The following is a 144179-nucleotide window of genomic DNA, read 5'->3' on the forward strand; positions in this document are numbered from 1 at the left end:
TCAGCATTTGTGTTGATGGTAAGTGATTTTCCTGCTTGTACAATAACACTAAACATTTAATCTAACCAAACAAGTTACCTATTGAATGATAAAGAGAGAAAAGTCGGAGGTAATCAAACACAAGACAATTTTAGAGAATGAAATTCAATCTGCCGCCTAGAAGAATGTAGAAGCCCTAACCACCTTGAGGTCCAAGTCTCTTTCTCCCTCTATCAAGACCTTCAATAAGAAAAAGAATCTGATAACAGTCACCTACATCTTAGTTTGGAGATTTCACCCCAGGGTCTTCTCCTCGGGCCAAATGAATTGCAAGTTTTCCTTCAACATGTGCTAAAAAACTTCCTTCTCTAAGGAATTTGAGGTAATACTAATCAGGTCAGCTAGACATGGGAGAGGAGAGATCCCCAAGTGCCTTGGCATCACACCACTCATTCCATCTAAGACCTGAATATTTCAACATGGTAAGTGGACCATGTGCTCTGAAAACATGTAGCCCCTTCCCCAAACAGCATTAATAATTGTACACATAAACACACACACACACACACACAGACAGAATGGTCCAGTTTCTAATATACTGATGAACAACATGATGCTCTGAGAGGGTATAGAGAACAATATTTCCAAAATATTTCTAAACACGGGACATTTTCTTCAAGTAGCATCTGCCATGCCAAATAAATCAACCTGGAACCTCAGAATATGGCTTTATCTGAAATAAAGATAATTAAGGTAAGGATCTTGAGGTGAGATCATCCTGAGTTGATACATCCAAAGTGACAGTGCCCTTATAAGAGACAGAGGAAGAAAAGCTACCTGGTGACCAAAACACAAGGCCTGCAGAGGCAGAGGGAGCCATGCAGCCAGGCAGGGATCACCGTGAGGCCCTGGAAGTTGGAAGGAAGGACCCTCCCTTCCTAGAACTGGGAGACCCTTCAATACCTCTATTTCAGACCTGAGCCTCCAGACTTGTGAGAAGATAAACCGCTGATGCTTTAAGCCAACAAATGTGTGGTAATTGGTAGTACTGCTTGTAGGAACTGCTACAAGGCCAGTGTTCCCCAGAACAGAAAAGGGATTAGGCCATAAACTTCCTTCTGCTCAGTCTCCAGCCTCATCAAAGAATCACTCTGAAGGCAATCAATGGCTTTGCTGCTAGATATCTTTTGATCTCTACATCAATTAAAAGACATAGAAAGAAGAAAGTGGTTTCTGAAGACTGGTGTGGATGTAAAAGTTTGCAGCAAGAGGCAGCCCAGAGACAGTAAGTAGGAAGCATGTACAGAAGGGCTGTGCCCTGCACAAATGTGAAACCCAGGAGACAAGAGATCTGATTAGTATTCAAAACCATTAAACTTGGATGGAAGTCATCAAGCATTGATCCCCGACTTGTGGTCTTCCATATAATAGAAAGCCTGTAGTTAAAGTGGTTAACTCCATACAGACCCAGCCTCACTTTTAAACCCAAGCATGAAGGGCCTCCCTGGTGGCGCAAGGGGTTAAGTCTTAGTACCATGAAGCAATCTTCAGCCACTGCAGCATGAGTTGGATCTCTGGCCAGGGAAGTGACCCACATGGCACAGCAGACCTCTTCTGTCTCACCCACTGCTCCCCTCAGCAGTGTATTTCAGTCAACCTGCCTGTTCTGTTCCCCACTCTGTCTCTGGTGAATCCTCTCAGTCCCTGCACCTCTGTATGGATTAATAATAAATCTTTAAAAAAAAAAAAGCATGAAAAACAAAAATGGTGTATGAAAAAAAGTCCCAAGTTACTCTGTACCATAAACCACCATTTTTTCTAATAGCTCTTTAACAAGTAAATCAATTATGTTGCTTAAGGATTAAGATAATATGAGATAAAATGTTTAAACAAGTAGATGATAAATTCAGGACAATGATTATCTTTAAGACTGAAGGTTTGTCAGGGATTGTGTTCAAGGAGGAGATTATGGTAAAAGTTCTAGTTCTCAAATTAAGTGGTAAATCAGGGCACTCATGTTATGCTTTATAACGTAGACATGTTACATATATAACCTGTTAGTGTTATATACTATCCTATTGTGCAGTATCTGATATCTACAAAGGACTATATTGGCATTGTGTTATATATCTATATACATAGGTATACAGAGATACATAATCTTTTGCAATTAAAAAAAAATAATCGAACAGAAAGTCCCTCAGGGCTTCAGCAGAGCCATGTTCCAAGGTGCATATTTTGGAAGGGAGCCTGGTAACTGTCCTGTCCCTGTGTCTCACGTCCTATTAAGTGTTTTCTCATTTGACTCTTGCAGCCCCCACCAAGCCCAGCCCCAAAATTATCACTATTGCGTCTGGCCCTTCTGAAAACTAGGACTCCTTTTACACATATCTTTCATGGCTCCCTGGCCACCCCTTCAAATGCCCGGTGCACCTTGGGGTACTCCTGGACCAACTAAAGACCAAAGTCCAAACCCCTTGTATCCCTCATCTCATTTCTGGTTTCCAATTGGAGGGATGAATCTTTAAGGCTGACAGGAAAGGCAAGATGATGAGAGGACTGGTCCTTCAGGGTTGGGTCGATAACCTGTACCTCTGGAGCCTCTAGTTACTGACTCTGCATGAGCCCTTACTCTTGGAAGAGAAACTACTTTCTCACAGTCTAGCACCACAGTATGTTAACCACTGTGTGTCAGGCTATGGTTCCACCATGGTTGGAACTCAGCCACAGGAGCTGGTGAAGAAGAGAAGGAAGCTTGAGAAAGTGGGGTGAAGTGGGACATCTGACCTTTCCCAGATGCTGGTCCCAAAGTACAATGTCAATAAGATATGTAGGCTGGAACTTGGCTCAGGATTTAGTCTGTATTTGAGAGGCCCAAAGGGGAAATGGCCAAGCACTAGAAAGCAAAGATGACAACTTGAGTGATTCTAGTTGCATCTCAGTCTGGCAAGACTGGGTCAGGAGGGGGAGTCCCACGTCTGTGGAGAGCAGCTGGAAGCGAGGAAAGTAGTAAAGCCTTTGGCAAAGGCACAAATTTGAGTAGAGGACAGATAAGCATGCATGAGAGCCATGAGGCATGTAAAGACGGATGGGCAGAAGAGGCGGTGTGAGGACATGATGGAGAGATTCACACAGCAGAGCAGAAAATGTGAGGGCCAATGTGCTGCAGAAGCCTGGGAGCCTCAACAGGGCTGGAGAGGAGACTGAGGGGCAGGGAAGCCTTGGCTAGGCTGAAGACCCAACCATCTGAAGGCCCAGCTGGGGCAGGATGACCAGTGTCAGGCTGAGTGCTCAGTCTGGGGAATGGAGAGTAGAGAGTAAATAGGCATAAGCAATGGAGCGAAGTCAAGTATGTTCAATTACAGGTACATGCCTATAACAAGTGTTAGAGCAGGGACTTCCTGCTCTCAGAGGAGGCTTAGAGGTGGCATGAGTAGCTACTTTCTCTGGGTATGAGAAAAGCATGTGGAAACTTCCAAAGACAGATAAGTGGAGAAAATTGTTTAATAAGCCCCATGCCCCAACTCTAGCAATTACCAATTACAGTCCAGATTGTATCCCCCACACCTCCACCCATTACTCTTTGCCCTAGGTTTTTTAAAAACAAATCTCAGTCATTTTGTAAAAGTTTCAGTGTGTCAGTCTGAAAGATGAGGACTCTCCTTTTTAAACTTAACCCCAATGACATTATCAGGTTTCCAAGTTCCTTAAGGTAAATCATTCAAAATCTCTATTCAGATCTCAAGCAGCCAATCAGTACTCACATTCCCTACATTGCTGCTGAATGACTTCCTTTTTGTTTTCCCAGTTGTTTGCATCTAAATAAACAATGTCCATTAAAAAAAAACTCTCAAGATATCATCTCATCCCTGTAAGAATGGCATATATCAAAAAAAAAAAAAAAAAAAAACAACTGGAAACAATAAATGTTGGTGAGGTTACGTAAAAAAGGAACACTCATTTGCTGTTGGTGGAAACAATAAACTGGTACAGCTTCTATGGAAAACAGTATGGAGATTCCTTAAATAACTGAAAATGAATCAGTAATAACACTTCTATACATTTTTCCAAAGAACATGAAAATACTAATACAAAAAGACCCAAGCATCCCTACGTTCATAGACGTATTTTTCATAAGAGTTAGAACATGCGACCAAACCTGTACAGAAAACTGAATGATGAAATTGTGGTATATATGCTCAATGGAATACTATGCATCTATTAAAAAGGCTGAAATAGTGTCTTTGGGAACAAATTGGATGGATTTTGAAGTAATTTTGCTGAGTGAAATAAGTCAGAAAGTGAAAGACAGTTACTAGGTGATTTCACTCATTTTTAGAATATAAATATCCAAAGGAAACAAGCTAGAATAACAAAACAAAATCATTGTCAGAATCTGTGAAACATAAAGTGGTTATCAGAGGGCAGGAGGAAGGAACGAAGAATAGTTGAGGGAGAAAACAGGACAGTGTATATCACTAGAATTTTGGTGGAGGGTGAGTGAAGCCCATGCACATATGGAGGTAGGAAGTTGTATTCCCCCAATGATATAATTATGTAAACAAACGGAAAAGCAATAAAATTTGATTTAAAAAAAAAACAAAGGGGGAGGAGGAAGGAGAAGAGTAGAGGTTGGGGAGAGAGCACAATGGACTCTGGTGGAGGACTATGAGTGTTTAGGTGGTAGGAGGGCTATGGTGATCACTCCTGAGAAATCCTGTACTGTCAAAATATTAACAAGGATGTAAAACAATGGTACTACATTTATATCTCTCTATATATATCACAAGTCGCTTTCAATTTATAGACTTCCTTCTCTTGCCTTTTTGGTTTTACATTCTTTTTGTTATAGTTGTTGATGACGGTGATGATGATGATATTAAAACACCAGGTCATGGGTCAGAATACTTACCCATTATTGGTTTTGCTGATGGCATTTCTGTGTGTCATTTAATTTATCCCTTTGTCACATTCCTTATAAATTGGTGGACTTTTCTGGCATGATGACATTACAGGTGGCAGTTACTTTTACTGGGAGGAGGCTCATATCTGACTGTTCCTCGTTTGTGATGTTTGGCAAGCCAGGATCCCCTAAATTCTATCATTCTTTATGCACTTATAATCCCAAGTACTTCTATATGGAGAAACCTTCATAAGTGATTTGATTAACCTGAAGTTTGGCTCATATAGAGGAGGCAGGGTACATGTTTCTTTCCTTTTATTTACCAGTTTTTGAAATAAGAGTTTGTTGCCTAGATCTTCTAAAGACAATCGGTGGGGCTTTTTTTTTAAGCATTACTCTGAATTTCTGAATATAAATATATTTGATGTGCTTCCAGGATGGGATATGTACAGGTCTTTTAGGATGTTATAAGATGGGTTTTTCAGTGCAGGGAGATGACTGGACTGGGCAAACTCTCATATAAGAGCGTAGGACCATTTGAATGGTACAGTCATGTGATAACTCAGATGACTGCTCTAGACTTCGAGGAGAAGCTATCATCATGAGGGAAACTGTCAGGTAGTCAATCCTAAACAAACAATAAAGGTACTTGAAACATATCACACACCTACATATATGATTTGCTATTTGTCCCTCTGATGCAGTTTATTTATTTATTTCAACCTTGAAATTATCTCCATTATCTCTTCAGATATTTCCTCCACTCCTTGTTTATATCAGTCCCTTTTTGTTCCAGTTCTAACCTGGATATTAGTTAGAAAATTTTCAACCTTGGGCCTCCCCAGTGGCTCAGCGGTTGAGCACTGGGTTGCGAAGCTGCCCGCAGCCTCTGCAGCGCTGGTTCGATCCCCGGCTGCTCCCCGGCCACCGGAGGAGGGTCCCACATGGCGCGCAGACCTCTCCTGCCGCCTGCTGCTCCCCTCAGCAGTGTACTTTGGTCCTTCTGCCTGCTCTGCTCCCCGCTCTGGCTCTGGTGAATTCTCTCACCCTCCCGCGCTTCTGACTGTACCCAGTGCATGTATAAATAAATAAAAATAAATCTTTAAAAAAAAAAAAAGAAAGAAAATTTTCAACCTTTTCCTAATGCCTCTGGAGAGTTACTGAAACTACCCTTCCAATCACTGATTCATCTTCAGTTGCTCTATTTTATTGTTATCGCAGGTGATGAATAAATAGCACCAATGAATATTCACTCTATTATACTTTTCACTCCTAATATTTCTATCATTTTAATTTCATATTTTTCCTTATTCATATTGCTATTATCATCCTCACCTTCTTAAATATGTTTATCATGATTATTAGTTTGGGTCTATCTGCTCTAATAATTCATTTTCAGTTGGCTTGTGCCCACCCACTGTGGCTTTCTTAGTAATTGTGCTCCTGATATGTCTAGTTATTTGGCCCATAGATTCATGTTCCCCTGGAGTTTCAGCCCAGTAAATTTGGGGCGGGTGGGTGAGTGATGGTGAGCCAGAACTGAAGTTTCAGGTACAAGGAGCCACTGTCTGTCACTCCCATTTTCAGACACTAGACAAGATCATTCCTAGGTTTCCACCCTTCGGTAGAAGCAATATTGAAAGGAAATCAACCTAACAGCCTGAGGGCCTAATGAGGTAGAGGGGTAAATAAGGGTGGAGGAGTTAGTGTGCAGCTGCTTTAATTCCTCACCCCAAAAGCACTCTGGGGCTATTCTGCTATTACCTGAGGACTCCCACACCAGCAGCTTCTGCGGTGACCACCATTTCTATTGTGAGAGGCGGGTAAAGATTATCTCAAGGCAATAGGGGGAGAGAAGAGAGCACAACCTAAATTTCATCCTACTTAAACCTCCTAAACACTCAGATTAAGGTCGTCTTCAGGCCCCCTGTTGTGTTTACTCTTCTGTTTTACTCCCTGAACCCCAACTCCTCCAGCTGCTTTAGTTCCTCCAGGCTAGACTTCATGGGAGAAAGCCAGCAGCGTCCGGGTCCAGCCTGGCAGCGGGATAAATGGGAGACTCAAGAGTTTGCAGAGAACCACGTTGGAGCGCGCGGCTTTCGGCTCCTGGCCCTACAGGTTACCGCTGGCTGTGTCACCTCCACCAAAGGACGTCCCTGCTGTCCGGCGCTAGCTCCCCCCAGCTGCAGATGAGGGACGACATAGCTTCGGCCTTGTGCAGAATTGAACAAAGCTCCTAAAGTAGTTAGAACCCAGCCGGCTCGAGCGAGCGCTGCTCACCTGTGGCTGTCGAGTCCCGCGCACCGGCCCCGGCTCCGCACCGCGCTGCTGGGACTTGACTTCCCGCTCGCGCCGGCGGCCGACCCGGTCCTGGGCCTCCCGCAGGTCTTGGCGCCCCAAGGTCTTGGCGGGAAGCTGCGCGGGCCTCCGGGGGGCCCCCACCGCGCAGGTGGTGGAGGCCGCGGCAGGGCGGCGCCTGGTGTCCGAGGCGGGCCTCGGGCCGCGGCACCTGGGCGCGCCTGGGGCGAGGCGGCCGGGGCCTCCAGAGCGCGCGGAGAGCGGAGCGCGCGGCCCGGGAGGCAGCCGTGGGGCGGTGCCGCGTCCTTGGCCGCAGCTTGGCGGTCCCTCCCCGGGTCGCCCGTCGCGGACGCGGCGTCGGCTCCGGGCTCCCAGCGCCGGGTCCCGGGCGCAGAGCGCAGGATGCAGTGTCTGAGCGCCGAGAACCCGGTAACGCCGCCCCTCGCCTCGGGGGACCGAACCTTAGAGGGTGGGACCCTGCGGGGAGTGTCCCAAGGGGAAGGCCCCGGCTCTCTCCACGCACCTGCCCGGTCCGGGCGCTCCCGGCTACCCCAAACCTCGGGCATAAAACCCAGGCCTGGCGCCGCTGTGCTCTGGAGACACCTGACTGAAGGGGAGGGACCTCGGCCCCCCTCTGGGGCTGAGGAGGAGGCCAGAGAGGCAGGTGGCCCAGCATGAACTTGGGGCCATCTCCCGTGCACTTCCAGGTAAGGGCTGCAAAGCCTTGGGGACTGCAGAGGCTCACAGAGCAAGTGTTTCGAAGGCCCCACGAAAGCTTCCAGCGGTCACCTTAAAAAAAAAAAAAAAAAAAAAAAAGGTTACTTTGAGCTGTCTTTAAGTCTAAGTTCAATGGCCAGGAGGGGACCCATATGGTTATTTATTCCCTTTCTCTCATTTTCCCCCTTCTTCTTCTTCTGGAAGGTTTCTGCAGAGAGAACATGCAAGCAAAGAGAGTGGAGGCCTCAGATTTATAGGAAATGCACGGACACAACATGGTTATTCCTGTTCTTTCTCTTTTGTACTGGTTTGGTAAGTGGAGTGATTGACAGGGACTTGACAAGGTGTGTTTGTGTCCAAAATAACTGTGTCCTAAGTGTAAACAGCATTCCGAGTGCCTGGCCTGAGGAAGACAAGGTCTCCAGATGGTACCAGGTAAAAGTTTGTGAGGCAGTGAGAGAGGAGAGACATCTGCCATTATGGGAATTCTGTCACTGGTCTCCTGACATCCTGCCAGGCTAAACCTCTAGGTGGTCTAAACTGGAGAGGTTCTCTTATTGCCTCAGACCACATTCTAACAGAAGACTCCATTAGGAAATGAGATTCACATTTGCAATGGATGTTAATCATAGGCCAGTGTGTCTTGTATTATTTCATCTCACTGCCTGGAAGTTCATTTTATCATTTTAGTCCCCAAAATATTCCTCAAAAGTTTACTTTTCCCCTAATAGGGGAAAATCCAGGGTGATCCAAAAATAAATTACTCCTAGCTGAGCAGAATGTACACACTCTTAGTATGTGGCACTTTAGCTGCTAACATGTAAACAAACCCTCTAGGGAGAGAAGGCTTTGTTCCCAGTCTAGTTTCCAGATATGGACAAGGGTGAGTGGGCCTCATCAAACTATGTCATTTTGTCCTTGGAGAGTCTCTCGGAAGCTGAATCTTTTATACTTATTTTAGTATTATAGATAACAGCAGAAAAAGCCTCCCTCAATTTCTTCAAAGACCAGGCCATGAAGTTATCCATTCCAGACTAAGGCATACTACTTACAGCATGGTGACTGATTAATTTATAAAATCCAATAATAGCTACCAGGTCGTAATTACCTTTGTTGGAAAAAATTAAATTTGAATAGGCTCTAAGATATCAGGTTTGTTCCTCTTTTCAAGTAAGAAGGTCTTTTGTATTCAACTTTATCACCTAGACTGATGTGGCTGCAAGGGAAGTTAGAAAGGTGTAATCCAAGGTTCTGTGTTGGCTATCCACAGCCCTAGGAGCTATCCTGTGGCAGCTGAGAGAAACTGTACCTGCAGCTCTACCTCTTTAATGTCTTCACAGATGGCTGCTGCTTTATCTGGGTCTGCTTTTGTATAAATTAAGGGAGCAGCTGTCCTGCCTATGCCTACAGCTTTGACCTTGGGTTGTTAATGTTATTTAATGATTTTTCCCAGCCCCTCCACAATTCAAACCTAGCACACCACTACATTCAGCCCAACAGCAATCTGACCCATCATGGCCTGAAGAATTATAAACCATTTGAGAGGAGGCAGAGCTGGAAACTGCTTTAAAATTCCATTTCATTTACAAAATAAATCTGAAGGCTCTAATATATCTGAATTCTCTCTATTATGTTAAATTTGAATAATGAGAGTCCTTCCTTAGATGACGAGCTTTTGCTATTTTCTGCAACATTTTAAGACCACAGATACTTAAAACAGAGCAAGGAGGCTTTTTCTGCCCCTGCTCTTCAGCTTCCTTGTCTTGTGTTGTCCTTCCCAGTGATAAGGGACATGCTGGACAGATTATAGATGGTCCTGTTCCTGTGTTAGAGCTGAACAAAAGAAGTTTAGGATTAGGGGTCAGAATTACAAGTAGGGATGGTCTGTTGCAAAGAGAAAGAGTGCCAGACTTTGTTTATATTTGCATGAGAGGCAGACACAAAGTCTGGACCATCTCTGCCTCTGCTTACTTGCCTAGTGACCTGTCCTACCTTGCCCATTCCCACTTATCTTCTAACACTGTTATCCAGATCTCCCACAGTGATCTTCTCCTTAATAGCTCCACCATACCTGGTATACACACCTACTATATCACCTACCATATGAAATTACAATAGTATGTTTCAAACTAGAGCAAGGTTTTGGTGATTTAAAATTGTAATGGAATGGCAGGGAAAAAGTAAACTTGCCCTGATGACTTGGATAAACCAGGAACCTCAAGAGGAAAAAAATAAGTTGTCTTTGTAAAGTTAGGCCAAGAAGGAAAAGTGACAGGAGAAAAAAAGTATGAGAAGCACAGAGGTGAGAAAATAGAGAACAATCAATTTCTGTGGTTTAGAATATTCTCCCTACCTAACCTGTTAAATCGAACATGGGAGGAGGAGCATCCTTAGTCAAGCTATCCACATGGTTGCTGAGAACAGAGATGCAGGGATGCCAAGAAGATTCATGGTTTACCTGGTTGCTTTTTCTATCAACATCCTTGGGAATTGGGGAACTGTGTTTTCAGCCCTTTGACCATGCTCTCACCTGCCTCCTGGGTTCTCCAGATGTTCCTCATGGGCTACTCGGTGGTGACTGGAGCCACCGGAAGACTCCTCTTTGGCTACGACAGCTTTGGCAACGTGTGTGGCAAGAAGAACAACCCAGTAGACGGGGCTCCTCTTTCAGGCCAGGACATGACCCTAAAAAAGTAAGTGTCCAAATAAGCCCCCAACTTCTAGAGGGGCTGTACTTCAAAACTTTGTCAGATTAGTCATTTAGAGCCTGGAAACTTCTCCCATTCAAAACTGTGCCACCCCATTTCATTATAAAGAAGGAGGGTGTGTGTGTGTGTGTGTGTGTGTGTGTAAGGACACAGTTTTTTTAATATTTTATTATTTTTTTTATATTTTTACATCATTGTTCATTTTTAAACAATATTTGCTTTCCCCACCCCCTCAGGTGTAGTCCCCATAGAGTTTCCTTTCCCAAAGCACCCATGCGCCAACACCTCAGCCCCCTGTGCTCCTCCCTCCCTCCCTCTGATCCTTCTTCTGCCTCCTCTCCTGTAGTATGTCTCTGATTTATAATTGTCTGTTTTTGCTTTGTTGCGTTTTGTACTGTTATTATTTTTTATACTAATGTCTTATTTGGTTCCCCTATATTCCTCTATAAGTGAAACCATGCACTATTTTTCTTTTTCCTTCTGGCTTATTTCACTGAGCATAATTCCTTCTAGCTCCATCCATGTTGCTGCGAATGGCATGAGTTTATCTTTTTTGATTGCTGAATAATATTCCATTGTGTATATATACCACATCTTCTTGATCCAGTCATCTATTTTGGGCATTTGGGTTGTTTCCAGGTTTTACCTATTGTAAATAGTGCTGCAATAAACATAGGGGCACAGGTGATCTTTTGAATCAATGTTTTTGTGTCCTTTGGGTAGATCCCTGTGGTAGTGGAATTGCTGGGTCATAGGGTAGCTCCATTTTTAGTAGGCTGAGGAAACTCCAGACAGCTTTCCATAGTGGTTGGACCAGTTTGCACTCCCACCAGCATGTAGGAGAGTTCCTTTGTAACTGCATCCTCACCAATATTTGTTGTTGCTTGTTTTTTTGATATGTGCCATTCTTACTGGTGTAAGGTGGTATCTTAATGTGGTTTTGATTTGCATTTCCCCGATTATAAGGGATGTTGAACATTTTTTCATATGCCTGTTGGCCATTTGCATTTCCTCTTTGGAGAAATGTCTTTTAAGTTCTTCCGCCCATTTCTGGACTGGATTGTTTATTTTGTTTTTGTTGAGTCATGTGATTTCTTTGTATATCTTTGTGATCAGTTCCTTCAGTTGAATGGAGTACAGAGATTTTTTTTCACAATCAGTGGGGTGTCTCTCTGTTTTGGTTTATGTCTCATTAGCTGTACAGAAAATTTTCAGTTGGATGTAATCCCAGGTGTTAATCTTTTCCTTGACTGTCTTTGCTTTGCATGATGAGTCTAGTCTGCCTGTTCTGCTCTCTGCGCTGTCTCTGGTGAATTCTCTTATCCTCCCGTTCTTTCGACTGTACCCAGTGCTTGTATAAATAAATAAATAAATAAATAAATAAATAAATCTTTAAAAAAGAAATAATGATGTTATTGCGATGTATCTTGTAGTGTTTACCTATATTTTCTCCTATATATTTTATGGTTTTAGGTCTTATGTCCAGTTCTCTTATCCACTTTGAGTTGTTTTTTGTGCACAGTGAGAGATAGTGATCTAGTTTCATTTTTTTACATGTGGTGATTAAGTTTTCCCAGCACCATTTATTGAACAAACTGTCTGTGTTCCATTGCATGCATGTTCTTTGCTCCTTTGTCAAAGATCAGATGTCCATATAAGTGTGGCTTTATTTCTGGGCTGGGGTCTCTATTCAGTTCCATTGGTCTGTTTCTGTTTTTGTTCCAATACCAAACTGTTTTAATTATTATGGCTTTGTAGTATAGCTTGAAGTTTGAAAGTGTGATACCTCCTTTCTCCTTTGTTTTCATCAGTAGGCCTTTGGCTATTCATAGTTTTTTTTGTGGTTCCTTATGAGTTTGATCAGTATTTGTTCTCTTTCTTTGAAGAATGTCATTGACATTTTTATTGGAATAGCATTGAATCTGTATATTGCTTTTGGTAGGATGTGCATTTTAATGTTAATTCCTCCAGTCCATGAGCAGGGGATGTCTTTCCATTTCTTTGTGTCTTCTTCTATTTCTTTTAACAGTGTTTTATAAGTTTCTTTGTATAGGTCTTTCACCTCTTTTGTTAGGTTTATTCCCAAGTATTTGATTTTTTTTTTGGTTTCAATTATAAAAGGGATGGTTTTCTTGATTTATTCTTCTTTAGATTTATTGTTTGTGTATAGGAAGGCTACTGATTTTTGAGTGTTGATTTTGTATCCTGCTACTTTACTGACCTGGTTGATTATTTTGAGTAGTTTTTCTGTGGAGTTTTTAGGGTTCTCTATGTATATTATCATATCATCTGCAAATAGTGATAGTTTTATTTCTTCTTTCCCTATTTGCATTCCTTTTATGTCTTTCTCTTGTGTTACTGCCCTGGCTAGGACCACCAGTATTACATTGAAGAGCAGTGGTGATAGAGGACATCCTTGTCTTGTTCCTGATCGTAAAGGAAAGGCTTTCAGCTTTTCGCCATTGAAAATAATATTGGCAGTGTGTTTGTCATATATGGCTTTTATCACGTTTAGACATGTTCCTTCTATCCCGAGAATTTCAAGGGCCTTCATCATAAATGGATGTTGGTCTTTGTCAAATACTTTCTCAGCATCTATTGATATGATCATGATCATATAGTTTTTATTTTTCTTTTTGTTGATGTGTTGGATTACACTGATCGATTTTTGTATGTTGAACCATTCTTGTGCCCCTGGGATGAATCCCACTTGATCGTGGTGTAATATCCCTTTGATGCATCGTTGACTTCTGTTGGCAAGGATTTTGTTGAGGATTTTCTTTTTTTGGTTCTTTTTTTTTTTTTTTTTTCAGTTTTTGAAAGAGTTTGTATAGGATAGGCACTAATACACTGCTGAATGTTTGGTAGAATTCATTTGTGAAGCCATCTGGACCTGGACTTTTGTTTTTGGGGAGTGCTTTGATTACTGCCTCAATTTTGCTCCTTATAATTGGTCTGTTTAGGTGTTCTATTTCTTCTTTGTCCAGCTTTGGATGATTATATTGTTCTAGGAATATGCCCATCTCTTCTAGGTTGTTGAATTTGTTTGCATAAAGTGTTCATAGTAATCTCTGATTATTTTAATTTCTACTGAATCTGTTGTGATTTTCCTCTTTCATTTATAATCCTATTTATATGTGTTTTCTCCCATTTTTTTCTTTGTGAGCCTGGCTAGAGGTTTGTCTATTTTGTTTATTTTCTCAAAGAACCAACTTTTGGTTTCATTGATCTTTTGGACTTTTTTTGTTAATTCTATTTTGTTTGCTTCTGCTTTGATTTTTATTATTTCCTTTCTTCTACTGGCTTTAGGGTTATTTGTTGTCCTTTTTCTAGTTCTTTGAGATGTGAGATTAGGTTGTTTCTTTGAGTTCTTTCTTTTTTATTGATGTGAGCCTGTATTGCTATATATTTTCCTCTTATTACTGCTTTTGCTGCATCCCATACATTCTGGAAAGTGGTGCCCTCCTTGTCATTCAACTCAAAGTATTTTTTAATTTCTTCTTTGATCTCTCATTAGTCCCATGGTCTTCTAGTAGTGTGGATTTCAATCTCCATGTGTGGGAGAGTTCCTTGTTTTCTTTTCATGATTTATTTCTATTTTGATGCCTTTATGATCGGAGAAGATAGTTGGAATAATTTTGATCTTCATGTATCTGTTGATGTTTGTCTTGTGACCCAGTATGTGATCAATTCTGGAGAATGATCAATTCTGGAGAATGATCAATTCTGGAGAATGTGTGCTTGAGAAAATGTGTACTCAGATTTTTTGGGGTGCAGTGAAGGACACAGATTTTAGAATCAATCCACTTTAAGTTCAAATTCAGCCTCTGCTACCTTCAAGCTGTGTGACCTTAGGCAGAGTAAGGAACCTCTCACAGCCTAGTTTTCATCTTTTAAAACTTATTTTTATGCCCACCGCACAAGGTTGTTTTAAGGATTCATTGAGATTCTGTATGAGCTAAGTGAAGGCTTTATAAATGTTAGTTGTTGCCATTATTGTTTATAATGCATTAGAATCAGGATTTCAACTTTTTGTTACTATTTACATACCAACTACAGTATTGTCTCTATGTGTAAATACCTGGATCTCAGCTGGGAATGCTTGGTCTCATTTCCTCCCCTACCCCTGTCCATACTCTCAGTTATGGCATTGTGGCGGCACATCAACCACTTCTAGCTCTTACACAGCAAAGGAGAGAAGAGACAGGAACCCCCTGAAGGTGAGAAATCCTGAATCATGATTCTCTAAGGAGGCTACCATATAATAATTTGAAACTTGATCAAAAGCGGCCACTAAGAGCAAAATCTTAATTGTCAAATTGGTCCTGAGTATAAGTTTGGAGTCACCAAATATGAATCTGTAGGCATGGAGTGAGTACCTGGATGGGGGTAACATTTCTGCCTGTATTTGTGGGTGTCGTTCACAAAGAAGTCTTGTGGGCATGGAGTGAGTACCTAGGTGGGGGTAGCATTTCTGCCTGTACTTGTGGGTGTCACTCACAAAGAAGATGCCTCCAGCATTCCTCTGACCCCAGCAACCCAGATGATATTGGCCATGTGTCTGGGAGCTACCACTGCTAGCCAAACCCATAACCCGTAATGGCAACTACCAGTTCTATTTTTGTGTCCCACCTACCCACTGGGTAGCTGCAGCGGGAAGTACCCTATCAGTTTCCTGGCTCTCAATCAGAATCAGGGAGAGGGACAAACCTTTAGTCACACACTGGACCCCTCCCTTCCACTTCTCACTTCCCTGGGATCAGCAATGCTCTTAAGTGTGTTTGAGTGCCCTCGGTTGCAAATATGCTTTCTGTGGATTTCATTGAGTAGTTTATGTGCTGGTCAGTTCTAACAATCCAGAAACAATTTAATCAATACCTTTTCAGTGTTATCCCCCAGAGATTACTGAATCTAGAAAAACAAAGTTCTGTTAACATTCAAGCATAGTTCACAAGCTGCACAATTCCATAGACTACCCCCAGCAGACATAATTCATGTTAACTTATAATGAAGCATTTGACTATAAAAGCCTGCCTTAGTTATTCCCACATTTGATGGCATGTGGATATTTTTAATGCCCACAATGACACCCAAAGAGAGAAAATGCTTTACACATCCTTGTCTTTCCTGTCTCTTAGACATGTATTCTTTATGAATTCCTGCAACCTGGACATCAAAGACATGAGGCTCAGTTCCACTGTCCTTTGTGTATCCAGGTGTCCTGAGGAGCAGCTCAACACACTGGAAGAGGTCCAGCTCTTTGCCAACAGCAGTGGTAGGCACAGAGGGGCAGGGCTCTATCTCTCTTCTGAGAATTGTTACCACAGTGGGGGAACTGGGGAGACCAGGCTGAACTAACTTACCAACACAGCTTTTTCTGGGAAAGTGGAAATTGTCTTTTGTGGGGAAGGCAAAAAAAAGTTTTCTTTTGAGCTTATTCAGTTTCATTCAGGTAAATCTGGATTTATCTGCAACCTTAGCTGTTTTCTGCTCCCTGCTGGGGAGTGAGCTTCCATAGACACATAGAGTAATGCTGACATTTGACCTGATGGTTAGAGAGTCTGGGCACATGGGCACATCTAGTCCTAAGGGTACCCCAGGCAAGGGATACCCTCATTTCATTAAAATGTTGGGCCCATGCATATTTTCACTGAGTGGTGGAAGAATCATTAATTTATACCAAAACCAGTTGTGTAATTGGAGTATCTTGTTCTGAGCCTATATTTAAGGTTTATGTTATGAGTATTAAACCACCAAAGGAATTCAAGGCACCTACTGTAAATGTTATCTGCCTATGAGATGGTATACCAGATTTTTAAAAAATTATTGACAGGGTTGGGTTAAAAATATCAAGCCTATACTATACATCATCTTCAAATGACCTCCAAGCCATTGTAGTATCACTCATAACTTAATTTTGAATTTAAGGTTTGGGAGAGAGTAAGAAAGAAAGGACCTAACATGACCTCGGATTATATGCTTGTTTTTTTTTGTGTTCAGATCACTTCTAAATTGAAGTGATTTATTCTGTCCTTGGTAAAGTGACTAGTGTTTCCTTACTGGTTCCCCTAGAAAAATGAGTACCAGATAGGAAGATAGATGTCTGTGTCTTCTTCCAGGGTCTCACCTGTGTGTTTATAGTTTGAATTCCTTCAACTACACCCAGAATCCAAAAGCACACTCATTGTGCCCGAAACTACCAGTTCCTCCAAGGTAAAAATTTCCATTCTTTTCCCTTATCCATCAGCAAGTTATTGGTGCTTGGTACATGCCTGTTACTCTTCTGGGTATTATAGGAAGCACAAAGGAAGTATCAGGAAAAGCCTTTATTTGTAGGGAGTTTACAGGAATCCAGGAATAAACAAGGAGGGACAATTTGCATATACATAAAGAAAATGGATTAGTAACCAGGCTAAATAAAGAAAAACTCAGCAAGTAATGAAAAGGTCTTCAAATGACAACATTGGGGTTAGCAAAAAGTAGCTTGTGGTTTTATAAAATAGCTTGTATGTATTTTTTTCTCAACTTTTTATTATAGATGAGAAATTACTTAATTTAGCTTTTTTCTTGAAGCCAGACATTGTCAGTTACTAGAGCTCTAGACTGCTGCTCCATGAGAATCAGACCTAAGAGGGGAAGGCCAAGTAACCACCACACCTTCCTTCTTTTTTTTAAGATTTATGTATTTATGCACACAAGAACTGGGGTACAGGGCAGAGAGGTGGGGGCAGGGTGAGAGTATTCACCAGAGACAGAATGGGGAACAGAACAGTACACTGACTGAAATACACTGTTGAGGGGAGCAACAGGCAAGACAGGAGAGGTCTGCTGCACCATGTGGGTCAGCTCCCTGGCCAGGGATTGAATCAGTGCTGCAGTGGCTGCAGGTAGCGTCTTAACCGCTTGCGCTACCAAGGAGGCCTCCATACCTTCCTTCTTAATGAGAACAGAAAACATGTCCTCCCAAAGCAAGTGAACTTCTTTCAGGGTCTTGCTCATCCCTGTCAACTAGGTTAGTACCTGGTACCTAGAGGCATCTTATAAGTATTTGCAGAATAAAGCTGAAATGAGGACACTGTGGTTGCATTACCATGGTGAATGGCTCACATTTGAGTCACTGAGAAGGCTAAGGGGAGAGACATATTTAACAATCATGCCACCATCAAGATGCTAAGATGTACTAATTGGATTATTTATTTTGCATTAACATTCTTTTGAAAATCATACCTCTGTTTACCGTCAGTGAGACCCCTTGCAAAATCTCAGAGAATTAATGATAATTTAAGGAGAATAAGCCATGCTGCCAACTGTCTATGACTGTGTTTATCAAACTCTTGGTTGGGACTCACAGTAAGAAATGTATTCCATCACAGCCCGAGTGTGCACAGACCTTCGTTCAGAAGGTACAGGAAACAGAAATAAAAGTCTCACAAAACAGGATTTCCCCTTAATGAGTATGATTCACACTAATAGTTCCTATTCTGTTTTCACTTTTTTAAAAAACTAATTGATCTTAATGATCTAGTAGGTTGCAAGTACCGCTTCAAAAAATGCTGAAATAGCAGGTGCATAAAAAAGAGTAGATTTTAACTGAATAGGAGGATATAGTTGGCCAGCCTTGTGGCATTCCTTTCTCAAATAAACATTTCATGTTATAAGTAATTAAAAAGGGAAGAGGATTATTTACAGAAAGGAGTGTCCATTTCATTTTTCTGTTATATCTTATTTTTTTAATTCTGGCTTTTTTCAGCCATCATAAACATGTCTCAGTGAGACATAACTGAAGCTGTGGAGGTAGAAGGGATCTACAGTATTTTAGTAGGTTGAAAGAAAATTATTTAACACTTGCAGAGAAGGACTTTTTTTAAACTATATACCCTTGACCAACATCTCCCCACACACCACCGCCACCATCAGTTATCTCCTATGAGACTATTTTAGATTTCACATACAAATGAGACCATGCAATATTTGCCTTTTGAGAAGTATTTTTTAAGGGTATTTGTAACTGTAACTTCAAAAGGAATTAAGGAGACTGGAAATTTTAATGTTTTAAGCTAACCAGGGTTTGATAAATCTTCCCCTTCCTTTAACTGCGATGGCAACTGTAATTTCATGGGAAATTTGCATGTTGCTGTTGCTTATGATAATAATGAACATTTATAGAGCCTTTGACACTTGCCAGGTACATTCCTAAGCTCCTGAAATATATTAACTTACTGCAACTTCACATAATCTCCACGCTGTTGGCATCATTCTCATCCACTTTTTACAGGTGGAAAAATGGATGTGATTGTATAACAGCTTACGATTGTATAACCAGAAAGAGGAGGAGCTGCCATTCAAACCTAAACAGCATCCTTGGGTGTTTCTATAATCCAGAACAACAGTCTGGCTCCATTGGTTTTATGTTGCCTAGTGAAAGGACCCTTTAGGCTCACACCTAACTGGGGCGGGGGGCAAGTCCTGTACCAACTGTCACCATCTTTTCTATCTCCCAAGCCAGTCCTCATCCTTTGCCTCTTTACATTCAGACCTTTCCAACACTAACTTTTCAAGTAAAGACAAAACCACTGATTGACTGGTCTTTCTTGGACAGAGTTAGGAAGACAGAAGCAGGCTTGAGGGCTTCATTTCCTTTTCCTACACAAGCAAGTGCTTGTTTTAAGATGGAAATGATCATATTTATCGTGGAAGAGCAGTGCCAAGAGTAAAAAGCTTGAAAACATGAGAAGTGTGGCTATAAGGCCAAAGAATATTTCTAAATGCCTCTTTCTGACTAAATCAATTGTTTCTTCTTCCTCTGTTGGTCATATGAGGTATTACCTACCCTCTTAGAGCAATGACCAAATAGCAATTAGGTTTGTGTACCTAGGAATAAGCTTTCAAGAGAAGTGAAAAAATACTGAAGATAAGAAGCAAGCATATCTTTCCCCCTTTATTCTTACAATAATACTGTTTTTAGTCTCCTCTGTACTTAAAATGTAAAAGACCTGTGTTTTCCCCTCCCATAAATTCTAGTTTTCCACATAGGTGTATTGCATGCTCTGAGTTGTTTGCATCTATGTATTCTAACAAATTCTATTCTGACAGCATCATCTAAATATATAGTACACTCTCCAAAGTGCTTTCTGCAAATTTGAGGGGCTCTGCTGGTAGGTAGAGCAAAAGCAAAAGTGGGGGAAAAAACACAGTCTGTGGCCAAAAATGATGCATCCCAGCTAATGAAGTACTCAGGGGGCAGCTGGTCAGCCATCATTGGGGGCAACCCTCACTATATATGCCTCTCTCTGTCACCCTCAGGGCTAAGGTGGGTCTTTAGTCCTTACCAGCAGAGGATTTTCAATGTGTAAAAGCACCATAGTTAATAAAATTGACAACATTTTGACATATTAACAAAATTAAGGTCTTCAGACATTTTGCACAAAAGCAAACAAAATGTCATTGAATCTATATCTTATCTTATTTTTCAGAAATGTTAAATGGAAGTTTAAACATTTGCTTTCAAAACAACTCTGATTCATTGATGTTCTGAATCTGCTTAGTAACAGAAAAACAAAAACAGAGTTTTAAAAATTGGAAGGGCCTCCCTGGTGGCACAAGGGGTTGGGCACCACACTATGTGGGCTGTCCGTGGCCTCTGCAGCACAAGTTCAATCCCCAGCCGACCAGGGAGCTGCCCATATGGTGCAGCAGACCTCTCCTGCCTCTCCCGCTGCTCCCCTGAGCAGTGTGTTTCAGTCAGTCTGCCTGTTCTGTTCCCCGCTCTGGCCCTGGTGAATTCTCTCCCCCAGCGCCCCCGAACCTCTGGCCTGTGCCCCGGTTCTTGTATAAATAGATAAATAATTCTTAAAAAAAATAAAATAAAAATTGGAAAGCAAAAAAATGAACAGAAAAAATACAAATGATAAGAGAACTTATTTAAGTGGCAGAGGACAAGATTAATATACCAAAATCTGTAGCATTAATATATTTTTAAAAGATTCTTTTACCACAACAAAAAAAAACGCATATAAAACTATGCAAGTACCTAGCAATAAATTTAACAAGGTGCACATTCCAGAGAAGAAAAGTTTCAAAAAATGGTCAGCTTTCTCCTCTACGCAAGTTATCAGCCACAGCTTCATTCAGACATTTATCACTCCTTTATTAAGCTCTCACTGTATTCAAAACAAGACTTTCAAGCACCATCAGAAGTGCTGCTCTCCTGTTTTATATTCCTGGCTTAGGTCTCTGTGGGTCCCCACAACCAGTTTCCTACCCAGCGCATCAGCCCATGCTGCAGCAACACAGTTGGCCATGTGTACTTTGCAAACAACACACTAAACCGCCTTTTATTATTGCAGATCTTATGCTTACTTGGTTGCAGAGAATTTTAAACATTTTTTAAAGATAAGTAAATAAATGTCTTCACCATTTATTCTTTTATTTTTAGCAAGTCTTTCCCCTTGTTTAACCGCTGCATCCCTCAAACACCAGAGTGCTATTCTGTGTTTGCATCTGTCTTGATAAATGATGTGGACACCCTCCATCAGATTCTAAGTGGAATCATGTCAGCAAGAGACACAATCCTCGGCCTCTGTATCTTCGCATTAGGTAATTTTCAGTATATTTTCTTTCAGTGACATACTTCTTTCAGTGAGTATGTGAAAATTTCTAGTGCCTGTGTCTGTTGTACAATGAAAATTAACATTTTGACTAAAATATAAAACTTCACTTTGTATATTTATTTTCTCTTTAGATAATTTCAATGTTTCAAGTTCAAGTAGGGGAGGGGGCAACAAGACTGTGGAAACCCCAGCCTGGTTGGCTCTCCCCAATAGGCCTCACCAGCTTGGGGGTTCCCTTATTATAGTGACCAAGTCGCAGGGTCTGAGCTCAAAATATAAAGGATGGATGTGTAAGGCAGGCTTCCAGTTTGTGAACTGGCCTCAAGAGCACAGTTGTCAGGGCACAAGAAACTCATGCCTGCTGGCCAGTGGGCCTGTCATCAGGCCAGATCAGAAGGCTGCTTGGTGAACTAAGGATGGAGGTGTGTGTGTCCATGATAAATAACATCAGACAGCAATGGCCTCATGTGTCTGAATGCTCCAAGGAAACAGGAAATGCCTGCTCTGGGCTGTCACAGGTTAAGGCCTTGAGCCAAGACGTGCCTCTTTCCAGGCATTTCTGCAAGCAGCATTCAACTCCTGGCCTTTGACTTCCCCTTTGCCGTGTTTCAGCTTGAGTTTTATTAAGAGTTGACTTTTTCTGTGCGCAAGTTTGCTGCTTTAGGCAGTAGTGGTGACCTTTATCTACTCTTCCCCTGGGGCTGCCTCCCAACTTATTGGTGGAGAGAGGACTCTGGTTAGCTAGTAACATAATTTTGCCAGTTTACAAATTGTGCTTTCCATAATTTCATTAATTATACTAACTCCTGAACACACAGGGAGGCTTAAATGATCATCTTTATATAATATGAAGACATTTTATGACCGAAAGGTGCTAGGCATTGTGCTTATTCTTAACTCATTAAGAGCCTCACCAGAATCCTATAACCATATGCTGCAGTCAGGAGACTGAGACTTAGAGAGACTTGACCAAGGTGACACATTTAGGAGAATAGGTGGCAGAACTGAGACTCACACCAGACCTGTCAGATTCCCAGACCCATGTCCTTAACCTCTGTGCCAGAATATCTGTACATAACCATGGTTTCTTGTTGAGGAAAAAACAAACTAGTATGTATAGAGTCACGGAAATACTCAGAAAAAATCTATAACATTAAAAAACTAAATGGTGGAAAATCACGTAGGATTTTTACATGTATAACATATTATATCATTGGAATCTTAAAATTTTCATTTTTAAAAGGCATTAGTTTGTCATATTTAATAAGACTATCTGAAAACATTCAAAGTTGGAACTTTACACAAGCCTAGTGTGAAATCAAAAAAATTAAGTGTGATAAAAAATATTTTAATAGTTTATTTGGACTTAAAAGAAAAAAAAATAAAGATTTATATATTTGAGAATAAGACATGCTTTAAATTTGTTTTTTTTTTAATTTCAGAAGAGTGCTCCACTTTCAGACACTGGTTTACTGTAGCGAACTTGTGGAGGCTTCAGGGGTGTCCTGAAGTGTCATATTTTTGTTTGGTATTTGGTAGCTGTCCCAGGATATTTAGAAATTGAAGAAAATCCCCAGCCCCCATTCCTGAGAGGGTTTGGTCACTGTAGCCCTACCCTTGTCACCCTCCAATGACTGCTGCTGGGTTTACATGTTCTGCTTAATTTTTCAGCCCTGTCTTTGGCCATGATGTTCACCTTTCGATTCATCACCACTCTTCTGGTTCACATTTTCATTGCACTGGTTATTTTGGGATTGTTGTGTAAGTATTTCTCCTTGATTGACTTGCTTTTGATTACATGGAAAGACTTTCCATTAAGTAGAGAACTCCAAAGTTGGCATTGTTGAGTTAAATGGAGTCTTAGAGAGTCTCAAATCCAGCCTCTTCATCTTTCCTTGGCAAAGACCTAGACCCAGAGATGACAGAGAGACTTGCTGAGGTCTCAGAGATGGCAGCACAGCCATCTGCACTATGACACCTCTGGCGTGCACCTGCCCAAGTGCTCCTGGTAAACATACCATTAAAAACAAATTCCAGTGCCTGTTGGAAGCATCTTAAAGGATTCCTTCTGACATTTCATGCCATCCACTGGCATTTGGATGCCCACAATTGTCCTGCAAAGAGACAGGACATCAGTCAGAAGAAACTCAGGCCCTGAGCAGGGATTGGGTCCTGGAGACCCTCTCATGTGCCCACAGCTTCCCTTCGCTAGCTGAATTGTGCATCCATCCAGGAGTTGTCAGGAAAGGGGGTTCAGGAGCATGGGCATGCAAGAGCCCCAAGGCACTGGCTCTTTACCAACTGATACACAGGCTATTTTAATTTTTAGTAATTAGTATGATCTTAGTATTTCATTCCCCTAGCTTTCAATTTCCCCTTAGCTTTTTAAGCCCCAGCTTCAGCAATTTAAAGGTTGCAGCTCCCAGTTGCCCAGTATGTCTGTGCTGTAGGATATGCCCAGCTGCCATCATGGCTTGTCATGATGACTGTGACCTTCCTGTAGTCACTGTGGATGTGGCCTTGGTAGCCTTTACCACTAAATGCAGAGCTTTACAAGTAAGGTTAACCACCCAGGTTTGCAGATGCCAGGCCAGTATCCAGGTTCCCATGGCTTATTGGATATCTTAGACTTTGGACTCTAATGTTCTTCTCACCACCTATTGGTCCAGACACCTCTCTATTCATACTGACCCAACCTGTGGGCCAGGCTGAAGGGACACACCTGTGTTCTGGGGTCATCTCCCTACTTCTCCCGAAAGCAAGGAGCCACCTCAGTCTGGCAGGTCCTCAAGGGCTCTGCCCAGGTCCTTGGGAGGGCTGGTCACTGCCTGGAAAACCTCAGGGATTTGGGATCCTTTGCTGAGCAGGGCCACCTTCTACACGGTTCTGAACACCAGGGTGGTGTCCTCTGGTATGCCTGCTGAGCTTGTGGCGCGTGTCTTCCAGTTGTCTGCGGTGTGCTCTGGTGGCTGTATTACGACTACACCAATGACCTCAGCATAGAGCTGGACACAGAAAGGGAAAATATGAAGTGTCTGCTGGGCTTTGCACTTGTGTCTACAGTTATCATGGTAAGAACTGCCCTTCCAGCAGTAAGTCGGGTAGCCAGCCAGAACTCTGAAATCTAAATGGTTACATTGAACCCCTAGAAACTAGAGTTTATTTTTCTTTCTCCCTGGAATGGGCATCCATCTCAGTGTAGTGAATGTATGTGCATACTTAGTGCTTTTTTTTTTTACTTGCAATACCTATCTAGGAGTGCTCAAAGATAAGAAAAAGATCTTACTTCTTTCAAAGTCATTATTGCCATGCTCTGAGGTTGATTAGTTTTCAGCCTCTGCTCTGTGGGTGTGAGGTGGAGACTGTAAGGTGAGTCTGGGGACCTGTGACAGCTCCTGTTTCCTGCTGGGCCGAGGGGCCCTCCTAGCCAATGGATGCTAGGCTCTCAAGGGTGTGACAGCTCCTGCTGCCTTCAGCACAGAGAGTCCTTTGTTTCCAAACCTGCCGGCTATTTTGGTCTTCAGAGAACCTGCCGCCCCTCGGTGAACTCCTGGTGGAAAACAGGCAAACAGACCTTTGAAACACAAGATACTTTTGTTGGAGGCGAGTGATTGGCAACTGAAAATCATGCCAGTCTCCCCCAGGTGCTGTTAGAAGTGCTGGAACCACCATGCCCCCGGGGTCTGGATTTGATTTTGGGTGACCCTCAGTCATTCTTGCTGGTGTGTTGCTTGCTAACCATTTTATGGAGGAGCAACAGATGGGGGTTTCCAAAAGCCCATTAAATTCTTTCAGCAAACACAGACTCTTAACAACTTAGCTCCCTCTCCTAAGGAAATTCTTCAATTCCCAGATTTGGTACATTTTCTACATTTCTCCGTTATGTTGAAGTTACAGGCTGGTATTCTTCACATAAAATGCATCTCAGGGAGCAAGTGGACAGTGAAGGGGAGTTCTTGGTTAGTCCTGCCTCAGCAAGGACCAGACCTCTAGCTGAGGCCAGCTCTGTGAAGGAGCCAGGGAAGAAAGGGCCCCTCCTGCACCCCAGGTGGAGGTCTAGGGCTGTCAGGATTGGGAGGGGGAGCAGGACTGGCAGCCAGGAGAGAGCCTGTTTCCCTCAGAGCCCTCCACAGGGCTTCCTTTGTCTCCAGGAGAGGTACCATTAATGGCCACCCATAGGCCAGGCCAGGGGTGAATTTTCCTCTTTACCAAGTGTAAGGTCAGCAAGCAACAGGGGAGGTGAAAGCAGACAGAGTCTGTTTTCAGCTGTGGCTGTGAGGACCGCCCCAAGGCTAGTACAGAGGGTTGAATTGAACCACTGCTCACACGCTGTTCATTTGACACATCACTGCTACTTCCTGAGTTCCAGTCAAGTGCTGGCTATTGCATGTGCTTATCCCCATAAAAGTCCTAGATTATTCATCACCATCACCATTTAAGGGGCCCCCATTCTGGACGAGACCCTGCCTTAAGTAACAGAACTAGCAAGACACAGTGGAGACATAGCGCATGCCCCGTGCAAGAGGTGTTAAAAGCAAGTGACACCAACGTGGTGCAGAGGGAACACTCCCAGCCTTTGCAGTCTGGGACCTGCATCCACATCCATGCCCCAGTGCCTGCCATGAGACCTGGGAGAAATGACGTCCTTTTTTGTCTCCTGTCATGTGAGACAGCTCATCCACAGGGATGTTGTCTTCCCTCCTTCCTGAGGGCATCCACTATGGAATCTCTGTATTCCTGCCAGAAGGGTCACCACCCATAATGCACCCCAGCTGGAGACTGCAGCTGGGAAGCAAGATGTGCTGTTGAGAAAGAGGATGACCATGCCCAGGGAAATCACTGCTGCACTGCTTCTCACCCCATTAGCTCAGTGTCGGCCCCACAGTGCCCTACCAGGTGAGGGAAGGAGTAGAGCAAGAGAGAGCCAAGCTACGTCCCTCTAGCGAGCACCACACCTCATCCCCAACACTGATCTCCAAGGGGAGCCAGATTATCAGGTGCCCCATTTCTCCTTCACCCCTCTTTCTTATCCGCACTTTCCTAGAGAGGGAAAGAAAGGGGAACATTAGTAGAAGAGGGATCTAAGCATTGGGAAGGACACCTCCCCATCTCTTCTTGCTCTCCTGGGAATTCCTATCTCATCTTCCCCACTTTCTCCCCTCCTTTGTTGAAGTCCAGTAGTGACAATACAGGCTCGCCCAGTGCCCTGAATCCCCAAGATGCTGCCAGCTATCTTGGCCACTGGTGTGAGGATGTGTTCCAGCCTCTCCAGTTCCCAGTGGTAACCTTAAAATACAACTTGAAAACATTGTTCTGGGACAATGGGGGTGCCTGTGAATATACTTTACTGACAGCTGCAGTATAACTGCTGGTGGCTGTGGAGTGTCAATGTGCACACTGGCAATTGAGAAAATGGAAGGAATGGCATTGAATGGTGGCCTCGGGGCACCAGCATAGGACAGGTTGAAATGCAGCTCTCCACAGCTTAGGGCCCAGGAACATGAAGTCAAGCTTGGGCCCCATGGAGAGTCAGCTCTGCTGTCTACCCCACCCAGGCCACACTCCGAGCACTGACCCCATTAGGTCACGATGGCTTCCACCAAGGCTGATGGAATAGCAGGTTAGAGTTAGCTCACCACTTCCAATGAACTTCCTTGCAGTGTGCTCTAAGGGTGAGGAGAACATCTTATACACATATATAATGTAACTTGTAAAACACACATGTATTTAAATCTACACATATGTCAGCATTCCACTCAGAAGCCAGAAGCCAAGTTTATTTGCCCAAAAATTATATCATATTATTGTGTTAAAATTTTGAGTAAAAAATAGTAAAGAAATGGAAATAATAATCAAAAGTCTCCACAAACACAAAAGTCTCCTGGTGAATGCTGCCAAACTTCCATAGATCTGACACCCATTCTTCTCAAACTCTTGCAAAGATTTTTCAGTTAAAAAAAATGTTAAGTTCCTCTTCCTTGTTGATTGGGTTCAACATGAGGACACAGAGATGGACATCCCTGCTTAGCCCTACAGCTCTCCAGTCTCCGCTGGGCACCTTCCCTGCTTCCCCTGACTTTCCCCGCAGCCAGGTCAGGAGGCTCTGCTCCCAGCCCTGCAAGCAGTTTTGTAGAGTTTTTCCCACTGTCCTCTGACTGTGAGACAACCTTCTCAAATAAAAATTTCCATCTTCCAGAGTGTCAAAGTGAAGGTTTTCCTCCACTTGATATGAGATCCTTGGGGTACAGGGAAGGCCAAGTCCTGCTGGAAGAGCAAGGGCATTTTTGGCCAAGGGAATGGCACATGTGGGGCCAGATGGACAGAGAGGGGCCTGCTGAGCCTTCCCTTGGTAGGACCTGAGGGCAGGTGCAGTGAGGCACCATCCATCAGGGAATGTACTGATCTTCAGTGATAATGGCTTTGGTCTTTACCTAGAGGCATTGGGGAACTATTGATGGATTTTGAGCAGAGAAATGACATGCTTGGCTCTACTCTTTACAAAGCTTGCTTTATCAGTGGGTTGGCGGTCAAGGGGATTAAAGTAAAAGGCTTATCAAGAGGTTATTGGGGTCCACCCTGATGGCACAAGGAGTTAAGCACAGCACTGTGAAGCTGTCCGCAGCCTCTGTAGTGCAAATTCAATTCCTGGCCAGCGCAGCAGATCTCTCCTGTCTTGCCCACTGCTCCCCTCAGCAACTTATTTCAGTCAGACTGCCTGTTCTGTTCCCTACTCTGTCTTGGTGAATCCTCTCGCCCCCTGCACCTCTGGCCTACACCCCAGTTCTTGTATGCATGAATAATGTTTTTTTTTTTTTTTAAAAAAAAAGGTTATTGGGATCTAGTTGAGAGAGGATGAGACTTGAGCTGTGAATCAATAGTGAGAATAGAGAGAGGAGATAGATTGAGAAATCTATCAGGAGACTGAATCCCTAGGTGACTGGGATCAAATCCGGTGATTGTGCTGGGCACTGTGCCCCCTCCATGGACAGTAGGGATGGTCCTGCCCTTAAAGGGCTTCACCTAATGGGAAATTCCTATAAATAAACATTTATAGTAGAAGAGGTTGAGTATTCTTATCCCATACTTACCCTAACTTAGGTAAGTAAAATAGGATAAGTATAGGATATAGGTGGAAGCAAGAGGAGAGGACTATGACTCATTCTCAGACAGTCCAGAAAAACTGGGGCCACATGAGATAGGGGATATCAGGGAAAGTGGAGGTGTTAGGATGAAGGTAATGAGTTCAGAACAGGTGACACTGAGACTCTAGTCAGTGATGGATATGCTGACTCGCTAGCTCCTCGAGAAAGGCGAGGCTAGAGGATTTCATCTGAAAGTTATAAGCATCTAGGAAGGATGCTAAAACCACAAAGGAGTACGAAATACCCCCAAAGATCGAAGAAACAACTGAAGAAGTCAGAGGAGAGTCAGAAAGAAGTCCAACCAGAGAAGTGAAGAATGGAAAGAGTTTGAATAAAGAGTGGGCAAGAGCCAGGTGTGTGCTGAGGCTGGTAGGACTGGGTGTTTCCATGAGTTTTCTCAGGACAGTAGATGAGGACACTTAGGAAGAGGGAGTGTCCAGGAGTAGGAGGTCTGGAGGTTGAAGAATGAGTTGGGGGTGGAAGTGTAGATGGTGAGTGTGGAGACGCCTTTGAAGAAGGCCTTTGTGAAGGGAGTGAGGGAGATAGCAGTGACTAGGTAGGAATGTGGGGTGAAAGGTGGTTTGTTTCTTTAATATTTATATGCAGGGAGGCCACAGCTGGTAGAGAAGTCACAGAAGTTTATTGGAAGGAACAATCACTGTTGTTTCCTGCTATACTTGTGTTCCCATGCCCTTTGGAGTCCTTCAGCACTCAATGAGTGTGTTGGCTGCTCTGTGTGTAGGAGGAGGTGGGGGTTAGGACAAGACAGTTCCCTGACCCTACAGGAACTTCTTCTCATTTTCTCATAATCTATGACCAGACTGCAAGCTCCTGTAGGGCAGAACTGTGTCTTATTCACTGTTAATAGCTTCAGGACCTAGCACAGGGACCAGCACATAGTAGATGCTCAGTTAGTGTATGAGAAATTATCTATTCAATTGTAGTAAAAGTAGCCAGTGACTAAGATTATTTTTTAATAATTTCCATCATTTTGAATAACTTCTCAATCCCTTTCTCACCAGGCAGTTCTGCTCGTCTTGATTTTCGTCCTCAGAAAGAGAATAAAATTGACAGTGGAACTTTTCCAAGTCACAAGTAAAGCCATCAGCAGCTCTCCTTTCCTGCTATTCCAGCCGATGTGGACTTTTGCCATCCTTACTCTTTTCTGGGCCCTCTGGGTGGCTGTGCTGCTGAGCCTGGGGACTGCAGGTAAGGGAAGTGCCTGTGGGCTCCCTCACAGGGCACTCATGTATGGAAGACCTCGCCACTTTAGAACCATTGGCCTATTCCTGTGGGGACCAAGTGGCTAGCAGTGCCTAACGACTTCAGTGGTGCATGAAAGGAAACAAGTGTTTGTTGAAAATGTCCTAAATTCTAAGCTCCATGCTAGGTACTTACATTCTCTCCTTTAAGCATTGAAATCCCCTTTTGGCATATATGTCATGGCAATCAAGTTGCAGGCAAGAAATTGGAGATTCTGAGTAAGTAATTGGCCAAAGGTCATATAACTGGGAAGGGCAGTGGCTCCTTCTGACTTTGGAGCTTGAGAATAGGGCCTGCACACTGTCCACCACCTCCCATTGTTCTGGTGTCTGGGGTGCACATGAAGAAATAGAAACTAGGCCTCCTTGGGTTTGTCTGTTCAAGATGCAGCAGGATGTGATGGCAGCTGGCTGGCGCATGGTGCTGTGCCCAAGAGTGGATGACATGGCAGGGACGGAGGTCGACCACCAGGGAGGCAGGGAGGAGGCATCATGGAGGTGGCAGGACACACAGCTCTGGAGAATAGACCTTACCCTGAAGAAGCTCCAGAAAAAAGATGAGGTCTTGGCAAATGAGGCTCAGGGCCAATGATGGGTCTTCCTCCTCTGCCTTTTAAACACACCTCCCCACGGCCTGTCCCTTCTGCACTGTGAGTCTGGATGAAGGACGGCATCTGTGATTAAATCCCCACTGCTTTGGGGCTGGAAATACATGGTCTTTTCTACTCTTGCCTTCACAAGTGTTAGGCACGCCTGTGGGGATGGGCCCTGAGCGGGATGGTAGGGGAGGGCGCTATCCTCCGGCCATACTCATTCCATCGGCATGGACTGATGGCAAGCTGCTCACAGTGAATGTCGATGGATGTCATGGTAGGAGAAATTTGGGGAGTAGGGAGAGTCCCAAAATGGATTCTGACCCACTTTGTGAGTCAGGAAAGTCTTCTCAGGGTATAGGCTGGACATTGCCTGATCAGAAAATGCAGAAAGAATCAAATCAGTTCAATGGGGATCTCAGCTAGACATGAGGAAAGGAGCAGTCACAGAGGGTAAGGAGAGAGTGAGTCATGAAAGTGGGGTACCATCAGATAGGGGCAAGCCTCAAGGCCAGCTGCTGGCCATTTTGGTTCCCTTTGTAGGCCCAGGTTGGGCCCAGGGCCCTGGGGACATGGATTGGCCTCAGCCCAGAACTAGGCTGGAAGGGCTGGAAGGGCCATGGGACAGCCACAGAGGGTTTACTCTGCAGGGTGGAAGGTAGCCCATTGTTCAGTCAGGCCCGTGAGTAAAATGCGGCAGCTCTCTGTCAGCGGAAGCGAGAGGAGCAACAGTGAGGGGAATGGTGGGGAAGGAAAGCAAATCTACATGTCCGTGAGTAAGTTGACTTTCCATTTTATCAAAGGGGGCCTGTCACACAGAGCAGCAACCAGCTTCCCAATTCCCTGGGGCCAGTCACCACAAAAACCAGGCTCTTGGTCTTGCAGGCCACGTAACCCCCTCCTCCCTTCCCACTCACCTGTGGGCTGACCCAGGTGCACAGAAGGCCCTTTGTTTTCAAAGGCCTTTCAGCCAGTGTCAGAGCCACAGGTTGGGGCTGGCAGGTCAGCCACATCCCTTTGCTTCACATAGTTTTGATCTTCAGAAGATGCCCCAGTGACACTAGCAAGAGACTGTGAGCTGCTCTCTTGTCTTGTGAAGAGATTTGAGCAATCTGGGTGGCGAGATCCCCGAGCAGTGCCCATTGGTCTCACTCACACCCTCAGGCAGATACAGCAGCTCTCTTCTCACCCCTGCCAAGTGTTGCGTGGGGTGTTCTCAGAGGGTGAATAATTGTGTGTTTTGCATCATGTCAGATAATCAAGTGAGTTAGTATCTTAATATGTAAAAAAAGAAGTAGAGAAAAGTTAAAGTTAGGTTGATCACATCTGCCCAGATCAGCCATTTCTCTATACTGTCCATCATCTCTCAACTAGCTGAGGAGTTCTGTCTTGTTGGGGCTTGTTTAGCCTATCAAGGTCCTCAGCAGTGATGTCCATTTGTCCATTGCAATTTGTTTGGTACCTGCAATGTGACAGTGACTCCTAAAACCCATTAGAAAATGGTAGACTGCAATAACTTAGGGAACCCAGCAGGTGAGCTGGCAGGTTGGAAAGAGACCAGGGGACCTGGTTACCCGCCTCTGATGGTCATCAGGAAAGGGGCCTGCAATCCTCAGAGTCTGAACTAGGGGAGAGGCCCACTTGGGAGGTCTTGGGTTACAGCAAGGACACCCATTCAACTAGAGTGGTGTGGGTGAAGGAAAGCATGGTTCAGGAGGGGTCAGAGAGAGCACAGGGCTAGATCCTGTGGACTTTTTTTATGGAACTTTGGTTCTCATGTGGCACCGGAGTCATTGCAGAGTTATAAGCAGAATAACGACATGATCTGACTTACATTTTTAGAGCAGTGGTCCAGGGAGGAGATGACAGTGGCTCAGAACAGAGTCATAAGGTGGAAGTGGGGTGACATATTGGATTCCACATTTATTTTAGAGGATTTGTGAATATGTTCATTGAGGGTGTAAAAGAAAGAAGAGCTGGACAGGACATGAGGTTTTCTGGTCTGAGCAACTGGAAGATGGGATTGCCTTCAACTGAGGTAGAATGCAACTTTGAGTGAAGCAGAAATACAGTTTGGGTTGTGCTGATGAGATGTCTTTTAAGCAGTCAGATGGAGTGTCAAGTAGACACTTAATCATCTGAGTTTGAAGTCTCAGGAGAGATCCCAGCTAGACATCTACATTGGGAGCTTGGGACCACATAAATAGTATTTAAAACCATGATTAGCATGAGTATAGAGAAGAGAATAAACCCATACACAGACTGTGCTGCAGTGTGCTTTAATATTAAGAGGTCCTGAAGTTGAGGAAGAGTAAGGAAAGGAGATGAAAGGGAACAACATTGGCAGGAGGAGAAAAAGGTGCCATCTTGGAATTTGGAAAGATTTCATGGAGGTATAAATGGTCCAATGTGGCAAATGCTGCTGAAAAATATAAAAACTGAAGATTGACCATTAAAGTTAGCAGCATGGAAGTGAAACAAAAGTTTCAAAGAAGTATTGAAGGGTGGGTCATGATAGGGCGCAATTGAGGAAAAGTGGCAGAAATGAATTGAAAGTATAAATAGAGAATCTTGAGGAATTTGGTCATAAAAAGGGATAAAGAACAGGGTAGGATCCTGAAGGAAGAAAGCAAAGAAGAGGTTTTTTGCTCTTTCTCCAAGATATCAGGAAGAGAGGAATATTTTGATGAAGCAAGAACAAAGGAGAGAATTCTTGAGACAACTTCACTGCAGGTGAGAACAGGCGTCTAGTGGAGGGGCTAGCCTTAGGATCACAGACAGCTTGTCATATTAAGGGGAGTCAGATCATGGGCCCATGCTGAGAGCAGGGGCATATGGGGGAAGACACAGGTGGAAAGGGCATATGGGGGCAGACACCAGTGAAAATTTCCTCAATGTTTCAATTTTCTGAGAGCATCAAGAAGTAAAATCATTGACTGAGAGTAAGGATGGGGAAAAACTACTGGAGGTTGGAGGAGAAACAGTTCAGAAGTAAAATGAATACATGAACATGGCAACATGTGAGTCCCTGATACTCACTCAGATGATACCTTCTTTCTGATTTCATTCATCTATCTCCTTCATTTCCCCCTAATAGCTGATATCAAGTGTAATTCCAGTGTGCATCAGATGCTTAATAAATATTTAAGTTCAGTTTTAGAACTGGAATCATTACCACTTAGATCCCAATTATAGATAACCCTCTATTTAACTTACTGTTCTAAGTACCTTACCCATACAACCCTCATCACAGCTTCTGAATGTGACTGCCAAGGGAAGGATAAGTGGTTATTAGTACTTTCTGATTACAGATCACGAAAACAGAGATTTTTAAAGCTCCCATAACCTGCCTGAGGTTGGCCAGCCATTAGGGGATAATGCAGAGAATCTCAACCTGTGTCACTTGCAAGCCTGAGGTTGTAACCACTGCTCCAGTGTTTAACTTCTCCACCTTCTTCATCTTTATGAGATGAGCACTGAGCTCAAGATTGCTTATCACTTATGTCAGAAACCTAGTCTGGAACCAAATCCTCTCACAGTTACTGATTTTTCTGCTAATATACCCAAGAGCCATGATTTCTTGGGATCTAGCTGTAGTTCAGTTCTCATTAATACCTGTTAGCTACACAGAGTAGTAGCTATATTGTAATAACTTATAAGTAACAAAAGTAATTGGTCCTTAAATGAGGGACTTTTCCTGCACTGACATGACTGTCCAGGAGAGGGCAGGCATGTACCTACAAGCACGCCTGCCCCACCCACAGACTGTCCAACTTGTCTCTAAGCTTTTACTCTTGAAGCAGAACACCTGATTGTTCAGAGAATGATGGCTTAAAGGGGTGGTTCTCAAGCAGCAGTTTTGTCCCCCAGTTAGCTTTTGGCAATGTCTGGAGTCATTTGGGCATGTCATAAGTGGAGGGGAGGAGGGAAGAAGGAAGTTACTGGTGTCTAGCAGATAGAAGCCAGGAATGCTGCTAAACACCCTACAATATACAGGACCCCCCCCCCAATGAATTATCTGATCCAAAATGTCAATTGGGGTGTTGAGAGGTTGAGAAAACAATGCCCTAAAGGCCTGTGAAGCCAAATCATAGGGAAAATGAGAAGGTGGCTTCAATAAAGATGTTTAAAAATCAGGGGCCAGACAAGAATAACTTATGGTTCTGCTTCTTTGGGGAATGCCAAGAGTTTGAAAGCCCATGTGGACCTTGACTTATCTCTTTGGCGATTCTCCACTTGCTCACAGTTGCCATTAGTTGCAGAGCTGGGACGTGTGAGAATGTGCCCTTGATGGCACAAGGCAAGCAAGAAGTGAGATCTTCCCTCATGCCAGCATCCAGGGCCTTCCTTCTTACCTTTTGTCTGTCAAGGAATTTGTCCCTCTTGTTCAGTGGGAAAACTCTCCTCCCTAAAACCATTTGTGATCTTGTAGACCTATTCTCACAACACTGCAGTCCTTCCCTGGGAACCCTGGGCCTAGCGGGTAGAGCAAGGTGCTTATTCTGCTACTCTATCACTTTTCTACTCCAAGGAGGGTTCTTCAAGACTCCCTAAGCACTTAATGCCAGTTGTGAGAGGTCACATTCTTTGGAAACACACCCATATTGGAAAAGCATAAGCATTTATCAATGTGTTACCTGAAATATAGATTGCCTCCAAGCCAGAATGAGCCCAGTGTTCAATAAAGTAGCAACTTCTCTCTGCAAATCAAGCTGCTCCTGTTTCTCACGAGATTTATTCCGCGGAACACAGAGCATAAGCAATGAAGCAGCCTTCCCCTGGGGAATTGGTTTGCTCTACAGCATTGTTATCTTCTCCCTCTTCCTTTGCACAGACCCTGTTGTGAATGTCTAAGGACATATGAACCATCAACCTAAAATCAATTTGTAACTGTGAAAGGAAATATGAAACTATCTTTAAATATTATTCAAGGGCCTCCCTGGTGGTGCAAGGGGTTAAGTCTCAGCACTATGAAGCTATTGGCAGCTACTGCAGCACGAGTTGGATGCCCAGCCATGGAGCTACCCACATGGTACAGCAGACCTCTCCTGTCTCGCCTGCTGCTCCCCTTAGCACTGTATCTCAGTCAGTCTGCCTGTTCTGTTCCCCACTCTATCTCTAGTGAATCTTCTCACCCCCTGCACCGCAGGCCTATACCCCAGTTATTGTATGCATAAATTAAAAAATCATAAAAACATAAAGCACCTAGGGGAAGATATCTAGAAATCAAGCATAGCCACAGAGCTGGGATTTGGATTTCCCAATTCAAGGCTTGAATGGCCTTGAATTGCAGAGCTAAATCAAGGGCTTTTTCAGAAAGGCAAATAAAGAAGGGTACGGTCATGTGAATGGCAGAGAATTGACTTTCTGGCTGTGGTTTAATTCCATATTGTGATCCTGAAAGTCAAGCATAATAGCCATTCTCACTTATGGGGTGATATTTTTATGAGGCCTGATATATATGGGAGAGTACTTACCAGCTAATCTCACTCCATACTGAAACTACAACCATAAAATGAGTGTTATAAATAAGGATATTTTAAATGTGCTAAAGGAGCTTGCCTTTGAGATGAAATCTGAAAGAATTTCCTTCAAAAAAGTAAAGATCCTATCTTTTTTATAAAGTCCAAACTTTTGGTGAAGTAGGATTCTGTAACATAGTCCTAAAGGCTTTGTGTGATTTTGTAACATACCAAGTTGTATTTGCATCTCAAAGTGATGTGGTAGAAAAACCACAGGTTTTAGAGTCCAGCATGTCTGGGTTTATTTGCTCCTTCCATTAGCCATGAGCAGTGAGACTTTACAAAAGTGAAGTGATTGTTGCAAGCCTAGGTTTTCCACATTCTGAGTGGGGCAAGTACTACAGCATCAGCCATGTGTCTTGCACATTGCCTGACCCATCTGTTACTTTCATTTTGTTTCTTGATATTATGCATGACCTAAATGTGTGTTCTCAATTTTTAATTTTTGCTCCAGAGATCTTAAATTATGGTGGGTGCTTCAAACTTCACTTTGGTATCTGCATTTCAAATACTGTCAGATGCCAGGCATGAGGAAACACAGCTTGTTGCTCAGGATACATTGGTGTAAAGTATGTTTATGTTTTAACTTTAGGAACTGCCCAGGTTATCGAAGGTGGCCATGTGGAGTATGAGCCGCTCTCGGGCATTCGGTTTATGTGGTGGTACCATTTAATTGGCCTCATCTGGACGAGTGAATTCATCCTGGCATGTCAGCAAATGACTGTAGCTGGGGCAGTTGCCAATTGTTATTTCAACAGGTAGGTGGAGTGATGACGCCTGTTGGTCTATGTGCTTTATGTTTTATATCTCAAACAGTCTTTTGGAGTCTTCACATGGCCCCTTTAAAGGGGCTGGCAAAACTAAAAGATAACACTAAAATTTGCACTGGGTGCTCATTTGGTGGTGTGAAGAAATCGTCTACATTAAAATCTGTCATATTTAGAAGCTCTTTTGCTTTGAGCTAGAAAATTCAGAAGCCAAACAGGGAAGTCATTAGACTGCTTAGAATTTTAAAAAATCTGAAGGGAAGGAAGGGTACATTTCTCCTGTAAAAAATCCATTCTTGGGCCTCCCTGGTGGCGCAAGAGGTTAAAACGCAACCTATGAAGCAATCTGTAGCCACTGCAGCATGAGTTCGATCCCCTGCCAGGGAGCTAAACATATGGCACAGCAGACCTCTCCTGTCTTGCCCACTGCTCCCCTCAGCAGTGTATTTCCATTAATCTCTCTGTTCTGTTCCCCACTCTGTCTCCGGTGAATCCTCTCACCCCCCACACCTCTGGCCTGTACCCCAGTTCCTGTATGCATAAATAAATAAATCTTTAATAAAAAAGTCCATTCTAAGTGACTTGCTCACTTAGTGTTTGGTGTTTGGAACACATTTCAATAAGTTCCATGAACCTTATTTTATCCTATGTAAAATAGGAGAATGTTTACTTAGAAAATAATTATAAATCCTAAGGAAATTATATATATAGTTTGTGTTTATATAGTTAAGTACTAGTGAATTAATTACCTGTTTTTATGTTCACCATGAGATACGTAAGGCTTTATACCCCATTACCTCACCAGAATAATTGAGGACACACAGCCCTTTAGCTCTTTTGTGTGTGTAACTCTCCATGGGGCAATGATAAAACTGCAGGCAAGAATTGTGGGGCCAGGACAATGATAGGGTTGGACTCAAAACAGGAAGTTTACTCCCCGATAGGGCTGATCCTCCTCTAATCTCTCAGACCAAATGAGTAGATAAACTTGAGTGTAAATAGGGTAAGAAAGCCAGCCAGAAATGATTCATGCCATTGAGCAGTTACCTCCTGATGATAAAGAGTACTGGAGTTTTAATGTAATGGCGCTATTTGGGATCCTCCATCATTACTGATTTAGAGATGCACAATGGGCTATAACACTTGGCATTAAAAACCACCAAGCAACTGGAAGTGGGTGGTGTGTGCTGCTTGCTCCTGAGTAGGGGGCAAGGCTATTCTAACCAGATTGGCCCTGCAGATACCAGCTGTTGGACAGCAGTGATTTTGTATTATCTTAGAATCACAAACCAAACATTGTCAATGAGAGCTTTTCTGGTTTGTACTTCCAGTGAAACATACATTTATCTCCTAACCACCTCCCCAATCCACGCCCCCCCAAAATGACATATGAATGAAATATACAAGGACAGTATGAAACAGAGGCAATGACCAAAAATAAGAAATGTCAATCAAGTGTTGAAGGCTGATGGGAGGAGGTATGAGGGAAGATGCTCAGCAGAGAATCTGTGAGTTGGGTGAGAGAGGAGGGTGAAAATAATATGCAAACTGATATGAGCCACAAAAACCTAAAGAGGCTAGGGAATCCTCAAGTAATATATACTTCTGAAAATAAGTTTAAAATCTTCCTAAGGAGCAGTTAGGCCCCAGATTCCCCCTCCACACCATTAGAAGATGAGAACTTTCCTCTCTGGAAAGGTGAACCAGAGAGTCTGTACTTGGGATATCTGGCAACAGCTGAGGCCAGGGATAGGCTTTATAGTGAAAGAAGGAGGAATAAGCAAAAATCTAAATCCTAAAAATGAGGGCCCACCACCACCATTCCACAGCTCAGTGCCCAGGATACTGAACACTCAGTATCATGGTACCCAGTGCCATGACATCCCCTAGACAGGAGTAAGAGGATTCTTCTTTGGAGAAATTGTTGAGTCTAAAGTGAAGAACTATAGATAATGCCATATGGAGGTCTCCTGTTGAAATGACCTGATTCTCTGACTCTGAATCAGAGGGTAAAATTCACCAGTTAACAATGTCCTCACACAGTTTCCAATTCACTCTTTAGTGCCTCACTCTTATTTGTGATTGGATAACCAATGATAATTAAACATTTTATTTCCTTTCCTGTACAACTTTTGGGTTTTCCTGAAGGTTAAAAAAAACCCTGTAGTGAAAGAAAAAGATCAAAATGAACAAAGCAAATAACAAAAGGAATTTAAAGAAAAAAGAAATAGTGCAGGCAGCAGAAAAAGATGACAAAAATAAACTATAGTATTCTTATAGAGATCAAAGAACACTGCATCCATAAAATAACAACCAAAAAAAAAAAAGAAAAAGAAACAGTATGAGAAAAGACTCTTAGCAATAAAAAATATATTGCAAAAGCAAAAATTTTCTATCAAAGGATTAAAACATAAAGTTAGAGAACTCTTCCAGGAGGTAGAGCAAAGAGAAAAATGGAAGGGGGGAGGGGTAATGTTAAAATATAAACTTAGGGGATCCAACATATGACTAATATAAATTCCAGGGATAAAAAATAAAGAAAATATAAGGCATTAAAAATGAAAATTTCCCAAAGCTAAAGGACATGAATAAAGAGAAAATCCAGAAACTTCTAGAGAGAAAAATAGACCATAGTCAAAGAATCAAGAGCTGGGATGAATCTGACTTTCAACAGGCACTCTGAACCAGGAAGGCAATGGAACAAGGCTGTCAAAATTCCAACCTAGAATTCTATATCTATTCATACTGTTAGTCAGAGATAAAGAAGTGTGAAGTCATATTCAGACATACAACAGTCTAAAAGATTTCCCTCTCCACACTCCTTCTTAGGAAGGATGTTCTATACCGAAATGAATGAGTAAAACATGAGTTTCAGGAAATGAGTTCTGACACATAAAAGAAGAGAAGGGAATTCCCAGGAAGCTAGTGATAAAGCAGGTATAGAAAATATTCAGTCCAAAGTGGAGTAGGGGGCAGTGGCTCAGGAGGGATTTCTCTGAAGGGCAGGGTGGGGGGGGGGGTTGGGGGGGGGGAGGGGGCAGGAAGCCAAAAGAATAGCAGATTGTGTAAACATTTGGAAAAAAGATTCATACTTTGGTGAAGCAGCTGGTGAAACTAATGGAAATACAAGCAAATAATAATGTGAAACAATAATTAACTTCAGTAAAAACTAAAAGTTGTACAGGAAAGGAAATATAATCAGAACATACCACTTGTGTCACTGGTGAATATTGTTCATGTACTGATAGCACAAATACTAAATATTAACTAAAATATATGCAATGGTGAAAGGTAAAATAAAAGGTATCCATATTGAAAAGGAAAAAGTAAGATTATCTTTGTTTGCAGATGTGTGTGTTTTCCTGTATACCCCACTAAAAAATTGTAAGAACTAATTAGTAAATCCAGTAAAGGTGCAGGATACAAAATCAACATACAGAAAGCAGTTGCATTTTTGTACCTGAACAATGGACTATCTAAAAAAAAAAATAAAAACAACAATCCTCTTCACAGAGCATTAAAACAGAAATAAATTAAATCAAGGAGGAGAAATATCTACATAAAAATTGTATGACTGATGAAAGGAATTAAAGAAGACATAAGTAAATGGAAAGATTTTCTGCGTTCATTGATCAGAAGATTTAATACACAAAGTCATCTATAAATTTAATGCAATCCCTATCAAAAATCCAATAGGACATAGGAAAAAATCTTGAAGTTTATATGGAATTACAAAATACCTTGAATAACTAAAGAAATCCTGAAAAAGAAGAACAAAGCTGGAGGTAGCAAGCTTCCTGATTTCATGCTACGCTACAAAACTGTAACAATGAAAATGGTATGGTACTGACATAAAAATAGACACATAGATAAACAGAACACTATCAGGAACCAAGAAATAAACCTTCACATGTAAGAAGGGGAAGCATATCCTCTTCAATAAATAGTGCTAGGAAAAATAGGCAACCATATATAGAAGAATGATATTATATCCCCAATTTATACAATTCCCAAAAATAAATTTAAAATGGAGTAAAGATTTAAACGTAAGAATTGAAACTGTAAAACTCCTACAATGAAACATAGGGAAAATATTCCTTGACATTGGCCTTGCAAAGATTTTTTTTTTTTTTTAAAGATTTATTTATTTATTTATACAAGCACTGGGTATAGTCAGAAGCACGGGAGGGTGAGAGAATTCACCAGAGCCGGAGCAGGGAGCAGAACAGGCAGAAGGACGAAGTACACTGCTGAGGGGAGCAGCGGGCGGCAGGAGAGGTCTACGCGCCATGTGGGACCCTCCTCCGGTGCCGGGGAGCAGCTGGGGATCGAACCCTCACTGCAGAGGCTGCGGGCAGCTTCGCAACCCAGCGCTCAACCGCTGCGCCACCGGGGAGACCCTGCAAAGAATTTTTTTTAATAAATAAATCATAAGCAACAATACATCAAACTAAGAACATTTGCATAGCCATAGAAACAACCACCAAAAAGGCAACCTACAGACTGGGAGAAAAATATTTGAAAATTAGATATCTGATAAGTAATTAATTTCCAAAATATATGAAGAACTCATGTAACGAAAAAAAATCAAATTGAAATATGGGCAGAGGATCTGAACAGACATTTTTCCAAAGAAGTCATAGAATAACCAAAGGGTATATGAAAAAGTGTTCAATATCACTAATCATCAGGGAAATGCAAATCAAAACCAGAATGAGATACCGCCATACCCCTGTTGGGATGTCTATCATCAAAAAAGACAAGAGACAATAACAAATGTTGGTGAGGATGTAGAAAAAAGGGAACCCTGTACACTGTTGGCAGCAATAAAAATTGGTAAATCACTATATGTAATAGTATAACAGTATGGAGGTTCATGAAAAAAAAAATAAATAGAACTCCCAGAAATAAAATATTATTGAGAAAAATAAAACTACCATATGATCCAGCAATCCCACTTTTGGGTATGAATCCAAAGGAAATGAAAACAAGATCTTGAAGAGAAATCTGCACTCCATGTTCATTGTAGCATTAGTCACAATCAGCAAGATATGAAAGCAGCCTGAGTGTTAGCAGATGAATGGATAAAGATGTGATACACACATACACACACACACACACACACACAGAGGAATATTATTCAACCATGAGAAACAAGGAAATCCTGCTATTTGTGACAACATGCTGGACCTTGAGGGATTATGCTCAATGAAATAAGTCAGGCAGAGAAAGACAAATACTGTGTGATATCATTTATATGTGGAATCTAAAATGCTGAACTCATAGAAACACAAAAAACAGTGTGGTTACCAGGGACTAAGGGCTTGGGTAAAATGGAAAATGTTTATTAAAGGCTGCAAGCTTCCAGCTAGAAGGTAAGTCCTGGGGATATAATACAGGATGGTGATTATAACTAAAAGACAGCATTACATGCTTGAAAGTTGCTAAGACAGTAGATCTTAAATGTTCTCATTACAGAAAAGAAATGGTAATTATCTGACCATTTATAATATATAGCTGATGTTATAGTGGTTATCACTTTGCATTGTATAAGTATATCAAATCAACATGTTGTACACCTTAAACTTACATGATATTGGGTGTCAATTATATCTCAGTGAAATTCAAAAAACATTTAATATTTCAAATAATTATACTGAGTGGGGGGATGGGGAAATAGGAATGTTGGGGAGCTTAAGAGAATTAAACCTCTTCCACAGTGGGAAGTCCATGGATAAAAGCTGAGGCTGAAAAAGTCAAGAAATAGTACTAAAAGCATGTAATTTTGAAATGTGGAGGAAACAGCTAAAATATTATCTCTAGGGAGAGAAAATTAGGGTTAGAAGAAAACTGCTCTTTTGCTTGTGAAGCTTGGCAGTATTATTTGACCTTTTAAGGTACTTTCCCTATTACTTTGATAAAAATAAACAAATTAATTTAACATGAATGTATGCTGATATACTTTTAGCACTAGTCTTTCATTTATTAAAGGGTTCTGCTTTTTTTTTTTTTGATCTTGTGCCCAATTTTGAAACCTCAAGGTTTTTATCTACAAGTTCACAATTCTTTAATGTCATGTTGTAGCCTGCTCACAGGGTGAGGATTAAATGTATTAATAGCAGAGTGTGTTCATTTTTGTCATTCATTTAAGCACTCAGAGATCTAAAGCTGTCAAGTACCAGGGTGTGGGCGACCTGTAAAATGTCCCTTTTACAACCACCTGCTTGAAGAGGGATGAACTCAGAGCCTAAAGATGTGATTAGGGAGGTGATAGGAAGGAGCTAGAACTGTCTGACTCGGTGAAGGGACGCTTGAGGCATGACTTCATCATCATTTTCAAATTTACAAAGATGGTTTCCAGCTGTTCTGGATTCATGGAGGAAAGAGCAAGGAAATGGATTTACAGCCAAGCCTAAGGAATGTAGGAAGGAGACATGAATTCCAGCGAGAGCTGCCGAGGACAGCTAAAAAACCCTGCTCTTCCCAATAAAGGCAATTTCCATTTTTCACTAGGATTGGAAAGATGAACCTGGTAGTTTCTTCACAGCCCTACCTTCTGGTGATTTTGCAGAAAGAAATATCAAGAACGGATGTTTTCTCGGTGGCACTGCGTGGTACTGCTCTGCTTGGGGCCAGATTTACATGGCAGGCTACCCATCCCATGCAGCCCGGACCTCGTCAAGGAGCCTCAGCACAAAATTAATTTTTCATACAGTTGAAAGACTTCTTAATGACCACTGGGTTGGATCTAACTAGAACAAAAACTTGCCGCTAGGACACTGAAGTTCCTCACTTGGCCTTATCTCTGTTATCCAAGAGATTAGTAGCTGCAAAACAGCTTATGAACCATGACCCAAAGGGGTTATAAGACTTGGATGAATGAGGCCATGGAACCTTTGTCCAGAAGCTTGTTGATGTCCTGGGGCCTTGGCTCCCTTGCCCACGTCCAAGCACCTGGGTTTAGAAGACTGTCTTGGGTTTAGAAGACAGGATGAGTTAGGCTTGAGGGCACATCTGGAAACATGGACTCTTACACTGCCCAGTCTTTCTCACTACCACCACCCACAGAACAGGGGTGGATGGTGCTCTGCACTCGCTCTTCCTAGAGACAGACAAGCCAGGCTAACCAGAGGCCCTAACCTCCCAGGACACTCGTTTCTGGGTCATCCAATCCATCCAGCATTGTGTTGCCTCCCTTAGTTGTCACACTGTGGCTCACTTGAGAGGTATGAGTTATTTTAAGCCTCTCCAGGTGTAATCAAATCATCTTCCTGGAGGCAAGTTTTGCTGGTTGTGAAGGAGACAAAGCTGAAGGCTCTAACCAGTATACAGCAGGGAAAGGATGACAGGATGGTGTTGCCTTTGAAACTGAAAACTTGTGTAAAAAGAGAAAATAGGGGGTCTCACGAACATTACTTGACCTTGTTCTGAGGGGGCTGTGTCTAGTTTTCAGGGCACATATCGAGTGAGGCCTGATTCTGTGAGCTGGCCTGGGTCTTTGGGGCTTTCTTTTTTAAAAGTGGTCTCTGTCATCAAGTGATAACCCAGATTCTGGAACCTCTGCATCTTATTCCAGCTCAGCCCTGTGTGATGAGCAAGGGCTGACGGCCTGAAATGGTTAATCTCGCCATGGTGAAAAGCTTCTCAGAAAGATGATGTCTAACCCCAGACTTCCATACCTAGAGGACCAGACTCCAAGGCCCCCATTCTCAGTAGCCAATGAATCATCTGTTTCCCTAGCAGATGGAAAGCAGGTGTTGTTCTCATCTCCCTGCATCTCCCCTTGAGCACCATAGTAAGTTCTAAGGCACATAAATCTCCTAAGTGGAAAAGTAAACATTCTTCCTCTAAAAAAAAAAAATAGGAAAGGGAAAAACTGTGTCAGATTTTCCTGGCCTGTGCCACTCTTACAGTTTATCAGATCAAAATGAATTCATATCAGCAATAGCTTTCCTGGTATTTCCTACTTTCAGTAATATTGAGTTGAAACACACATCGTCCTTCTGTGGGACAATTTGATTGCAGTTATTCTGCTCCCAATATTACTTTTATGTTCTCTTTTCCTTCCTGGATGATTTAAGTAACAGCAAATAACAGCTGTTGCCAACTCTTGAAAACATTTCTGGCTGCATTCTTTTTCCTGCCTCAAAACCTAGGCCTTTGCCACAACCTTAATTCATAATGACTTATTAGCAACCAGAGCAAGTTGTAGAATAATCCATTATGAAGAAATCAAGCTTCACTTGGATTTAGTGAAGTTGCTTCTCGGAAAGGACCTCATTTTCCAAAATTGGCACCAGTGGGAATTCAGAGGGTCAACGAAGGGGGTGCATCAGCCCTCCCTGTTTTATCTTTCAGATTTGGAGGGGGAGGGATGGCTGTGCCCATTCTGCTCTTTTTCACTTTTTTCCCCAGCCTGTGAAAGTGACGATTGCATTCTTGGAAATTGTGTCATGACAAGTCCCGTAAATGATTCACACTGAAGTGACCTTTAAAGAACAGAGTTGAAATCAGCTGAATTTCAGGAGCCTAGAGCTGTGCAGAAGCCAAAGCTCCAAGGCTTTCTGGCCTTCCCTTTGAGCTGAGCTCACTGTTACCTCTCTGGCTGCTGATCATGGTCATGTGATTTCATGGTGCTTTTCATCACCAAGCTAATGCTGGCAACACTTCTGTGTGCTCATGTGTAATTTAAACCTTAGAGATGATTATATAATTAAACTTCCGAAAATGAAAATGAGATGAATAGGCCACTTACAGGACTTGTGGCGGGAGGAGGTATTGTAAAGAGGGAAACCTGTTTATTTTAACTCATCATCTATTCTGTTTGGAGCCAAAAGGAATTAACTTAGTCCCAAAAAATAGTTGGACCTAAGCTACCAAAGAATATAAAATTTTTGCCATCACTCTTAATAATGTATTAATATTATTTAATGGTTTGAACCACAGTTTTTTGTTCCTTTTAAAAAGTGTTTTAATACTGTCTTTTTTTTCCTGTTCCCAGAAATAAAAGTGACCCTCCTGATCACCCAATCCTTTCATCCCTCTCCATTCTCTTTTTCTACCATCAAGGAACAGTTGTTAAAGGCTCATTTTTAATCACTGTGATGAGGATTCCAAGAACCATTCTCTTGTTCATTTATAACAGCCTGAAAGACAAGGTAAGGCAGCAACTTAATACACAATGAAGATGGGTTTGGACACTGAAAAGTTAGTCACTGGAACACAACAGCAGGTCTCAGGACGGGAATGTGACCTGTGATCACGTCCATTCAAAATCCCTTGTGTCCCTCCCCTCCCAGGCACATTTCCCCCTCAGTTTCTGCTTCATTTATGGTTTTGTCTGTTGGGTTTTCTCCAACATGGTGGAGGATGTGAGGTAAAAAGAGGATAGTTCTGAGTTAGTTGGTTTTCCTTCTTATTTAAATGCTGAACGAAGGAGAGGAATTCTTTCATGTGTGGGGTGGAGGGAGATTCTTAAGATGAAGTTTTAAACAAGTGTTTGTGGACATTTATCATGCTTTAAAAAAAAAAAAACAAGAAAATATACTACAAGATTGGAATAGTATCTTCTTGTTTCTGTTTTCAAGCCAACATCTTTTCTGCCTTTTGTTTCCTAGAGGGTTTACTGGAAGTTACTGGTGAGCATGAAGGAGAAAGGAAGAGAGTTTGAATGAGTGTGAGAGAGGGTGTGCTTGCACACATACTAACACACACACTTAAGAGTGAGAAATGGGCAAGCTGACCTAAATTTTAGCTCAAAGGACAGAAAACTGTAGGGCTTTTGTGCCTGGGGGTTTTCTCCTCCCTGGTTTTTATTTCCATGCACATTTGGGTATGAATGCCAGTGGAAACCAGAACACCAGGAAAACAGCTGTTCTCATGGTATTTCTGGCCTGCCAAACAAGGGAAGGTTGGACTTTTCCCAACTTTTCTGTTCTCACACGTTAATCTCCTCCCATCCCCTCCTTAGTGTTGGTGATTTAATCAGCTTCACATACTTACCTGATTCCAACCTTTTGCATATACTATGTGTCTGTAGTAATTTTTCACATAGATTCATAATTATATCTAACATTGTTTTTGTTTGTTCTTTTACATAGAAACATGAATTGTCAATATTTTTAAGTCCATACTCAAGATTTATCTATTAAGAACAATTGACTAATTTCACATGAAATTATCTAGCTTCCTTATCTTTAAATATCTACATGATAAGCAATTGTACCTGATCATGGTATGCTTTTCTTGTATTCTATTAAAATATTGTTTAGCTACATTTATGTATCGATCCTTCAATCTTAGGAAACTTGGAATAGGAATTGGGGAGAAACATATTCATATGTGTGTGTATTAGCAATAGATAAATATAAATTAATGATCAGGAGGGAACTTGTTGTTCTTCCTAGAACTAGGTATCTTAAACTCTTAGAGAAAATCACCTTCCACAAATTTAAAAGAGAAGTGGGTGCGTTGATCTCTCTGAGATTTCTAAAAAGTTATCTTCACTCCCCAGAAGGACCAAGGGGCCAGCTTTTTTTTTCGTGAAGAGGCTGTTGGAGAAATGTGTCCTTACTTAGATTTTTTTTTTTAAAAAAAAGGCACTTTTACAACAATGTACTGTCTACAATTTAAACATTTCACACATTCACTGTGTGATCTTTCCTACTTTAAATGGCTCATTCACAACCGCAGCCAGGCTGAAAAGCATCCAGATCAAGTTTCATCCAACTGAATTAACACTGGGACAAGAAAATGTCCATATAAGGCTGAGTTATTCCTGGGGTCCTCGTGGAGGACTATTTCAGGGTTGTTTTCAGGGATTTTTTTTTTATTCTCCCCAGTGGATAGGATGTGTTTGTTCAATCACTCCTCCCCCAAAGTTTCATTAAATTATTCACTCGAGCTACATATGAGTTCAAGTCATATTTCAGAAGATTAATTTTTCCCCTTGTAATTTAGTCCTGAAATTCTCTTTATAGGATTTATGTCCAAAAAAGTTAAACTTGATTCCTCTTTTATGTGAGCACAACTAGTATCTATGATCCATTCTCTATTGTCTTTGGGATGTGAGTTTTTCATAAATATAAACCTTGGTTTGCAAGTGTAAAGTTTACAATTGAAGACACTTAGGGGAGATAAAGAGAGAAGGGAGATTCTTCATAGGACCAGGACAAGTTTACCTTTGCTAGGAAATGTGGACTAACCCATGTCAATTTCTACTGAAGTCAGCAGCAATCATAACAGGTAAACCTATAAGAGAGAATTTTGCTTGTAGTAATAATAGTGGTAGTAATAGTAGAGTAGTAATGATTAACTAATAGAATTGCAGGTACAAAGTAGAACTTCCCCCATACTTGATGAGAAGTACTCCTAAGAGCCTACATCTCCAGGCAGAAACAGTGTGTCTTCAGAAAGTGCCAGCTTACCTCTTTGCTATGTTTTGTCTGACTCTGTGCTTTTGACTTTGAACCTCATCCCAACAGCGTCATGCATGGTCGAGGTGTGTGTTCAGATGCTGCTTCTGCTGTTTCTGGTGTCTTGACAAATGCCTGCATCGTCTCAACCAGGTACATCTCTACCTCTTGCCCCAAAACCTACGGGAAACCAAAGGTGAGGGGAGGCTCTATCTTTTGGTTAGGAATTGGCTAATTTTTCTGTAAAAGGCCAGAATGTGTGAATATTTTAGACTTCTGGGCGATCCAGTCTTGGTCATATTACTCCACTCTACCGTGGTGGTAGCGAAGCAGCCAGAAAGATTGTGAATAAATGCACATGACTATGTTCCAGTACAACTTTATTTACAGACACTGAAATATGAATTTCATACTTATATGTGAAGAAATGTTCTTCTTTTGACTTTTTTCAACTGCAGTAGTCCCCATTTATGCAAAGGAGATATGTTCCAAGACCCCCGTGGGGGGGAGGGGTCTGAAACCATGCCTAGTTCCAAACCCTACATATACCTTGTCTTTTCTTATATATATATATGTATATATATGTGTGTGTGTGTATATATGTGTATATATATGTATTTGTGATAAAGTTTAATTTATAAATAGGCATAATAAGAGATCATCATCAAAAACAACTACTAAGAAAATAGAACAAAAGTAACAATACCGCCTAATAAAAATTACATGAATCTATTTCTCTTTCAGCATCTCATTTTCTCTATACCTTACTCAATATTTTCCAATGGTGGTTGACCACAGGTAACTGAAACTGTGAAAAGTGAAATCATGGATAAGGGGGTACAGCTGTATTTTTTAAAGATTTATTTATTTATGCATAGAAGAACTGGGGTACAGGCCAGAGGTGTGGAGGTGGGGAGGTGAGAGGATTCACCAGAAACAGAGTGGGGAGCAGAGCAGACAGAGCTACTGAAATACACTACTGAGGGGAGCAGTGGGCAAGACAGGAGAGGTCTGCTGCGCATGTGAGTCACCTCCCTGGCCAGGGATGGAACTCTTGCTGCAGTAGCTGTAGATTGCTTCATAGTGCTGACGCTTAACTTCTTGCGCCACCAGGGAGGCCCACAACTCTATTTTTTTAATGTGAAAAATATGCTCAGTTCCAGCCAGAGGAGAGCAGATTGCCTGAAGAACCTAGTTCCTGGGTACCAGTTTGCATATCCTACCTCAGAAACTTAGTCATTAAAGCCATGCCTAAAATTCTGAAAGAAATATGTTTTTCTTTTGGAAATAAAAAGGAGAGGAAGCTTTAGAAACCCTAGCGTAATGAATATATATCAGCTGAGAGCCAGTTTCCAATGTCTTCTCTAAGAACTATAATTTTCCTGAAATAGGAAAAGAATTGCCTCCCCAATTTTCTTTTGCCTCCCCTAATTTTAATATATTTCTCCAGGCTCTCCCTATCAAGCTATAAATATGTCTTTTAAAAAGAGAAAAATTATATACTGCAATTGTGTGAATTTCAGATTTCCTTCCTAGGTCTTTCAAATTGATGGAAATTTAAATATATGTTTTATTTTTCTGTAGATAATTTAGGAAATTTTAATAGCACTTAGTGAAATTTTCACAAAGCAGTATTTTTGTAACTGCGGGCTGTTTCACAATTTAAATGTCCACAGAAATTTCACTTGGAATAGTACTTCTTATTATTGCCATCACAATTAGAAGTCAGTGTGCCATTTGCAAGAAAGGGATTAATTAGACCATTGTGTATAATATCTTATAAGTGGTAATAATAGTACCTTTCGTTGTTCAGTGGAAAGTGTGGTCTTCTCAGAGTAAAGCTCTGTTTTTAGGGCCCTTAAGAATCTTGGAGTACATCTTAGACTATAGTTTGGATTGTTTGGATGACTTCAGCCAGCATGTATAAAACACAGTGAAATGACATGGCACCTTCCAGAATAGTTGTTATACAGTAAGTCCAGCCAAATGCTCTGAATGTCTCATCATGATGTAGATGCCAGCCCTGCTCTGCCTAGAGCTGTTGCGCCTATATCCAGACACCAACTTATTCCACAAAGGTTCTCTGATGAATCACTACCATGTACTATGATAAAACTATAGACATAAAAAACTATAGACATAAAGTCAAAGAAATATAAACTAGAAAGCCAAGCACTGGGACCTTTGCTATCCAGGTACATTGGCCATGTGGTCCTACGAGGTGCTCACATGCCATCCCACCTCACTGTTGTGTACAGCATCGGGTCTTTCTCTCCTAGTTTTCAAAGTGCCCTGTCAAAGCCTGTGGGCTCCCTGTGGATGCTGCAGAGACCACCATTTCAGGATGGGAAAAATGGGTGAGGAAGACAAGGGTGGGCTGTGGCTCCGGACCACAACCACCCTACCTTGTGTTCTAGCCAGAGGAGCTCCACTTTTGCTTAGTTAGTTCTGGGATTCCACTAAAGGTTTCACTTGAAGACAGCTCTCTGCTACTAAAACACATTTGCAAGCCACCATATCATATTGTTTTCTCTGCCTGTGACCCCAAAGGGCTTATTTTCTGCATTCTGAAATGTAACCAACTTATAGTAACCCAGTGCCTTTTTTGGAAGTGCAAAATGTTTCCAAGATCATAAGTAGCATACCACACTATAACTATCATTAAAAAAGTGAGGGATCCTTATTAACAGAATTACAGTGAGTGTGATTGTCACAAAAAGGCCAAGACAGCCCTATCTGTAGTAAACCAGTGGTGGAAACAGGGATAGACCAGATCTAGTCTTGGTGCCTGTGTGCCAGGTCTTGGTCTCAACCAGTTGTCAGAGCATCTTACCTGGAGGGGGTGCGGTGTGGGTGACCCCACAGGACTAGGACATGCTGCCAGCATGGGCAGTGCTGGGAGACCCAAGTTTCAAAGGACTGAGAAAGAAGAGGAGAAAGAATGGTAAAAAAAGAAAAACAGTTGATGTGAAGACTGATGAGGAGGGAAAGATCACTTCAGGTCTAAATCTACTACTAGAAAGTCTACTACTTTAAGAATACAAATGATTCTTATGTAACAATGGTCAGAACAATTGTTGATGTCATTTGGCAGTAGACAAAGGAAAGTCAGCTTAATGTGAGAGAAGGAATTTAGATTAGCCTTTTGAAAAATTCCCTGGCACTGGAATGAGTTACTAGGAGAAGATTTCTTTGGAAATCAGATTTAGAGCAGCCGAGGCTTCTTTTATTTTCTGTTTTGTGCAATAGGAGCTGGGAAATGCTAAAAGCGAACGAGATCTATTTGTTGCCATCAGAACCCAGATGCTCTTCTTAACTTAACATCAAGGAGCTGGTTGTGTTTCATCATTACTTCTTAAAAGCATAATCCATCTTCATAGTTCTGGGAGGGAGGCAGGGGACAGTTACTACATTTTATAGACTCTCAGCCTAAGGCTGCAGAGCAATTCACTTGCAGAGTAAAGGATAAAACCTCTATATCTCATCATTTCTCATTTACCTGTCTCTCTGCATCATACATATTAAATGTGTGTATGCCTGGAAAAATTGTACATGTATGGGTCACACTTTTATTTCTCCAACACCTAGGTGCTTTTGCTATGTGCAAACCACTTGGACCTGGGCATAAGGAGGACCAGACCATGGTGTACAGAATCAATATAAAGCAAAGCTAGGCCTTCAGGGAGCTGACAAGTCAGTTTGGGAATGTGAGGATGAGGCATTTGCACAAGACATTTATGTAACAGTTCAGTGTCTGTTTAAAGAACTGGACTGAGGACTTTGGAAACTCAGGAAAGGGGAATATTGGTAACTGGGAAAGTAGCTTGATTTGGCAATTAGGAGACATTTCGTAGAAGAGGTTCGATTTGACAGGCATAAGTACAGAGCACATACTGGCTGGCCAGTCACTGGGAACAACAGCAGCAATAGCTGTGAGCTGTTGACTCTGTAATACCAGAGGAGTGTGCCAAGCACTTTTCCTGTTGTTAGTTTTCACTGCAGCCCTTTGAGGTCCTATCCCCAATTTACAGATGAGGAAACTGAGAGGCTACATTGTCCATGGCAGACTTAGAATTTGAATTCACGTCTGTTTTGACTCTAGGACGCCATCCCTTAACCACTATGTATTTTTAAACAGCCAGGAGAAAGTTATACCTCCTTTCTGGGGTGGCTCTCTTTGGCAACTGTCCAAGTCAGGGTCCAGACAAATCAATGAGCAAGTCTTGTTACAGGGCAGATTTTTGTGGAGGAGGACAGAAAAGGTGTGGAGACTGAAAGGGCATTAGGGATGAATCAGCAATTACAGATCCAGTAAAGACTTGTCCTTTGCACCTCCTCTCTTCAGGCAAGTCAGTGTCAAAACTTCTAGGGGGCTATACTTGCTCTTCTCACAGCTTTTCAGGCAAGCAGATCCTGCAGGCTTCCCAGCTGCAGCACTTTTTAGGGACCTGGCTGAGATGTTCCCCTGTGGAACTCTGCAAGTGAGCCCATCTTGTTGGTCCTTATGGTGTCCACATGCAGCTTCTCCTAAGTGCACATCTCTTATCTGCTACAGACACACTCATCTATGCCAGCGCTGATGTTGGTTTCAGGTTAGTGTTCCTGTAAGTGAAATCCACTGGTGGGCCATAGGACTCTTCCTGACAGTTCCAGATTGAACTGAACTTTTCAGTATGTCCTTTTTTCATTTCTTAAAGGTAAAATTTCATGGATTTTCATTTTCATATGCAACCCAGGGCTATTTATCAATCAGTAAAGTACAAAGTGTATAACTAAAGCTGTTTAAAATGTGTCATTGATGAGCCAAAATTGGTGTTTTACTTAGTTTACTGAGGACACGAATTCATTATTATATTAAGATATCTGGCTGTCCAGGCCACCCTGCAAGCCTGTGAGCGTGCACATGGGGAGAGCTGGGATTTGCAAACTGGGAAAAGAACACTTTGCAAGGAGTATATCACCAGTGCTCTTGGGTTGGCTGTGTGGTTCAATTGCAGTTATTTTTTTTAGATTTGTTTTTATTTACTTATGCATAAAAAAACTGGGGTGTAGGCCAGAGGTGTGGGGGTTCAGAGGATTTACCAGAGATAGAGTGGGGAGCAGAACAGACAGATTGACTGAAATACACTGCTGACGGGAGCAGCAGGCGAGAGAGGAAAGGTCTGCTGTGCCATGTGGGTCAGCTCCCCTCCTGGGGATCGAATTCGTTCTGCAGTGGCCACAGATAGCTTCATGGTGCTGACGCTTAACCCCTTGCACCACCAGGGAGGCCCCTCAACCCTTCGTTCTTCTAGCAGAAGTGGAAACAGGTGTAGGAAGTGAGCTGTGGACTGAGATCAAGCTAGTGCTCCTGTAAGTGAAAGGACTACTTCCTTTCTAGTCCCCTGGGAGGAACACCAGTTAAAGGTGAAATTCTTAAGGTGTACAACAGTTGGCATCTGCCTTCTTTGGAGAACCTGAGTAAATTCCTCCACCTTACTAACCTTCTGCAAAATGAAGGGGTCAAATTAAATCACCTGGAAACCTTCCTGCAGCTTTCTGACCCTTGCAGGGGTGCCTGACTGAGAGCAGGGACAGGTGGGCGCCATCCTGCTGTGTGGCCACTGTGACACTTAGCATGGGAGTGGGCAAGATGGAAAATAGGTGAACTGCATGATTTCCTGTCACATTGTAAAGGACAGGGCCATTTTTTTCACATTGTACTTATCCACGGTGAGGAATTCCCTGGAATCACAAACATCAGGAGTGGTTTTATGTTGCCCTGATCTTGAGCTTCCAGAATCTTGTGTAGTGGCCTGAGGATGTGAATGGACATGAAGGAGCCAGCTATCTGCATCTGCATACAGAGATGCTTCCTGTCCTGCTGTGGCAGGGTGAGGACAAGAAATAAATGAAATAAGGGGGATGTGATGCTGGTAAAATGCCAGTCACCCTAGTCACTCTTGACGGTGAAGAGAGTAGCCTAGTGGCAACACCCTTCACACCTTATTCCAACCAGCAGTCATAATGCAAGATGGCAGGGGGCCAGATCAATCTCTGGGGTACTTCACAATCATCCACCTGAAGGGAGGGCCAGACCCTCGGGCCTGCCTGTACACAGTCCAGCATCTGTCTAGAGATGAGCTACCAAGTAAATGCACAGACTGTGACCTCTTGGTGTTTGATCAGAAATGCTCATGACTTCCTATCCTTCTGACTAACAAATATACTGGTCAGAAAGACCCCAAATGTAAGTGCAGTGCAGGGAAAAACTTGCTGCTACTTGGAAAATACATACATCTCTCCCCTTCCAACTTCACAGTCCACCCCCCAACCCACAGTGCCTGCCAATGCTTTTTTTTTTTTTTTTTTTTTTTTGAGCCTACATAATGTTGGTCTCTGTCTTGTAAACCTTTGCGGCCAACTTGACTTTGTAATACCACAAAGCCTCCCTGCCCCCTTCCTTGCAGTTAGCTCAGCTTCAATGATCCCCTTTCTCGCAGTCCATCAATAGCTCAGGCTCTCGGTGACTTCCATGTCAGGTTTTGGTTCATCCCCAGCCAGCTGGCTGATCTCCAATAACTCCCTCCTCTCCCCAGAGCAGCATGTGCATCTCAGGGGGAAAAAAGGATTGACTATTGGGCAACTTCTCTAACTAGATTATGAAAATGATCTAAAGGTCTTAAGAGGATGCAGTTCTCTTACTCGCTGACCCCTCCATAATAGGTAGCCTCACCCGGGGCATCTGGGCAGCTATTTTTTCAATGACAGCAAGGTTCTGAATCTTCTCACCCCCACCCACTGGCTGGGAGCTATTCTGGGGCAGCCAGCTGATGGTGAGAGCCCTGGAGAGGGGCCTCCATGTGTGCATGTTTTAGAAAGAAACTCATATTTGTGTCCATATGATGGTTTGTATTAAGACCCATTTATAGACAACAGTAATCCTCACAGCCCAGCTGTTTCATGGCAAATGCTACTACCCTGGCTTTAGATAGAAAGGAATTAAGACACCTATTTGTCAGAGGCCCCAGACTGTCTGGAAGAAAACTATCTTATTCCTGGCACATGGCTTAGACCCTGCTGCACTTAGGGCTGTGGCTTTAAGTGCCTTCCCTGAGAATAGCAGCCTCCCTGGAGCCCAGCTCCCACCTGCTGTGGGCGTGTTGCAAGGTTCAGGGCTCAGGAGGGTGGGGCCCTAATGCCCTCTACCCCAGTGGGCCTTAGCACCCTCTCCTCCTTTGGGGATAAGGCCCACATGAGCAGCTGCCATCTTAGGTGGGCTACTGAAGTCCTTCCTGACTTGAAATTCTTCTGCCTGCTAGGAGAGGCTATTAATATTTGTCGAATGAATATCGCCTCACTATAGGGAAGGGAGGATAAATTAGGCAGAGAGCTCTCGGTCAATTGAAGAACCCTCCTGGGAGGCAACTGAGTCTTATTCATCAGTTACTTGACTCCCTTTAAAGTATGCGGCCCATCCTGGGTGCTGCCATGTGCCAAGCTCTATACTGAATGCTTCGTCTATATTAGCTGCTTTCGTCCTCATAGATAATCCTGTGTGAGAGAGATTTTTATCCCTCTTATTTTTTAAATAGATGAGGATGCTTAGGATCAGAAAGGTTAAGTAGCAACCTGCTGCAGGTTGGACAGGAGGAAAGTAACAGCTGAGTGTGGGGATTTAGACACCAAACAGGTCATTGTCTCCCTCTGATCCAAATTCTGAACAATTGAGAGATGAAGATTAAATATACTACCTTAAATAGCTAAAGAGCAGATTGGGGTTTACATTGTGGAAATAGCTTATTAATGTTTCATCCCTGAATCAGAAAGACCAGCCTACCCTCTTTTAGGTCTCCAGAGACTTTGCCGTGGGGTCTCCTTGCAAACTGACAGCTGAGGAGCTGAGCAGACACTTCTCCGAAAATGGCTAAGGCTGAGCCAGCCTGTGCTCTGCCAATCATTCAAACATCACCCAGACCCTGAAGTCATGCTCCTGCCCTGAAACTAATGAGAGGTATCACCCTAAAAGAGGTCCCTGCTGTGGAAATACAAAGCCAGGGTGTCAAGAGTACCCCATAGCATTCATACCTAGGTTGCCACTAGGACCTCCTTCCACAGGAACTCAGACCCCAGAACTTCAGAGATCCTAGCGCACCCACTCCAGATTGTCCAGAGGGGGTGCTTCAACCAGAGTCACATGGAGGGAAGAACTTTTTCTGATCATTACTTTCCGTTCTGTATCTCCTTGCCCTCTGCTTCCCTGGGCAGCAGGTGTGTCACCCCACGCAGTATAGGAATGTGAGCTGCTCTGGTGGCCTCAAGCAGAACTCTTATGTCCCTCCCCGCTCCCTTGGGCAACATGGAAGCCAAGTCCATGCTCACAGGGACAGAAGAATGATGTGAACTTTGGGGTTCCAGAGAGGATGGGTACCTCTTATTAATGGTACTGAGCCCCCAGCTTCCTTCTCCAAGCCACCTCTCCTCTCCTCTTACCTCAGCCTTCTCTTTTTCTGCAAGATACTGTTGACATCTTATGAGTGCTCATCCTCCTCACTCCTTCCCTGACTTGCACCTGGACCACATGCCCATTCCCCCAGCAGCATGATGAACTAGAGAGAAGGCAGAGTCTGGGGCAGACAGAACTGGGTTTGAATCACAGTTCCCCCACTTCCTGTGTCATCTTGCACAGGTTATTCACTTCTCTTAGCCTCATTTTCCCCATGCATCAAGCCAGATTTTTAACATCTACCTCACAGGCAGCTGAGAGGCTAATATATATAAACAGTAACAATACGTAGAAACTGAGCTAATACATTACAAATGTTAAAGTACCTGTTCCAGACATGTTAATTTCTTTGGTGATGGGAAAGGTTTACTTACTTTTATTTATTCATGCATTCACCAAATTTTGGAAATCTATCATGTACTAAACAATTGGTCATAACAATACCCAACCCCCAGGATTACTATACAGAGTTAGAGATAATCCTTACAAAGCTCTTAGGTCTGTGTCTGGCATGTGGAGGTCGGTTCTGGATAAGTGGGGGTTGTTATCACCACCCCAGTAAAGTGTGAGCCCCTGAGTCATTTGAGTGCAACTCAGTGCTGAAATGCTACTCAAGTCAGGATGTGCTGCATCCCAGGAAGCTTCTCAGAACACTCAGCCCCCTTTCCTACCCCACCTGCATCCAGAGCCACTGCTCTCACGCCTTGTTGAGGGGACTTGAATTGCTAAAAGCAGCTGTTCTGAATCCTGAATAACACCCATATCCCATCCCTCTCAAAGTGATGGTGATGCAAAGGCAGCACTCATGTCCAAACCCATCACAGGAGACAGAAAATGCTAGTGGCTGAGGTGAAAGATTTATACATCACACAGCACATCTTTTTGTGCCCCTTTTCCACCTCCAACACCAGTTTCTTTCTTTTTTTAAAAAAAATATTTATTTATTTATGCATACAAGAGCTGGGGTACAGGCCAGATGCGTGGGAGGGTGTGAGGATTCACCAGAGACAGAGTGGGGAACAGAACAGGCAGACTGACCGAAGTACACTGCTGAGGGGAGCAGCGGGCGAGACAGGAGAGGTCTGCTGCGCCATGTGGGTCACCTCCCTGGCTGGGGATCGAACTCGTGCTGCAGAGGCTGCGGATTTCTTCATAGGTTGTGTCTTAACCCTTGCGCCACCAGGGAGACCCCCAGTTTCTTTCTTGTCACTCCCATTTTTCAGCAGTCAAGGGCAGTTGCCTTACTGCCAGGCAAGGGCATCTGGGACTGTTTCCAACAACACTGGTTCCAAGGTCATCTGAGCCAGAAAATCGCCATTTGCTTAACTGACACACACCTCTCCCCAGTTTAACTGGAGCAATCCTTTAATGTTCTCTGTGCCTTCCGCCCTGACAAGTCCTAGGTACTCTGAAATAGGCTGAAAGAGATGGCCTGTGTTTTTCACTTTGATCATCTGGAAAAACCACCTTTGGAGTCAGCTAAATCCAATTTCCTTGTAAATAAGGAAGCAGGTTTCTGTGAAAACACTGGGCTCTGGGGTCCAGTGTTGGACGTGGCATCCTGGCAGGCTCAGACTCCTCCTGTGTTCTCCCCTGCAGTAGCTGCCCTGCCTGCCGAGCCATGGAGGCTGGGCCTCCATCCTTGGTGGGCACAGTCAGGTGGGAGCCTCCTGCAGGAGGCTCTTTAGAAGGGAAGATGGACTTCATAAAAAGAAAAGAAAAAAAGTGGAAAGAGGTGTGAGTCACCTCTTTGAGAAAATAAAAGGCCCTTTGATGCAGCAGTCCTTAATTCGTGTGCTGGAGCTGAGGTCCCATCCGGCTCTGGGCTGCCGGGCCCTGAGTCTCATTAACTTTCACATGCATGTGAATCTCAGCCACAAACTCAGATGTGCAGGAAATACTGTACCATGTCTCTCGACCTCATTTCTTTCTTTTCCCTTTTTTTTTTTTTTTAAAGATCGATTTATTTATGTATGTAAGAACTGGGGTTTAAGCCAGTGGTGCAGTGAGGGTCAGAGGGTGAGAGGCTTCACCAGAGAGAGTGGGGAGCAGAACAGGCAGATTGACTGAAATACACTGCTGAGGGGAGCAGCGGGTGAGACAGGAGAGGGCTGCTCGCCATGTGGTTTAGCTCTCTGGTGGCTGGAAATCAAACTGCATAGCTTGATAGTTCTGTTTTTAACCCCTGCGCCACCAGGGAGGCCTTTAACCTCATTTCTGATTTTGAGTTCCCTTTCCAAAGACAGACAGAAAATTTAATTTGTTATTATCGGGCCCTCTCCCCAGGAGGAAACACCAGGTGTCAGGTGCCCCCAGCTAGGTTGCTGTCCAGACATTCATCTTCCATCTGCATTGCTTCTTCAGGCCCCACTTGGAAAGCAGGAATATTTTGCAAGGCCCTTGCCTGCCGGGGTGTGCTAATGGTAGGGTGACTGAATGTCGCCCTTTGTCTGGAACTGCTCTGGTCATTACACTGAAGGCTCTGGAGTCCCCTCTCAGACAAACCGAAGCCCCAGGAGCAGGCACAACCCTTGAGAGTCCCGCCACTTCTCCATGCCCTGCTGAAAAAGCAGACCTGAACCCCTCGCCAGGACTCACAGATCTCTTTTTCCTCCCAACCCAGGGGAGTCTCATTTTGTAATCTGGGGGTGGAGAGGACATTGGGTTCATATCAGGAATTCTCTTCCTTCACCCTCCCCTGGTTGTAAGGGCTTAAGGAGCTTAACATTTCGAAAGCAAAAGCTACTAAAAGTTACAGGCTGGATGTCAGTCTGCCCCTACCCTCGCCAGCTCCACTAACCCCACCTGGAAGAATACAGGGCCCGAGTAGTGGTTGAATGGGGAATGCAGAGAGGCTGGAAAGGAGAAAATGCATGAGGGAAAAAAAGCAAGTCAAGAGAGCCAAGCAAACCACCCCACACATGTCAGGGCGAGCTGGACAGCCTCATGCCGTTCGCATTTCTGTTCCTGGGCTCTAATATAAGAAACAAGTTCTGTGAAAAGAGAGGCAGCAATTCAGAGAATGTTGGTTCAGTTAGCTTCCTTATCTAGGTGGGGCTAGAAAGTTCCTAAAAGTTTTGGCGTGGAATCCAGGCATTGACATTTCTTCAAGTGGTCTTATCTTCCCTCTCCTTTTGCCTTTTACAGACTGGGTCAGTTGGCATTGGGGTGGAGCAGGAAAAAGCATTTGCTAGATTTACATTCATCTAGGGGTGAGACAGCTGAGGCCAAATGACTTCTTCATCAGGATGCATGTCAGTGAGTAGAGAAAGACGCTCAGGGCCCATCTGCTGTGCCCATGTCTTGCCTCCATCAATGGCAAAGAGAAACTTAGTTAGGCCCCAGGAATTCAAGTCTGCACCCCAGCTCAGTGCTCTGACCCAATCCCCAAAACACATCCTCCATACTAGCCCAAGGATGGCAGGATGATTGAATAGGAGGGCCTGGAAACAGCATCTGCAGCTGAGGAACCCTAAGCCTGGAAGGGCAGAGGGAACAGCATCTGCAACAGAGGAACCCTAAGGCTGGAAGGGCAGAGGGAACAGCATCTGTAGCAGAGGGACCTCAAGGGCCTAGGATGGTGTGAAGTGCTCCTGGCACAGAGCAGGTGTGTGAGGTATCAGGCACAGTGTTCTGGGTACACTTCACTAAGAAACTAAGATTGTCATCACCTAAAAGCCTCTACATGTTCAAACCCCTGGCAAATTCATAATAATAACCTCACTAAAATCAGGAGGTAGGAGAAAGTATGAGATGACTCATCTTTTACCATCCAGGCCACCGAAACTTTGAACACAGTGTTAAAAAAAAGTAGCATTCTAACCTTCTAACATTTTTCCATAATAATTTTCAAAAGACTTTTTAGAAATCTAAGTCTATGTGTGAAGATATATTAGCTTGAAATTAAATATTCCTTCAGTTTCATTTTCTTCTTGTGGATGTCAAATTAGCATTAGTACTTCTATTTAAAATATCATGTAGAGGGGCCTCCCTGGTGGCGCAAGGAGTTGTCAGCATTATGAAGCTATCTATAGCCACTGCAGCACTGAGTTTGAGTTTGATCCTGGCCAGGGTACTGACCCACATGGCGCAGCAGACCTCTCTTGTCTCCCCCGCTGCTCCCCTCAGTCAGTCAATCCTCAGCTCCCCACTCTGTCTCTGGTGAATCCTCTCCCCCACCCCCGCACTTCTGGCCTACCTGCCCCACTTCTTGTATGCATAAATAAATAAATATTTACAAAAATAAAATACCATATAGAGTATGGTTCCATTTACAACTTATGCTTGTCCGTCCCTCCTTCCTTCCATCTGTGTATATTCACAGAGAAATGTTGGCGTGAGGTCCACGAGATGTTTGCAATGGTTATTTCTGAGGAGAGGAAATAGAGTGATTTTCTTTGTGTATATGTGGCTTGATTTTTTTTTTTATAATGAGCATGAAAGTAATGAAGACATTATTCTAAACAAAATAAGCAAACAACAAATGAATTAAAAAAGAACAAACAAGACAGCACTGTGTGCACCTGGCTTTATCAGCAGCAGCAGGGGCGGCAAAGCGGGTCCCCTCCTCCACCGCGTCCCGCCTGACCCCAGCCTGGAGGGCACTGGCAGGGCTCTTAGCCACATCTCGCTGGACTTTAGTCACTGTGACCGGTGAACTCCTGACATCTGAAGGTGAACACGAGGCCCAGAGGCTGTATCTGCTCCGCCTCCTTCTGCATGTGTTTGTGATCAAAATGCAGCTCCAGATGAGACTGGCTTGGGGCTGCTCCTGTGGGTTTTACTGTAGCTTAAAGAAGGGATCCTGAGATGTGTGCAGACATATCTGAGCTCAGATTTCACTGTATTTCTTTCATTCTGGAGGAAAGTGGTATCAGTGCTATTTATTCACCACCCAGTTTCTCAGGTTTTGGTAGCTCTCATTTTATTTTTCATTAATAAATATCAGAAGACATCCCAGAAATAAAGGTGGTTATTCATGGCATGGTTTTGGGCGAAGGCCTTTCCTGCAATATGGCAGGAGAAACTTTGTTTACCTTTTTGAAGAGTCAACAGGACCTCGGTTCACAGTTCCGCCACCGAAAGAAGGAACCACTTTAGTTTAATGGCAGGACAAATGGGTGCCTTAGCTGACAGACACAGGACAGAACTGTGCTGGCTTCAGAGATGACTTAAGGAGCGAAACGGTTCTTTCTGTGTCAAAGTTGAGGCTAGCATTCTTGGATAACTCTAAAAGTCAATTCAAGAGGTGATCCAACTTCTGTTACCTAAAAGTGAATCTAGAGCTCTTTTGTATTTCATCAATAATCACAAGGTTCTGTAAATAAAGTGGGGATAGTAACACCCATGGTGATTATTTCTCCATGTTGTGGTGAGAAACAGATGAGATCAGATAAGATGCTAATAGCAGGATGCCTGGTCCAGCCCCTTTAGCATGGGACTTCAGAGCTGGCAGGCACCTTCCCCAAGCTGTGGAAGGGGGCACCTGAGCAGTTACATTATTTAGTTGAGGCCACACAGTGTGATTAGAAGCCAGCCTCCTTCCACTAAACCCTTCTGCCACTTCCTCAGTTCTTTTTAATGACACAGCTTTATATCGTGAACCTTTTGGAAAGAAAAGCATAAAGTGTAGCTCAAAGTAAATGTTTTCCTGCAGAAAAGTCTGAATGAGTCAGAGAGCCACTGTTTGGTGGAGCTAAAGAAACATGCACAATGCTTTCTGTCTGATATTAAATGAAGATCCTCATAGTGCTCCCTCCTTTCCTTACTTAAAGATTAGCCTTCAGGGGCCTCCCTAGTGGCGCGAGGAGTTAAGCACAGCACTGTGACGCTATCCGCAGCCTCTGCAGCACAAGTTCGATCCCCCAGCTGGCCAGGGAGCTACCTACATGGCCCAGCAGACCTCTCCTGCCTCACCCACTGCTCCCCTCAACAGTGTATTTCAGTAGATCTGCCTGTTCTGTTCCCCACTCTGTCTCTGGTGAATCCTCTCACCCCTGCCCCCTCCCCTCCCCACACACACACCTCTGTCCTGTACTCCAGTTCTTGTATGCATAAATAAATAATTTTTTTTTAAAAAAATAGCCTTCAGGTTCCCCTGATTAATTTTCACAGCTGACTGTGCTACTAATCTTTATGTTCTCCAGTCTTTGCCCCACATCGTGGGGCCTGCTGCTCACTATCATTCTGTCAGTCCACTCAAATCCAAATGCTCAGAGCAAGGACTCACAGCTTCGAACATTCTCTGCAGTCCCACTTCCAAATGCCTGAAAGGGAAGCAGCTTCTACTCAGAATAAGTATAAATTAGCTTATGCTGAAACTGCAGAAATTTTCACTCCATTTCCTGCATCTTGAGTGATTCTTCCCTCCTCCAGCTATTTATTCAGACATTAATTCTAGGTCTCTGGGTTGCATTTGGGGTTGAACCTTGTGGTAAAGTGCTGGTGGTACAGTAACTGCAGGAAGGCATGTATAATTTCCCTGTCAGAGTGGTTTAAATGCCTTCCTTCAAGAGGCCTGATACATTAAAGAAAAGATCAATGGTTATGGATCCCAAAAAAATCTGTGGCATCAACATATGCATGAGAAAGTACCATTTTAACCTTTAATCATTTCAGTCTAGGAGCAAAATCTATTTTTATTGCTTATAAGTCATGGTGCTGAGTTGACTAAAAAGCTGCAGTCTGTAAGGGGGGGATGTCCCTACAAAAACTGTAGTTCCAGTATGAGAGAGAAAGTACACAAGAGGAGGGCTTTAGAGGGGGGGAAATGATGGGGTGAGGGGCTGGGAACAGAGCAGGGCAGCATGTGTGGGCAGTTCTGGACAGCAAAACCCCATGGGGTCCAACTGGAAAGGCCGGCCCTTGCCAGGTCCCTGCGATTGTGAGAGATGAAAGCCCCTGGAACCAGAGGGCCCCTCTGCACCTCCATGGTGCTTCAAGAGCTGCCTCTCCCAGTTGTAAATGAGATCATCTTTGATGAGGTCTGGATGAATAACCACCCTTTATTACCTGCTTTCTGTGTGCTGGGCCCTATAAATGCTTTATAGGGAATATGTCCTTTTAATCCTCCCAACAGCCCTTTGCAGTTAGTGCAGTAACTCACTTTATAGACAGGAGATTGAGGTCTGAGTAAGGGTAAATCATTTGTCCAAGACCAACAACCAGTTGGTGGTAGAACAGGGATTTGAACCCAGAGATTGTCTGGCTGCAGAACTTGTGCTTACCCTAACCACCAATCTTTAAATAGCATTTTGTTCTAATGAAAATTGCTAGTGTAATGTCCAGCAAGTTGAAGGGGAAAAAATTAAGAAGCGCTTTAATTTAGCAGGGGATCTGGGGGAATGCTCTAGATCTTGGTTTGTAGTCTATAAAAGAATAATTATGCCATTCTTCGCCCACCCACCCTACAAAGGCACATCAGGTTTAACAAATCCGTCATTAAGGCTCTGAGAACCTCTGATGATTGATGATGCTTAAATAATGAGTGAATGAGTTTTTACATCCCTGCTCAATACCAAAGTCCCCTAACTGAGGCTTTCCGCCAATAGCTGGTTTGGGGGGCTTCCCTGGTAGTGCAGGGATTAAAGACAACGCTATGAAGCTATCCGCAGCCACTGCAGCATAAGTTCTATCCCCTACCAGGGAGCTGACCCACATGGAGCAGCAGACTTCTCCTTGTCTCACCCGCTGCTTCCCTCAGCAGTGTATTTCAGTCAGTCTGCCTGTTCTGCTCCCCATTCTGTCTCTGGTGAATCCTCTCACCCCCTGTACCTCTGGCTTACACCCCAGTTCTTGTATGCATAAATAAATAAATCTTTAAAAAAAATAGCTGGTTTGGGATTTTAAAAGCAAATTTCACATGCATTCTAAGTCAGAAACCAAACTTTTTGTGGCATGATAGTAAGGCATTTCTGCAGAGACTTCATCTGGCATCTAGAAGCTGCCTCTAAGGCAAGCTCCGTGTCCTGTGGGAATGTGTGGACCTAGTCCTGTGAGGCTGAGTTCCTCTGCAGTTGGCTTGGGGAAGAGTGAATTTGGTAAAGTGGGTCAGTTCATTTTACTCCCTTAACCCCGTACTCTTTGGTCCTCCCATCTCCTCTTTCACTTGCTCTGATGAAGATTGCCTGGGTTACTACAATAGACTCCAAATTAGTTTCCTTATAATATTTTTCAATGGGTGTATGAAAGGGTTAATCTGTATATACACAGATTAAAAACATTCATCCTTTATCAAACCAAAAGGAATGACAAGAAACCCACACGGGTAGTTTCTCAGTGTATCCCAGGAAAGTTATCAAATTCTTTGTTGGAAACTGCTGAGCAAGTAGCATTTTAAAGACTTTCAAGGGGAAACTCAAAAATAGATAATTTTGAAATGATCACATAGCCAGTGTAGGGTAAGGAAAAATGTCAGGCTTTTCTGCCCTCCCGCCATCAGGATAGATGATGGATCCTTGCGGTCCTGCATGCATGCCCGATGGCAGACACCTGGAGTAGGGTGTGGGCATAGGTAGATGGGATTCACCTGGGCTAAGACTGTGCTTTTAAGGGCAGCATCACAGGGACGCCAATAGAAGCCAAAGCAGAAGCCAAGAAGCCGAGAACGAACAGAAGCCGAGAGAGATGCAGAGAACGCTGGAGAGCCCAGATAGAGTGAAGACTTGCTGGGGGCTGGGAGGCCTGCCAGCCTCCCCTTCCCCCAGCACCCCTGCCTGCCGTTTACCTGGTAATCCCAATAAAAGACCTGCAAAAAACCACTGAGGACTCTGACTCTTCCTTTACCCGGTCTGCTGGATCCTAGAAAACCTGCTCGGTGCTCTGTTCCTGCCCTTACAGCCAGTCATAAGAGGAAGATATTTTTTGAAAAATGACCCAGAAACTTCATGTATTTGTTAAAAATTAAAATGATAAAAATCGTGAAAATGTTTGCTATAGAAAGGAAAATCAATACATAATACTGGCACTGTGCTCTTTAAATTTTAATTTTAAAAATTTAAGTTAATTTTAATTTTGATATTTTCATTCCTAGAATTTTTTTTGATTTGTTGTCTACTCTCCCTCTTCATTTTTCACAGAAAGTGTTCATTCCTTATGGCCACTGTTCCTTTCATGATTTCCTTAACATTTTAAATATACTTCCTTGAATACCTTACTTCAGATTGTTCTCCGTGTACAGGTGTTTGTTTATTGTGCAATTCATTACCTTCAGTCACCTGTGCATTTTCCCTGTGAATGTCATTTTCTTCAAAGGTTGTTGTTAGTTGGATGCCACCATTCCTTCGCCTGAGGGGAAAATGGTTTTACTTTGCTTCTTCTCAGACTCTAATGATGGTATGGTCCCAGGCCGGACAGTGCCTTTCTTTACCACCTTCCTAGGAAGGCTGATAGAGTGAATTGAATACAAATCTCAAATCTGGGCAGAGAGCTCAGTTCCCTGGCAAGGACCTGAGCCTTATCTCTTAACCCTAAGGGGTGAAATCCCCAGCCCCAACCCCTTAAAGCCATTACTAAGTCCAAGGCCGCCAATCTTTGAGTTCAGCTCTCATCAATCATTAGTTTGCTTTGTTTCAAGCACTTAGACTTCTCTTCTTGCCCTCAGACACTGCTGTGCTTTAAAAATTAGCATATGCTTCACCCATCATTCCCATGTTTATACTGGGATTATTATTCCATTACTATCCCATTATTATCCCATTATTATCCATCACATTAACCAGCAGTACTTATTTCTCTTTTCCATTTACTACAACTAGATATATTTCAGAGACTGGGAGGGACTTTGAAAATGAAATGACTTATTGGGGGTAGAATTGGTTGTTTTACAGTAACTATCTTTCACTAATTTGCAAATATTCTGTATTGATACTGTCTTTAAAACAACAAGAACAATCCTCTTTTTAACCATAGTCTTTCTTTTTTCAGAATGCATACACTACAACTGCCATTAATGGGACAGATTTTTGCACATCAGCAAAAGATGCATTCAAGCTCTTATCCAAGAATTCAAGTCATTTGACATCTGTTAATTGCTTTGGAGACTTCATAATTTTTCTAGGAAAGGTGAGATGTCTTCACAAAATAATAAAGGAACTTGGGATTCCAAAGTTAAGCCTGAAACAAGGTTTGGAAAGAGAACTAATATTTCTGGAGTGCTTACTCTGTAGTAGATGCTGTGTCTCATTCTCTCATTTAATCCTCAATTCTGTAAGGGAGACCCTGTGTTTCTTAGAAGGAACACATAATTGCTGATGAGCTTCTTTCTAATCATGTGATAAGCAATGACTCCGTTTTTTGAATGAAGTAGCATGCAGACATTCACGTCCACCTTTGTGGATGCCCAAGGGCAATGAGGACTCCAGTGGGTCTCTTTTGTCTGATACAGAATTATGTCATCATGGTTGGTCATCAGGATCCTGGAAATATTAGTTTCCTAGTAAAGAATTGACTCATCTTTTTGTCTCCCCACCCCAGCACTGGGAAGCCCATCTGATTAAACCCCAGGGTAAACAAACAAAAAGTCACACATTAAACTAGTGTACGTCCACTCAACAGATTGCTGCAATATTGTTAAAAAGTGACATGTTATTTTTCAAATGATCCTTTTTGTAGTACTAAGTGAAAAACACACGAACACCTTGGTGAGGCTGTTGTTCCATCTACACAAAGGCAAAATCTAGACACAGAAATTGGAAGTACTTATTCTCATCTCTCCAATTTAACTGGGTTTTCTCTTGTTACTCTAGCTTCTCATTTTTTTCTTCTTCAGGCATGTAGATGAAACTATTACTTGTAATGTGGCACCTTTGACTAAAGACTTTTCGAAGATATCTAACCAAGGGCCTCCTTGGTGGCACAAGGGGTTAAGTCTCAGAACTCTGAAGCTATCCTTAGCCACTGTAGCACGAGTTTGATCCCAGGCCAGGGAGCTACCCACATGGTGCAGCAGACCTCTCCTGCCTCACCGGCTGCTCCCCTCAGCAATGTATTTCAGTAGATCCACCTGTTCTGTTCCCCACTCTGTCTCTGGTGAATCCTCTCATCCACCCCCCGCTGGCCTGTACCCTAGTTCTTGTATGCATGAGTAAATCTTTAAAAAAAAAAAAAAAGATATTCTAACCAACCAATTTATAAAGCTTTTCAACCATATCCGGTCTTGCCAGGTGCTGGTGGTGTGCTTCACTGTTTTCGGAGGGCTGATGGCCTTCAACTACAACCGTGTGCTCCAGGTGTGGGCGATCCCACTACTCTTGGTTGCTTTTTTTGCCTACTTAGTAGCCCATAGCTTTTTATCTGTGTTTGAAACTGTGCTGGACGCACTTTTTTTATGTTTTGCTGTTGACTTGGAAACAAATGATGGATCATCGGAAAAGCCCTACTTTATGGACCAAGAGTTTTTGGTAAGCAGACATTTCATTCCCTGTTGAAATCTCCATCCTCACAATTGCGAATGTTGAAGGCTTGCACATAAAGGAGGCACATACCCAGACTCATTTTCTCTCCCAAGGGCCCATGATTCTCCATCCATAGCTTGAATGTCCTCAGGACATCTGGGCTCCACTTTCCTGGGCTGAACCCATATCCCTTGTGGAAACCTCCCTGGGGAAAAGTGAAGCTGAGCAATGAGCACTGAGCACATGGATCAAAATGTTCTGGACACAGAAGCAGTCAAATCCCTTTGGTGCTGATGACTTGGTTGGCCTCTAGGAGGGCTGCAGGCTTAACAGTTGATCTTTCTCAAAAGCATTTTCACATCCCCAAGCATCAGGTCACATCTGTCAGATTGTAGGGAGCATGTGCTCCAGTCTAGACTAAACACTTCTTGTGCCAGCACTGATAGATCTTCGACCCCAGGCCCTTTGTTAGCCAGCACACACCAACGTGACAAGAGCCACACCCTTGTGACCCCCCCCTACTGCTTTTATCTGGAAATAGCAGGCAGCTGTTTCCAACAGCTTTTGCCACAGTTGTTGCTTATTTGCCTTATCCAGGCAGACAGGGATATGGTAACAGCTGAATGAAGTCTCATCTCTTGCTCTTGTCTGGGTCAACTGACGTCTTAATAATTTTCTTTCATTCTGTTGCCATAAAACCTAGCCATTATGCTTTTAAACAGAGCATTCAAAGCACTCTTCAGTAGGGCACTGAAGTTTAACAAGCACTTCTACAGCTTTATAATTAAATGTTTCCTCACCCTTCTCCATATAAAACAAAATGGCATTTTATTTGTATGTACCCTAAAGAAAATATTTCTGATGGTGGGTAGAAAGCTAACCAAAGTCTCCAATCTGATGGACACTTCTCTGATTAAAAACCCAGTTTGAGATCTACACCCCCTCCCCACACTTTATCCCACCAAGATGTTTTAATTCAACAGGGAAAGGTTTTTTAAGGATTAGATTCCCTGAAATGATATGGTCAAGTAAATGGTTGCCAACAGCGCAGATATAAGAAAACTGGTCTAACTCATTCTTTTGTTTTTTAGAGTTTCATAAAAAGGATCCACAAATTAAATGGTGTAGGGGCACAGAAAGACAAGAACCCATCAAAGGAAGAGGGCACAGAACTCCGGCCGATTATGAGTTAGGAATATATCAGACATTTGTGCCTGGAAACAGCATCTTTCAAGAGTCATTCACAGAATAAATAAGGCCCAAAGGACCCTATTCTTCATTATTTGTCATTACTGTCTGATCATGTTACAAATTAGAACGATTTAAGTCTACAACCTTTTTCTACCAACTAGGATAGAAAACCTTTTGAGGTCATGTTTATATGCATTAATTAAAAAGCACTCTATGTGAAAAATCATTTCAGGGCACCAATGAAAAGCACACTCCTACTCACAGCCAATAAATCAACATTTCTCAGCAGAAATCTCTGGAATGTTAATACAGAGGACTTTTCCCTGCTCATCCAGTCATGGAATTATGCATAACATGTCAAAATACAATTCTTAGTGACAATAAAAACCAAAAGTTTAACCAGAATGACACTGATAGGCATCGTATAAAACAGAGTTTAACCAGATAGGAGTTCAATTTGTTAAAAGTACAGGTCCACCTCTTACAAATTCACAAACAATTCTGGAGAAGTGTTTTTCCACCATCCCCAGAGATTTAAAAAGTTTAAAACTTCTTAGAATTTTAAAAATATTGGGACATTTAACATGTTGATTGGCAGTCTCTTCAGTTAGATGAGTGGGTAAACCAAATCACCTACTCACCTAACAGAAGTGTGGATCTGGTTTAATTTGCCTGTGCAAGTAGTGCAATAGATCCCTCTTCAAAGATAGCGAGAAGCAACATGTCAACTTAGGTTTCCTTAACAAATATAAATTGTGACTCTTTTCTTTTTTTTTTTTTAAATAATAAATTTTATTTTTATATTCCCCATACAATTGCAACCCCCCTGTGACTCTTTTCTTAAACTGCACCATTGAATTAGTTCAGCTGACAATCTTCTTTATGTAAGGGTGTAGGGTAAGTAGAAATTGTCAGGATTTTTCACCCTCCCGCCATTGGTGTCTAAGATCCACACTTGTGGGCTTACATGTGTACCTGTTGGCAGACACCTGGAGTAAGGCATGGGCATCATAAGTGGGCGCACCTGGGCTGAGAGGCTGGGCATATAAAGGTGGCGTCACGGGGATGCCAGCAGCAGCAAGGAAGATGCCATGGGACAGTGCAGAGAGCACAGAATGAGTGAAGATTTGCTGGGGGGCTCATTGGCAGGCAGGTTCCTAGGCCCCCGACCCCCTGCCTGTCGTGCACCTGGTTTCTGCACTACAAATGATGTGAAAATCTCAATAAAAGCCTGAAAAAGCCACCGAGGGTTCCAGGACTCTCCTTAACCTGTCTGCCTGGATCACAGAGAATCTGCTCTCTCTCTGTGCCTTGCTGGCACTACAAGGGGATTTAGACAGTTCGATTCAGTGATTGTGGCCTGATGAAGAGTCAGCTGCACTTTTGTGGATGCATTGAATCCTGCGGACATGCTCAGCCTCTGCCTCAGGAAAACGCAAGCAGGTTTCACCAGCTCTAGCATTCATCCTATCAGGAGAAACCACCTGTTTCTCAGCCACCTGGCTGAGAAAATGTCAAAAGTACAAGTAATTTGCCTTTGGTGTTTGGATTTCTGCCATTACAATTTAGCTGTTTACCATCCCTGTCCTGACTGAAGGTAACTTTACCAACACTTCATACCTATGTACCCTCGTTTATTAAGGAACAACACATCCTATTCCTGATCCAGTGTGTTCCTTGTTGATATTTACTCACCCCATCCCCACCAGTGTTCCTGCAGGTGATTTTAAAATTATTCCAAATTGGATTTAAGATGAATTTGGGGCAGCTGAGTCACTGTAGGACTCCTGACTTCCTGCAATGGGCAGGTCCCCTCATTTTCCTAAGCCTTGGTCTCCAGCACAGCATGCATTGTGTGGATAAAATAAATCTTAAAATATTTCATAATAGTATCCAGGAAAGTATACATAAAAAAAAATCTGACTCTACTTATCTAGCCAGAAAATAATCAGCCTGTGGCTCATACGAATGTTCAAAAAAAATATTTATTTATAAAAAATACAATGGGATAGGTTTATGCTGAGAAATGCAGCAATAAATACAGTCGAAGAAAACAGAGCGACTCTACATTGATACATTGGCACAAATAGGAAGAGCAAACGCACCACCCAGGCCTACATGTCCGCAGGCTGATTTAGTACACGCTCCTTGGAAACAGCACTCTGAAAGACCTTGTCAGTTCGGTAAGAGAATGAGTACACAGGTAATCACAAATGCACGCTGATCATGACTTTATTTAAAAATTAGCAAACAATACTGTGGAAACATTGATATGTAAATTTCTAAAATGCTGCATCTTCAATTTAGTTGGCAAAGACCGTATTTAGCTCTAAGCATGAGTTTAGTCTTCCATGTAGAAACCAGATACTAAACTGTAAAAAAAAAAAATAGGTTCCTATTGCTTGAAAATACCAGTTTAAGTAGAAGAGTGTAAAAATGCATAGATCTTTAATGAAAGAATTGGCTGTACAAGAGTGTTCCCCTTTCACAGTATTCCTTTTTACTTCATATGCGAGTTACTGGTTATGCTGTAGGATTTAACTGTTACAGCACTAAAAGGCAACTATTTAGGAAAGAGGCAGAAAAAGGAAAAAGGAATGTATGTAAGGCAATATTTCTTTTAGGTACAATAAGCATAATAGTGTTTTAGGAAGACAAGATAAAAATTACTCAAGGCTAGCTTGGTTTTCACTGAATAAAAACAATGGGCTAAATACTGAGCTCCGCTGTGACTAGTAATCAATGCCTTGGTCGCCATACGGGTAATCTCTGGGGTAGTCATCTTGGTACTCGTCTGGGTATTCTGCCTGATAATCACTATCACTGATTTCTGACCCATTTGTTCCTGTTCCTTGGCTCCCGTTGTGAATGACGGGTTCTGTGGGAGCAGCACAGTATTTGGGATCGTAGACCTGGCGCCCGAGCCCATACACACTCATCCCTTTCTGGGAAGCCACTTTGTTGGTGCCCATCTGTAGGGAGATCGTTGAGTTGTCCACGGGCTGTAGCGTGAGCTTCTGATCATAGATGTCTCTCCGGGTGCCAGGTGCTAACATCCCCGCCTGGTAGAAAACATAATATTAAACATTAAAATAGCAGCTAAAACCCATTCTTGTGACAATTTTATACATTATGAAATTCACACTGAATGTGGAAACACTAGCAACTTCCATTCCATCCAGAGGTAAAGCTAACTAACCAAAATAGCCTGATGCCAAATCTCCCTTAGGAAGCAAATATTCACTGGCTTTCAGGCTAGGTCAGCCCTTCCTTCAAAACCTTGCTCTGCTGTAAAATTGCAAAGTGGTCTCCAACAAGTTAATTTGCTTTTAGTTTTAGGTTTCTTGCCTGCAAAATTGAGATAATGCCATTTACTATGGATTTATGAGAGAATTAGACAAATAATGTAAAATGACGCATAACACTAGCACACCTGGAGGTCACAGGTGTGACGAAACACTCGATTCCAGGCCACCAGTTTCAGAAGTTTCTAATGCAGTCAGCAAAATCTACTGGGCAGTCCTTAAAGACTTGAGTCTTTCAAAAAGCTCCCAGATACCAAACAGTCACTTCAGGGCACCATAACTCCCATCTCCTCCCTCCACTGATGCCAAGCACATGCTCCCATATTTAAATGTGGTGAAAAAATTTGAGTGGCAGCTATAGATGTGATGCCACATTCCTTAAAGGCCAACAACAAATCTCATCTTGGCATCATTATGAAAAAGCCTTTTCAAACCATTCCCCACGTTTATTGGACATGAGACCTGTCTGCTCTCCAATAATGATGGGAACTTTTATGAGATGCTAGCGATCTATTTTTAACAGGGAGATACTTCCACCCAGGGTATGGTGGTGACACCCGTATTCTCACCAAGCTGCATTTAAGCCACAGCGTTCATGCAGGTGATAGAACACTAAACACTTGTTAGAACACCAGATAATTTTACCTACTCAGTTAATTAAAGGCCCCTTTAAAAAAAAAAAAAAAAAAAAATTCAGAAGCATCAGAATGAGCAATTTCCTGGATTTGCTGCAAGGACACTGTAAATATTCCCTTTTCTCTTTCAGGCAGGTGGGCAAGCCAGCTGTCCTGTCAACAAAAGCCACAGGCCACACTACACATAATGTGTTGCTACAGAAAGGGGCCTTGGATTCTTTCGGTGTCGCAGCAAAATCTAATTTCCTGAAAAAATACACTCTGAATACCATACCAAAAATACTTACTCTGGGGCCCTCCCAGGTGGCTCAGGGGTTAGTCTCAGCACTATCACCTTCATGGTCTGAGTTTGATCCCCAGCCAGGTAGCTGACCCACATGGCACAGCAGACCTCTCCTGACTCGCCCGCTATTCCCCTCAGCAGTGTATTTCAGTCAATCTTCCTGTTCTCTTCCCCACTGTCTCTGGTGAATCCATTCACCCCCCTACACCTCCTGCCCATACCCCACTTCTTGTATATATAAATAAATAAATCTTAAAAAAAAAAAAACCTACTCTGAACTTATTAAAAAGGCGGCAAGCACTCACTGAACAGAGCACTTTGTACTCTGCACACGTAGGGGCAGCCCTGCTTACCTGGCTGGCTCCTTTGTTGGTGCCCATCTGCAGACTAATCGTGGTCTGGTCAAAAGGCTTGTCAGTTTGCATTTTGGGATCATAAAGATGCCTCCTAGTCCCGTAGGCTGTCATTCCTGCCTGGCTGGCACATTTGTTGGTTCCCATCTTTTAATTGAAAAACAAAATCAGCACTAATTATTAGAAGCCAACAATAGAGAGGACACAAAACTTTCTCTTCTACTGAAGAGTTGGAAGAGGCAAAACTGACAGAGACTTCCCATGATGATTCTCTGGTCAAATGGATACAAAAACTCTTCTACACTTTTACAAGCAAATTTCAAGGTATGAAGACAATTTCAACTAATTATGAAATAGGAAACTCCACAACATGATCAATCATATAAAAAAGGTGTACACAGCAGAGATGGATACACAAAAAGCTATTACAGTAGCAGAATTAGGAATAACTAATTTCCTCTACTAATCTCCCTCCCCACCCCTTTGCACTGATAACCAAATAAAATGCTTCAGCCATTTCAAGGCACAGAAGCAATCTTTGGCTAAGCAATATGCTTTTCTGCTCTGGATAGGTTTTGCATGTGATGGCAGCTTAACGAGGACTTCCCTATATTTCATCAAAATCGCCAACATTTTCATGGGAAAAGAACACATTATATCCCTCTAATGCAATGTCATTGGACAGAGAGGGGGAGAATGAGATGAGGAATGTGAACTCAGCCAGGTTCAGCAGAACAATAATTAACTTCTCTTCCCCACTGAGAATAATATGGCTTCAGGAACAACCAGTTCTACTGGTTGGAAATACATTGCTACCATTGGGGGTTCTACTGGTTGGGAATACACTGCTACCATTGGGGTTTTTCCCTTAAAAACAAGATTGATTGAAGGAACATTTTATTGCTGAAAGTAAATCATACTCTTTGGGAAAGATTCAGAAAACATACAAGCAAAAAGGAAGGGGAGAGGGGGAAACCACTGTAATTCTAGCCTCCAGTCACTGTAAACGTATGTATCTTTCCAGCTGTTTTTACCTTATGTATCTGAATACATCCACAGATACACATGCATATAAATATACACATACATATAAAACATACACATACATCTTTTAAATAAAATTGTGATCACACTGATCATAGTATTTTATAATTTGATTTATGTTCCTTAATCTTTAAGTTCTTGTCTATTACTTTAACATCATTTGTTTTTATGGCTCTATCATAATCTAACCAACTGAATGGAAATGCTGGTTTCCAATTTCTTGCCGCAGATATAATTTTGTACAGTATAAAATAAATCCACCTCACAAAGACTCAGTCAAGAAAGGGGCTTTGTATCACAGCAGGTATCAGATAGTAAAACCCAGAGGATTTGGGCCATTTAGCAATGTTTTTGTGACACTCTTGGGGCGGGGAGGAAATACATGAAGGGGGAAAAAAACCCTGCATTTCCCAGAAATTAAACTGAGACATTCTTTTAGCACTTGGCTTCTGTATCATATTTTACTAGTATAAATAACTGACTCTAGCATTGAGGTTTTGTAAAATCGACTCATTTGGTCAGTAACATCTAGGAATTAAAATGTGCATTTTCTTAAAAAAAAAAAAGGCCAACAATTAGGAAAACTATCATTTCCTGAGAAACAATTACCAAGTCAGTGGCAGGCCTGAGGTTTCTTCCTAAAACCACCACCATGATCTCATGGGCTTTAAAAGGACCTAAATGGACATAAACCACATCCACCACCTCCCCTGAAGCCTACATTGTGCTGTATCTACCTATTCCTCACTTGTGGGAGATACCTTGTAGAATGATGGATACACAAAAAGCTGATGTCAAGCAGAACCACATGACTTACCTGCAAGCCAATTACACTTTGGCCAGCTTTTAATTTTCCCTCATCAAAACGTCTTGTCTGCTTTTCTGCATACTTAACTCCAATATCAATGGTTGTATGGAATCCTTTTGTTTTCGCCTAGACAAAAACCACACACTAACTGAAAAGGAGCACTTCAAAGGAGATTCTGCCAACAGTTTTACAGAAAGCACAAAGAAATGATACTCTTAATAGATGAAGGTTTCATAAGGTAAGACCCAAACTAGGAGTGAAAAACATAGTTAAGGCCATTTATAATACACTGCACCTCTGAAACGTGGGTAGTATTCAAATTAAGCTATCTTGCACGAGGCAGCTGATGTCAGCAGCCTTTGCACAAAGCTAATAATTACAGAAGAGACAGGGCTCTTCCTCGCCTCAGCTGAACTCCCACGGGCAAGGCAAAGATGTAACTCACCACCAACTCGCTGTGGATCTTTTCAGCAGTCATTAAAGACATACGTACCAGACCTGCCAGAGCTACCAGCGTCGTCTGAACCTGTGTCATGTTTCCATTCTCAAAAAGATCATTTGCTTCAAATATGTCATGTGGCTTCATCCCATAAGCCTGGATGGCTTTAATGAAGTTGCCAATATTCTCCAACTATGAAGAAAAGAGTCATATGACTTTTGACATTCATATTATCTAAGGACTCTAGGTCTTCATGAAGAGTTATGAGACACCTAGGGGAAAGCTTGTTGAGGGTTGTTTACTTATTTTCTTATAATTTTGTTAATTTCTGGACAGTATTTGATTTCTCCCCTCAGGTACAGTCCCTGAACCCATGAACCATCACCACAGTCCCTTGTGCCTTCCCTCCCCTGTTCTGACCCTTCTTCATCTTCTCTCCTCTGCTGGATGCCTCAGATCTATGGTCAGCTTTGGCAAGGATTTTAGACCAGGTACATACTTAGCTTTCTGAGCTCTGGCTGGAAAAGGAAAGTGTAAAAAGGAAGAGTATTTCAAAGAAGTAAAGAATAACAAGAAAAGGTCACATAATGGCCTTCTTATTTTTAGGCAGTCAAGTTTTCCCAGTTCTTTGCAGGAAAGATCTTCCTTACATGTTTTTAAGATCTCTATGTTAGAGGTATGCAGGTCTGGAATTTTCTTTGTGAAAAGGTACATAATTACTCATATTAATAACTTATTGTGTTGTAATTTTAATTTAAAAATTTGTGGTTAATGCTCATTCTCATATCTCAAAATGCATGCACAAGATTAAACATTAAATTTTACCTAATTATACATTCATGAATTAAGACTACACTTAATATAGTTTTCTACATTTCACTATGGGTTGTTGCATTCAATTCCTTGCTTTTGTCCCTTGTGAATCCTCAGAGTCTAGGTTGTGTTTCTGTGTGGGCTGTGTCAAATCCTATCTGAGAGTAGATAATCCAAATATAAGAAAATTTCTAAGTTAAACATCTAAGAATCAAAAATAAAATATAGCCAAGTACATACATTTCTGCTAGAAAGCCTATTTTAAAACTAATCAAGTTTCCATGGCATATGTACACAATGGAATACTAAGCAATCAAAAAAGATAAACTCATGCCATTTGCAGCAACATAGATGGAGCTGGAAGGGATTATGCTCAGTGAAATAAGTCAGAAAAATATCGGATGGTTTCACTTATAGGCGGAATATAGGGAAACCAAACAAAGGGTTAGAGGGAAATAAGACAACACCAGCAGGAAAACCATAAATCAGTTATGTACATCAGGGGAAGGAGAGGGATCAAATGGGAGGGAAGAGCACAAGAGACTGTGATGATGGTTCACAGGTGACTTGGTGATATGAATTTTAAGGGGATTACACCTAAGAAGAGAAATCAAACATTGTACAAAAATGAACAACAATGTAAAATATACATGTAAAACAAGTTTCACTGCAGAAAGAACAAACCAAGTAGATCTGGAGGCTATTGGTTTGCCTGTTACCTGAGGCCAGTTTAACGAGGACTCGTTGACCTTCCTCACGGAGCCTGGCTGTAGCTTGTTTATGAGTCTGAAAAGAAAAGTGTAAACAACACCATAATTACTGAGCACACAAAAACAAGGACTAGGATGTAAAACTGGTTCTGTTAATATCAGCAAAGAACCCTTAAGGGCGCCTCCCTGGTGGTGCAAGGGATTAAATCTTAGCACTATGAAGCTATCAGCAGACACTGCAGCACGAGTTTGATCCCCAGCCAGGGAGCTACCCACATGGTGCAGCAGACCATTTCTGTCTCGCCTGCTGCTCCCCTCAGCAGTGTATTTCAGTAGATCCACCTGTTCTGCTCCCCACTCTGTCTCTGGTGAATCCTCTCACTACCCCACACCTCTGGCCTACACCCCAGTTCTTACATGCATAAATAAATAAAAATGAATCTTAAAAAAACAAAACAAAACAACTCACTCGCAGAGGATTATGCCATCTTTGAGACCCAGCTGGAAGTTGGGGCCAATGCTCATGCCTGTCACCTCTTCGATCCAATTGCGAAGATCTTCTTCTGCCTGGTGATCATACTTGGAAGCAATCTGAAATACAAATTAACCAACTTTAGAAGAATTTTCACTAAAGCTTCAAAAGCTGCTGACTGAACAAATCATAATTTGTTCTGCCTTAATGATCCATTGAGACCACAGCTGTGACATGCAACTAATCACTCATTGGGGTTCACTGCACGCCTACCCCACTATTACAGAGCCAGTAACTAATACAAAATTCTTATTTCTGGCAGTGTCTTACAAAGTGCCACATGGAGAGAAGCTAGAATGGAGAAGAAAAGAGGGAGCAAGATAAAACAGCTTCCGGTCATAACACACAAGAAGTGGCAAGGTTAATAGGTATGATACGGCACTAGTCATATTAAATTTAAAAGATTAAGTCATGAATCATCACATTCCCTAAAAGAGGGTAGGATTCTGACATATGCAACTATTTGTGTTACACAGTAGCATCACTGGTCAAAGTAGTGGTTTTATAGTCTGGTGTTCTATGCCTTCTATTCAAACACAAACACAAGCACGCGCAACATTCCTAGGAACATAACTGTTGTACTTACAGTGCAACAGCAAAACTCTGTGTACATAGTCTATATCCTGTTAGATTCCTTATGAGAAGGAAAAGAATTTAATTCACTTTTGGCCCCTCATTAGTTAATATTGGTTCTGACCCAAACATTTAATAAAACTGAAAGAGTTGTGTTGCTGCTTTACTTATAGAATTCTACAATAAAGGCAATTTCGAAACACAGATGCTAGGCTCTGATACATAACTAGGCTAAACCCATAATTTGAAAATCCCTTTATAATAAAAAGATAAGCCTCAATTAAAAATAATAATACAATTTAGGGCCTCCCCGGTGACTCAGTGGGTTGAGCACTGTGCTGTGAAGCTGTCCGCAGCCTCTGCAGCGCAGGTTTGATTCCCAGCCAGCCAGGGAGAAACCCACATGGCACAGCAGACCTCTCCTGGCTCGCCCGCTGCTCCCCTCAGCAGTGTCTTTGGTCCATCTGCCTGTTCTGCTCCCGTTCTGTCTCTGGTGAATTCTCTCACCCTCCTGTGCCTCTGACCTGCACCCCAGTTCTTGTATAAATAAATCTTAAAAAAAAAATACAATTTAAACAAAATACTGTTAGAAATCACAGGCTCATGTTTTTAAGCTATTCCTTATCCTAGGGTTTTTCAAGAGGCTGGTCAATCTGCATTATTATGGAGAAGACAGCTGGGAAGAACAGACTGTCATTTTACTTCTCATTAGCACAGGTGAGAACACCAACAACAGGTAGGCGGTGCCCAGGGGGATGGAGAGCACCACAAGGTTGAGGCAGGTATAGCGTTGCTGGAAGTGGAAACGAGTGGTAGAAATGTTTGCTTCCAGAATGCATAATCAGGTCTAACTACTGAAAAAAATGGAATGCCATCATGACTTTTCAGTCATGGGGAGGTCCTCCAAGTTCAAGCTTCCGCCAGTCACAGAGGAACCAGCACAAATGTAATGCCCCTGATGCTAGAGCACACAGGGCGGGTAGGCTGCCTCCAAATCCTTCCCAACAGAGAGAATCCCAGGATCTGAGACCTGCCACGATCAGCAGATTCAGGACAGACATGCTACCTGGCCAGCTGATCTTAAAATCACCCAACAGTGGGACACCAGCATCGAGTCCTAAAAACACAGGCTGTCACAACTGATCAGAGCTCCTTCCCATGCTCATTACGGCCATGACTGTCTTTATACTTTCCACGGTGGGGGAAAAAATGCCCTTCCCAGATGAAATAGGTGAAAAACGCTGCATTCAAGTCACTCCTTAGCAGGATCACCATCTGGGAATGTCCCCTAAAATAGTATGTTATTATATCACTCTGTGTTGTTTTCAGTGACCCTCTTCCCACCCCCCAACACCAAGAGGCTCAGCTTCCACATGATTCCACTAATTACTGCGCCATTTAGGGAGACAGCAGTCCTCCCAGGTTACCCAAATGGCTCTATCCCTTTGGTAGATGAGTGTAGGGTAAAGAAAATATCAGGCTTTTCTGCCCTTCTGCCATCAGGATAGATGATGGATCCTTGTCCTGAATGCATGCCTGATGGTGGGCACCTGGAATAGGGTGTGGGCATAGTAGATGGGATTCAGCTGAGCTAAGACTGTGCTTTTAAGGGCGGCGTCACAGGGGGACGCCAGCAGCAGCAGTAGCAGCACCAGCACCAGCAGCAGCAGCAGCCTCAGCCGAAGCCGAGAAGCAGCAGAACGAACGCTAGAGAGCCCAGATAGAGTGAGGACTTGCTGGGGGCTGGGAGGCCTGCCAGCCTCCCAGCCCCCCAGCCAGCACCCCTGCCTGCCATATGCCTGGTGAACCCCAAATAAAAAACCTGCAAAACTACTGAGGACTCTGACTCCTCCTTTACCCGATCTGCATGGGATCAGAAAACCTGCATTGTGTCCGGTCCTGCCCTTACAATTGGCGTAGTCGGCAGGATCCATGCAGACGGGTATTGGAGCCCTCCGAAGACCTGGAGGGACTAAGGAGAACAGACTTTGCCTGTGACGACGCTGGAGGCACCATGGCGGTATAGAAGATGGATACGTCCACGAGCTACAGGATGAGACCTGGCGTGAAGGAGACGCCCGAAAGGACCAGCCAACGACACCGGAAAGGACCAGCCAACGACACCGGAAAGGACCAGCCAACGACACCGGATAGGACCAGCCAACGACACCGGAAAGGACCAGCCAATGACCCCTGAGGCAGCAGGCCATTGCTGAAGCAGGGAGAGGCCAATGGACTGATAGACTGATGAACTGATGATTTTGGACTGACAATCCCGCCAGAAGGCGGAGGACCTTAGCAGGTTATGTTTATTTTTTGAGAATCTGGGGGTGGCCAGTGGGCCTAGATGGCCAAAAGCAGCCTGTGTATGCCCAGTGGCCAGGTGGAGGAGAAAAGCCAACTAAGGTGGCAAAAGCTGGTACTGATGCTAAGTTGAGAAGCCCTAAAGCGGCTGTTAAGCAGCCTGGGTATGCTGAAGCCCTGTGAGTCTCGTAAAATCACCTGTGGGTGATGCCCTGCTCATTCTTGAGTGAGGGTGAGGAGCTGAGGAGCCCGTCCTTGGGGGACGGGTGGGGAATGTGGCTTGGGGTGGAGCCCAAGCCAAATGCAAAGTTTGGATCCCCAACCCATGTGCTTGTGCAGTGGGTTGGCTTGAGAGCAGGGGTCTGTGAGTCGCATGGGTGGCCATGAAGGCCGAGTGTTGGAGTGACTGCAGACAGAAACCCTGAGGGTTGGCGATTACCCCCAACAGAATAAAATTGCCAATCCCAGAGCTAGTGCATCCTGGGGGTGGATGCTGTGTGTGCCTTGTAGCCGAGACTACAGCCAGAGAAGGCCAGGAAGCCTGACGGCTCCTGGTGTGTTATAGCAGATGCCGTGTGTGATTTCCCCTCCCTCGTATGAGCAGTGCCTTCGGCAGCAGATTTGGTGGCTCATCTGCTGGTACCAATAATTGTCTTTTGCACTTGGTTGGTGCCCTGCCTGGACTTATTTGTGTTCTGTTGTATTTTGTTATGTTGTATTTTGTTATTTGATGTATTTGCTTTTGTGGGCCATGGCTGCATTGTTTGTTTGCTTAGAAAATTGTGTATATATGTATAGACTGTATGGCAGAAAACCCTGAGGGGGTGGACTGTAGGGTAAAGAAAATATCAGGCTTTTCTGCCCTTCTGCCATCAGGATAGATGATGGATCCTTGTCCTGAATGCATGCCTGATGGTGGGCACCTGGAATAGGGTGTGGGCATAGGTAGATGGGATTCAGCTGAGCTAAGACTGTGCTTTTAAGGGCGGCGTCACAGGGGGACGCCAGCAGCAGCAGTAGCAGCACCAGCACCAGCAGCAGCAGCAGCCTCAGCCGAAGCCGAGAAGCAGCAGAACGAACGCTAGAGAGCCCAGATAGAGTGAGGACTTGCTGGGGGCTGGGAGGCCTGCCAGCCTCCCAGCCCCCCAGCCAGCACCCCTGCCTGCCATATGCCTGGTGAACCCCAAATAAAAAACCTGCAAAACTACTGAGGACTCTGACTCCTCCTTTACCCGATCTGCATGGGATCAGAAAACCTGCATTGTGTCCGGTCCTGCCCTTACAATGAGTCATTTATTTAAGCTGCAGATTTAAGCAAGAACAAATGGAAATCCATGGAGTTTATATCTCATATTAAGATAACTAACACTACAATGTTCCTGGGCCAAAATGGGCTGGAGTGTTCCCTTCCACAGCACGTACACTAAAAATTCATCCTAGATGTTGGTTCATAAAAAACAGTTGGGCACAACATAAACCCAGTACCTAAATGTGTAGTTCCTGGCCCCTTGGTACCCCATCTCCCTAAAAACCACAAGTCTATTCTGATTTCCTACCATTCTGGGTTACAAGTGCATCTGACTATGGGGGCAGGGAAGGAGGCAGCATTGCTGGCAGACTGTGCCACACCAGCCTCTGGTCAGCAGGAAGCAGCCATTTCTCCTGTAATTCCTCAGAGAACTGTTCTTAAATAACATATATCCCCAACCTATCCAACAAACTCACTTATGTACAGCAACTTGAGAAAATGGAGTGAGCGATACATAGGTAGGAAAAAGTGAAGACTTGAATGTAATTTCACAATGGAGCCTTGTTCCAGGTGTTAAGAATAGACAAAGAAGACAAGGAGAAAGTAGTATCTTTAAGCATTAGCTATGAAAAAAACCTCTATTAATGAGTTTTTTTTTTTTTTTAACTAGGAGAAGCACTTCAATAAATCTGGGGGGGAAATGACATGTTGGGGCACGAGGGGTTTGCCTGGATGGCTCCACTCATCTTTGCTATGGACCAGACCCAGTGGTGAATTTATCCAACCTCTGAGCCATCATTTCTTGTCAATACAGCAGGAAGTCTGAATCCCACGTTTGTACTAGGCAGCTACCTACTCTAACCCGTCTCCATAACCAGCAGAAACTCAAGAAAAATTGTTCTTATTTTTTCAAATGCAGAATTGGAAATTATGCTGGAGGAGTTTGGGCTTTCTGTGGGTTGGTGGTGGTGGTAATTCTTAACCAAATGAGACCAATTATTTAGCCAGGAAAATATGAAAAACATATTTATGTTTCCTTTGTTCAAAATGTGTCTGATAGATACAGTGCCCGCCCCAAGCCACAAAGTGATTACAGATCTTACTTGAAATACCCTAGAAGGAATGCCAGGGACAGCATTTCATCTCCTCTGTTGACTGTTCTCATCCAGGGAGTGATGAGAGAAAATTCAAGGACTGGAGCCCGGGCTCAACCCTACCCGACCACTGACCACTGACTATTATGGGGTGGAGTTCTGGAGAGCTGACTCTGCTCTGAGACCTAATGGCACACACACACAGAAAAAAATTCTAAGCACATAATGCAAAGTTCAGGAACCCATGTGGGAAAGTAAAAATGAAAACAGGTATGTACACACACACACACACACACACACACACACACACACACAGAACTGCTGGTTTTGACTTAGGGTTTTCCTTCAAGTGAAGGAGCAGCAAGGATTTTTCTACCCAAAAAATATTTTTCAAACAAGTGAGCTTTCTGCAGTCAAGTCAGCCAAAAAGAATTCAAGATTTAGGAATGTGCACCAGTTAAAAAAAAAACTATTTTTAATGAAAAAATGTCTATGAAATCATGGGTAAATCTATTACAAATTGTCTTTTAGGTGCTGACCTCCAATGCTGTAAGATGTGGAAATCTTGTTTCTCTTTTAAAAGGCTCTATCAGGGGCCTCCCCGGTGGCGCAGCGGTTGAGCACTGGGTTGCAAAGCTGCCCGCAGCCTCTATAATGCCAGTTTGATCCCCAGCTGCTCCCTGGTCACCGGAGGAGGGCCCCACATGGCACGCAGACCTCTCCTGATGCCCGCTGCACCCCTCAGCAGTGTACCTCAGTCCCTCTGCCTGCTCTGCTCCCGGCTCTGGCTCTGGTGAATCCTCTCACCCTCCTGCGCTTCTGACTGTACCCAGTGCTTGTATAAATAAATAAACAAGTAAATCTTTAAAAAAAAAAAAAAAAGGCTCTATCAGAACACAGCTCAAGCAAAGATGATATTCTACTGCAGAGTTTCATTTGAATTGTCTGATATATACATCCTGTAAATCAAGGGACAGAGGAAAGTGAAGAAGTAAGCTTTGACCAGTAAAATGTATTCAATATTTTCATCAAAAATTTTTTAATTTCTGAAAATCAAATGGAAATGCTGACCTTCTTTCTTGTAACAAGAAAGTTAGCTTTAAAAATTTCTTAATATCAAACATCTCATGAATACCTCATGGAAATTTCACTCTGCTTTGTTTAAAAATCACTTGTCCAAGTTGTTTATAAACATCGTTTTTTCTCTCTTTTTCCAGATTTATTTTACTTGACCTTCGCAAGCAACTTCCTCAGACTTTCTGCCTGGTTCTTTGTAGTCCATGAAGCCCCTCTCTCTTCACTTGTCCCATACCTCCCTCCTGAGAACCCACCAATTCCCTAAAGTGGTGTCGCCCAACCCTTTCCACATCACAACTCACTCTCTGAGCACACCTGCTGGAGGCTAGCGCCAAAGTTCAGCTGCACCCCCTTGCCAAGTGCAACCAAAGGACAAAGAAAATGCCTCCAAAAAGCACCTTCTTGGGCCTCCTATCCAGTTATCATCCCCCTGCCCACCCTTTAGTGCTTATGTCCTGGAATCTTTAACTTCTCCACCTGAGCCTGCGTGGAGGGCTTGTACCCAGGGGCCTCAGCCTTTGCTCTCTCCTTCTCAGGACACCAGAGAGCACCAGTCTGGTCACCTTCTAGTTCCAAAACAATTCAGTCCTTTCCAGCTCACCACCTTTCTGAGATTCTCCATTTCTTTGGGTTTCTGAAATAACCCTTGTTAGGAGTCAATAAATAAGACAATATAGCAGTAGGTGGAGCATGCTTTCTCAAGAAGGGTGATACTGGCCCCAGTGGGGTGAATGAAAACCAATTCTTGCAGTGGGTGATGACAACAACATTAGATATTACAACAGATGACCCTTGCTTACAAATGCTATTCCTTTCTGTTAAACCTGGTAGGGGTTAGAAGGCAATTAGGAAAAAACATCTAGAAGACTCCTTGGCTATGGAAACAACCTAAGCTCACTGAGAGATGAATGAATCAGGAAGATGGGGTACATATACACAATGGAAGGGTATTCAGCTACATTTTAAAAAAGGATGAAATCTTGCCATTTACAAAAATGATGGAACTGATGGGAATTATACTAAGTGAAATAAGTCAAGCAGACCTTGTATGATTTCACTCATAGGTGGAAGAAAATGAAATGAAACAAATGAAAAAAAAAAAAAAAAAAACCAAACCAAGCCCTGAGGTTCTAACAGAAGAATGGTGGTCCCTAGGGCAAGGGGACGAGAAGTGGAAGGAACAGCTAGAGAGGGCTAACTCCATGGTGGAAGGTGGTACTAGAGCTTGGGCATGGTATCTATGGTTGTCAAAGGTGTGAAGTGACACAACGTTACCTCAACTGAAAAAATAAAATAAAACAACATTTGGGAAAGCATCATGAAAATAAGATTGAAAAATCATTGAGATACAGCAAAAAAGGCTCCATTCACCTTTCTCCCCCAAATCCTATGCCACTCCCAGGGGTAAGTTCCTTAGCAGCTGCCAATCCTTCCTGCAGACCACATGCCCATGTATTAAACAGCACTAGAGGAGCCTCCCTGGTGGCACAAGGGGTTAAGTCTATTGATGGCCAGTGCAGGATGCATTCAATCTCTAGCCAAGGAGGTGACCCACATGGCAGCAGACCTCTCCTGTCTCGTCGGCTGCTCCCCTCAGCAGCCGATCCGCCTGTTCTGCTCCCCACTCTGTCTCTGGTGAATCCTCTCACCCCCCATACCTCTGGCCTGCACCCCAGCTCTTGTATGCATAAATAAATAAATCTTAAAAAAAAAAAAAAAAAAAAAAACAGCAGCAATCCCACTGCCCAGCTATGATTATGCAGGTGCCTCTTTGCACCAACTCTCTCCCTCTGCAGGGCAGCAGACTTCCTACTTGTCCGTGACCTGTCAAGGCCGCCCACCTGCAACCATGCAGGCCTCTCTTAGCAAACCTGTCTCTTCTGGGGCAGCTCTTCCTGCCCACTTGTGACTATGCAAGTTTCCTTTATTCTTCTGTCCCTTTCCCTAATAAACCTGTTCTTTAAATATAAAAAAAAAGGCACTAGAATTAAGATCTTTAAAAACACGAGCCCTGAGGGCCTAAACTTCCATGAGTAAAAGGAGACACTAGATCAGATAAAAGCCTGCTAATTGGGCCTCCTTGGTGGTGCAAGGGGTTTAAGACGCAACCTATGAAGCTATCCTATGAAGCTATCCGCAGCCACAGCATCATGAGTTCTATCCCCGGGCAGGGAGCTACCCACATGGCACAGCAGACCTCTCCTGACTTGCCCACTGCTTCCCTCAGCAGTATATTTCAGTCATTCCACCTGTTCTGTTCTCCACTCTGTCTCTGGTGAATCCTCTCACCCCCCACACCTCTGGCCTGTACCCCAATTCTTGCATGCATAAATAAATCTAAAAAAAAAAAGTAAAAAAAAAAAAAAAAAAAGGCTGCTAATTGCTGAGAAATGAGCCCTTTCTGGCACTGAAGCTGGAGAAGTTTCCCTCTCAGAATCCCTTAAAAGGGGACACTAGGCAATGAGGGAAACAGAGCTTCGAAAAACATCTCAACTGACCTGAATGTTTGGCTCCTGCATGGGTTTGTGATTCTCTGCATGAGCAGGGAGGTTTCAAACAAAGTGTAATTTAGTGAAAAGACAGAGCTATACCTGGCATGATGTAGAGTATTAATATTTATGTGCAAGAAATGTCTGATGGCCCCACTTACACCCAGGGATACTGTAGAATCTACTGAAGAATGAAGCTGTGTCTTTCCCAAACATTCATTTTCATAAAACATTCTCAGCACAGCCCTTGTAAAATCTGGAAGTAGATGATTCCAGGATATTGTCTGGTGGTTACAACAGTGTTCCCCCAAATTTCAGTCATGCTTAAACTCTCACTATGCCCCCTGTTTCAAGCCTCTAAGGTAATCCAACATTACTCCAAACTTGAAGTAAAATCACAGTCAGTGTCAGCTTCCCTCTGTGTGAAACATTCTGTGAGTGCCTTGGATTCTTCCTTCAGCTTCGCATTACTCCTTCCCTTTGTTCAACATTCAAGTAGCGACTAACTACCAGGCACAATTCAAAGGCAAAGTAAGTCTCCACCCTAAAAGTTTACATCCTAGTGGAATGAGACAAACAAATATTAGACATCTGCCCCCCCAAAAGAAGGTATTTAAAATAAAGAGAAACTGAGCCTCCCTGACGGTGCAAGTGTTAAGACGCAACCTATGAAGCTATCCACAGCCATTGCAGCACAAGTTCTATTCCCTGCCAGCCAGGGAGCAGCCCACATGGTGCAGCAGACCTCTCCTGACTTGCCTGCTGCTCCCCTCAGCAGTGTACTTTGGTCAATCTGCCTGTTCTGTTCCCCGCTCTGTCTCTGGTGAATCCTCTCACCCCTGTGTCTCTGGCATGTACCCCAGCTCTTGTATGCATAAAATAAATATATCTTTAAAAAAAAAAGAAAGTAAAAAAATAAAATAAAATAAAGAGAAACTCCAACTTCATGGAGACTACCAGTCTCAATACTGGAACGAAGCAGAATTCTATCTGAAAGACAAAATGCCTCTTCACTTTTTTATTTATCACCATTCTTGATACCTCAGCACAAGATAATGAACAAACAGGCTGTAACTATTTTCCAACCTACCTTAATGCTCTTCCAGTGCAATCTATAAATGTAAATACTTCAGCATATGTTGAAGTATTCATGTTAGGGATAAACAGACTCAAGACCACATGCTTTGAAGTCAAACTTCAAAAACTGTGTTCCCAATTCCAGTGACCTAAGCAAGTAATTTAACCCAGGTGACCCCATTTCACGCAGGTAGTCTCCTACCTACCAGGGCTATGGTGAGGAAGAAGCCAGTACTGTGGGCCTGTCTCAATGCCTGACACGTATCTGAACTAACACTCTCCATTTATGTCAGAGTGGGTGCAAAGGCACCAAGTTTCCTACTAACCAAAATCCATGCAACCTATTCCTTCTATTGTCTACAAATCAAGAAAAAGCCCCACTGTGGACAAACTAATCTTGAACACCTCTGCCCATCACCACTGTCCATTCCCACCACCACCTGCTCACTCCTTTCTCTGCCAATGCTCTTCTCAATGTTCAGATTGTCTTTGTACCCCAGTGCTCATTCTTAATCAATTATTGCTGATGAAAATGATGAAATTACTATTTTTTAAAAAGCTGATTTGTATCTTATGGGGAAGGATGGCAATTCTAGAAAAATCATTTTACATTTACGAAAATGGTGTCAAAACAGATGGCATGCCCTTTTCTCAAGGCACTATAGAATCTGTGACTTGTTTTATGGTGCAAACCCGCTCAAGATTGGATGGGCAATTGACTATACATTCCAAAGCTATGGAAAATTACATCTGCCTCCAGTAAACAGGAGCGATGTCTAAGAACATTTTCAAGTCAAGCTCTTCTCTGAAGTACAGACAGATCTTCAGGTCAAGGTATCAGCATCTGGAACCTGCTGTCTTTTCCCTCCAAATATGTTCAGTCGAATAAATGCAAAGACACCAAGACTCAGCATGTGACTTTTGAGGAACTGAAGGAAATGAAAGCTTTTCAAATAATTTGAGTCAGTACCTACAGCAAACAGTATCACTAAAAAATTGATAGAAAAAATATAGAACAAATAGAATGTTAATCTTTCTATCTAGATAGTGATTGTCAGCCTAATAAGTTTTGAACATACAAATATAATTAAAAATAGATTTTGAAAGTTCAAATCTGAACAAGGATGGGATAATCAGAGGCTAAGTTCCCAGAAGAATCTAGGCTCAGAAATGATTCACAAGGATGCAAGTACCGATCAGCTTCACAGTGAGAGAAACATGGGCAGACATTAGTGACAGGAACCTGAAGAAGAGCCCACTCCATCCCCACCCCCACTCAAAGGGCAAGGACTCCCATAGAGGCTGCAGAGCCTGGGGGTCCTGCTGGACTGGACTCCTGGGGGGAGGCATTGGTACACAAGGCATATTTAAGAACACCTGATCACATCTTCTCCTTGAGGGCAGGACAGGCTTTATTCATCCGTGTACCCCTACACCCCATGCCTGGCATGTAGTGGGGGCTCAATAAATGATTTTTCATCCACTGATAGTGTTACCAGACTTAGCAAATGGCGCAGATTTAAAGATCCTATTTCAGAAAGACATCTGCATTTGAAAGCCACTGTTTTTCACAAGCGTCACATCTCTTGGATGTACCAATCTAGTAATCTTAGATGTATCACTAGGGACATATTTGTTTTACTTTCTGATGAAAGTCCCTTATGTCTGCAGTGCACCTCAAGTCCAGTTTAGTAACCCTAGAAGTGGGGCCTAATCAGAAGGAACCACCATCCCACTGTCCAGCAGGAGGTGTTCTCAGTGATGTGTACCCAGAGGCTGAGATTCAGATCCATTCTCTTCTGTTCTGATTATTAACAAATTGGAAACTATTGGACACACTTAGCAAACTTACAGAAAATAAAACTGGGAGTAGTTATAAAGCAGCAAAATCTGGAGTCTGCACAGCTTAATGAAGAATTCATTCGAGATAGATGTGCAAGTCTGCCCCAGTGATCTAGAACCAACTAATATTGCTTATTCAGTGGGCAAACAACTGCCTCCAAAAGCTCACACTGTCTTGGTCTGCACAGGCACCAATCCTGTAAAAACCACAACTGCTTCCAAAAGCTCACACTGTCTTGGTCTGCACAGGCACCAACTCTGTAGAAACCACAACTGCCTGTCTGAATTGTTTGATCGCCACTGCCCACAAGGTAACCAAGGAGAGGATTGTTTAAATGACACAGGTGTGAGAGGAGGATGTGAACTAGAAAAGCTTAGGCAATTATAACTCTTACTTTATAGAGGGAGAAAAACAACTTGCCAAAGCAAGCTTTGAATCCTCTTTCCACATGGAGGTGCCTTTGTCTGCCTCCCCAGGCGATCATGTTGCTCAAAACAGAATTAGTGCTTTGTAGCCAAACCAAGGAACTAGCTCATGATCCCACGGAACCCCAGCAGGTCACACTCTATCTGGCATGACCATGATCAATTTCAAGTGATACAGTGTAAAATGGAACACTGACATCAGTTTCTAGCAGGGGCAAACTGGGAAGGGCAGTCATTAAAAAAATCACAGTCTCTCATGAGACTGGTTAGCCAGGGGCACTAGATCACAAGTGGTCTAGAAGGGACTTTACAGGCAGGAGAAACAGACTAGCTACCATCTAAATATCTAGATGGAAGCCATCTAGAAGAGGGGGTTAATTAAATCTGAAAGCTGCATGGAGGGCAGACCCAGGATAAATATGGTGAAACTGCAGGTATGTCAGCTAGGTGCATGCAGGAACAGAAAGACAGCACGGGTGCCAATGAAGCACAGACAGGAGGGAGACCTCAAGAAAGCATGTTGGAGAATAGTCCCTCAGTTTGGGAGGCCAACAGGGTTCTGAATTGTATATGTTGCTGTGGAAGTCTTGCTGAAGGGCGTCTTAACTGAAGCCTCACAGGTAAAATAGATAAAAACAAGGATGCTCTTCTAATTTTTGTTTTCTTTTCTTTGTCTCACCTCTAGAATATTTCACTCATCACAGTGTTTTCAGGCATCCAAAACTTTTCACTGCTATCAATAATTTCAAGCACCTGTCTCTTCAGTAGCACTCATGGCGCCTCCTGAATAACCCAAGTCTGACACGTGGATGGCACCAAAAGTTGTCTTTTCTGTTTTCATCATCACAAGCACATGGTAGCAGTAACTTTTCTGTCTTTAGCAAACTCGCTTCATAGAACAAATCACTACAACCTGAGGATGAACTCCACCTCCACAGTCCCTAGTGTGGGACCCCTGCCCACTGCCAATTCACCAAGTGCTCCCCACGGCCCTCCCAACATGGTTCTTTTACTCACAGCCAGAGAGGAACAGGCAGGTAAGGAGGCCAGGGAGGAATGGGTCCCTCCCTGTCTGTCAGCCTCCAGCAGGCAGGCATTCCTCCTGAGGACCCAGGTCCGCATCTCAGCAGGTGAACAACCTGCTGCTCACTACAGCGAAGCTGCCCGTCAGAAAGAGATGGTTCTACAGAGCCGGTGGTGAACAGTCAAAACACACCATCGTAAACCAAGACAGACACCAGCCATCGAGATCCACTCTTATAGATTATTAGCTGTACTATCATGACACCACCGCCTCTGTCCCCACTGAAAATTAAGGGATATGACATTTCTATTAAGAAGATGGAAATTCCCATTTCCTCGTTTTTAAAAAAAAGGTATATTCTACCTCATTCAATAGCATATAAAGGTGAGTATTATACTTGTTTTTTATGGCTTTAGGTAAAAAGATTTGAGGTTCATTTTGCGTTAATAGAAAGGTGAAAAACAAGGCTCAGTCACCTGCATGTCATTGAGTCCCACACAAATGCCACCAGAGTCACCATCAATGCTAACTAGAGCCCAAGCTTCATCACACTGGGATGGAGAAGGAAATCATCATTTACAAGACTGACAGAATTCCTAAAAAGTTCAGTCTAATGAGGCTCCCCTTCCTAAGTCCTGTGTCTGACAGGACCCTGGATGAAGTAAGGAGCAACAGTGACATGAACTCCACATTCAACATGACTGCAATGCCTCTGGAGAGCACAGGAAAGGAGGGAGAAATCAGTCTCTCCAGAAGCACCACTATCCATCAGAGAGTTGCGCCCCACGCCAGGTCCCTTGGAGATTGTGTTATGAAGGCTTACTCCTGCCATCCAGGCACGAAGGATAAATAAACCCAACTTCACACCCCTTCCACAGCAAGGGCCAAGAGAGTGTGAAGAAGGAGCAGTGCCCACATTGAAGCTGCCAAATTAGTACATCCACATGGGGGCTTCAGCCTGCACATCTCCTTCCTCATCTCCTCCTCCTGCTGCCTAAGCCGTCAGGGAGAACAATGTACGAGAACACATGAGAAGGGGCAAGAGGAGCTGTCCTATACACCACGGTTGTGTGTGTCCCAGGCCTCTCCCTTCTTCAGCCCAGCTCTATGATTCATAGCCAATCTTCTTCCCGCTGCAGGGAATTTTCTTCTCATTGCAGGGACTCTTCTTCCCGCTGCAGGGAATCCTCTTCGCTCCCAACCCCACGTGGACTGAGCCTTTCCCTTTACTTGGTCCGTCAATGGCACACACTATCCCCATCTTACCTTAAACAAGCACTTCTTTAATTGGACCTGCTGCCAGCCTCAAACACAATCCTGTTTTTCTTTATTTCATGACTAACATCTCCATTTCCTCACTTTGTACTTCCTACACACCCCTGCCCCCGGAAACTTGCTACACTGAAGGTCATCTCTCGAAAGGTCACTAGTGAACTCTCAGCAGCCAAAGCCGGTGGCCTACTGCCCTTCCTCCTCCCAGTCTCCCTGCAGCACTCTGGGGCTTGTTAACCTCTCTTCCTCTTGCTTTCTTGTTCAAAGACACCATCCTGGAGATTCCCTCTCTGCTCTACCTGTTCTTCTTCCCCTTGAAAGATGCCAGTTCTCCCTGAGGCCTCGCTTCAGGAGCACAGACTCTGGAAACTGAATGTTCACTTAGAAGTTCATCTCCACCATGCCTCGGTTTCCTCCCCTGTAAATCAGCGGTCATTAATAGCAATTACATCGGAGAGGTATTGGGAAAAACCAATAACTATGTTAACCCTTATCCTTTTATCTAAGCTTTGCTGGTCATTTCTTTCCAAATACTAGAAAGATCTCTTCTTCAAATTCAGTATGATCAAAACCAATTACATGACACCATTTAATAGCATTTTGATAACAGATCACTTTGAAGCTACTTATACCTTCTATTTTAAAAATCTATTTATATTATCAAATAATTTATAAAAGAGATGTCCTCACCCCATTCCTGAGTCTCATCCCACTGCCAACTGAGTCTGATGGGGGTGACAGGTGGAGCAGGGGGTCACAGATGTCAGTGACTCATGACTTGATCATAAAGGACGAAAGCATGTGACTTGAATTTTGACAAGCTCAGTTTGCTATATTTGTTTTATTTGTAACATCAAGAAGAGAGTCACCTTCCATGGCACAGGTAGGAAGTATAAACTTGGTATTTCTTTTTAGAAAGCACATTTAAATGTTAGTTATGCACTTTTCTGCACTTTTAATGACATACCCACCAGCAAGAAGGAATGGATATATAACAGCAGTCCATACAAATAGCCCATACTCTAAAATGGTCCAACAATATTCAAAGTTGTAGAAGTGGCTGGGATGGAGGTAAGGGATATATGATACTTTCAGTTCTTTACTTTCATATTTTGGTGCTGTTTGCATTCTGCACAACAAATACTTCATTCACAAAATTAGTATAAAAAAAGAGAAGAGGTTCTCACAGGCAAGGTAGATGGCTCCCTAAGGTAGATGCCCATCTTCATGCACAGAGGCCTGTTCTAAGGTCCTGGGCTCAGCAGGCACACAGACCTAAAGTCTTCTCCACTCCTGAATGTTCCCCCACCCTCGCCCTCCCACTCAAACTGAGAGACAGGAACTCTACACTCTGCACGGAATCTATGGCTCAGGCCACTTTGCTGCCTGCATGCAGCAGACTAAGAACAGAGCAAGATGGAGGCTTAGACACTGGTTTACATTAAGTCCTTTCAACTCATGGACAACCATCACTATATGGGAACGATGCACCATGAATACGCCCCGGTGTTCAAGGGCATGATTCAAACCAACCCATGGGGATCTAGAGTCTCAAAGGGCATTGCCAATATGGGTGAAAAGTTCATAGTAAGATACTTGGCAGAGAAGCCTCGGACTAAAAATGCTTTAACTCTTCCAGTGGCCCTATGGAAAGTAGCCTCCTGCCAAATGTGTGTTTTAGAAGGGACTGGAACACAGACTGCAGGAAAGGGTGTCAACAGCAGAGTTGTGGCTAAAAGGAGAAATAAAGAAAATAGAAAAGGCCAAAAGGAAGGTTAGAACTGCAAGGCTGGCAAAGCACACGGCTGCCTGTGCATGTGTGGCCAAGGGGATGAGGGAGGGCACAGTGAGAGCCTTTTTTATACTACATCCAGGACTTGGAAGAAAAGTAAAGAAGAAAGCAGAGACAAACTCACCCAGTTAGCAGGGCAGAGAATGTGCCCCTTTCACGGAAGGGCCCTGGGCATATGAGGACTCTGAGGAGCAATCATGGGGTTCAAGCTCAGCTACTAAGGTCCAAGGACCCTGACAAGCTCACAAATGATTTTTAACATAGCTGCAATTTCTATACTAGATTAGAACTAGGATTACTGTTGCTATTTTTTGCATTCAAAGTAGAATCACATGTTGGAATAATGAGAGACTTACTACACATGGTATTGATTATTTTCTCTCCTGTTTCCTCCCACGTGAAACAAAAGGAGGAAGGGAAAATTGCACTAATAAAGCACACGCTCTCTCACTCTGCTTGTGGAGTTGTGTGCATTAAGCAGGGCTGAGAGGCTTGGCATAATGAAAAAAATTAAAAAAAAAATCAATATCCAGACATTTGGGAAAGGGAAAGAAACAAAAATGAAATCCTAGCCAGCCCTTTGAGTCACTTTGCAGTTAGGATCCCCTGGAAAATTTGTGAGGGGAGAGAAAAACAGCCACAAATACTTAGGGGGTTTTATTTTCTCAGAAGCGTACTAAGTACAAAGGGCCTCCTCTGTGCTCCTTATCATACCCCAATTCTACTGCAGATGTATCCACCCAACCTCATACTTACACGCCAAAGCTTCCTGAACACGGGGGCGGACGAAAACTGTTGGAGAAATCCCCCTACCTATCAGGGGAAAACCAGAAATCAGTGTCCTTGACTCATGGGCTTGCTTCACAGAGATCGAGATCATACCTTCAAAGAGCATTTAAAACTGAAGGCCTCCAATGACAAGATTTATTTATTTATCTATTTGTTTATTTATTTATTTATTTGGATTTTGCATTATTTTATTTTTTGGTATCATTTTTTATTGAGATTACATTGATTTAAAACACTGTATGTACTTTAGAGTCTAGATGGACATCACTTCTGATACATGTTATCATCCATGGCCACTACTAAAGCACTTATAATCCACTGAGTCCCATCTTTACTTCACCAATGACAAGATTTAAATACCAGAAGGTAAATATTCTTATCCATCCACTGTAGAGGACTATGTGCCTCTCTGAAACCAAGAAAGGAGATGAAGCTTGTTTAACAGAATCTGATCTTGGAAGAAAAAGCCTAGAAAGTTAGGCCTCTAGCTTGACAAAACAGCCCAAGACTCTGTAGGCAACATGGGCAGACGAGAATAGGGTGACCTGAAGGAATGCCTGGCAGGCTGCCAGGGGGAGGTGTCTTTGATTAGGGGGTGGGACAGATCATATTCCTCAAATAGAGGGGCAATAAAGGGGTACGAACTACTGAGCACCGAGGGGCCCTACCAACCAGAAGCCTCCTTCAAATACATATTTGTGAGTGAATGTCAAAGTCCTGGAGATCACCTCAGTGTCCAGAAGAAAAAAGCAGGTGAAGAGAACACACAGCTGAACCAGACCAGGGAAGAGCCAGCCAGCAAGACGGAATAATGGCTATCATACTTTTGGTTTCAGGCACTATTCTTCACACTTTACATGGTTTGTCTATCTTACTTAATTCTCCCAACAACTCTCTTGAGATAGTCAACAGCCTACCCTCACTTTACAGATAAGATACAGACAGGTTACCTGCCCTAAGTCACAGAGTAAAGGGCAGAATAAGATTCCAACTCTGACAGTCACTCCAGTCCATGGTCTTAGCCACTATGTTCATATTTTCTCATTGACAAGAACTGGCAGAGACCTAGGACATCATTGTGTTCATGAGCATTGGGTGGATTGTATGTTTATATAAAATTTGCACAACACTTTCGTCTTTTTTTTTTTTTTTTTTTTGCTAACCCCTCATAGTATAAAAATTGCAGGCCCTGTAAAGAATCTAGATCTGGGCCTCCCTGGTGGCACAAGGGGTTAAGCACCGCACTATGAAGCAATCCGCAGCTTCTGCAGCAAGAGTTTGATCCCTGGCCAGCCAGGGAGCAACCCACATGGCAAGCAGACGTCTTGCTTGCTGCTTCCCCTCAGCAGTGTATTTCAGTCAGTCTGTCTGTTCTGTTCCCCACTCTGTCTCTGGTGAATCCTCTCACCCCCTGCATCTCTGGCCTGTACCCCAGCTCTTATATGCATAAATAAATCTTCAAAAAAAAAAAAAAAAGAATCTAGATCTACCCTGTGTTCAAGAAATCCTGAATAAAAATTTGGGCACCAGTACATATAAATAAGTTAGGTGTCCATTATGGCTATGAGTTCTGAATTAAGGAAAACCAATATTCTGTTACTGCCGCAGGAACCTAAGGCCTGCCATAAAATGAAATTTGCCCAAGGACTCCAAGGACAGATACCCCCTTACCACCTGACAGTGTGGAGAAGGGAAATAAAGAATTTCCCAACTTCCCTGGATAAAATGGTACTGACAGGCCAAAAAAACAAACCATACAATCTTTTTTTTGTATGTCACAGTGGTTCAGGAGATACTATAAAATGAAAAGAAAACACTAACTTCCCACCTGAAAGAAGAAAAGGTATAGAAGAAAAACACTAAGCCCTCTGATTAATGAAAGCAGGACAATGTTTTCATTGTAAGCTTATTTCTGACACCGCTACTATATGAGTGTTTACCTTACTCACATCTGTGACTTCTAATTTTAGTAAAAATTCTTCCAAAATGTTTTTTTGGAAACCAAGACGACTCTATGAGAAGCTATTTTGTTCAAATCAACAGTCCATGGGAAGAGAAAACTGTCAGAAATGTATTCCAATGCCATTTTTCTTAATATTTCGATTAGCTTACCTAACCCCTCTCTCCTCCATATTCTGAAGTCAGAGGATTTGAGCTCCTCCACTTTTCTGGACACCTTTAATAAAAAGCTCCAAGCAGCATCCTCAGCTCAACAAGAAACTATCTTGACTCCAGTATCTTGTTGGGAAGCAAGTGTCAGGAAATGCCAGGCTTCCCTTAAGAGCCGGTCATGTTTTCTCCTGGTTTTTAAGGCACAGGGGTGTTTCCCTACATTGGTCCCCACCATGCAGTCAGGGGCCTGGCTCCTGGCTCCACCTGTATAAAACATATAAGGACCTTCCCATTTTAGGAGTGTTTCCCCTCACTGAGCTACCGACCACACCAGCCTCTTCCTATATTTTCCTTGATCCATCTACTCCAGTAGGATCTTTGTAGACTACAAGTTATAGATCCTTTTGTTATTAAAGATACAGTGTTCATATGCTAGGCTGAAGGACTTCACTTTTTTTAGGTTGTTTTCAAACATCTTCTGGCTCATTCAAAGAAAAAGATCTTGTATATTCTGCCATGCATTATCATCTTGTCAAACAAGAATGTTAGGTCTGTAGATTTTTCCCTGAAATTTTATGAATCAGCAATGAAAGACTTCCTTGATTCAATGATAAACTGCTTTTACAACTGGAATATAAAAGGACCAAAGGATTATTTAATAGAAATGGAATACTTAAAGAAACTGTGCCATACAAATCTGAAAATATATAACAGCAATACAAATTTCTATTAGTAAGAACTAACAGCTACAACTTAGTCTTTGGGCATTAACTAAATAATACTTAACATCTCAATAATGCAATGTTTAGGGAGCAGTGTTAATGTTTAGGGAGCAGTGTTAACTATTATTCCCCGCTTTACTGATAAGGAAACTAGTTCAGTCATCAAATAACTTGCTTAACATCATACAGGCAGTAAGTGGCACAGAGGGGTGACCTAGAACCCTCAAGTGCTTAAGGCCAAGGTCCATTCTATAGTGTCCTGCCAGGAAGCTTCTATCTTTCCTACTTTGTTAAATGAGGTTGGGTTGGGGAGCAGCTTTCTGTTTTAGTGGCCTATAGGTTATGTAATACATCAGAAAAAGCAGAAAGGAATCATAAGGTGTCCAAATCAAACATGTCAAAGTTCATGTTCCACCTACCCATTCATCAGGGCAGTTCTGAACTCTCAGATGACATGCAGTATCTCACAGAAAAGATATTTGATTTCCAAGCCCAGAACAGATTAAAACAGCATTACATGAATAATCATGATGTGAAGAAGTGACAGGTGGACCACAAAAGGGGGAGAGGGAGGCAGACAATAGTGGCTTATAGTAGAACATCCCCAAGGACTTCACTAAATGAAAGTGCTAAAATCTTAGAATAGTTGAACTTTCTTCAGTGATCTTGAGCAAATCACATTCGTTACAAAATTCAGCATCCTGATCTATAAATGATGTTGGATAATCCCAGCAATCCTTCCCACCTTAGAGGGCTGCTCTTGCTCTTAAGATCAAAACACTTCCTATGCAAGGACCATGTAAATAAAAGGGATTATTAAAAGATGGGCTTGGTGCTTAAAGGGATAAACCCACAGTAATATAAACCAAAAGTTACAATATTAACTTTCTAAGCACTCTGAAAACTTAGGTTTCACTGGTTTGCAAATTTTACAATAATTTTTGTGATCTAGTCTCAGTCTATGCATTTTCTTCAAACTGCTCAAGCCTGAGCAGGAAAAAGGGCAGAAGCTAATTCATTGGTCAGCAAAGTGAAATTAACATGGTTTTTAAAAAGAGAAATTAACATGATTAATATTAACATCCAAGAAAAGCCAGTCACTTGAAGGACTGCCAAAGTTATCAGTACCACATCTACGATGCAAAAGGTAGAGATGCAACTGCAGCCAGCCAACAAAATAAAATTAAAGTGCCCAAGACAGGCCACAGTATCACATCCAACAGTCTGGACATAATGATTGCTGTACAAGGATTCCTAAAGCTCTGTTTGTAAACTTTGGGGGGAAATGGAAAAATATTTTGCAACAGCTTCCAGTTGGCATGGTTTATAACAAAACATGTGCACACCACTGCCTTTCTTTAAAAAAAAAAAAAATCAGGAAACTGTTTTCTAATATGGACAACACACTTGACAAAGGACCCAAACATTTAAATTTTCGATATATATTATAAAATTAACTCCCTGTTGCAAAGGTAGCTCCAAGAGCATTGACAAATGAATCATAATGATGCGCAGAGCATGGGGGAGGGGGGTAGGAATGAAGAGCCACAACTCTCCCTGGGGTTTGACAACCGTGCGCTTCATCGCCTCCACATAATTCACGCCACACCGCGATCACCCCCCTTCGCCCCCAACACTGGGATGTCACAGCTCTGACAATACCAGAGTATTCTACGAGGGGTCGGACAGTGCGGTGGCAATCCTGACATGCTTCGGTTCCCTGGAGGTTAATGGGAATTAAACCACAGCAGCCCTCCTTTGTGGCGCTTTGGCCAGAACAGCAGAAAGAAGACAATGAGCTTTCTGTGCGCAGTTCCGCGCCGATTGGCTGGTCTTCCCCCTCTCCAGAAACCCTTGATGTCATGGGCTTGGAATGCAAGGGAGGGAGGAAGGAAGGAGAGGATTTGGGGAGGGGGCCGCCTCTCATATCTTTCCCAGACCAAAAGTCCCAAAGATAAACCCAAAGCCTTCTCAGCTTAGGTATGCAAAGTGGCAAAGCTGAGCTTTCCCAAAGCCCAATCACTCCAATTACAACGCGCCACAGCAATTAAACCCTAAACAAAAGCTACCCGCGAAGAGATCCTCGACATCGTGGAAGTCTAAGGTACTCAAACTTCTCGGTGTGTTATTTTAAAATTCCCAGGTCTACAGCAGAGATCGCTCCCCAAGTGGCGCGCTCAGGCTTTGTCTGGGTTTTCCGCAGAAGTAGCGGCAATTCGCCTCCTGGCACCGAGATCTGGAAACTAAACGACTCCCCTTTCTCCGGGGGCCCCTGGGGTGTCCTTCACTCCCAGCGGCTTCCCTCCCCGGGAGGAGACGAGGAACAATGAGGGGCCCAGTTTGGCCACGTAACCGCCTAACTTTGCTTTCAGCTGAGCGCGCCCGGGGGTGGGAGCAGGCGCGCCTCGGCGGGGGCCCGGGCCAGGCGGATGGCGGGGGCTGTCCGCCGGGTCCCCAGGAGCGCGGACGGGCCCCGCCTAGGAGGAAATCGCCAGGCAGGAGCGCCCCCTTCCCGGAGGGGCTCGTTCTGCAGCTCCCACCGACTCCAGCAACCGCAGGCCGGCGCTGCGGGATTCCCGGAGCCGGGGAGCCAGTGGCCCGCTCCCCCCGGACAGCCGCGCGGGAACAAAGCCGGGAGAGCGCAGCGGAGCCGGCGCCTGGAGCCTGGGGCCAGGACGCGCCAGCTCCCGCGCCTCCTCGACGTCTCCTGCCCGCTAAGTCAGCGCGCCCAGGCGCGCAGGGCGAAGCGCGCCGCCCAGAGCCGCCCCAGTCTCGGGGATCCCCTCGGCCGCATGTGGCCTCGCACCCCTCACCTGGACACCTCCCGCCCCCGGGCATACCTTGTTCTTGACCTCGGCCGAGAGCCCGTAGGAAGGGCCCTTATTGAAGTGGGTCATGGTGCTCCGGGCGGCGGGAAGAGATGGGCTCGGCTCCCGGGTTTCTCCGCTCGGCGTCCCCGCTGCGGGCCCCGAGGAGTGGTCGCCGCGCGATGCTCGGAGCTCGCCTCCCGGCTGGCGCGCAGACGACGGGACGCGGCGCGGGCGGTGCCTGGGCTCCTCCGTGCGCCTGGGTCTCCCGGTCCGCTCGCGAGTCCCCCTCAAACTGCCCCCCACCTCCTCGCCAGCACCTTCGGGGATTGGCCGACGAGTCCGACCAATGAAGGCCGCCTCCCCGCCTCTCCCGCGAGGGGGGGCGCGGCCAAGCGCGGGGCGCTCCCTCCCGCTCGGCCCCGGGACCCCGCCTCCGCTCCGGCGCTCGAGCCGCTGAAGCCCGCGGCGGGGCGGCCCCTCCTCCCGGCCTCCCGGGCCGGGCAGCGCCGGAGGAAGCCGGCCCCGCGGGCCTGGAGGCCGCCCAACCCCCGCGCCCGGCGCCTGGGGGCTTCCCAGCTGCCGGGAGTTCACGTCAACTTCCAGGCATCCGCCGGGGCGCTGGGGCTGGCGGAGGGAAGGAAGCCCAGCATCGGGCTGGCCAGCCGCTGACCCGCCGCCGCGGTCGGCCTCTCCCCCACCCCTGGGCCCAGCGCGGCCAGACACGCAGGGCGAGGGCCCTTCCCTGGCGGCTGGAAACCACGAACAGCCTTGGTGCCAGAGAAGCGGGTCCCCTCCTCCGACACCTGCTTCCTCCTCCCTTACCTCGCAGCTTCCCACACCTGTTGGTCTGACCTCTACCCCGCAGCCGCCACGGCAACAGTCAAGGCTCTGGGCCAAATTCGAGCTCACCCTGTGTCTAAACTTCTAAAAGCATTGCGGAAAAAACTGGGGAAAGTGCCATGGCAGAGCCTGGGGCATTTCAATTCCTTTTCTGGATTCTCACCAGCTCCTTTTTACAAGCATCTTTACGCAGAATTCAGCTAGTCCCCAAATCCAGGTGGCTGTTGCTCTACCTTTTCTTTTCTTTTCTTTTCTTTTCTTTTTTTTTTTTTTAAGCCTGGCGGCCTCTTTGAATCCGGAGACCTTTGTATAGAGAGATACCTACCCTCAGAAGCAGCCTCCCTTCTTTCATGTTCCTGCTACCTACCCACCACTTTGCTCTAATGTGCAAGTGCTTTGATAGAGCGGGGCAAGGGAAATGAACATTCCTCACTCGCCTGAGCACCTGGCACCACACTAACTAGTCTTCCAAACATTGTCTCATTTACTCCCCCCAAACAATTAGTAGGTAGGCACACCCCATGTGCAGGAAAGAGAGCTGGAGCAGCTCAGCATCCTGACCGAGTTCTGCCCCACTCCAGCGCTTTAGGCCAGCACACCTAGGAAGGTTTCACTCCCTGAATTCACATTTCACCACAGTTGACCCATCCTGGGGCACAAGGGGCAAAGCATCTTTCAAAGAAAATGTACTTGGTCACTGCAAAAATTTTTCAATGAATGGGAGGTGACAGGGAAGCTTGAGAGAAGGAGGAGGATAATTAGGAGGAAAGTGAATGATTTGTAATGTGATTTGCTAATTTTGTTAGGAGGTGGCAATGATAATTAGGGCATTCTTCCCACACAAAGATGACACAATTGACCCATGATTCCTGAAGCAAGTAGTTTGGGCTGTTTTTCCAGTAGTGTGATAGCGGCTGTGTGTCATCCACAATACCTCACCCACTTTTCTTTGACACCAAGGAGTGTGTGAAATGCAGCCAGATGGAAGGTACAAATCACAGTCATGCCCAACCTGTGAAGGATTCCTGCTGGCATCTAAGCCAGGCTGTTACCCCACGGTGAGATGGAGAATATCAGGTTAAAACCATTCCAACCTGCTTGAAAGTCATTCCTGTGCAAAGTTCAAGAATTACATTCAATTTTGTCTTGAAACACTTTAGTCAAAAATGTGTTTTGTTTAATGGGAGTATTATTTAATGGCTACAGAGTTTTAGTTTGAGATGATGCAAAGTTCTGGAAATGGTTACTGGTGACAGCGGTACAGTGATAACGCACTTAATGACACTATATCCTTATAAATGGATCTCTTTCTCCTCCCTCCTGTGCTAGTTTACCAGGTAACAACTGATATGTTGTTCAACAACTGATATGCTATTCTACACATTAACTTGTAGTTTCTAGAATTTTATACAAATGGAACAATATATTGTGCATTCCATTTTAACTGACTTCTTCCACTGAGCAAAATTATTTTGGGATTCGTCGACATTGTAGCATATATCATCTATCAACAGTTCATTCCTTTCTATTGCTGGGTAGTCCATGATAGGATAAATAACGGTAAACAGACATATCCATTCTCTTAGAAAGGAAAATGACAGGCCTGAAATAGAGGCTCTTGTGCTAAGTCCACCAAAACTTAATACCTGACCTAATTGTGGCTTCAACCTTCCCCAGGAATGTAGTCCTAACTGGTTAGTAGGGAATTTCCAGGTCAGCACCAATGAGGCATCCTGTCCATGCCCCAAAGGAAATTGAAGTTATCTGTCACAAGACCCTTATCTATTCTCCATAGATAGGTTACCTAAGCCTGACATAATTCCTTCATTCCTTGTCTTGCCCCTTTTCCTGACAATAAAAACCTTCCTTTTGACTAGCTTTTTGGAATACCATTCTACCTGTAGACTGGATTCACCCAATTCATGAATCTTTTAATTAAGCCAATTACATCTTTAACTCAGTTGGATTTTTGTTATTTAACAGTTCCCTTGTTGGGCCTCCCTGACGGTGCAAGGGATTAAGACGCAGCACAATGAAGCAATCTGCAGCCGCTGCAGCACAAGTTCAATGCCCTGCCAGGGAGGTGACCCACATGGCACAGCAGACCTCTCCTGTCTTGCCCACTGCTCCCCTCAACAGTGTGTTTCACTCATTCTGCCTGTTCTGTTCCCCACTCTGTCTCTGGTAAATCTTCTCACCCCCCAACACATCTGGCCTGTACTTCGGTTCTTGTATGCATAAATAAATAAATATTTTTTTAAAATCCCTTGTTGATGAGCATTTGGTTTGTTTCCATTTTTTAGTTCTTGTGAGTAAAGCTATATGTGCATTCACATACAATGTACAGACATATGCTTTCATTCTCATGGATGAATACCTACGAATAGAATAACTGAATCATTCAAAAGATATATGTTTAACTTTTTAAGATAATGCCAATTTTTTCCAGTGTGGTAGTGCCATTTTACATTCCCACCAGCAGTGTATGGGTTTTCCAGTTCCTCTACATCCTTATGAATGCTTGGTATAGATTAAAAAAAAAAAAAAAAAAATTTTTTTTCAAGTTGCCCATTTGCATAGCTGTGGTTTTAACTTAATTTCTCTAATAACTGATGATGCAGGGCACTTTTTCATGTGCTTGTCATCTATATATCTTTTAGGTGAAGTGTTTGTTCAGATCTTTTGCCCATTTTCTCATCGTGTTTGTCTAACATATTACTGATAGGATAGATTTAGCAAATCTTGGCCAAGTTCTAACAATAGAATATGTTGGCCAATGCTCAAATTTAAGTAAAAATTTATATGACAAAATAACTAAGAAGACATGGCCCAACAATCTTAAGTATATTAACTAAAAAGTTCTTTAAAATGCAAAACACTCTAAATTGAAGTAATTGTCCTTAAAGAGCAATACCTTTCCAAATTTTTTTAAATTAATTTATTTATTTATACAAGCACAAGCACTGGGTACAGTCAGAAGCGTGGGAGGGTGAGAGAATTCACCAGAGCAAGAGCAGGGAGCAGAACAGGCAGACTGACCAAGCACACTGCTGAGGGGAGAAGCGGCAGGAGAGGTCTGCACGCCATATGGGACACTTGCCGGTGGCCAGGGATCGAACTGGAGCTGCAGAGGCTGTGGGCAGCTTTGCAGCCCAGCGCTCAACCGCTGAGCAACCGGAGAGGCCCAGCTTTCCAAATTTCTATTAATTAAAAGTCCTTGCTGATAGGGAGTTACAGGAAATTACTCTTTCACAGATGCAAAGGTGGGGCTCATAGTGTCATGAACCTTGCTATTTGGACAATTGTTTTCAACAATACCTTCTGGGGCCTCCCTGGTGGCCTAGGGGTTAAGTCTCAGAGCTAACACCACTAAGGCCTGAGTTCCATCCCTAGCGAGGGAGCTGATCCACAAAGTGCAGCAGACCTCTCCTGTCTCACCCACTGCTCCCCTCAGCAGTGTATTTCAGTCAGTCCACCTATTCTGCTCCCCACTCTGTCTCTGCTGAATCCTCTCACCCCCCCACCTCTGTCCTACACCCCAGTTCTTCTACACAATAAAAAAGTAATTTTTTTAAATGATACTGAAATAAAAATGCTTAAAAAAAAAAAAAGAATACACTTTGTAAATCCACAATGCCAGAGAACTACAGAGAATACAAATGATTCAGTTACATTAGAGGCAGAAGGCAAAGGAAACCCTGGAAGACTCTGAGGAGATTAACAGATTTTGAAGCACACTTACAAGTGCATTATTGATGTTGTTTTGATGAGGTTTTGGGTTCAGTGAGTGAGGTCCTTGGATTATATCTGAGAAGTTTCCGCAGAGTTCCCTTTATGGCAGCGCACAGCGAGTTTACTCAGCAGACAAAGCCGTTTACACAGACACAGATAGGCCAAGGTTACATTTTAAAAGGACAGGTTTATTAGGAAAAGATGAAAGAAAATAAAAGGCACTTGCATAGAGACAGGCAGGCAGTCTTAAGAGCTGTATTTTGCCAGCATAGAAATCATACCCATAGTGTTCTTCTTTTGGGGAGGGGTTCATTCCCTTGTGGAATTGTTATCTATTGTTAATCTCTTTTAGGTGTGATGGGGTTAATGTGTAAGAACTGGTGATTGTCTAATGGCCCTCAGTTTTGACATCCCACCTCTGGTCTGTGCTTCTGGGTACTTTCGATGGCAGTCAGTCCTGTGTAAAGATGATTTTCATTTCTATAGCTGGCTTAACCACTATGTCTATCATTTCTACCCCCACTGAATTTCTGGTCTCATGATGACTCCATCCCAAATTTTTTAGTCTTATCCTCCATCATTATGGACAGCAAGATTTCTTATTTTTCACCCAAATAAAGACACTTTTGTAAGAGGGGGCACTACTAATACTTTTTTAATAATCTCAGCCAGTCCTGATAAACTCCTTCAGAATATTTCTATACACTCTCACAAGTGCCTTAGATGATAAATTACCTGGTCACCTCACTTACAGGCATCACTCACAACAAACCTACAGCAGCAAATGTTATCTATTCCTATTTTACAATTAGAAGAAAAGATTCAGTGACTAAGGATATACAACTTGACCAAAGTCAGATAGTTACTAGAGAACAGAACTGGGATTTGAAACCAGGCCTATTTTAGGATGACTTCTCAAAAACCAACTTTTGAGATCCCTCAAGAATCTGAAATCAGGGCCTCCCTGGTGGTGCAAGGGGTTAAGACGCAGAACTATGAAGCTATCTGCAGCCATTGCAAAGTGAGTTCAATCCCCCAACGAGGGAGGAGACCCACACCATGCAGCAGACCTCTCGTGACTCCTCACCTGCTGTTCCCTCAGCAGTATATTTCAGTCAATTCACCTGTTCTGTTCCCCACTCTGTTTCTGGTGAATACTCTCACCCCCGCCCCCCACACACACATCTGGCCTGTCCCCCAGTTCTTGTGTACATAAATAAATCTAAAAAAAAAGAATGTGAAATCACTGTTGCAAGGCACATGTGTTCTTTTTGTTTGTTTGTTTGGCTGTACTGAGTCCCGTTCTAGTGGGGAGTGCTCACCACTCACTCCATGTGATGCTATTAGTCTGACAATCCCATAATGAACATCCCTCCCCAACGAAGGTAGGCATGCAGCAAATGTGTCAACGGTTTGCTTTAGCCCACTAGGCACAGTCAAGGAGACGTGTGACCCAAACAAGGCCCACCAGAGTTTATTCTGGTGAACAGGTTATAGAAGCTGAATATTTTGGTTACGGCAGACAGAAAACTAACTTGAACTGTTACAGGGCAGGGAGAGGGGCACCCCAGGACCCCCAAACCTGCCTGCTCTAAATAGGTTCTGCCATCCGCTGCATCAAGACAAAATATACTGTAGTACTTAAGACCTTTAATGGAAAAGAACTTTAACACAATTAGTGTGCAATAAAGACAAAAGAAGGGAAGGAACAGATAAAATAGTTTCCAAATCAAGCATCCAAAGCTACCCATTACATGTGGGTAAATGCCCAGCCACATAGGGCTGGCCCAAAGCAGGGCTGCTGAGGCCCAAAAGTTTGCCACAAATCTAAAGCACTTTCTGGTGGGGACCCATAGGAAAGGGGCAGAAATGGCCAGACAAGTCTGGGAAGAAAAGAGCAAAATCAAAATCAAGATAAAGGCTGCCATTGTCATCCTTGCCACAGGTTTCTCACCCACTTCTGTTTCCTACTTCCATCTCTCCCAAGTCCCTGGTATCAGTTCAAGACTGAGAAGCAAGCACAGCTTCTCATGTGTCTCTGCTCCATGTGCCTCCTCCAGGTCTCTCCTTGCACTCTTTCCTTCCAGTCTCCTCTCCTACTTCTCCCCTCCTCCAGCTCAGCTCCACCCTCCCTTGGGTGGAGCAGGGAACCTGGAACCTCCTCTTTCCCTGGGAACCACCATATTACAGAAGTGACCGACAAAGGTGGACTTACTTGGTTCCTATGACAGAACTGGCTGGAGTGCTTCTAGCTCTAGGCACAATGGGATTCAGGGACTCAGTCCAAGGCATCACAAGCCGGGATCTCCAGTTATCTCTTCTCTTCTGTTGCATCTTCCTCCTAGTGTCAGCTTCACCACCAGCAGGTTCAGACTTCCATTCTACCCTCTCCGCACTTTACAGCTACGACAGAGAAAGGGAGTATTTCCCAACAGTTCCAACCCAAGTCCCAGCACTGAGTCCCCTTGGCCTGGTTTGGGCCACCTACCCATTTCCACAGCAGTCACTTGGCCACAGGGAAGAAAGCCCTCTGTGTTAGATATATTTCAGATAGGCATGTTTCACCATAATTAATTTTTTTAAGATTTATTTATTTATGCATACAAGAACTGGGGTACAGGCCAGAGGTATGGGAGGGTGAGAGGATTCACCAGAGACAGAGTGGGGAACAGAACAGGTGGATTGACTGAACTACACTACCGAGGGGAGCAATGGGTGAGACAGGAGAGGTCTGCAGCGCCATGTGGATAGCTCCCTGGCTGGGATCGAACTCTTGGTGCAGTGGCTGCCAATAGCTTCAGAGTGCTGAGATTTAACTCCTTGTGCCACCAGGGAGGCCCCACCATAATGAAATTTTTAAAAAACTGATAACTTTTCCAGATACATGGCCACAAGGTCAACCTCTACTCTTGTGCTCACAGGGTTACTATAAGGATTTCAAGACACCATGTGTGCGAATGCTTAATTATGTAGCAGTGCCCAGCAGAGAGTAATTGCATCATAATTAGATGTTATTACAATTATTATCACCATAGTATTATCTGCACTCTCCAAAACCCTCTAGACTGAACAGTACATACTGTCTGATGCTTCAGTGCCTCTCTATAAGCTGCTTTCTCTGCCCAGTTAACATTTTTCCTTGAGTCAAACTCCAATATCACCTTTCCCCAGAAGTCTTCCTTGTCTCACACACCCAACAGATTTATTATCCGCTCTCCTGTGTGTCCCTTCTATTATGTAAATGTTCCTATTGTTGCTCCTGACACAGCACATTTAATTTATTTGTTTACATGTCAATCTTTTTTCTAGATTTAGGGAAGAAAACTGTGTATTGTCGATTGCTTCATTCCTCAGCACATTCAGTCTTCAGTCTGAAATTTAGTAGATCGTCAAGATGTTTGCTCAGTAAAAGACCATGACAAACACTTTCTTACAAAACTTATCCCATTAAATCCTCCCAACAAAAACTCTAGGGTCATATTATTGTCTTTAGTTTTTTTCAGATAGAAGAAACAGGCTCAGAGAGGTCAATACCTTCTTTAAAGTCACACAGCAGAGATAGTAGGTTATTTTCAGCTTCTGAAACCCATAGTTTTCTTACCACATTATACTCCTCCATTATAATCCATTGTTTCCTTGGTCAGCAAGTGTAATAAGAGATTGAGCAAGCATAAAAACAAAGTGCAAAATAAAATCATTCATGAGCCCAGAAAATCAGATTTTTTTTCTTTTTTTTAAGATTTATTTTTATTTATTTATGCATATAAGACCTGGGGTGTAGGCCAGAGGCACAGGGATAAGGGTGAGAGGATTCACAAGAGACAGAGTGAGGAGCAGAACAGGTGGATCTCCTGAAATACACTGCTGAGGGGAGCAGAGCAGCGGGAGAGACAAGAGAGGTCTACTGTGCCACGTGGGTAACCTCCCTGGCTGGGGATCGAACTCATGCTGCAGTGGTTGCTGTGATAGCTTGTGCTGAGACTTAACCCTTTGTGCCTCCAGGGAGGCCCTAGAAGACAGTTTTAAGGAAAAAGTTGAGTGCTATACAACGGAAGACAGAAAAACCATTTTATCCAATTTTTCATTATGGTTGTTGCTATTGAGAAACCTCAAGACTGGGGAGATCCAGTAGGAATCATATTGGGTAAGGAAGGAAAAGTTGATGAAGAGAGGCAGCAGGGGTAGAAAACTCATGTGAAGCAGAGAAGGAAGCAGAAAGGAGAGAAGCAAAGAAGAGAATCCATAGGGGCACTGAGAATGAGCTGGTGGAGCTGGAGATGTGAGTTCATGGAATGAAAGTGGTTGAGAGGAGCTGAGGGTGTGAAGTGCTTCTTGTGGATTTTCAGAAAGGAGGACAGGTTGGTTGCTTTCTCTGCTCCTTCCTTTAATTTCTATCTTGCCTTGCTCCTGCTTGAAGCCATAAGTAATCATTTTGTCTATTGTTATTCAGGATCAAAGAAATTGCTGAGTGCAGAGGTTTGGAATTCAAAATAGAATGCATGGGGGGGCCTCCCCGGTGGCACACTGGGTTATCTCAGCACTATGAAGCTAGCCACAGCCACTACAGCAGGCGTTCAATCCCCAGGCAGGTAGCTAATCCACATGACTCAGCCGACATCTCCTGTCTTGCCCGCTGCTCCCCTCAGCGTGTATTTCAGTAGATCTGCCTGTTCTGCTCCGCACTCTGTTTCTGGCGAATGCTTTCACATACACACACACACACTCCACACCTCTGAAATCTGCACCCCAGCTCTTGTATGCATAAACGAATAAAATAAATCTTAAATAAATAAATAAATAAATAAATAAATAAATAAATAAATAAAATGCATGCTACCATAGAACTTAGCCATCTGGAGAATCACCTTAGGAAGAGAAGAGATCCCAATCAGGAATGTCATGTCTAGGTTCATAATCTTTGCAAGACTTGTGCAAAAACCTTTTGTGTATGTACTTATGCCATTTTTCTGGAAGACCATCCCCCTACCTTTAAAGGTTCCCAAGGGAAAGAGGACTTGAAAGGTTCAGGACCTCACTGCCTTTCACCTCTACCAAACACAGTTGCTTAAGTGTAGCTTCTTTATAATTATTTGTCTTCTTGATTTTGATAAAGATAGCATTTAAAAGAAGGGTCCTGGTTAACCCCAAGAATCTCAGCTAATCATTAATTTTGAAGTACAAAATAGCTCACATTCCAGTGTCACATTCCAATCTTCTTTGTTGCTTATCAAAAACTTTAGACAATGTCCTTTAAGATGGTATCCTAATACTAATGCACTCTAATTCCTTTGTAAACTTGTTTACTCTGAAATGCAAAGGCCAGAGTTTCCTATTGAAATGCAATTCCTTTTTGCTCTCTGTGGCAGTGGGAATCATTTTCTCTGTGGTCTAAATTTCAGCACATAGCACTATTCTAACAAAGGAGAGTATTTCCAGATTATGCTGAAAGTTGCTTGGCACCTGTTTCTTGAAATAAATGTGTTCACTATTTGGCAATGAAGACATTTGGAAAAGAGGCAGTTCCTTCAATAGTAATAAAGCATTAATATAGTAAACAGAAAACTAAACTAGCTGAACTTTTCTTTCTCATTAGATTATAATTATAAACCCCCGGAGGGCAGGAACCATTCTGTTCAACATTGTCCCCTTCACACTTTATACTCAGTGGCCATTCAACAAATATGTACATAATAAATAAATGAAAAATAAGCTGATAATAGAATTAATTTTATAGAAATTTTTTTAAGATTTATTTATTTATGCATACAAAACTGGGGTACAGGCCAGAGGTACGGGGGGGTGAGAGGATTCACCAGAGACAGAGTGGGGAGCAGAACAGGCAGATCTATTGAAACACACTGCTGATGGGAGCAGTGGGCAAGACAGGAGAGGTCTGCTGCACCATGTGGGATTCTCCTGGGGAATCCCAGAGAGGTGGCTGGGGATTGAACTAGTGCTGCAGTGGCTGCCTATAGCTTCATAGTGCTGTGCCTTAACCCCTTGCGCCACCAGGGAGGCCCCTAGAAAGTATTTTTGAAGGCATCGAACTTTCCTTCATTCCATTCAGTCATTAGTTATTTATTAAGTGCCAACTGGGTATTGGGGAGTGCTTATTTATTTCTTGAAAATATAATGGTAAAAGGACAGGTAAGAAGACTTCTTCGGGAGCTTTCAAGCTGGTGGGAGGGGCACAGAGAAAGCTCAAGCCAGCACAATAAGGAAGGAAAGCTCCTGGAATTGCCAGCACCATAAAGACAGTAAATCAATATTGTGCTGGATAGTGTGTGTTGCTTTGAGAGGGTGGTCATGGGAAATGATATTCAAATGGAGAGATGAATGTTGGGAAGATGAGGGTGAAATATATTTCTGCCAGAAGTTGTCAGGGCAAATATTGGAGGAGTCAAGAAACAATTGGCTGAGCAAGGGGAGAAGTACCAAGAGGGAGAGACAGGCAGAGATCAGATCCAACAAGGTATCTAAGGTGGTGAGGACTTTGACCTTAAAAGAGTAACCATGATAATGTGAGGTCTTGAAAAATCCTTCCATGCTGTTTTTCAGAATTAAAGAACAATTAAAATAAGCCCAGGTAAGTATATTGAAGTGATATGTTGGTAAAAATAGGAATTCTTGAGTGGTGCATCTGATAACTCATCCAAATAATGAAATCAAGCAGGTGGAACCATTTTCCAGTCATTCTAGATAAATAAGTACCTATTATATTACAATGTGTGTTCAACTGAAATCCTTATTACTTAAGGGAGGAATGTGGTCAACACAATAGGAAAAAAATTTTCCATTCTCTTTTTGTGTGTTTAGAGTTGGCCACTATACCAGTTTCCATCTATTTCTCTAACTGTGTTTTAAAATGCTTGGATCATGATACAGATTGAAAAAATATTTTGGCCTCACCTAGTCCTTTTTCAAAAGGTTTTCAAAGAAACTTTTGTAAAGTGATGCAAGTACCTTTTAACTCTCATCTTGAAGAGGGCATGGGTATGACTTATACATTATTTCAAATGCAAATACAAATCCATTTCAGCTGTTCAGATTTGCCTTTAAATTACTTGTTTTTACTGCTGTCTTCTTGAAAGATACCTAGGAAACAAATAAGAACACTTACTTCCTATAAATGCATGATAGTCAAATGATAGTATAGTGTTTTTTAAAGCAAGTGTACCCAATTGCACTTACTTTATTAAAAACTGACCATTGCTTATTTATCATACACTCTATTTATCTGTGTATTTGTGTATTCTTAGCTTTATAGCTGTGAGTTAAGCCACCATTAGCCATTATCACACAATAAACCTGGGTAATGATCACCCTTCTTTCATGCATGGTAGAAAAGGAAAAAAAAAGAACTTTCTTCTATGATCTTAGAGGTTTTGAATGGTGACTGCAAATTAAACTGACAAAAGGGGGCCTCCCCGGTGGCACAGTGGTTGAGCGCTGGGCTGCAAAGCTGCCCGCAGCCTCTGCAGCGCTGGTTCGATCCCCGGCCACTGGCGAGGATCTCACATGGCGCTCAGACCTCTCCTGCTGCGCCTGCTGCTCCCCTCAGCAGTGTACTTCGTGAGTCTGCCTGTTCTGCTCCCAGCTCTGGCTCTGGTGAATTCTCTCACCCTCCTGGCTTCTGACGTACCCAGTGCTTGTATGATAAATAAATAAATCTTTAAAAAATAAATAAATAAACTGACAAAAGACAGATTTGAAAAGACATATTAAGCATGCATAGTAGCACTTCATTTATTTTATTTTATTTTTTAAAGATTTAAATTTATTCATACAAGAACTGGGGTACAGGCCAGATGTGCGGAAGGGTGAGAGGATTCACCAGAGACAGTGGGGAGCAGAACAGGCCGACTGATGAAATACACTGCTGAGGGGAGCAACAGGAGAAACAGGAGAGGTCTACGTGCCATGTGGGACCATCACAGGCTGGCAACAATCCAGCACTGCAAAGGCTGCAGACAGCTTCACAGTGATTTGCTCGACCGCCTGAGCCACCAGGAGAGGCCCTATTTTTTTTTATTTTTTGAAGATTTATTTATTTATGCATACAAGAGCTGGGGTGCAGGCCGGAGATGAGGGGTGGTGAGAAGATTCACCAGAGACAGAGTGGGGAACAGACAGACAGCTTGAGTGAAATACACTGCTGAGGGGAGCAGTGGGCAAGGCAGGAGAGGTCTGCTGTGCCATGTGGGTTAGCTCCCTGGCTGGGATTGAACTCCTTCTACAGTGGCTATGGACAGCTTCATAGTGCTGAGTCTTAACTCCTTGGGTCACCAGGAAGGCCCTGTAGTAGTAGCACTTCACAGATAAGAAATGAAAATACAATTTTAAAAAATTTAAAAAAAAAGAAATGAAAACCCAAAGAAGTGCTTTATCTGGTAAGCTTATATACCATTTTAACATAGAGCAATATATTGTGGCGACATGCAAGACAAAGGTAAATGGAGTTGGGCTCCTAGTGGCATTGCACTGTGGAAAGGCAAATACAAAGGGGGAAACTAATAGAGATAAGGGCTATTTTAGTAAGATTCATTATGCATATCCCAGCGATAAGTGACACCAGTTATTAAGAGTTGTTCTCTTCCTTGTACTGGAGAGGGAAGAGAGGACACCTTCACAAAGGGAAATTTCTGTCCTGACATTAGCAGAAAAGGGGAGGGCAAAGTGTTTCTCCAGTGTCTTTCATTTTTTAATTTCCTTCACCCCAAAATAATCTTTCTACCAAAGTGACATATTTTGGAGTGGCATGTTCTAACCCCTTTCACATGTTATTCCCATTTTACCATTACATCTTAAATCTATAGAATGGGGTCTTATTTTACGTGTTCCTTGCTGGTTTCTACTTGAGTTCTTAGTACAAACTAGGTGTCCACTTACTATGTGTTAGTTAAACTTGCAGGATTACCTCCTCAAAACTACTGAGTCATTTATGCAACCAACCAAGACTGATTAATATATAACTCAATAACTTGTTGGCTGCTTCTGTTCTAAGCCAGAAAGAGTGTTCCAGTCTGTATCAACCCGCAAAGGATAAGTGAACTTTGGCAAATGGCTGTCTTTGAAATACATACATCTTTTCACCCAACTCATTTATTCATTCACTTGAATCTGTTGAATGTTTACTGTGTGCCAGGCTCTGTCCTAGACTCTAGAGAAGAACACTGAGCAAGATAAAAATGTCCCTGGCTTCAAAGTCCTGGCTTCCACAGCCTAGGTTTTAGGATCTGAACTAATTTAGGAGAAGTCAAAATGCTTGTTCTTTTATATATATATATATAAAATGTATATATATATTAAATTTATTTAGGGGGCCTGCCTGGTGGTGCAGGGGTTAAAGACACAGTGCTATTAAGCTGCAGCATGAGTTCGATCCCTGGCCAGGAAACTGACCCACATGGCACAGCAGACCTCTCTTGTCTGGCCGGCTGCTTCCCTCAGCAGTGTATTTCAGTAGATCCATCTGTTCTGCTCCCCACTCTATCTCTGGTGAATCCTCTCGCCCTCTCACCTCTGGCCTACACCCCAGTTCTTGTATGTATAAATAAATAAATCTTATAAAAAAGATAAATAAAATTTACGTAGTAGAAAAACTGGAGTGTAGGGCAGAAGTGCAGGGGGTGAGAGGATTCACCACAGACAGAGTGGGGAGCAGAACAGGTGGATCTACTTAAATACACTGCTAAAGAAAGCAGCAGGCAAGACAGGAGAGGTTTCCTGCACCATATTTGGGTTAGCTTCATGGCCAGGGATACAACTCAGGCCACAGTGGTGATAGTGCTGAGACTTAACCCCTAGGCAACAGAAAGGCCCTGTTCTTATATTGCTGATCAAACCAGAGCACACATGTTGTCCTTCCTTCCTTTGTGGGACTCACCTGTGCTTCCAGAATGAACTCGAGAATATCTCTAGCTTACAATGACCCCTCTTTACATAAAAGATCTCGCCAATAATTAGTCTGGGAAAAAAAGGGAAAATTCCTTTGAGCCTTATATAAGCAACCTTCACACTCTATGTTCTAGGCAATGACCTTCCTTTAGTAATTTAGTAAAAAGGCTGTGCCTAGAAAGCTTTTTCTGATCTTTTCTTCTTCTGCTTTATCTGGCACTCTTTCACAAGGCTCTCCTTAGTCATCTCCTCCAGGAAGTCTCCCCTGTTCACCACAGTCTGATTAATTAGCTTTCTGCATTCCCATGACTTTTATTTTTTAACCTCTTTCATAGGAATTATGGTGTCTGTGTGCTCCTTAAATTCACCTGACTGTGTGCTCCTTAAATTTAGTGTCTAATTCTTTCACATCTGTGGTGATCAGATTAAAAGAAAGAAAAATAGAAAGAAAGGGAGGGTATGTGGGTGACATTATAAGAATTTTCACCAGAGTCAATTTTTGGAATCAGACCCTCTTGGTCCAAACCCAGCACTGATAATTCTTAGTTCTGAGTCCTTGGACAAGTTACTTAACTCAGCTAGGTTTCTTATTTCTAACGAACCAGAGTCTTAATAAGTACTCACTTACTGGAAGAATAATAATGATGATTAGAGGCTTAGTTAATTCTGATAGCAAATATACACGGTGCTTCCCAGGGGAAGGGCGATTAGTGCATTAGTGCTGGGTACTGTTTTGAGCTCTTTCTTTATGTCACCCCTATTAATTCTCACATAAACCTGTGAGGCAGACGCTATGATTATATCCCTTCTACAGATGAAAATGAAGAAAGTGTGACCCTGAGAGAGGACCCGCCAGATTACTCAGGGAGCTTCAGAATCCATCCTCTTAACTGTTACACTTCACTGCCACTTGCTGTCTGTAAGGAGAAAGGGGAAGAATGAAAATGATAAGCACAATACAACCCCTGCCTTCATCAAGAAAAGCATCCTTCATCACTATTATTTTGTTTCCTGGGGTGACTCACCAATACCACAAGTGCTGATCTTTAGTCTGACAGTCCTTCCTTCCTGCCAAAGCTCTCCCCCATTTACCCCAAGCACCTCATGTTAATTTTCTCCTATTTGAGGGTCCAACAGAACCCTCAAACCCAGTTCCTTGAATGCTCTTGACCGAACAGTCTTCTCTATGTAGAATGTCATCCTCCTTGGCAGAATATGCAGCTTTGGGAGTTGTGAGTGGGAGAACGAGTTTCCCCTTAGTTCACTGGTACTCCCTCATGTCCACTGGAGAATTTACTAATTAGGAGAGAGATGATGGTTTCCCTTCCAATTTCTAAAATTTCCTTCTTACTCACTAATCTCTGAATGCATATGTCTTGCTTTTTATGTATTATTAATTATTTATTTCTAAGAAATGGTTAGTCCCAATGCAGAAGATCCAGTCAATAAAATACATGTCCCTGGGACCTCCCTGGTGGCACAAGGGGTTAAGCATCAGTATTATGAAGCTATCTGAAGCCACTGCAGCATGAGTTCAATCCCCTGCCAGGGAGTTGACCAACATGGCACAGCAGACCTCTCCTGCTCCCCTCAGCAGTGTATTTCAGTCAATCTGCCTGTTCTGTTTCCTGCTCTGTCTCTGGTGAATCCTCTCACCCCCTAGCACCTCTGGCTTATACTCCAGTACTTGTATGCATAAATAAATAAACTTTTGAAGTACATGGCCCTCCCCTGAGGACACCCTTCACTTCACCCACCTTAGGGTGATCCCCCTACAGTAAGGCTTGCGTATTTTGACTCTCCCCTCTTGGTGGAGTTGGCTAGAACACCAAGATGGGTCAATTGATGCCCTCGTCTGGGTATTCGATTCTTGGCTGGTTACTCAAACTGATGTCTTGTGAATTTAGAAACCACAAGGCAGTTGGGCTCACACAGCTGGTCAGCAGGGAGTCAGCATGAGATGGAGTCAGCATGAGATAGAATCTGAGAGAAAAAGCAGTAGGGAGAGAATTGGGATCTCCAAGAAACAAGGTAACTTATGCTGGATCCTGTTGGCTCCCTTATTGAGACCCAGAAGTTTTCCTGTCCTTGCTTGTAATAAATCTTTGGCTTTGCATAGTATGCCCAAGGTAGTTCCTTGGCACTATGTCTAAGACAATCAACCTGGTTATTATGCTTCTTTGCGTATAAGGGCCCCGTTTTACTTTTTTGTGCCTGACGCAGGATTTTGGTAGCACCAATGCTCAGTAAGTAAACATTGCTTTGACTTAATGGATCTCTGCTGTCTCTATCATTTTTGCCAGTTATAGACTGGGCTTCCAAGAACAGAACAGAAGAGGTGGGCCAGCAAGGGGGCAGGGAATGTCACAATTTGAGACTTGAAAAGGAAAATCCTAATGTTTTGGCAGATGTCTTAAAATATCAGCACTCAGGTCAGGGCTGGGCTATGAGCAACAACAATAAGGCAACAGCTGTCTCACTGTCCTGTATGCAAACCAGGCTGCAAGGGCTTGCCTCCTGCCTGTGCATGGATGTGTGTTAAATACCAGTGCATCCAGCAAACCCTCACATCAAAATGCTCTAGCCCAGACTTGGAAAAGAGTCTTATATAAAACTTTTTTCAGTATTCTAAATTTAACCAGCTGGAAAAAAAGGACCATTCTTTTAAATGATTTGCTTTTTTTAATGGAAAATCTGCATTTCATCAAAGGAATGGAAAACAATACTCTTAACTAGTTCATTTGCTGCAAAGCCAGCACAACAGCACACCCAAATACATACTTTTTTCGATCATCTTCAGCAGAAAATAAGCAAGGAGTTTTGAGAGCCTTGCTTAACAAGGAACTTTAAACTGCATTCTGCGGTATCATAATGAAAACAGCAGGAATCATGTTAAACCAAAGAATTTTACATGTCTGCCTGGTATGGGGCCTCCCTGGTGGCACAAGGGGTTGAGATGCAGCTCTGTGGAGCTATCCACAGCCACTGCAGCACAAGATCAATCCTGGGCCAAGGAGCTAACCCAACTAGACCTCTCCTGTCTCGCCCGCTGTGCCCCTCAGCAGTATATTTTAGTCAATCCATTTGTTCTGTTCCCTACTCTGTCTCTGGTGAATCCTCTTACCCCCCCTTACCTCTGGCCTGTACTCCTGTTCTTGTATGCATAAATAAATAAATCTTTTTTAAAAAGTATACAAATAATTCTTGTTGAATATGCTTCAGAACAGATGCTGAAATTAGCATCAAAATATCTATAATATGATACATTTATAGTTAACTCTTAAAACACACAGGATTTGTGAGTGAAAAATCAAAATTAACTTTATTTATATTGGGAAAGAAGTCAAGCCCATTCAAGAGGTAAGATATAAGGAACAGGAGGACTTTTAAAATTTGGTCATCTAAAAATTGTAATTTTTTTAAAGATTTATTTATTTATTTATACAAGCACTGGGTACAGTCAGAAGCGCAGGAGGGTGAGAGGATTCACCAGAGCCAGAGTGGGGAATAGAACACGCAGACCAACGAAAAACACTTCTGAGGGGAGCAGTGGGCGGCGGGAGAGGTCTGCGTGCCATGTGTTGCCCTCACTGGCAGCCAGGGAACGAACCCGCACTGCAGAGGCTGTGGGCAGCAGAGGCTGTGGGCAGCTTTGCAGCCCAGCACTCAACCGCTGTGCCACCAGGGGAGACCCGATCTAAAAATTGTAAAGGAGAGCATTTCCAGTTTCTATTTCACTCTATATATCAGAGTTAACTTTTACACAGCTGATAGATTCTTAACATTTTTATAATTTTAGAGGAGGGTCAATGAAAACAGAATGCTGGTTGGCAGCATTTGTATCTTTACTCATTTAAGAACATGGTTTCAGATCCTATGTCTCTGAGGGTTTCTATGAAATGATGTCCATTTATCAACATTAAATTAGATAACGCAGTGGTGCTGATGTTGTTTTTGGAGGTGCTGGGCTTGGAGAGTGGGGTCCCTGGATTCAATCTGGGAAAGGTTTCACCAGAGCTTCCCTTTCAGCAGCACATGGCGAGTTTCTCCACAACAAAGAGACGTTAGCTATATCCAAAAAGGGAAGGTTCATTATAAAAGGGAGAGAAGAATAGAGGACACTTGCATAGATGTAAGTGGGCAGAAAGGGCTGCCCCAAAGGGGACAAGTTTGCTAAAGGAGGCCTGCGTGGGATCAGAGGGAGGGAGGGAGGAGCTCTGGTGAAGGAAACTCCATGGGGACTACACCTAACGGGGTGGGCGGAAATAAATATGGTTTAAAAATGAACAGTGATGATGGGCCTCCCCTGGTGGTGCAGTGGTTGAGCGCTGGGTTGCCAGGCTGCCTGCAGCCTCTGCAGCGCCAGTTCGATCCCTAGCCACTGGCGAGGGTCCCACAAAAAAAAAAAAAAAAAGAAAATGAACAGTGATGTAAAAAAATTAAAAAATTAATAATAAAAAAAGGGATACCTGCATGGTTGCAGGTGGGTAGCCTTGAGGAGAGCTGCCTCCTCTGAGGGAGGTTAGTGAGGAGAAGCCCCGGCTTGGTGCAGGTCATGGGTGGGCAGGAAGGCTACCGCCCTACAGAGGGACAGAGAGTTGGTGAAAAGAAGCACCTGCATAGGCACAGGTGAGCAGAAGGACTGCTGCCCCTTGCCAGAACAGAGATTGCACTGATACAGTCTTCTCTTTGGGAGGGGCTCACTCCTTCATGGAGTGGTGTGTTTGTTTTTGATTTTGAATAACTATGTAGAACTTGAAAGGGACCAGAGATTCTACAATGGCCCTCAATCTCCTTATCTTCACCTTCAGGTCTGCACTCCTGACACCACCCTGATACCTGCTTGGGTCTTCTACTTTGTGATCGAGGCATTGGTGCCTAAGGATCTTAGTCCCTGGAGCTGGGTTAATGCCTATGTTAATCCCTCCTACCCCATCTCCTTGTGTGAGTCAGATTCTAGTCTTGTGATGCCTCCTTTTCAAGTTTTCTATTCTTTTCCTCCATCAGTGCCAGTATTTACAAAAATGTTTTCCTTTCAGAGGCAACTATTTGAGCACTGTTCCAGGGGTCCCCAAGCCACCCCCAGGATGGAGGACTCACCAGGGGTCCCAAGACCTGGCATCCAGACGTACTCAGGCCTCCAATTTATCACAGTGAAGGGTGCCGGGCACACGCAGCAAGGTGAGGAGACCCCTGGTGTAGCCTGGGACAACCAGGCCCCAGCTTCCAAAGGGTCTTCCCAGCAGAATCACAAAGGACAACTTGATCTTCCAGCAATGAGTTCTATTTGTGAGATGCTGCCAACCAGGGGAGCCCAGAAAATCCCCTGGGGGCTGATCATGTAGGCAGCCTCTGGCACACACCCAAAGGCCTGACTCTCAGAAGGAAAACAGGTGTTCAGCGGCGACCATGTTGTTTGTACAAACAGCATAGGCACAGGGAGCCATTCTGAGCCATTAAGGGTGGGAGCTTTTTTAAAAATCTAAGTTTCCAGATGATGGAGGCTAAGAGTAGAAAATTCGGGAAGGAGGCCTCACAAAAACAAAAACTAGCACCACAAGACCAGAATCCAGAGGTGGGGGTAGAAATGATTAAGCCATAGAAAAGTCAAGTATCTGGAGGCAGTGCAGATTGAGGTGCAGACCAGGTGGGGATATGGAGATTGGGGGTCATTGCTAAAAAATCACTGGTCTTGGGCTTCCCCGGTGGCGCAGCGGGTTGAGCACCACGCTGTGAAGCTGTCCGCAGCTTCTGCACGTGGGTTGGATTCCTGGCCAGCAAGGGAGACACTCACATGGCATGGCAGACCTCTTCTGCCTCGCCTGCTGCTCCCCTCAGCAGTGTCTTCGGTCCATCTGCCTGTTCCCCCACTCTGTCTCTGGTGAATTCTCTCAGCCTCCCGTGCCTCTGACTGTATCCCAGTTCTTGTATAAATAAAAAATCTTTTTTTAAAAAAAAATCACTGGTCCTTTCAAATTGACCTAGTCAAATCAAATACAGGAAAAAATCCTTAGGCGCTAACCCTAGAAGTGATATAACAGCAGTTAACAATTCCACAAAGGAATGAACCCCTCCCAAAGAGAAGACTGTGTCAGTGCAATTCCTGCAATGGCAAGAAGGTGTTCTCCTGCCTGCCTGTGACAAGGCAGGTGTTTTCCTTCACCCAGCTTTGTAAAGCAGCAGAGGCAGCTCTCCTATCAAGGCTGCCCGCCTATCACTATACAGATGTCTGTTTTATCAAATCTGTCCCTTTCATGGGCCACTCTTTCTACCCACATGTGTCTGTGCAAGCATCCTTTCTTCCCTTTTTATAATAAACCTGCCCTTTTGGATATAAGTAAAAGTCTGCCTCTTGGGGAACTTGCCTGGGGAAACTCACTGAAAGGGAGTGCTGCTGAAAGGGGAGTTCTGATGAAACTTTTTTCAGAGGCAAGGACCTCCCTCTCTCAACCCAACACCTCTCCTAACCAATATCACCAGACACCCCAGCCAACCTTTCAAGCAGGTGTTTTGACAGAAAGCAATGTAGGCCTGCTGTGTTAATGCTTTCCTGCACCAACACCATCGGTACAAATCCAGTAATCATCATAATGACGCTAATAAGCTTGATCTGGTTTTTATCCCAACAAGTTGATGTCTACTCCTTTTCTTTAGTCATTATGTTATTACCATGTGTGGAGACTTTACTCCATGCCAGGTACAGGGTTTAAGTCAACTAAATTTTACAGCAAAACTAAAAAGCAGGTCATGTTTTTGTACTCATTATGCAGAGGAGGCCATTTCAATCCAGCTGAGTTAAGTAACTTGCTCAGTCTTACAACTAGTAATTGATGGTGCTGAGATGCTAGGGCTGGACTAGGGAAGTTCTTAAATTTTCCTTCCTTCCTTCCTTCCTTCCTTCCTTCTTCCTTCCTTCCTTCCTTCCTTCCTTCCTTCCTTCCTTCCTTCCTTTCCTTCCTTCCTTCCTTCCTCCCTCTCTCCCTCCTTTCCTGCCTTCCCGCTGTCTTTCCTTCTTTCCATCCATGTGTTCTTCAAAATAACTTAGACACGTGTCTAAATCTCCCCGTGTTGTATTGTAGAGCACAAACATAAACAGTGTAGAACATGGTGCAGACTGGTCTTCAAATAAGCACTGAAAAAATGAACAATTAATCATAACAGCAGAATATCTAGCATTCTCTTAAAACTAGGAAGGCGTGCAATACAAGAATTCTGGACCAGTCCCACTGTTATAGGGCAGCCCCGATATTGAACGGGTTCCTGGCTGTTGGTCCTCACCTGCGTGCTTAAAAGGGACTTATTAATACTCCACTACAGGCACACACAAAAGGTTAATAAAAGGTTTATTTACAAGGGAAAAGGAAATAAGGAAAACGTACAACTCAGGGAGAAAATAGGGAAATAAAGTCTTTAATGCGTCCTACCCGATCCACCGACCTGGAAACCCAAAGTCACTCTCAGAGCTGGCCGGACGCTGAGAGCTGGTGGAGAGCCAAAATGGGGGACCCCCCCAAAGCCCATGTGTCTGCCTTTATATCAACCTGGCTGCTTAACCCCACCCTCAGGTCCCAGCCACCTTCCCTTTGGTGGTGATGGGATTTGGAGTTCCCAGTGTCTTTGGCTTTGGCCTGGGGTGGGGGTGGAGTCCACAAAGCATGTATGGAATTAGCTTTAGGACATCCTTTCCCCCTAACACCACCAGGAGACTTATTGGAAATGAAGACTCTACCTCCCACTCAGATCTAGTAACACACTAAACCCAAAAAGGCCATGGATCACTACTAGTCCTGAAGTATTGGGAAAGTGCTTATCCCTGAGTCTTACTTTAGAGAAACTCATCTGCAAAATATTATTATGATTCAATAAGGAATCAGAATGCAGAATGCTTTATTTTTAAAATGATTGTTTTTCTTACTGTGAAATCAAACCTACATTTCCAAAAGAGTATAAAAATTATCTGAATACTTAAAAAAAAAATGTATTGAAATAAATCCCATGTGATGTCTCTAGCTAAGTAAGAAACAGAACATTTTCCGAAGCTTTCTCTTTGTGTCCCTCCCTGATCATGAAGCCCTTCCCCCTTCCTGAGAGAAAATACTATCTTGACTTTTGCGATCATCATTTTCTGTAGGATACTGATATTTTGAAATAATGTGTTTCCATTGCCCCAGTTCTGATGCACCAGACTCACTGCCTTTCACACACGATTCAAGTACAAAGGCCAAAGTGATAGATCTTGTCTTTTGAAATATTCAGTAGGAGAAATTTGCTTGGAGAAGTACAGCTGGGGGCTGATCTGCAAAAGTATGAAAAAACAGGGTAACCCACACACAAAATACTGACTTTAGGAATGGAGTTTCCTGGTATAAATGGATCCTGGAACCTCAATACTGTATCAAGTCAATATTTAACAAATCAGTTATAGGTGGTTGATGTCTGTTACTGGTGCCAGAGATAAGAAGTGTCAGAATTCACGGAAGACCATAAAACATAGGAGGAGGGTGTTGTTAAGTGCTCTGACCGCCTTTGGTTGGTCTTGCTCACAGCTGCTCTCACTTCAGGGAATCATCAGTCTTGATTTTCAATAAAACAAATTTTCCTAAAACCATTGGTTATAAATACGAATATTTGCTTTGTTCAGTTCTCTGTCTGATTAAAATTGGACTGGCAGCATATTCAAAGTGACAAGAGCATGGAGCTGAAAAATGCTTACATTCAGCACCAGATGTGCAGGAAGTCTGGTGAAGCCAAGAGAAAGCCTGAAACTTCCAGGGAGTTTGTGAGTAGGGCTGGAACTGCAAAAGGAGAAGAGAAGAATAAAAAGATTCTTGTTTCACTATAGACTGACCCTTCTTCACGCACTCTGTCCTATATGTGTCAGTTAGCTACTGCTGTATAACAAACCATCCCCAAACTTCCTGACTTGACAACCACTTATGCTTCTTTGCTTCTTTGGTTTGACTGAGAGGTTCTTTTTTTTTTTTTTAATTTATTCATTTATGCTTGCAAGAACTGGGGTACAGCCCAGAGGGGTGAAGGGGTAAGAAGATTCACCAGAGACAGAGTGGGGAACAGAACAGGCAGATTGATTGAAATACACTGCTGAGGGGAGCGGCGGGCAAGTCAGGAGAGGTCTGCTGTGCCATGTGGGTAGCTCCCTGGCCGGGGATCAAACTTATGCTGCAGTGGCTGCAAATAGCTTCATAGGTTGTGTCTTAACCTCTTGCGCCACCAGGGAATCCCCCTTGACTGGGAGGTTTTTGTGCTGACTTTGGCTGGGGTTTCAGTTTAGACTGATAAACCAACATGGCTTCACACACAGAGCTATCAATTGTGCTAGGTGTTTCCTGGGGCATCTCAGATTTCTTCCATGTGGCAACTCATTCTTAAGATGTTTGTCTCAGGATAGTTAAATGCTTAGGATTTTTGCAAACCAGCTACTAAAGCATGGGTTGCTTGAAATCAACAATCATGGGAATGTTTACTCTGCAATAATTGGCAAATGCTATAAATCAGGTCTTCTTTTTCTGGCATGCTGGTTTATCAAGATACCACTGTCTACCTGTGTGTCCTGCAGAACTTTACACAGGACAGTTTCTCAGTATGTGTTTGTTAGATGGAGTCTTCAGTTAGGAGCAGAGTTGCAAACAGTGCTGCAGTTTCATTATCAAAAAATGTTAAGGGCTTCCCTGGTGGTACAAGGGGTTGAGCACTGCACTATGAAGCTGTCAGCAGCCTCTGCAGCACGAGTTTGATCCCCAGCTAGGGAGCTACCCACATGGTGCAGCAGACCTCTCCTGTCTAGCCTGTTGCTCCCCCCAGCAGTGTATTTCAGTAGATTTGCCTGTTCTGCTCCCCACTCTGTCTCTGGTGAATCCTCTCACCCGTCACACTTCTGGCCTGTATCCCAGTTCTTGTATGCATAGAAGTATAAATCTTTAAAAAAAAATTTAGAATGTTTTTAAAATAAGGGTACTAAATTTCAGATAGCTATTTTTGGTTTGGAGATGTGATTAGCCTACACACTACATATTATGAGTATCAGCTCTGTTAATTTTAAATGTTTGGATAGTTTTGGGTGGGGACTTTCTGGCTCTGGCATATATATGTAATTGAATACTTACATATAGATGAATGTAATAATTGAGGTTCCCACTGGATGGTAGTCCAGAATGCCACGCTAATGATGTACCCAAATATGAAGCAGAAGAAATGCCTCTTTGCTGTTTGTGCATCTTTGTCTCTGTCCTCATACGTTGTTTGCCTTCCATGGATTTTGACTTGTGGCCTTTGATTGCCTCTGTCCACACCTCTACCTCATCCGGAGTGACTAGTTTGTCTACATTTCTCTGAAATTGTTTAGGTTTCCCTCAGATCTCTGTCCTGATGAAGAGAAGAATGGAGAGAGAGGTTGGCTGGATGTTTTTTCATACAGTTTGCCATACCTCTTAGTCAAGTATTCCCCAGGCCTCTGGATGAGATGGGGAGTGTCTCACACCTGACCTGTTAGATTTCCAGGGGTAGTTTGCATCCTGAGAATGACTGATTGGTTCCTTGGGACATCCTTACATCACTATCCCAGGGAACTTCTTGGTTTCTTCCATTGTTCCACCCTTTATTTTGACCAGTCATAAGAAGTGAAGAATAAAAGCAAAGTACATAAACATACTCCCTTTCAGCTGTGTGACTAAACCCAGTTGCTTCTGCTGGCTTTTTTTCCTCTGTCCATCCTTAAATGTTAATGTTTCCAAGGCTCTTTCTTCTGACCTTTGACTTCTGCCTCACTCCTTGGGTGGTATGGGTAATTTCATCCACTCCCTACTACTGGAACTGATGACCTAAAGATAGAAAGCCCCAGATTCATATATTTCTGCCTACTGGACATTCCTAATGTAATGCTCATTACATGCTCATCTGAACTCATTATCTATCCCCTTAAACCCCAATTAATAGTGGCCATACCTGTAATCATCTCCCTTCACCTCCAAACAAATCCTAGCAATTCTACCTATTCAAGTACACTGCTATCCATTGTTGCCCTAAAATTTAGTGACTTAAAATGGTTTAGGGCCTCCCTGGTGGCGCAGCGGTTGAGCGCTGGGTTGCAAAGCTGCCTGCAGCCTCCGCGGCGCCGGTTCGATCCCCAGCTGCTCCCCGGCCACCGGAGGAGGGTCCCACATGGCGCGCAGACCTCTCCTGCCGCCCGCTGCTCCCCTCAGCAGTGTACTTCGGTCCTTCTGCCTGCTCTGCTCCCGGCTCTGGCTCTGGTGAATTCTCTCACCCTCCCGCGCTTCTAACTGTACCCAGTGCTTGTATAAATAAATAAATCTTTGAAAAAAAAATTTTTAAATAAATAAATAAAATGGTTTATTACTTCTCATGAGTCTCTACTTTGGCTAGGGGTACCTCTGTTGCTCTGTTGTTTCCCCTGCACTCATTAATATGCCCACAGTCACTAGAAAATTAGCTGGCTGAAGGGTCCAACAGGCTCCACTCCAAAGTCTGCCAATTGGTGTTGGGTCCTGAGTGTTAGCCTCAGTTCTCCTCCTGGCTTATCATCCTCCATTTGTCTAGGCCCAGCTTCCTTATAGGAGTCTCAGGGCAGTGTTCCAAAGAGGCAAAGCAGAAGCTGCCAGACCTGTTGGATCTAAGCTTTGGAACTCTCGGGTCACATCTGCTGCATTTTATTTGTCAAACCAGATCATGAGGCCAACCCAGATTTAAGGAGGCATAAAAATGGACTCCAATCCCCAAGGAGAGAAGTGGTAAGATCACATTGCAAAGGCTCACTCACACTGGATGGGAGGAGCTTGTAGATGTTCAACCATTTACCACACAGCCAGAGTAAGGATTATGGAATTTGTTCTATGTCAAGGTCTGTGACAGTCTGACCTGAGTTTTAGGAAGGTAACTCTGGTGTTAGCAAACACTGAATGAGAAAGTTCAGAAACTAGTGGTAGGAAGCCCAGTAGGGACTTGCTTCAGGCCAGGCAAGGAGCATGAGAGTATTGTTAATAGGCTAGGGATGGGGACTGTGAATGGAAGGGTGAATGGGAGACATTCCTGGGCCAGAATTCTGAGGCAAGAGTTTACCCTATGTTCCCTATTAGTTTAGGTGCTCTAGGGAGATGAGATGTAAGATACACTAAAATATAATCCAGCCAACATAGAGGCACTCAAATTTTTGGTTGGCTAATGAAGAACTTAAAATATTTTTAGGCAAAAGGAAAACCAAATGCCAACGACTGGGGTTAGACTGCACCCTTTTTCTTCTTCTGATAATAGAATCCTTTTTTTCTTTTTTTAAAAGATTTATTTATTTATGCATACAAGAACTGGGGTGTAGGTTAGTGGTGAGGGGGTGTGGGGGTGTGTGTGAAAGGATTCACCAGAGACAGAGTGGGGAGCATTACAGGTGGATGTTGAAATACACTGCTGAGGGGAACAGTGGGCAAACAGAAGAGGTCTGCTAAGCCATGTGGGTCAGCTCCCTGGCTGGCTGGGGATCGAACTTGAGCTGCAGTGGCTGCCGTGATAGCTTCATAGTGTTGAGATTTAACCCCCTGTGCCACCAGGGAGGACCTAATTTGCCTTTTTAAAAACCAATGTTTTCCCAGTATTTCCTGTAGTCAGATTAGTTGGTTGACTATATCTCAGAAATTACTTTCTCATTCCTGTCATTGTTTTCTGACTCATGCTTTCCATTCACCCTCCTTGGAATGTCTTCCCCACCCCTTCTACCTATTGAAATCCCCCTTATACGTAATGTCTCCATTCAAGTACACTGCTATGAACATAACAACTAAGAAGTTCCTCCTCTCTTCTGAATACCCACTGTAATTACCAGTGGTCCTGTTCATTGCACATTTAATAATGTACTGCTTTCTAGTGTGATTTGACCTTTCTATTTGTGTTAACCTCGCCTTTCTTATTAGACTTGAAATCTTTGAAAGGGCTAATGGTGTGAGGTCAGTCACTCAAGAAATTGACACAAGTGCTCTGAGACATATCAGCAGGAAACAAATTCACCAATGGAAAAAAAAGTGACTTACATCTTCTTAATGCTTAGTACTTCTTTTTGGTTGTTTGTTTAAAGATTTATTTATTTATGCATACAAGAGCTGGGGTACAGGGCAGAGATGCAGTGGGTGAGAGGATTCACCAGAGACAGAGTGGTGAGCAGAACAGGAAGACTGACTGAAATACACTGCTGAGGGGAGCAGGGGGTGAGACAGGAGAGGTCTGCTGTGCCTTGTGGGTCACCTCCCTGGCTGGGGATCGAATCTGTGCTGCAGTGGCTGTGGATAACTTCATAGTGCTGCGTCTTAACCCCTTGTGCCTCCAGGGAGGCCCCAATACTTAGTACTTCTTAATACTCAATACACACATGAAAGTGAGTGCCCTTATAGGAGACTGGTAGCGACCAAATTCTGGCTTCCTGCTCTATAACAGTTATTGGGAGGTGGCATCTGTGTCAAGGACCACAAGACCCAGTCCCACCAGCCTTCCTGATGGAGTCAGGAAGCCTTCATTGCTGGCTTCCAGCAATGGAAAGTGAGTGCCAGGATGTGTGTCTGGCACCCTCTATCATCATTTTCCTTTCTGCAGGTTAGACAGAGAAACTCAGAGGGCCTGGTGAATAATGGATCATAGGACGAGAGATGCCTGGGCCTCTGAATCAGAGAGCAGGGAAAAGCTGCTCCCTGACAAGAACCTCAGAAGGGGACAGCTCTCTGGCCTCTCTGGTGGTGCAAGGAGTTAAGCATCAGCACTATGAAGCAATCCTAAGTTACTGTAGCACAAGTTTGATCTCTGGCCAGCGAGGAGACCCACATGGCACAGCAGACCTCTCCTACTTCTCCTGCCTCACCCGCTGCTCCCCTCAGCAGTTTATTTCAGTCAATCCACCTGTTCTGTTCCCCACTCTAACTCTGGTGAATCCTCTCACCCCCCACACCTGTACCTGTACCCCAGTTCTTAGATGCATAAATAAATAAATCTTTAGAAAAAAAAGAAGTTAAAAAATTGACTGTAATAATCTGGTCAATACCCTGTAATAATCCAGGTAACTAACTCCCTTCTCCACAAAGGCCCCTCACCACGCCAGGGCTCTTTATTTCAGCAGACATCCATTTATGTATTCAACAAACATCGATGACCATCTACGTTGGGTATAGAACTGCACTGGGGATTGTAGGGATTCAAGGAAAGACAAACACATCACAACAAAATCTTTTATATTCATCTCCATGTATGCTAATTCTTTTTATGTGTGTGTGTGTGTGTGTGTGTGCACTTAAAGGATAATGGTATCTTACCTTAACCCTATGTTCTTCCTGAATTTTCCTTGTCTGGAGTATCAGACAAGGAATGAGGGAGTCAATTTCTAGGACCCTCCAGAAAGAACACCCTGTCTCTGTAATGGACAAGAGGGGACAGGAGAGCTTCTCTTTTGTAGGGTCAGGATGGGAGGGTCCAACAGTCTGGGGCCTCCTGTTCTCTTCCTATTCTAGAATGATGCCATGGCAGGGGTGGGGTGGAGTGGAAGCCTGTTGATTAATTGATGCGCAAAGGGTCTTAACAAAGGGCCAGAACTACTGCACCCCCAGACCATGGAAAAATCCCACCCCACACAGAACTTGGCTGTGCATGCCTAACTAGAACTGCTGGGACCAGATTCTGGAGCAAGAAGCACTCTTGTCTGTTGCCTCCTTCCTCTCTTCCTGCCCCTCACCCCCACTCAGCCCCCTTCACTGGTCCTTGAAGCTCAGTGGGTGTTAGAAACATGAAATGGGAGCAAATCCTTCCTGTTTGGCAGTCTTGGAGGGATACCCAGACTTCATTCTGCAGGTCTAGCAGTCCCTGAGAGAAGAGAGGGCCATCAGGAAATGTCTCCCTTACCAAACAGTGTGGCTCTTGCTTTATGTATCTGACCAAAAAGTTTATACTAAAGAGTAGGTGTTTTTGTTGCATTAAGCCTTTAATAACTCCTCTGGCTGGGCTAAATTCTAACATCCAATCTTACTATCCCTTGCTCCTGAATTTAACTGCTGCTTTTTTTTTTTCTTCTTATTTTCTGGCTGAGCCTCAAAAAAGCAGCCTGGAGAGGCTGAGGGGGGGTGGTGGTTTCCCCTCCTCTTGTCACATAAACAAGGAAGTGAAGGCAGCCTCTGTGCTCTCAGAACTGCAAGCATGAAATGATGAGAGTCTAAGCATTTACATCACTTGGCTAGGATTGAGTAGGAAATGCTTTCTTTTTTCATACCAGTGAAGTCTGAGCCTCCACAATGCATTTTGGAGCTCTTGGTTATCACTGTAATTATACTTCAGCTTGTATATGGGGGGTGGGGGCAGTATGAGCATTTCTTATTGTGACGTTGATTAAAAGCAGAATGTCCATTTTATTTGGTAACAGATCGATAACTGAAATTTATTTCTTTACTGCTTTATTTCTTTACTGTTTATCCCAGTAACACACTTATGGTAAGAATAAAGTAAAAGCATATATTATAAGAACATATTCTGTAAGAGGTTAGTTTTCATTATTGCCACCTCCAAAGAAACCACCAGAATTATCGTTGAGAAATGTCACATTTAAGTCTCTTCCTCCAAAGGGAGCACAGAGGATGCCCTGTACTAGCTCAGCAGCCCTGCAGGATTTCTGCCTTCTTTCTAGGTGGTTCTAAGCTTGGGGCAAGCAGAAACACAGCTGAAAGTAAATATGAAACAAAGTTCTGGCCAGAGGGTCTGACAAAGTCTTTCCCCCCACCCTTGTTCATTTATTTCCATGAAAAGATGCCAAAGACATTTAAAATTAGGATTGTTCTAGAAAATCCAGTGTGGATGGACACCAGATGTATATGGAGACTCAGAGTACTCATAGATGTCTGCTGTATGAAGGAATGAAAACTCTGTACTGGTATTTAGAAAATTAAACCAGAACCGCCCTGAAATGCAACAGACTGGACTCCATGGGCTTTAGAGGTTTTCAATTTACTTTTTTTTATATGCAGCAAAAGAACAAACAGCCAAGCGTTTCTTGGCTGACTTTTGAAATGCTGCTTTCAGTTTCTGCCATTTCAGTTCCTGTTAGCATGCTTTGAGGTGCACTGAAGTGCAGCAATTCCCGGGGGATCCAGGGCAGCTTGAAAACCTTCGGCTGCAGCCCAGGCAGCAGAAGGTATTAATAATATGATGTCAACACAGGACACACTTAGGAACCTCCAGGAAAAGAACACAAAGGTAACCCTGGACTCATGGTCCACAGCACTTTCTGAGAATGCTTTACTGCAAGAGGGTAGGGACTTTTACAAGGGCTCTGAAAAAAGGTTTTTAAGTTAATAAAGCTCTTTATTGAGTGTTTACTGTGAGTTACAATGTGCTTTACATCTATTAACTCACTTCATCTTCAAACAACCCTATAAAGAAGTTGCAACTCTAGTCCCCACCTTACAAATGAAACAACTGAGGCATAAAGAAGCTCAGGAAGGGGCCAGGTTGACAGGGTGAAACAGAGCCGGATGTGGAAGCCAGGCAGCCTGGCAGCAGGCTCCACAGGGCTGGACCGCCTGTCGGATGTCAGGAAACTCTTTATTTACCCGGGTGCTATGTGTTAGCTTGTGCAGGTTGCTTTCATGCCCTTGGTAGAGGTGGATAAAACAGAACTAAAATGTTGAAAAGAAATTTGAACAAGCTCTTAATATGCTTTCTTCTTCCTAAAATGTATCACTTATTCATTCTTTCAAAAACACATATTGAGGGCCTCCCTGGTAGCACAAGGGGTTATATAAGGCTATCCGAAGCCACTGCAGCACGAGTTTGATCTCCAGCCAGGAAGGTGACCCACATGGTGCAGCAGACCTCTCCTGACTTGCCCGCTGCTCCCCTCAGCAGTGCATTTCAGTAGATCTGCCTATTCTGTTCCCCATTCCATCTCTGGTGAATCCTCTCACCCTCTGCACCTTTGGCCTATACCCTGGTTCTTGAATGTATAAATAAATACATCTTTAAAAAAAAAAAACACATATTGAGTACCTGCTAGAGTTAAGCAATACACTCACACCTGTCAGGAAACAAAGGTGAAGAAAGCACCTTTCCACCATCGGTGTCTGCAGTGGATTTTGGAATCACTTGCAGGTGGGTATGGCTCTCATTCCCACAGCTACCAGCTGTGCAGCTTTAGACCAGTGTCCTCAAGTCTCTGAGCTCAGTTTCCTCACATAGAAAATAGTGGTCGTGGCAGTGTCCTAAGGAGTAATGCTAACATATTAGGCTAAGCAAGACTGAGTTTAGACCATTGTATTCATCTCTGGAACAGTAGGGGAGAAAGTGAGGAAATCCTTCCATTGTATAATTGCCTTCTTTCCTTCTTAGAACTGGAAGAGGCCTTCAACAGGCCTTGCCTCATTCTGAAATCTACACATTCTGCATCCTAGGTAAGCCAGACTCATAGACTTTAATTCTATGGATAATTCACCTCTACAATGTTAGGCTATGAGATGATAGAATAAATAACAAATCCATAAAAACTTTGACACTAAATTGGAATTATCTGGATTGATAGCAAGTTAAAACTTCCATAAAAATCACATTCAGTGATTTCTGTTGCTCAATCCACATCATTCCAGTTGATGTTGATCTGGGGAATGTGTTGGCAGCTCTGGCAGCTCACCAAAGACATGTTGCCACTTACCCCATTGTTTTAGGACAGAAAGGAGAACCTGTTTTGGATCTTTATGAATCTTTCCAGGAGTTCTCACTGATCTATGGAGACAGCAGTCCTCTAAGGCTTTCAAGAAAAAAAAAAAGTTTAACAGACCAGAGGATGTAGTCACAATTTTAAACAAAATATAACTAAAAAGAAAGAGAATGGAGATTCCATAGGGGGTCTGGAGTGACTTTATTAATCCCATAACTTTAAAGCATGTTGAGACACAGAAATGTTACCTAACATCACAAATGGAGCTTTTTCCACCAAAGAAAGGACTCTGGGCTCATAAAAGATAGCGCGGGAGTTCTCTTATTCCTTTACCACATAAAGTTCTACAGGACAGGATGAGGGGTACCCCAGGGCCCCCAAACCTGCCTGCTTTAAATGGGTTCTGCCATCTGCCACATCAAGACAAAACATACTTTAGTGCATAAGACCTTTAGTGGAAAAGAACTTTAATACTTTAACATAATTAGTGTGCAATAGAGAGAAGAGAAAGGAAAGAATATAGTTAAAATAGTTTCCAATTAAACACTTAAAGTTACCCATCCCCTCCTGGGTTAAGTGCCCAGCCATATCGGGTTAGGCCAAAGCAGAAGCGCTGAGGCCCAAAAGCTTGCCACAAGTCTAAGGCACCTTCTGGTGGGGAAAAGGCACAGAAAATAGGCAGGACAGATGCAGAAAGCACAGGAAAGAGGCAGAGGGGCCAGTTGCATCTGGAGGGAAAGAAGCAAAATCAAAATCAAGGATAAAGGCTGTCAGCCTCTCCACGGGTCTCTCACTCATGTCTCTGTCTCTTTCAAGTGTCTCCTTCCATGTCCCCCAAGTTCCTGGTACAAATCCGTGGTTGAGAAGCAAGTGCAGCAGCTTCTTTACATGTCCCTCTGCTCCATGTGCCTCCTCCAAGTCTTTTTGGTCTTCCTTCTCTCTCTGCTTCTCCTCAGCCAGGTTTTCTCTAGTTTCCCCTCCCTGCACAGCTCCATCCTCTCTTGGGTGGGAAAGGGAATCTGGCCCCCTTTCAGGGTACCACCCTGTTACACTCCCCCTTGTTTTCAGTAGACATCAACATGAATACTCAAGGGATCTCACTTACAGGATTCTGGCAGGTAAAGATGGGCCCCAGGAAGCTGGATTCCACTTGCGTTGTATCTGGATAAGCAAATAGGGGCTAGAGAGGTCAGAAGATTTCCCTCTCCCCTACGTAATGGCAGAGTCAAGGCTAGAACTCAGGCCTCCCCATTCCTATTTCACTTACCCACCTGCAAATTGGTGAGAGGCTTTTTGTCTGCTGCTGGGACTGAGATGAATGACTCCAGCTTTGACTTGACCATGTAGTCTGTGAGGATCTTGGAAATGCTGTGTCCTCACTGAACTTTATTTTCATCATCTGAAAAAATGGGAACAAACATTCTCTACCTCTGAGTGCCTTTGCAGGCGTCCCCTGAGGGAGGTGCCATGAAAATTACATGAAAATAGTAAGTGGTGGACATATGCTTATTAAGTAATTGTTTTTATTATTATTTGTCACATTTTCAGTTTGGCATTTCTTAGAAGATATTATAATGTTTCCTTTTTTCCTACTTCCTGAACCAATGGTTCTCAAGAATTCATTTTTTAAAACCTTATTTTCTTTCATTGTGTAATACAAAATCAAAATAGAATTTAAAAAGCTATGGAACATATTTTATACATAATTCCTTTACTCAGGGATATCCATGTCAATATTCTATATGTTTAAAACTTTTTAAAACTCTGCATATATTTACATAGCCTTGCAAATTGTGCTCATAACACACAATTGTTTGCATCATGTAAAAATTTGTTTCACATAATATTTTAAGCGTTTTCTAAGCCATTAAGTATTTTTCAGGAACATGATTTTCAGTAACTGCAGTGGTCCATCACGTGGACATACCATCATTTATTAAACATATTCCAATTTAGATAGTTTCTAAATTTTTTTCTGTCATAAATTTTACTTTGGTAAACCCTTTGTGTATAATTTCAGTTATAAGCTGTTAACCTCTCTGTGCAAAGTTTCCTCATGTGTAAAGTAGCCATAATCACACTTCTTCAGGCAGTTGTTATGACCATCAAGTTCACGAAAACACGTAAAAGGTGAAAAATTGTGCCTGGCACATTATAAGCACTCTAAATGTTAGCTACTATTATTATTACCAACTTTAGCTATTTGTGGTTAGTATCCAAAACAACTAAATTGACTACTTGGTATTAAGTACGTCAAATCATGCTTTCTAAAAATACTGTAAGGATATATTTATAGCTTTTTTTAGAAATTTGCTTTTTCAAATTATCTATAATTTGCTGGATGTTTCCTTATGAATAGTAATTGAAAGTATGTTTGGTTAGATTTTATTCCTGTGCCTCAGGATGTCCTTGGGGGGAAGGTGGGGGTCTTAACATATTAGAAGTAATTTCCTGACTTTATAGCATTTAAAGGAAATCAACAAAGACCTATTTATTTGATTGGCCAAAGACTTGCTTAAGAGGGTTAAAATTTCGTTAAGGTAACTTCTTGACATTTCGTGGTAGGATTAGCAGCTGTGGGTCAGAAGTTCAGTACAAAAAGTGAAATCCTAGGATTAACTGTCATACTCTTGTATCAAATATTTTTCTCTTGAATCAGCTTCCCATGGTAATTTTTTCTGGACCAAGCTTTGCCACCACTGCTGTCTACCACATCTCACTTGGCACCAGGAGTGAAGTAGAGCGAATTACCCAGTGGAACGCAGCTTTTCAGGACTGTCTCTGTCTCCGGAAAGCCCGGGGCATCTGTAGATTCTGCCTGTTTTGTTGTGTGGCATGAAAGGGAGGAACATGGACTCACATGGACACCGTCTGAACCCTGGCTCTGCCACTAACCGGCTTGCCACCTTAGGCCAATTATTCATGTTTTCTGCTTCTCAGTTTTATTCTCTATAAAATGGAGGTGGAAATAATAACAACACATGCTTCATTAGGCCCACCCCTAACATTACACCCCTGCAAGTCCTGATCCTTCCACACTCACCCCCACAGAAGCCATCCTTAGGAGGACATACCTAGGGAAGAGATGCAGGGGAGTCCTACAAGCAGGCTTGGACCACTGAGGCAGGAATTCCGGAGTCTAATGCGGCCTGATCTGGTCTACAAAATGCTTGGGGTGGTTGTACCCTTTTGGGGGCAACTGTGGGGCCCCAGTAGTCTGGGCCCTAGGATTAAATGAATTAGTGATGTACCACACATAGTATAGTAACTGTGTGGCTCATGTGCAATTAAGGATGGATGTTCTTGTTAGTATCATTGTTACTATCATTGCAGCTGTTGGAAGGGAGCTCAGAGATGATCCTATTCAAATCCTTCTTGCAAGGGAACATGGAAACATTAAAATGAACCTTAATTAAACACATGCATAGTGGCAAAGCCAGAACCTAAATTTAGGGCTCCCACCACCAATTGCCTTTCGCTTGCTTTAACGTGCAAATCTCCTCAGCAGCATGAAGAGTCTGCACCGACTTTGATATTTACGGTCCACAGAGGAGGCTTGTTTAATCACAGGCAGTGTGTCCTTGGAGAAAGGAGATATCTTCAGTGAGAGTCAGTGCCCAAAAGCCTCCTGTGAAGGTCTTGTCAACTTGATGTTGGAACATGTCAAATATTTACTGAACACCAAGAAGTATAGCCCTTACCTGGATCAAGAACCACGTGACATTTTGCACTTGATAAGCTGTTGTGAAAAGTCCAGGACTGACTTTTTTTTTAATGCATACAAGAACTGGGGTACAGGCCAAAGGTGGGGTGTGTGTGTGTGTGAGAGGATTCACCAGAGACAGAGCGGAGAACAGAACAGGCAGACTGAAGAAATACACTGCTGAGGGGAGCAGCAGGCGAGACAGGAGAGGTCTGCTGCACCATGTGGGTGGCTCCCTGGCTGGGGATCTAACTGGTGTTGCAGAGGCTGCAGATAGCTTCATAGGCTGCGTCTTAACCCCTTGCGCCACCAGGGAGGCCCAGGACCGACTATTTTAAGTCAGAAAAGCCTGTACAGGCTCAGGAGTCAGACTTGCAGACTGACTTTATCTTTATGAGTTAAACATGAAATAAAAGTAATTTTTACATTTCCTTTTTTGTGCTCATTTTCAATCCTAGCTTGTTTCATTTCATCTCTGATCAGCACATTCTCCGATTTTTTAGCCTGTGATGATTTCTTACATGATTTATATTTTTAAAACTTTTAACTGTTGAAGCATGTAAGCATATACAAAAATAGAGGGAGATTATGATGAGAGTTTGGTATGCTAATGCCCATGTCTTGCGTCCCAGCTGCCATGGCCATCATGTGCAGCTAATCCTATTTCATCTATAAACACCCTCTCTTCTCCCTTCCTTTCTTTCTACCCTGACAGTGAATTTGGATCAGTTCTTAGAATTTTTATCAGTTCACATGAATACTTTTTTTTCTATAAGATTCGATGAACATTTTGCACTGTCTATCTGGCAAGTTTAGACCCAGCTTGCTTGATTAGGAAATCAGGACAAAGCCTGGGTCCTTCTAAAATCTTTGCATAGTTGTAGGTTCAGAGAATTTAGGGCAAATCAGCTTGAAAATGGAACCTCTTTTAACTTGGCTGCCAGGCTGGAACTGAAACAGGGAACATTTGGGATAATTTTTATTTCTTACTGAATTTCTGCCAACTCGGAATATGGTATTTCCATAAAAGTCTTCTTTTCCTTCCCTTGACTTTGAAGAATGAAAATTCTTTCCCCCCTTTTTTTTTGAGAGAGGCGAAGACTGTCATCTCAGACTCCTTTATCCTGCCTGCTGATGATTTCTGTACTGGTCTCAGTTTGCATATTTTGGGGTTTGGCAATTCACTCGGAGCTCAGGGGTGGGGAGGGTGACCTTACTAGGTGTCTCTGAAAGATTGATTATTACACTTCAATCACTGGAGCGCCACTGAAAACTTTTTAAAAGGTCTCTTTACAGTCATTGAATTTTAAATCATTATCCTAAAAAGACTGAGGGGAAAAAATAAGGATTTCAAGTTAGGGATGGAAAAAAAGATTTCACATTTGCTGCCAGAAACATTATTCTTATTTCATTGGAATGGCCTGGCTGTTAATTGAGGCTTCACACTCATCAGTGATCTTTTCTACATCCTTGCTGCTAATTGTTATATACGTGATACATGACTTCTGTAATTTTACTGGGGAGGGTGGGGGGTTCCTCAGTTATACAGGGAAGGAAAAGAGATTAGGAATCAAGTCCAGCCATTTGCTTTTTCATCTGCATATGGTTAAAAGATTTAAAAGAATTCATTGGTTTCTGTTTCATTGCTACATTCAGGCCAAGGAGCAGGGGGAAAAAAATCCTTTTCCTATCCATGGTGTAGAAATACATTTTCTTCCTTTGCCTTCAGGGTGAAAATCGTTTCCTTTCCTAATATTAAGCCAAAGTAACCAAACTTTGGAGGATTTGGCTCCGTGTGAAAGGTTATTGTTCTAATTACCCATCGCTTTGTAATGAAGTCTCCCAAAACTTAATGGCTGCAAACAGCAACCATTTCATCCTGCTCATGGACTCTGTGGATCAGAAATTTGCCGGACACACAGGGAGGGCTTTTCTTTGCCCCATGGTGTGGGAGTCTCAGCTGCAGAGACTGGAAAGGCTGGGAGTGACTCCAGAGGCGGGGTGGAATCATCTGAAGATTTCTCCGCTCGCACGTCACGTCTAGTGCTTGGACTGAGATGACTCCGTTGTACCCTGATTCGACTGAACTGGAACACCTACAGATGGTCCCGTCATGTGGCTCGGGGTCCTCACAACATTGGGGAATGGGTTCTGAGAGATCACCCCAAAGTGGTGTCCAGAGACTGAGTCCCTATCTTACTGTATCCCACTGATCAGACAAGTCACTCAGGCCAATGCAGATTGAATGGGAGAGAATCTGTCTACACGTCATGCCAGGAGTGGCCAGGTCCTGCTGAGAACTCACCTCCCTCACCTTGCCTCTGTGCTGTGGGAGGCCCTTAATGAGGCATCCTTAGTAAGGAGGAGGGAGAAGGAGTTGTTTCATGCTGACATCACCTCTTCCAGGCCTCTCTCACTGTGCCCTTTCATCTACTCCTCAGCCCACCCTCAATGGCCAGACTTTGTCTCTGGCACCTTCCTTATTTGTTTAGTTTGGTAGTAGGCAGAGATGGAATCAACAAAAACACTCCCAGTAGCAGCTTCTTGGCTGCTGTGCTTAGTTTTTTGTTTTGTCTTTTTTATTATATACACACCCACAAATATATATGGGTAATTTTTCCTACTATTAATGATAGTTTCTTTCATTGAGAAATTTACACAGCATAAAATTCATTCAAAGTATAAAATTCAGTGGTTTAAGTGTATTCACTTAGTTATGTAAGCATTACCATGATCTAATTTCAGAACATTCTTAACCCCCAAATCCCATATCCATTAGGCATCATGTGTCACCCACCTTTTGCTCTTCCCACAACTCCCAGCAACAATGAATTTGTAAATAGGTGGTCCCCAGGGAAAGGGAAGTTTCCAGGTTCCTTGCCTCACCCAAGGGAGGGTGGAGATGAGCAAGGAGAAGCTGGAGAAGAGACTGGAGAAGGAAGGAAGCAGGATGGAGAGCAAGAAGGAGACCTGGAGGAGACATGTGAAGCTGAGCTTGCCTCTCAGCCTTGGACTTGTATCATGAACTTGAGGAACATGGAAGGAGACACTTGAAACAGACATGGGTGAGAGATCTGTGGGGAGATTAACCATGGCAGTGTTGATTTTGATTTTGATTTTGCTCTTTTCTTTTCAGACTTGTCTGGCCATTTCTGCCTCTTTCCTCTGGGTCCCCACAAGAAAGTGCTTTAGATGTGTGGCAAACTTTTGGGCCAACCCTGTTTCATTGGGCATTTACCCACGAGTAATGGGTAATTTTAGATGCTTGATTTGAAATCTTTTTTATCTATTCTTTCCCTTCCTTTGTCTTTATTGCATACTAATTGTATTAAAGTTCCTTTCCATTAAAGGTCTTACCCATTAGAGTATGAATTGTCTTGATGTGGCGGATGGCAGAACCTATTTAAAGTGGGCAGGTTTGGGGGTTCTGGAATGCCTCTGACTCACCCTGTAGCAAATCTATTTCTGTTTACGGATCTGCTTATTCTGGATATTTCCTCTAAATGCAAATGTGTTTTTTTTTTTTTTGTGACTGGCTTAGCATGTTTTCAAGGTGTATTCATCCATATTGAGGTACATCACATATTTTATTTGTACATCATTCCTTCTTTGTGACTGAATAGTGTTCCATTGTATGGACATGCTACATTTAAAAAAAATCCATTCATTAGTTCGACATTTGAGCTGTTTCCACTTTTGGCTATTGTGGATAACAATGGTATGAATACTTTTGTGTACGTTATCCTCTGAACATATTTTGGGGTATATACCTAGGAGGACAATTGTGTCCTATGTTAATGTTTTTATGTTTAACTTCTTCAGCGACTGCTAACCTGCTTTCCATAGCTGCTAAACCAATCTACACTCTCACAACATAGAAGGATTTCAATTTTATATAACTTTCCCCCTCTCATTTCTCATGATTTTTATAGTTTTCTAGTACTACTTAATGTATGAGATCATTGGTCTGATAGCTAATGGAATAGGTCTTTGTATATTCTTGAGTTCAAAAACTTTAACTTCTACTGTGGAAAATACTCACAATAACTTTACATATAAACAAAAGTTTGTTGGGTTTCTCAACAATTTTTTTAACGATTTATTTATTTATGCATATAAGAACTGCAGTACAGGCCAGAGGTGTGGGGGTGATAGGATTCACCAGAGACAGAGTGGGGAACAGAATAGGCAGGCTGACTGAAATACACTGCTGAGGGGAGCAGCGGGCGAGTCAGGAGAGTTCTCCTGTGCCATGTGGGTTGCTCCCTGTCTGGCCGGGGACCAAACTCGTGCTGCAGAGGCTTCTGATAGCTTCATAGTGCTGTGCTTAACCCCTTGTGCCCCCAGGGAGGCCCTCCTCAAGAATTTTTAAGAGCATGATGAGGTTTTGAGATAAAAATGTTGAAAACCACTGACTAGATGAAGTATAACTAAATGTTAGACGAGTAACTAAGTAAGCCCAGATGAAGCCTAAAGCATAGAGATTTATCAATTTAATTAATATGTAGATTTTGTCCATAACAGTGACAGGTATGACTGAGAGGGGAGCAAGGTCACCAAAGTGGTATGTGGGATATATCCTAAAGTAAGGCTAACAAAAAATGATGAGTAAAATCATTCATTTATTCTTTCCATAGGTGTTCTAAGCACGAGGTGTTCCAATATGATAGTAAATATCATTAGGCCAGTGCTTACCTATGGTATAGGTGGCTATATCAGAGGTTAGCAAACTATTTCTTTTTTAACACTTTTTAAAAAATATCTAGATGTTCATGTAAGCCTGGTTGCAGCTGGAGTGTCTTGGTTCAAATCCCAGCTGTGTCATTTTAGGTTATATAATCTTGGGTATTCTCTATACCTCAGTTCCTCAAAAAATGTGCTAATAAAACAAGACATTCAGGGGGCCTCCCTAGTGGCATAAGGGGTTAAGACGCAACCTATGAAGCAATCCACAGCCACTGCAGGACGAGTTCAATCCCCGGTCTGGGAGTTACCCACATGGAGCAGCAGACCTCTCCTGACTCGCCCGCTGCTCTCCTCAGCAGTGTATTTCAGTCAATCTGCTTGTTCTGTTCCTACTCTGTCTCTGGTGAATCCTCTCACCCCCCCACCTCTGGCCTGTACTCCAGTTCTTGTATACATAAATAAATCTTTAAAAACAAGACATTCATGAAGTGTTAGCTTAGGCTAGGACCACAGACTGAAGAGGAAAGGGTGTATATGGGCTAGTTCCAAGGCAAAATCAATGAGTGAATTCAGATGACAAGGAGAGGATGAGAGAACGAGGAATAATTCTGGATATATATATATATACACACATATATACATATACATATATATATGTATATGCAACCAATTATACGTGGATAAAAGAAAGAATAAAAAACCAAAAACTATTCCAAAATTTGTTGTTTGAGAGCTATGACAGAGGCTAGTACTCTGGAGGGAAAGAAAGCCTTATGACAAATATATGTTTACAGTGAGTTAGTAACAAGAACACAACTATTGACAGTTCATTTTCACAGAGCTTGAGTGAGGATCCTGAACAGAAGAAAGTTCAGAGCAGACAGGAAAATCTAAGCATATGCACATTGTGTATCAGGGCTGAAACCATAGGCACAAAATTCCATAAAGTCCCAAACCCTAGGCTGCAGAAGGACGATCTTTAGCACTCATGATGATGTTATATTTTTTAAATAATTTTCTATTGAGGTAGCAATAGATTATAACACTGTATAATTGCTGGTATACCACACTGCAATTTGGTATCTATATAAACTACATCATGATTACCAACAAGAGTCTAGTTCCCTTCACCATCACATAAGTACACCCCTTTACCCATTTCACTTGCCCCCCAGGCCCTGACCAGATAATCACCAGTCGGTTCTCTGTTCAATGATGTGCTTATTACCCATAAAAGATGCTTAACACATTGCTATCAAACTCCTTTTGGTGAGACGGGGGTTTTCAAAAGGAACTCAACAGTAAGGGATATCACATTTCCTGATTCTATAACCTGTATTAGAAGGCCAAATACAACATGTGTTTCAAGTTGCTTTTATAAGGGAAGTGTGCCCTTTTAGCAAGGACCTTTTGCTATTCAACTTAAAACTGTACAACATTCTCTTGTTGACAGTGTTTCATAGCACTCTCCGTTCCAGGCTAAAGCTTCCTGTGATGACTTTTGGATGTCCTATCCGTAACATTTACTTTCTGACTTGGCAAGCTGCTGAGACCCTTTAGGATGGCTGGGCTGTAGATAAAAATCTTCCAGGGAAGTAGGTGTAGGCAGGATGTGCAATTTCCCCCTTATTTAAAGGCTGATGCAGTGAATTCTTCTTTTTTTTTTATTTCTTGGCTTTATTTTCTCCTATTATTTTGCATATATCCTTATGCCTCTATTTTGATATGCAAAAGTAAGCAAACTAATAACTGGAAACATAATTTTTGTATATTTGAAATATGAATATGTTCGTGATCTCATTGGCAAGAATTCTTTTTGAACAAACTCTTCAAGTGGCATTCCAGAGCGTTTTAAGGGAAACTGGAAAGGACAAGCTAGCTGCTGAGCCTCAGAGCTGAGACTGGAGCCCCATCTACCTTATGTCACAGCAATGCTCATCAGGGAAACCATCCCCCTAAACCAGCTATAAACTCAAACCAGTACCTTCCCTAGAGTGACCTTGAGAATGTGAATCAGTCATAATAATAACACAGCAGAACACGCACTTGTTTAGCAAATGAATGGGAACTGAGCGAGAAAGCATGATAATTTGTGCCCCAGTCTGACTCTCCATGTGAGCATAGCAGCCTGAACCAGGAAGATATTTCTAAACTTGTATTAATATAGCACATATAGATTCTTTCTCTGACATTCTAGGTTAACCACCGTCTAGATTAAGGCTCTGCAAAACACGTGGGACATATGTTTCTGCAAAAAAAAATAATAGCATCTTTTCTATAACTCCCCCTGGCTTAAGCATTGTAAACCTGGGCCTACTAGAACTTCTGTAGCGCATTACTGAATAGAGTCAGCCACTTCCCCCACCTGCAAAGCTGCCCTAGAGCACAGATAGGCATTAACAGAACTGAATGCAGTCCAGTTTCACTCAACTATTTACCTAGTGCTACTGAGGAACAAAGTGCAGCAAAGAAAAAGTTCAAAGGGGAATAAAAGTCTTGTGCTGTCCTCCCTTAAAGACTCTCTCTCCCCCCCCCCTCTCTCTCTCTCACACCCCCCCCACTTCCTCTTTAGGTAGCAGAGGCTTATTTCATCTCAGCTCCTGGTTGAACCACACAAACATGCTGTGATACAAACACAAGGCCTTTACGTCAGCGAATACTGAGTCAGCGCCTGAGCTTTGAGAATTAGAGTCAAAACACAGTGAACTACTGCTTGGCTGTCTCATGGTCATGAATCCACATGGTGAAGTATTTTCACTGTTCTGAGAGGCTCCTGCCATGTGTTTCTTCAGCTGAAAACCTAGGAAAATGTCCCAAGGATAGATGGACTCACTTTATCCAGAGAAAGAAATGTTTCAAGAGGATAAGAAAGGCTGGATCAGTCTTGGCATTTAAATTTTACATTGTCTCAGGTGAGCAGGGTTTTCTCACTCAAAGTCAATCTCTTCATTAATTTTTTAGAATTTTTCTACCAGATTTATATCATATTTATAAAGAGAAGGTTAAGAGAAAAAGAAGGAAACTTAAATACTACAACAGGCCTTCTCATTATGTGCTGCCTTGTA

General features: G+C 43.1%; 2 protein-coding genes and 1 long non-coding RNA gene across 4 annotated transcripts; 1 reads left to right on the plus strand and 2 right to left on the minus strand.

The window, feature by feature from the left end:
- The first annotated feature begins 7536 nt into the window (after window positions 1-7536).
- On the plus strand, window positions 7537-70310 carry SLC44A3 (solute carrier family 44 member 3). Of its 2 annotated transcripts, none has more exons than XM_037498995.2 (15): window positions 7537-7609; window positions 8102-8209; window positions 10448-10590; window positions 15744-15880; window positions 16725-16818; window positions 21041-21201; window positions 22887-22976; window positions 24162-24286; window positions 29380-29566; window positions 36327-36492; window positions 45503-45659; window positions 47985-48068; window positions 66325-66462; window positions 67563-67799; window positions 68885-70310. In XM_037498995.2, exons 1-15 carry the CDS (start codon window positions 7583-7585, stop codon window positions 68984-68986), a joined length of 1956 nt encoding a protein of 651 aa, XP_037354892.1. In that variant the 5' UTR covers window positions 7537-7582; the 3' UTR covers window positions 68987-70310. The 2 variants fall into 2 exon arrangements, with proteins under 2 accessions (XP_037354892.1, XP_037354891.1); XM_037498994.2 differs by lacking the exon at window positions 7537-7609 and adding an exon at window positions 7840-7887.
- LOC119235564 (uncharacterized) lies at window positions 45437-50917 on the minus strand. The gene is made up of 4 exons (XR_005122855.2): window positions 50749-50917; window positions 47928-48095; window positions 47682-47751; window positions 45437-45647 (listed from the first exon to the last, which is right to left on the minus strand). It is a non-coding gene; the product is annotated as an uncharacterized LOC119235564 (long non-coding RNA).
- Window positions 70311-70959: 649 nt separating the features above from the next.
- CNN3 (calponin 3) lies at window positions 70960-100780 on the minus strand. The gene is made up of 7 exons (XM_037498494.2): window positions 100589-100780; window positions 77844-77965; window positions 77384-77450; window positions 75906-76043; window positions 75422-75538; window positions 73561-73707; window positions 70960-72046 (listed from the first exon to the last, which is right to left on the minus strand). Exons 1-7 carry the CDS (start codon window positions 100643-100645, stop codon window positions 71717-71719), a joined length of 978 nt encoding a protein of 325 aa, XP_037354391.1. The 5' UTR covers window positions 100646-100780; the 3' UTR covers window positions 70960-71716.
- Between the last annotated feature and the right edge of the window lie 43399 nt (window positions 100781-144179).

The sequence above is a fragment of the Talpa occidentalis genome, unplaced genomic scaffold (assembly GCF_014898055.3).
Source record: "Talpa occidentalis isolate TD23 unplaced genomic scaffold, MPIMG_talOcc4v2.1 talOcc4.9, whole genome shotgun sequence".
NCBI classification, from domain to species: domain Eukaryota; kingdom Metazoa; phylum Chordata; class Mammalia; order Eulipotyphla; family Talpidae; genus Talpa; species Talpa occidentalis.

Excerpts from the sequence above, each read along its gene's own strand:
- CNN3 (XM_037498494.2), bottom strand. The coding sequence starts at position 100,645 with ATGACCCACTTCAATAAGGGCCCTTCCTACGGGCTCTCGGCCGAGGTC. Across the intron at positions 75,539-75,905 it reads TGGTAGCTCTGGCAGGTCTG|GCGAAAACAAAAGGATTCCA; the intron begins GTACGTATGTCT and ends GTTTTTGTCTAG. Across the intron at positions 73,708-75,421 it reads AAAGTGTAATTGGCTTGCAG|ATGGGAACCAACAAATGTGC; the intron begins GTAAGTCATGTG and ends TTCAATTAAAAG.
- SLC44A3 (XM_037498994.2), top strand. The coding sequence starts at position 7,855 with ATGAACTTGGGGCCATCTCCCGTGCACTTCCAG. Across the intron at positions 16,819-21,040 it reads AAACTACCAGTTCCTCCAAG|CAAGTCTTTCCCCTTGTTTA; the intron begins GTAAAAATTTCC and ends TTTTATTTTTAG. Across the intron at positions 24,287-29,379 it reads TTGTGTCTACAGTTATCATG|GCAGTTCTGCTCGTCTTGAT; the intron begins GTAAGAACTGCC and ends CTTTCTCACCAG.